The 126,958-nt window shown below is 36.7% G+C and overlaps 10 protein-coding genes and 2 pseudogenes across 16 annotated transcripts; 7 read left to right on the top strand and 5 right to left on the bottom strand.

The window, feature by feature from the left end:
* The first annotated feature begins 2,998 nt into the window (after positions 1-2,998).
* LOC132270817 (7-deoxyloganetic acid glucosyl transferase-like) lies at positions 2,999-5,607 on the top strand. The gene is made up of 3 exons (XM_059772024.1): positions 2,999-3,670; positions 3,929-4,868; positions 5,113-5,607. The coding sequence occupies exons 1-3, from the start codon at positions 3,157-3,159 to the stop codon at positions 5,150-5,152; spliced, it is 1,494 nt and encodes a 497-aa protein (XP_059628007.1). The 5' UTR covers positions 2,999-3,156; the 3' UTR covers positions 5,153-5,607.
* Positions 5,608-8,880: 3,273 nt separating this feature from the next.
* LOC132270816 (7-deoxyloganetic acid glucosyl transferase-like) lies at positions 8,881-11,018 on the top strand. The gene is made up of 2 exons (XM_059772023.1): positions 8,881-9,461; positions 9,608-11,018. Exons 1-2 carry the CDS (start codon positions 8,951-8,953, stop codon positions 10,531-10,533), a joined length of 1,437 nt encoding a protein of 478 aa, XP_059628006.1. The 5' UTR covers positions 8,881-8,950; the 3' UTR covers positions 10,534-11,018.
* A 1,208-nt stretch (positions 11,019-12,226) lies between these two features.
* On the top strand, positions 12,227-14,225 carry LOC132269874 (7-deoxyloganetic acid glucosyl transferase-like; annotated as a pseudogene).
* A 5,633-nt stretch (positions 14,226-19,858) lies between these two features.
* LOC132270815 (7-deoxyloganetic acid glucosyl transferase-like) lies at positions 19,859-21,892 on the top strand (annotated as a pseudogene).
* A 5,521-nt stretch (positions 21,893-27,413) lies between these two features.
* LOC132270813 (7-deoxyloganetic acid glucosyl transferase-like) lies at positions 27,414-27,875 on the top strand. Its single transcript, XM_059772020.1, has one exon. It carries the CDS (start codon positions 27,414-27,416, stop codon positions 27,873-27,875), a length of 462 nt encoding a protein of 153 aa, XP_059628003.1.
* LOC132270812 (7-deoxyloganetic acid glucosyltransferase-like) lies at positions 27,791-29,359 on the top strand. Its single transcript, XM_059772019.1, has 2 exons — positions 27,791-27,927; positions 28,047-29,359. The coding sequence occupies exon 2, from the start codon at positions 28,055-28,057 to the stop codon at positions 28,982-28,984; it is 930 nt and encodes a 309-aa protein (XP_059628002.1). The 5' UTR covers positions 27,791-27,927; positions 28,047-28,054; the 3' UTR covers positions 28,985-29,359.
* Positions 29,360-30,267: 908 nt separating this feature from the next.
* On the bottom strand, positions 30,268-35,191 carry LOC132270814 (pleckstrin homology domain-containing protein 1-like). 2 transcript variants are annotated; one of them, XM_059772021.1, is made up of 2 exons: positions 34,592-35,191; positions 30,268-30,645 (listed from the first exon to the last, which is right to left on the bottom strand). In XM_059772021.1, exon 1 carries the CDS (start codon positions 35,070-35,072, stop codon positions 34,650-34,652), a length of 423 nt encoding a protein of 140 aa, XP_059628004.1. In that variant the 5' UTR covers positions 35,073-35,191; the 3' UTR covers positions 30,268-30,645; positions 34,592-34,649. The 2 variants fall into 2 exon arrangements, with proteins under 2 accessions (XP_059628004.1, XP_059628005.1); XM_059772022.1 differs by lacking the exon at positions 30,268-30,645 and adding an exon at positions 34,323-34,461.
* Positions 35,192-40,287: 5,096 nt separating this feature from the next.
* LOC132270809 (probable LRR receptor-like serine/threonine-protein kinase At3g47570) lies at positions 40,288-71,576 on the bottom strand. Of its 3 annotated transcripts, none has more exons than XM_059772013.1 (3): positions 70,780-71,576; positions 41,052-41,443; positions 40,288-40,768 (listed from the first exon to the last, which is right to left on the bottom strand). In XM_059772013.1, exons 1-2 carry the CDS (start codon positions 71,450-71,452, stop codon positions 41,082-41,084), a joined length of 1,035 nt encoding a protein of 344 aa, XP_059627996.1. In that variant the 5' UTR covers positions 71,453-71,576; the 3' UTR covers positions 40,288-40,768; positions 41,052-41,081. The 3 variants fall into 3 exon arrangements, 1 of the variants encoding a protein (XP_059627996.1); XR_009469581.1 differs by lacking the exons at positions 40,288-40,768; positions 41,052-41,443 and adding exons at positions 69,414-69,623; positions 69,917-70,150 and having other exon boundaries at positions 70,780-71,563; XR_009469580.1 differs by lacking the exons at positions 40,288-40,768; positions 41,052-41,443 and adding exons at positions 69,414-69,623; positions 69,917-70,303 and having other exon boundaries at positions 70,780-71,554.
* Positions 46,229-49,584, bottom strand: LOC132270811 (pleckstrin homology domain-containing protein 1-like). 2 transcript variants are annotated; one of them, XM_059772017.1, is made up of 2 exons: positions 48,997-49,583; positions 46,229-46,580 (listed from the first exon to the last, which is right to left on the bottom strand). In XM_059772017.1, the coding sequence occupies exon 1, from the start codon at positions 49,475-49,477 to the stop codon at positions 49,055-49,057; it is 423 nt and encodes a 140-aa protein (XP_059628000.1). In that variant the 5' UTR covers positions 49,478-49,583; the 3' UTR covers positions 46,229-46,580; positions 48,997-49,054. The 2 variants fall into 2 exon arrangements, with proteins under 2 accessions (XP_059628000.1, XP_059628001.1); XM_059772018.1 differs by lacking the exon at positions 46,229-46,580 and adding an exon at positions 47,474-48,465 and having other exon boundaries at positions 48,997-49,584.
* A 798-nt stretch (positions 71,577-72,374) lies between the features above and the next one.
* On the top strand, positions 72,375-85,595 carry LOC132270807 (uncharacterized). 3 transcript variants are annotated; one of them, XM_059772011.1, is made up of 4 exons: positions 72,375-72,585; positions 72,689-72,865; positions 79,328-79,455; positions 83,800-85,566. In XM_059772011.1, exons 3-4 carry the CDS (start codon positions 79,346-79,348, stop codon positions 85,148-85,150), a joined length of 1,461 nt encoding a protein of 486 aa, XP_059627994.1. In that variant the 5' UTR covers positions 72,375-72,585; positions 72,689-72,865; positions 79,328-79,345; the 3' UTR covers positions 85,151-85,566. The 3 variants fall into 3 exon arrangements, with proteins under 3 accessions (XP_059627994.1, XP_059627993.1, XP_059627995.1); XM_059772010.1 differs by having other exon boundaries at positions 72,379-72,568; XM_059772012.1 differs by lacking the exons at positions 72,375-72,585; positions 72,689-72,865 and adding an exon at positions 82,148-82,273 and having other exon boundaries at positions 79,327-79,455; positions 83,800-85,595.
* LOC132269873 (receptor kinase-like protein Xa21) lies at positions 75,099-77,258 on the bottom strand. Its single transcript, XM_059771106.1, has 3 exons — positions 76,339-77,258; positions 75,320-76,216; positions 75,099-75,168 (listed from the first exon to the last, which is right to left on the bottom strand). The coding sequence occupies exons 1-3, from the start codon at positions 77,256-77,258 to the stop codon at positions 75,099-75,101; spliced, it is 1,887 nt and encodes a 628-aa protein (XP_059627089.1).
* Positions 85,596-99,550: 13,955 nt separating the features above from the next.
* Positions 99,551-100,849, bottom strand: LOC132269872 (putative receptor-like protein kinase At3g47110). Its single transcript, XM_059771105.1, has one exon. The coding sequence runs from the start codon at positions 100,847-100,849 to the stop codon at positions 99,551-99,553; it is 1,299 nt and encodes a 432-aa protein (XP_059627088.1).
* Between the last annotated feature and the right edge of the window lie 26,109 nt (positions 100,850-126,958).

Genomic DNA, 126,958 nt, shown 5'->3' with positions numbered 1-126,958 from the left:
GGGTCATTTTATTAATTTTAGGGGGACATTTTATCAATTTTTACAAATTTATGTTAAAAGAAAAAAAAAAAAAAAATATCTAGTGGGGCAGCATGGGCAGGTGGGCACATGCTGTCTACGCCCCTGCATGTACATTCCACATTATTTATGGAGAAAAACGTGAGTATGTACATTTTTCTAGACTTAATTGCGGGTGTGAGTATGTGAATTTTTTTTTTTTTTCCCTAATAATTGTGGTTTTTGAATTTTGTCCCGATTATGATCATTCCACTCGGATTATGTCCTTACCGTGACCTACGAAATGTTTGATGAGACACTAATTCCAATGTTTCACCACCAGAGTCAACCCTTGAAGTTAGTGCGCGAATGTTTGTTGAACTTAATTTCCGTGAAAAAAAAAAAAAAAAAACGAAAAATCCTCATTGCTCAGAAGGCTTGCAATCACAATAGATAATGTGCATGAATAATTAATTTATTGGATGGTTGGGGAAAACCATACTTGGTCAACTTGGTCTGTAGACTCTGTATGTGTAACTGTGAAAAAGAGCGAAATTCGTTGGTTTGGAATAGATATACCTTTCAATTATTATTTTTAGGGTAAAGTATAATTTTTTTTTTTAAAATTATTGTTCTTTTGCAAATAACTTCATGAATTAAAAATTGTCCTTGAAGGGAATGAACTATTAATTTGTTATAATTAAAGAGAAATTCATCATAAAAGACTATTTTATCCTTTCTTATTAAATTTATCAATTCTTATTAAATTATTATTTTTATTATATTTTCTTTTATTTAAATATTAATTAAACAATTTACCTTAATTTTATAATTAGTATCAATTTATCATAAAAATAAATAAAAAATAAATTTGTAACTACTATTTTCTAAAATGATTACCTTATTATAAAAAAAACTTATTATACTCACTTTTAAAAAAATTAGTGTAAAAAAATAACTTTTTTTTCATACAATATTCATGAAAAATTAATAAATTAAGTAGATAAAAATTATCTTTTTTTATGCAATATGTTCATAAAAAAAAAATAAGAAATTACTTTATTTGTTTCAAAATTTTCTACTTAAGATTTTTATTTAAATAATTAATTTAAAAAATCAAAGGCAAACTTATGCAAATTTAATGAAGAATATTACATCAAATTAATTTGAATTTTTTTCATAATTTATTTTAATAAGAAAAATAGATAAAGTGTAATTCAATAAGAAATGGTATTATGGTCATTTAATTAAATATGGTCAAGGCAATGGGATATTTTGCAAGTATGAACAAAAAATACTTCAGAAAGTTATTTACAAATTTAAACATAATTCATGAGAGTTTTTTTGCACTTTATCCTTGTTCTTATCAAAAAAACTAAGAGATCTCAAATATATGATATGATAAGATCCTAACAATCATCAGCGGATCTAGGGGTGGGCTTGGGTGTGCTCAAGCTAGCCCACACAAAAGAAAAAAATTAAAGTTACAAGTAATTTAATCTTCAATTTTAAAATTCCATAGTTCCACACCTAACATTAATGTATTTAATTACTAATTAGTAAGGTTGTCACGCGTGAGTTTTTATATTTTATAGAAAAAGAAGATAGTCAAATTAGGAAACTATATCAGGCAAAAAAAAAAAAAAAAAAAAAAAAATTATGAAACTATATTAAATAAGGTGCGGTTGACAACTCCATTCAATGTATAAATTCTGAAAAAAAATCAAACAGGCATATTCAACTTAGTGCCTTTGATAACCAGTTAGGAGCTTAGAATCCACTTAAAAAGTTTATTAACCGCTTAAAATAGAATAAAATTAAAATTGAGAGAAACTTTATGTTAGAGGGGTCTTGTTTCATATTAAATTGGTTATGTTACACTATTAAGATAAGTGTTCGTCTCATTACAAGTGAGATATCGTAACCAAATCAAGTTGTTGTTAGTGTCCCCAAGTGCCCACCCAGATGAAGTCCGAGTAGCACAGGCTAAACTTCATTTCACTAAAAAAAAAAAAACACAATTATCAAAGAATTAAATTCATAATTTATAAGTAGCATTGAAAATATTAGAAAGTAATAACGGCATTCTTTGTTATCAATTTCTAAAAACTATTTTCTAAATAACAAATTTTACAAAACAATTTTTTTTCTTCTGCATGTAGTTTTATAAGTTTTCATACTTCTATGAGGTTGAAGAGTACGTGGAGGAAACAATATATATTTGTGCTAATTAAGAAATTAACCAAGTGGTTCAGAGACAAAATTAAGGATGACAATGGAGTGGATTTGGGACCATCAAGAGATTGATCAGCATTGCCGTCAATCCATTCGTGCTAAGTAGTTGTCTAGAGAGTATGTTGGCAAGAAAGAAACTCAAAGCAATTGTCCGGAGCTTGCATGAGGGGTGGAACATGTGATTTAATTCAAGAGGAGTGATAGATTTTCTGACTTCAATTGCCGACTACTCCCCTAAATATAACGTGATTGGGAATGAGTTGAAGAGAAAGAGATATTTACAGAAATTTTTTTAAGAGTTTCAATGGAATCCAACCACGTTATATTTGGGAAAAGAATCGATAATTAACCTCGAAAAACCTATCATTTTTCTTAATTCAATGCAAAATGAAGAGGTTATTAAACCAAAGTATGAAAAATATTAAGACAAATTCAAATTTTAAAAAGGATTCCCTACCACCTCAAACAACTACTCATGCTGAAAGCTACACAGCTTATAAGTTCTGTCTCATGATATCAATAATCATGCCACCAGTTCCTCAAGTTTCTGGATCTTGTCCCTCTCTCAACAATTGCAAAGTTGTATTTTTGAATAATTATTTGGGCATCTCTTGGGTACCACAGTCATCCAACAGATTGGGTATGCCCAAAAAATTTTTGTCAACTATTATGATGTCACGTACCAAAATTTTGGCACGAAGATCTGGTCCACTGCTTCTAGACTATATATATATATATATATATATATATATATATATATAATACACCGAGTCAACGTTTCACAAAAATAAAAAAATAAAATAAAAGTATTTATCGTGAATGAGAGAGAATTCCGGTTAGATCATTCTTATATTTCAAGTTTTTCCAGACCAAAACCATACTCTACAATTGTGTTACAGCTTAGAGTGTAGACAAATCTTTTAGATGGATCACCAACCAGCGACACTCCCACCTCACATACTCTTATTTCCTGTGCCGATTCAGGGCCATGTGAACCCCATGCTCAAGCTAGCCGAGCTTCTCTGCTTTCATGACCTCCATGTCACCATGCTCATCTCCGAGTATTGTCACAGTCGCCTCCTACGCCACGGCAACATCCAATCTCGCTCCCTTCTCAATCCTGCATTTCGCTTCAAGACTATACCAGATGGCCTCCCCGAAGACCACCCGCGTGTTGGTGTACGAGCTTTGGAAGCTATGCCCCCTAATGTAACAGGACCGCTTTTCAGCGAGTTGATGACATCCACTAGTTGCCTGGCCTCTGAAACCCGGAGGCCGGTGACATGCATCATAGCAGACGGGATCCTGAGTTTTGTAGGCGGTTTCGCTTTAGAAAAGGGAATACCAATCATTTATTTTCCTTCCATCAGCGCTTGCTCCTACTGGGCTTGTTTCTGTATTCCCCAAATCATTGAAGCAGATGAAATTCCCTTGAAAGGTATGTTATCCATGCCACGCACCTTTTTTTTTTTTTTTTTTTTTCCGAGATAATCAGGATGTCCGGAACTTTGCCCCGACTAATCAACGGAACTAGTGTAAGGCGACCCTCTATATGAATCTGGTAAAACTGGACATGTGTCCACATTGGTCACCTCCATGCCACTCTTGTTTTCATTTTTTTTTTTTCACAAATTAATGCAAGACTTAATAGAAAAGGAACATTTTTTTTTTTATTTTTTTTATTTTATGTGTTCAGGAAATGGCATGGGCTTACTTGTAAAAAGCATCCCGGGCACGGAAGGTTTTCTCCGGCGGCGCGACCTCCCCAGTATTTGCCGTGCCAACGATATCAACGACCCACCTCTTCAATTCATAAAGACTGAGTGCAGAAAAAATCTTGTAGCCCATGCCCTCGTAATGAACACCTTTGACGAATTAGAAGGATCCATGCTCTCTCATTTGCGCACTCACTTCCCTAATATATACACCATCGGGCCATTGAACACACACCTGAGAACCAGACTCGCCACCGAGATGACGACATCCTCCTCCTCATCCTCAACTTCTTCTGGTAGTTTTTGGGAAGAAGACCGGAACTGCTTGAGGTGGCTGCATTCCCAGCCGTCCAAGTCCGTCATCTACGTGAGCTTCGGAAGTATCACTGTAATGACAAGGGAGCAGTACATGGAGTTCTGGTACGGTTTGGTGAATAGTGGGCAGAGGTTCTTGTGGGTCATAAGGCCTGACTTCATTGCTGCCGGAGAAGATGGGGAGAGTCAGATTCCGGTGGAGCTGGAGGAGGGTACAAGGCAAAGAGGGTTCATGGTAGGTTGGGCCCCACAGGAAGAGGTGTTGGCACACCCTGCTATTGGTGGATTTCTGACCCACAGCGGGTGGAATTCAACAATGGAGAGTATAACTGCTGGAGTGCCGATGATTTGTTGGCCTTACTTTGCGGACCAAATGGTTAATAGTAGGTTAGTGAGTGAGGTTTGGAAGCTTGGTTTGGACATGAAAGATACGTGTGATCGAGTCACGATTGAGAAGATGGTTAGAGATCTGATGGCAGTGAGGAAGGAGGAGTTCCAGCAACACGTGGATCAGACGGCAAAGATGGCTAAGCGAGCTGTGAGTGAGGGCGGATCATCATACTGTAATTTGGACCGTCTAATTCAGGACATAAAATCGATGATTGTGTAAGCATATATGTAATTGATGTTATTTATGTTAAAATTAGAAAATTCTAAAAATTAAAATGAAGTTAAGCTCTCGTAGAACTCCGAAAAGTTTGATATTGCCTCTTTTTATTAATTGTATATTATCAATAACTTGTTGGTATGTCTATTACAATCAATATATAATATATATATATACATTTTGAAATAGTAAGAATATCTTTAGAAGGTATCATGACCTAAGTCACACCATTTGTGTGTATAGGGTGCCGCATCGTAGCTCCGAACGCGAATTAACGCTTTGATCGAGAGCGGGTGCGGCTGCAATTCGCGAATTCATATTTCAAATTCGCATATGGAGAAGTAGACGATGTTTTTTGCTTCTGACGAAAGGAAAAAAACAGAAGAAGAATGATTGTTGTAGGCTTGGTGAAGCTTGAGGTACATAAATACATCAAAGAAATTCTCCAATCCAAAGACTTGAGAACTCGAATAGAAGCTAAAATCACCCTAATTGAATGGGAATGGTAGAGAATCATCGGCCTCCACCTAGACGACCAGATTGATTCGTCCTCTTCTAACCATGGCTTATCGCTTGCCAAGTTTGATATATCCCACCGCTGTGCCCTACGTTTGTTGAGGTTGAGTGGTTTGTTTGGTGCTATATGCATATGCATTTAGACGATGTTTTCTTGGGCCTCTTGTTTTTAGGTCTTTATTGTTGGCCTTGTTTTGTTCTAAATGTATTCTCTCATTGGCCCAATATATATTTATCCAATTTATCTATGAAATTGCCTAAATTTCCTATATATATATATATATATATATATATATTCAGTATCCAATAATATATTTGAAATACAATAGCAACAAAAATATATTTATTAAATTAATATGATCATATTTCACATAAAATTAATATATAAACATAAACATATATACTATATAGACACATTTGTGATGCTCTCGCTGTGACCTAACTTTAAACTTTGCAGCTCTCGCTTTCCCATTCCTGCTACCACTCACACATTATGTTAGTTAGATCATGACTAGAATATGAGTCAATAAAGATGGCCGAGCCATGTCAACTTAGTTCTGCAGTTGCCATGCATCATCATACTTCATGATAAAATCGCTTTCTTTCAAACAAGTTACATAACTAGTGGTTTTCCATATGCCTCTTAATTGGACTTCTCTATCTGAAAAGTCAAAAACAATATCTGCGTCTATAACTTTTTTTGTAAAATTTGAGGTGACTTAAATTCATTGGCTCGATGATGTGTGCTGGTCAATGAAGAAAAACAAAGAGTTATTAAAGGTGTGTCATATAAAACCGTATACAATGAATGAGTGGTCTGTATACGGCTGTTTTTTTTTTTGGAAAGACATGTAAAGAAGTTAAATTGGATTAAATGGGGGACAGGGGCTAGGTCCATTGAATGGAAAGAAAGAATAGTCTTTGTTTGAATGTTGAACTTTGAAACGTGCATGAATAAAATAGTACGTATCATTTTACGCTAGGAAAATATCATTTTTTAACCAAGATGACATCCCACCAGTTAACCTAGGCCCCACTAACTCGAGGGTTATTCTTGCTTTAATTCCCTTAATTTTCTACTACAAAATATTAGGAATGTCAACTTCTTTCTATTCCACAGGTTTTCGTTCCGTCCGTTCTTAACGGAGCAAATTTGGCAAACCTTAAATTGGTTTGGGGTAGATATGATAAAAGAATTGACAAACTTTTAGTTATATATATCTGTTACAAAATTTACGCAACATTTTAAAATTTTTTTTATTTTATTCTAAAATTTTCCATTAGTATCAGATAGCCTTAAAATGTGAAACAATGTATGCAGCTCAATGAAGGCTCTTACGTAATGGTGAAGATGGTGACTGCGATGGTGTGGATATGGCGGTAATGGTTCAGATTGCAAGAAAGATGAAAAAAATTAAGGATGAGAGAGATTGAATAAATGTATTGGCTAATTATGATAAATTGACTATTTAAATTAATATTATTAATTATGATTAAGTCTAATAAGGTAATAAAGTGTAATTGACTAATTGAATTTTGGTCGTTGTTTTAGACTGCATGAGAACCTTCCTATATATAAATATATATACACTTCCAGCAAAGTAACAAGGATTCTAAAAATATGTGTGTGTTTAATATTTTTAGAATCCTTGTTACTTTGCTGGAAGTGTCTATTCATATATTAATATTCACTACTTAGAGAGGGAGATGACGTACGGGACGGTGACATTATATATATATATATATATGTTTAATATTTTTAAAATTCTTGTTATTTTGCTGGAAGTGTCCGTTAATATATTAATATTCACTACTTAGAGAGGGAGATAACGTACGGGACGGTGACATTCTATTATCCTAACTGACTCAAGTCATCATGATATTAAATTCTAAACTTTTTCACTTTTATTTTAACATAATTTCTTTATCCTCTTTGATGTACACATTAATTGTATCCATTATTTTCAACATGGATAAAATCTAGTGTTAAAATAATATTAATAGATTGATTCAGCCAAATATATATATGTATGTATATTTTCAAAACCAACTAAAAAAAATTGTATTCCGAAAAACAAAGTAGATCCAAAAATAAAAATAAAAAATTCACCATTAGATTTTCATTTTAGCACCAAAAATTTTAGCCTTAATAGGGAAGGACAATTAGGTATCAAAAATTGTAAGAATAAAATACTGTGTAGTGTAGGGACTTTTTTTAATTTTATTTGAAGAGAAAAATTAGGTGGAGAGCTGAAGCTAGCTAATAGTGGAGCTCCAATATCTGCTACGAATATATTAGATATTTTCAATATAATTTGAGGTCCAACGGTGTAATAGAGAAAAATTCCATGGTTAGGGACAAAGGTTCCCTTCAATTATTAAGAAAATAAGATCCAACAAGATATGATATGCAATCAATCAACATAATCAAAAAAAATATTTTAAAATTCCCCAAGTAATGTAATCTTCAATTTTAATTTGCATCAATTCTATAGTACCTACATTAATGTATTTGCTACTAGTAAGGTTGTCATGAAGAGTTTTTATACTGTACAAAAAAGAAGATTGTCTATAAGGTGCATATTAGGATGTACCGTGCTAGACTGTAAAAAGGTTAATGTATTTACTTTTTATTAAAAGTTTTTACACTTGTTTTTTTTCAATGTACATGTTAAACGGCCTAAACAGAGATTCGTCTTTAATCTATAAAATTTGTCGTGCCTATATGAAAATTTTCTAATAAAAAGTTAATATTGAATTATTTGTTAATTGAATATATCAATAACTTGACATTTTATATTATCTCTCCAAAAGCATAAGAGCATCATTGAAAAATATGAGGACGGAAATAAGAGTCCATAAAAAACGGCAGAGCCATACATGTTGTACCTGATTGAAATGCCATAAAAACGGCAGAGCCATACATGTTGTACCCGATTGAAATGCCATACATGTTGTACCTGATTGAAATGGTGGGTCTGTTAAATAGGGCCGATGGTCAATTTGGTATTTGTGGCCTCCAATTTAATGTGTCCGGTTGACTATGAGTCTTTATGTGTTGTAGATGCTAACGATTTTTTTTTTTTTTTTTTTTTTTTTTTTTTTTTTTTTTTTCACAACATACTCATAATTCAAGGCAAGATTTAAATGTGCAGTTTGAAAATGAGACCTCAAGAATTTACCCACTGAATTTTTGCGAAAACCTCTATGTCCCTTAACAAAGGCATATAAATAAGCTCACCCTATTATGCATTTCTAAATCCGCCCTTATTCCTAAGAGCAATTAATATTGTAGACGTTGGGTGGTTCAAATTTGTTGGCTTAATGATGTGTGGTCAATAGAACAAAATAAAAGGTGTGTTGGAAAACCATTTGGCAATTGAATGAATGGTGTGCACATGGTTATTGTTTTAAGGGTCATTTGTCCCATATTGAATTCGAATGAAAAAATAATTAGGTATAAATAGATGGGTATATAGTACTATCCAATAATTTGAATTTTTCGGTAAATGGATAATCGTTCATCAAGGTCCACACCCAATCTTGGAGTATCGGAAAACTTTAGATGGATCACCAACCAACACTCCCACCTCACATACTCCTGTTTCCTCTGCCCCTTCAGGGCCATGTGAACTCCATGCTGAAGCTAGCCGAGCTTCTCTGCCTTCAAGACCTCCATGTCACCATGCTCGTCTCCGACTACTGCCACAGTCGCCTCCTTCGCCACGGCAATATCCAATCTGGCTCCCTTCTCCATCCTGCAATTTGCTTCAAGACTATACTGGATGGCCTTCCTGAAGACCATCCGCGTGTAGGTGAACGAGTTTTGGAAGTTATGCCTCCTGATGTAACAGGACCCCTTTTCAGGGAGTTGATGACATCCACTGATTTCTTGGGCTCTGAAACCCGGAGGCCTGTGACGTGCATCATAGCAGACGGGATCCTGAAGTTTGCAGGTGATTTTGCTTTAGAAAAGGGAATACCACTCATTTATTTCCACACCATCAGCGCTTCCTCCTATTGGGCTTCTTTCTGTATTTTTCAACTCATTGAAGCAGATGAAATTCCCTTGAAAGGCATGTTCTTGTGCCCCTACCCTTGTTTTCTTTCTTTAATGAGAAAATTTTCTTTTCAGTGACTAACCAACATGATCATATATATATATATATATATATATATATATATATATATTGATTCTCTATCTTGTTGTATATGCGTTCAGGAAATGGCATGGACTCACCTGTAACAAGTGTTCCGGGCATGGAAGGTCTTCTCCGGCGGCGTGATCTCCCTAGTTTTTTCCGTGCCAATGATATAAATGACCCGCATATCCAATTGACAAAGACTGGAATTAGAAAAGATCTTCTAGCCCATGCTGTCATAAAGAACACCTTTGATGACTTAGAAGGACCCGTACTCTCTCAGATGCGCACTCACTTCCCCAATATATACAGCATCGGACCATTGCATGCTCACCGGAGAACCAGACTCGGTGCTGAGACGATGTCAACCACCTCGGGTAGTTTCTGGGGAGATGACCGGAAATGCTTGACGTGGCTGGATTCACAGCCGTCCAAATCCGTCATCTATGTGAGCTTTGGAAGTATCACTATCATGACAAGGGAGCAACACATGGAGTTCTGGTACGGCTTGGTGAATAGTGGGCAGCGATTCTTGTGGGTCATACGGCCGGACTTTATTGCTGCCGGCGAAGATGGGGAGAGTCAAATTCCGGGGGAGCTGGAGGAAGCTACGAGAGAAAGAGGGTACATGGTGGATTGGGCCCCACAGGAAGAGGTGTTGGCACACCCTTCCATTGGTGGATTTCTGACCCACAGTGGGTGGAATTCGACTTTGGAGAGTATCACTGCTGGAGTGCCGATGATATGCTGGCCTTACTTTGCAGACCAAATGGTTAATAGTAGGTTAGTGAGTGAGGTTTGGAAGCTTGGTTTGGACATGAAAGATACGTGTGATCGAGTCATGATTGAGAAGATGGTTAGAGATGTAATGGAAATGAGGAAGGAGTTGTTCCAGGAACGAGCGAATCAGATGGCAAAGAAGGCCAAGCGAGCTGTGAGTGAAGATGGATCATCCTACTGTAATTTGAACCGTCTAATTCAGGACATAAAATCAATGATTGTGTGAGCATACATGTAATGAGATGTTATTCATATTAAAACTAGACTTTTGAAGCTAAGTGAGGATCTCAAAATAACTGTTACAGTTTCTCCCTTGTTCTATCACATGCACACTTCGTGAATGTGTCCGTATCTGGGGCTGTGTATCTCTCTCAATAACAAATGTGGATTAGTTGTATGTCTATGAGAAAATGAATGAGTTGGCAGTAGTGAACACTCCGGTACTCTTGAATTCTTGCATGCTGGCAAATATTATGGAACTCATAGCTCCACAGTACAAAAGAATTGTCTGGGATTGTGCACGCCATCTACCCCGTGTAGTTGTGTCCCCGAAAGTATCTATCCGGCGAATACGATGAATGATCTTTATTTATCTTGGAAACTTACTACTACTCTTTAAAATCTTTGAAAATAAAAAGCTTTCAATGTTCTTTATATGTTTTAATTCTAGTGAAGAATCTTGGGTAATTAAATAAAAATGTAAGATAAATAGTCAGATAGGATTGGGTGATAAATAGTCGGATAGCACCTCGGGTTGATAAGTACACAATGCCAGTATAATTGAAGGATTTTAGTGTGCATTTTTTATGGCCCATCTTTTGCAGTTCGGTTAGCATTTGAGTACTTCGTAGCTTTATATATATATATATTTATTTTTATTAGGGTAAATTACCTCAAACTCTTGAGGTTCACTCTAACCTGTCCTGAGGTTTTAACAAAATAATAATTAGGTCCAACCCGTTAATTAATCATTTAACTGCATCACAATAGTTTTTGCAATGTTAAATTAACCTTTCAAATGAATAAAGTTATAGTTTTATCTTTGAATCAATTACCCTTCAAATGGATGAAGTTATGTTTTTATGATTGTGGGGGAAAAAAAATTATTTTAAAGAAGTTAACATGATGAGAGGATAGAGTTATTTTTTATTATAATTTAATTGAGAAAGTTGCAAATCTCATAGATTCTTTTTATTATATTTTTATAATTTTATCAGGAAATAAGTATTAAACTTGTGTGGAAATTATATATTAAAAAAAAAAAAAAAAACTTATGTTTGCCAGTTAAACTTACGCAAATCATTTTCCTTCTGGTTATGGAATTCAAAACTTGCGGGCATCTTTTTCTTTCCTGATAAGGCTCACTTTTATTACTATTTTTCTAATGGGTCCTCCATCTCTATTCTTCTGTAGCCCCCATATATCTTTCTTTTTATCAAAGGTAATATCTCTCTGTGCATATGTATCTTTCTTTCTCTTCATCTTGGTCCTTCTCTAGCCCCTCCCCCTCTCTCTTCTTCTCTCTATTTTTTTAATAGTAAAGCAAATACATACACTTTTTGTTAACACAGGACTCAATCCCTTCCCTCCTTAAAGGATAGAAAAATTATAGAAAAATTATACATCTCCATCTATATAGAGAGAACATAAAATAACTGTTTGTGTTTCATGATATCAATACCCTAATTAATCATTATCTCTCAAAATAATAAGAAGTTTTATTTTGGAAAAATTATTGGTACACCTTATGGACCCACATAGACGTGATACCCTGCCCAATACAGGTTGTCTACTGTTACTATGTCAGGTACATCCCACAGAAATTGAACACTCTGGATTGGCTGAAGAACAAAAGACACCTAAAGTAGTAAAAATTTCAAAAAAGTGAAGAATCCTGCCCAAACCCAAAACTGCTCATAATTGGGCTAACTGAATTGTTTTATGTTGTGGGCTAGAGATGATGTGATTATAATTGATGACTTCATCCCGCATCCATCGTACATGTGAATCCTCGAGCACAAAGTCTGAAGACTGTAAAAAAAAAAAAAAAAAAAAAAAAAATGTCGGAAGACTGGAGCACAAAGTCATACATGTGGTAATATTTTTCTACGTAATGAAAAGACCGTTCTTTAACCATATCCAATGCACCAATTAACCTAGGCCCCACTTACACGAGGGTTAATCATAGCCTTCACTTGTGCACTGGAAAACACACACTGCATGGGAGAGAGTTCTCCCTCGGATCGCCCTTACATATCAAGCTTTGTAACACCATAAACCATACTCGAGTCTAAGTGGATTTTATATAGTGTATATATATATATATATATAACTGTGTTTCTGCTTAGAGTATCAAAAATCTTTCGATGGATCACCAATCAGCAACACTCCCACCTCACATACTCTTATTTCGTGCGCCGATTCAGGGCCATGTGAAACCCATGCTCAAGCTAGCCGAGCTTCTCTGCCTTCATGACCTCCATGTCACCATGCTCATCTCCGACTACTCCCACAGTCGCCTCCTACGCCACGGCACTATCCAATCTGGCTCTTTTCTCCATCCTGCATTTTGCTTCAAGACCATACCGGATGGCCTTCCTGAAGTCCATCCGCGTGCCTGTCTACGAGTTATGGAAGTTATGCCTCCTAATATAATAGGACCGCTCTTCAGGGAGTTGATGACATCCACTAATTGCTTGGCCTCCCAAACCCGAAGGCCCCTAACGTGCATCATAGCAGACGCGATCCTGAGTTTTGCAGGTGATTTTGCTTTAGAAAAGGGAATACCACTCATTTCTTTCCCCTGCATCAGCGCCTGCTCCTACTGGGCTCTTTCTGTATTCCACAAGTCATTGAAGCAGATGAAGTTCCCTTCAAAGGCATGTATGTTCTGCCACTCTTGTTCTCTTTAATATGACAAAAATATATTAATCACCTGTTTCCATTGACTAACTCTCATTATGCATTCAGGAAATGGCATGGACTTACTTGTAAAAAGTGTCCCAGGCACGGACGGTTTTCTCCGGCGGCGTGACCTCCCGAGTGTTTTCCGTGCCGACGATATCAACGACCTGCATCTCATTTTCTTTAAAACTGAGTGCAGAAAAAATCTTCTATCCCATGCCCTCATAAACAACACCTTTGACGAGTTAGATGGATTCATACTCTCTCAGATGCGCACTCACTTCCCCAATATATACAGCATTGGACCATTGCACGCGCACTTGAGTGCCAGACTCGCTGTTGATACGACGGCATCCTCCTCAACCTCTTCTGGTAGTTTTTGGGACCATGACCGGAAATGCTTGACGTGGCTTGGTTCACAGCCGTCTAAGTGGGTAATCTACGTGAGCTTTGGAAGTTATACTGTAATGACAAAGGAGCAACACATGGAGTTCTTGTATGGTTTGGTGAATAGTGGGCAGCGATTCTTGTGGGTCATTCGACAGGACTTAATCGCTGCCGGCGAAGGTGGGGAGAGTCAGATTCGGATGGAGCTAGAGGAAGGTGCAATAGAAAGAGGGTACATGGTGGATTGGGCTCCACAGGAAGAGGTGTTGGCACACCCTTCTATTGGTGGATTTCTGACCCGCAGTGGGTGGAATTCTACTTTGGAGAGTATAACTGCTGGAGTGCCGATGATTTGCTGGCCTTACTTTGCTGACCAACTGGTTAATAGTAGGTTAGTGAGTGAGGTTTGGAAGCTTGGCTTGGACATGAAAGATACGTGTGATCGAGTAGTGATTGAGAAGATGGTTAGAGATCTGATGGAAGTGAGGAAGGAAGAGTTCCGGCCAGGAACGAGCAAATCAGATGGCAAAGAAGGCCAAACAAGCTATCAGTGAAGGTGGATCGTCCTACTGTAATTTGGACAGCTTAGTTCAAGACATTAAATCAATGAGTTCAAGCTATCAGTGAGCATGTTTGTAATCGGATATTATTTATATTAAAATTAGAAATTTGAAAAAGCTCATTAAAAAAAAAAAAAAAACTCATTTACTTTGTTTAACATATTTTTCTTCAAGAAGTACAAAAACAATAGGGAAATGATATATATATATATATATATATTCTCCTGGAAAAGAAGTAATCAAATACAGATCAGTGGCTTGTTGGATTACATAATGGGTTAACAGAAATTAAACATAATGGTTACAGATGTGTTAATCCCACAATATATTAGGTTTCATTTGGATTTAGTGATTTGAAAGAAAAAAAAAAAAAAAAAAGAGAGATTCTGAAAATCATGTTTGCCTTAATAACTTTTAATGAAGTGAAAAGAAAGGATTCAGAGAGATTTGGAGGGATCGATCTCATGTACTATCCTCAAAAAAAAAAAAAAAAAAAAAAAATAAAAATGGTTTGGAGTGACCCTCTTATAAAATTTAACTCCTATCTTATAACATTTTATAAAAGAGTTATAATAATAATTTAATTCTTAACTTTTTTTTTTTCTTTTCTCTCCTCTATCATTTAATACTATTATTTCTCTTTCTTTTTTTTTTTTCTCATAATTTATTCAAATATTAATAAAAGTTATTGCTATCATTTCTTCTTTTCTTTTCTCTCGTGTTTATTCAAAGGAAGGCTTAAATCCACTATTTTCTTTAAAAAATTGGTGGTTTACTTAAATCAAGATTCTTCAATTAAAGAAAGTGAACCCGCAAAAATGTAATAAAAGCGACAAAGTGCAATAAAATCCTTTCAACTGTATCCCATTTAACAAAATAAGCCTCACTCCCAAACTCTAGAAGTGGTGACAAAAGAAACCCTGAACTTCGGACTTTGGTTGCAATATGCCCAATCCAGTGACCGGCCTATTGAATTTATTTAGTTAAACAACCCAAACATAATTAAATTCATACAGCCCACCTAAAAGGTAAGAGACCATAGTGCCCTTTTATTATCATTAGACATAACCCAGCCAAACGTGCCCCGTCATCTATCTCAATAATGCCATGGTCTATCTCTTATCTTTCCAAAAATCCATAATTTACGTCTTCCTCAATTTGTGGCTTCTAATTCTCTCCATCTCTATCTGCATGTATGGGTGTGTATATATATATATATATATATATATATATATATATATATATTGTTGAATCGTTCAAACATTAATTGCCAAGGGATGTGCGTCTTTGCCTCTGTATAAATACACACATATATAATGAAGTGAAAATTGTGTGTTGTGATCTACAATAAGCTATTCAGTACACACACTAATGCCAGAACTACCGAAAAATCCATGAAAACCACCGTTTCCAAATGACTGAAGCAACAAAGCTTGGTTCAAACCTGACTCTCCGACGCCATTCATTTAGCCGAATAGGCGCGCTATAATTGGCACACCAGACCGGCTTGGATCAAAGTATGATGAAGGGAGAAGATGAAGTGGGTTGTTATCAATATCTTTTTCCACCTTCCTTGCATTCTCAGTTGTTCAAGCTGAGCCACACCCATACCTCTCTTAGGTTGCATCTTCTTCTGAGTCCACTTGTTCAAGCTGAGCCACACCCATACCTCTCTTAGGTTGCATCTTCTTCTGAGTCCACTTGTTCAACTTTGATTTTCTCCTTCTACCATGTTTCCCATTTTCAGACCTTGTTTATTCAGACCCATTAAAGCCTTTTGTGTTCTGATCATCGCAAGCCATAAAATTAAGTAGCCATTAACAATCAATGAAGAAAATGGGTCTTAAGCAAGGTTGTTAAAATCGGGATTCCACTTAGAATCGTTTTGAACTCTGTAGAATCGGAATCGTAGAATCAAATCGTAAATCGTAAGATTTTACCAAATTAATAAAAATACAACTCAAACTAACTTTCTCAACAAAAATTATATTCAAAATGAATAAAAAATGAACCAAAAACACAAATATATATACAGATATATATATATAAATAAGTTCATATAAAATTATCAACAGATTCTTTTAAAATTTAATTTATTTATTTAATTTTTGAAACGAAAGACAAATTTTATATAAATGTAAATATTACATTGGACTTCAAAAACTTAAAGTTTGCGAAGCCTATTTAGCCCAGCTGTACAATAGAACAAGGAGAGCACAAGAAAAGTAAAAGGCCCAAGACCAATCTTTTTTAAGCAAGTCTAACCTAGGTCAACTTGCCATCTGAAGAGAGCGACATTCCCCCGCGGCAGACGAAGAGAGCAAAATTCCCCTGTTGCAATTCCCCAGCGGCAGCTCCTCTTGTCTTTTTTAGGTAAGCTCTCTTAGCCTCTTGTTCTCTCTTTCCTCCTCTTCTGCTTCTTCTTCATCAAAACCCTAGCATTCTTTTTGCCCTCTGCATCTCATTTCTTCTCGGAGCTGTGTTGGAGGCCGCGAAAGTGAAGGAATTGTTGCACTGTGGTAATCGATTTAGGGTTTCTTCACAATTCTTAAACCCAAAACAAGACCACAATCATGGATAATTTAGAATCGTTGGGATCGTATAGAATCGTAGGATTCCATGATTCTACGTACGATTCCGCGATTCGACTCACAATTCTGCACAAACCACGATTTTTCTGCGATTCGGATCGATTTGGGCATGTTGGATCGCAAAATCGCACGATTCTACGAGTCAGAATTGCAATTTTAACAACCATGGTTTTAAGAGAGAGAGATGCTTTTGTGAGAGAGAGTGTTTCTGTGCACAGTGGTTAAGTGTAACAAGGGAAGCTTGTCTCACATCCGTTGCGGAAGGAAAAATCAATGGGTATAAATAGGTAGGTATGTAGTGCTACCCAATATGTTAAGTTTTTGGGTAAATGGGTAGGTATGTAGTGCTACTCAATATCTTAAGCTTTTGGGTAAATGGGTAAGCGTCTACCCGTTATAATTGGTATCAAAGAGGGCATTTGTGTTAGCTTTTTCTCCGATACCACTTTCTAGTTTTTGCTCTGATACCACTTTGTTGAAAATAGTGGACGAGCTAGAGACACACACATGCAACACAATAATATGGAATAGGAATTGAAGAAAGGAAGACTTAGAAATATATTATATTATACTCATACTATTTCATCCTATTCTCTAACTTATTCAACTTTTCTCTCTTAATAAAATTGCTAGGGTACATGATTATATAAGCCTTGAGAACATATATCTATGAATTGTATATAAATGTCCATAACTCTCATTTCTCCCACTATCATAATCTTCAATAGGTATAACTCCCACTAAAATAGTATTTACTAGGCTCAACTCTCATGACTCTTGATTTTATATAACTTTCAACATCACACTAACTCCCACTAAGACAATTTACTACCCACTAACATATATGCTAAATTCACACATGCATCATGGATACAAAAATATTTAAAAATATTAAATATTAAAATCAAGTTTATTTTCAACAGTTTGGGTTTGCACTCCTGTAGACAGTATAGAGTGACCCGAGCCGCAACGAGGGTATTGCAAGTTCGGGTCGGGGAGAATGTAACAAAGGGGTGCTTGTCCCACATCGGATCCGGATGAAAAAGTGAATAGGTATAAATGGGTGTGTATGCAACATTACCAAATAACTTAAACTTTTAGGTAAATAAAACACCCACCTTTTATATTAAGGAATAAGGCTAGTGAGATGTCATGTTTTGGTTGATTCTTTTTATTATTGTGATCTGTACACACAAATTTTGTAATCTGCAAATAAAGAACAAAACTGGGAGCAAAAATAATAGAATTTTATTAATTTGAAAAATTGGAGTACAATCCTCTGTAATATTCTCTACAAAGAATAAAGTTCTCTGATTTGATCTCTTTTGTTGGTATTAAAGGGCTACATGAGCTTGATCTTGAATCACCGTGGAATTTGAATAAAGAACGGCACGATTTGATGTGCTTGTTGTTGATTATCGTGAAATTTAGATGAAGAACGGCACGATTTGATGTGCTTATTGTTACTGTAGAATTTGATGAAGAACGACACGATTTGATGTACTTGTTATTCTTCGCCTTCAGGTTTGGGTGTTGGGAATGAATGTTGACAGAGCTTCTGTATTTCTCTCTGGAATTTTTGGCCCTCCGAATTTCTGAGTTTCTGGACCTCTCTCCTCCTTCCTCCAGGCCTCTATTTATAAGCTTCTTGGATTAATAGGATGATGACACGTGTCCTCTCTTGATAAGGATAAAATCATAATTGAGCCGAGCCGACTATATTGTGATGATTATCTATAAAATAATTATTCCAAATATATTTTATTAGGAATAATTATCTTTTTATTGAATCATCTAAACTGGACTAATTAAATAATTTAAATAGATCAAATTTGTGTCAATTAAATAATTTAATTAAATATAAAACTCATATTTAATGGGTTAATTTGTTAAAACAAAAGTCTAAAATTTTAGTGCCTACCTGATGCATGGTAAAATTTTGTGAATGTGAACGAATAAAGGTCTTAAGAGAGATATGGATGGGTTTGCGAGGGAGAGTGCTTCTGTGCACAGTGGTTAAGGAAGGGATAAGACTAGTGAGGTGTCATGTTTTGGTTGGTTCTATTTATTGTGATTCATGGTAAAATTTTGTAAATGTGAAATAATAAAGGTCTTAAGAGAGGGAGGGAGAAAGATGTGATTCATGGTTTGTGAGGTGTGCACAAGTGGTTAAGGAAGGGATAAGGCTAGTGAGGTGTCATGTTTTGGTTGGTTCTTTTTATTGTGATTCTAGGTAAAATTTTGTAATTGTGAAATAAGAATAAAACTACGTCATTTTCAATAAGGATGAAAATGTCCTCAAGGAATTCCGGTGATGGGTTGGGACCGGAATAACTTTATCAGTCCTAAAACTAAACCAAATTTATAGTTGGAGGGGTAGATTTGTAATTCAAGAAATTAATTGCACTTGGGTAATAATTAAATGGGGGTTTATTGCACTTTATTCTAAAATAATATTATTAATTAAAAATTAATGTGAGAACTTTTTTGCACTAATTTGAGTTTTTTTTTTACCTCCAACAGTATTCTTGGGGGTGATAAAATGTGGGGCTCAGTGAGTGCGAACAGTCCTGTGACAGGCAAGGCTCTTGTACGAGCCATGTGTGTTCATAATTTCCACATCGCTTAATGTGAAAGAGTGAAATGGATTCATGAGAGCCAAAAGCAAATAATATTATGTGAGGTAGGACAAGGGCCGTTACAAATGGTATCAGAACTTGACACAGTCAGAACTCAGAAGTGTGCAGACGAAACGTTGGGCTCCCAAGGGGGTGGGATGGTGAGGCTCGGTGGGCGAGAGCAGTCCTATGAGAGGCGAGACTTTGGTGCTAGTTATATGTGTTCACAATTTCTACATCGTCTGGGTGTGAAAGAGTGAAATGTTATATGTATGTTAATCACCTTTATATGACACAACGCGATTTAAAATCGTAATAGCCGTGAACCTATCGTGAGAACCGTTACAGGAAGCCTAATCATTTCCACATTCTATCAAAATTATTGAAGGAAAAGATCAATTATTGACCAAGAAGACGTACAATGGGCACCAATAATTCAACTATCAAGCTCTACCACACCACAAACCATATATATACATGAGTCTAGGTGGACTTTGTCTGTGTTTCTGCCTTGGAGTATCCAAAACCATTCTATGGATCACCGACCGGAAACACTCCCACCTCACATACTCCTATTTCCTCTGCCGATTCAGGGTCATGTGAACCCCATGCTCAAGCTAGCCCAGCTTCTCTGCCTTCATGACCTCCATGTCACCATGCTCATCTCCGAGTACAACCACAGTCGCCTCCTATGCCATAGCAAATTCCAATCTCGCTCCCTTCTCCATCCTGCATTTTGCTTCAAGACCATACCGGATGGCCTTCCCGAAGACCATCCGCGTGTTAGTGAACGAGTTGTGGAACTTATGCCTCCGAACATAATAGAACCACTTTTTAGGGAGTTGATGATATCCACTAATTACCTGGGCTCGAAACTCGAAGGCCCCTGACATGCATCATAGCAGACGGGAACCTGAGTTTTGCAGGTGATTTTGCTTTAGAAAATGGAATACCACTCGTTTATTTAACAGTCATCAGCGCTGGCAGCCTGTGGCCTTGTTTCCGTATTGAAGCAGATGAAATTCCCTTGAAAGGCATGTTCTCCTACTCTTGTTTTCTTTAATAAGAAAACTAATGATCTAAAAGAAAAGAACTCTCTTTTTCAGCAACTAATTAACCACTTAATCATATGCTGCTCTTATTATGCGTTCAGGAAATGGCATGGACTTACTTGTAAATAGTGTCCCGGGCATGGAAGGTTTTCTCCGGCGGCGTGATCTCCCAAGTGTTTGCCGTGCCGACGATATCAACGACCAGCATCTCCAACTCGTGAAGACCGTATGCAGAAAAAAACTTCAAGGCCAAGCCCTCATAATCAACACCTTTGACAATTTAGAAGGATCCATACTCTCTCATTTGCGCACTCACTTCCCCACCATATACACCATCGGACCATTGAACGCTCACCTGAGAACCAGACTCACGGCCAAGACGACATCATCCTCCTCCTCAACCGATTTTGGCAGTTTCTTGGAAGAAAACCGGAAATGCTTGATGTCGCTTGATTCGCAGCCGTCCAAGTCTGTCATCTACGCGAGCTTCGGAAGTGTCACTGTATTGACAAGGGAGCAGTACATGGAGTTCTGGTACGGTTTGGTGAATAGTGGGAAGTGGTTCTTGTGGGTCATAAGGCCGGACTTCATTGCTGCCGGCGAAGATGGAGAGAGTCAGATTCTGGTGGAGCTGGAGGAGGGTACAAGGCAAAGAGGGTTCATGGTGGGTTGGGCCCCATAGGAAGAGGTGTTGGCACACCCTGCTATTGGTGGATTTCTGACCCACAGTGGGTGGAATTCAACTATGGAGAGTATAACTGCTGGAGTACCAATGATTTGTTGGCCTTACTTTGCAGACCAAATGGTTAATAGTAGGTTAGTGAGTGAGGTTTGGAAGCTTGGTTTGGACATGAAAGATACGTGTGATCGAGTCGTGGTTGAGAAGATGGTTAGAGACCTGATGGAAGTGAGAAAGGATGAGTTCCAGCAACAAGCGGATCAGATGGCCAAGATGGCCAATCGAGCTGTAAGTGAAGGTGGATCGTCGTACTCTAATTTGGACCGTCTAATTCAGGACATAAAATCGATGATTGTGTGACTATATATGTTTTGAAGACATTGGATGAACCGTACCCTTCTGATAATCTAATTTTATTGTGGTGGGTTGGAGCAGAAGGCAGTAGAGAATGGGGCAGTACCAGTGAGTGAGCCAGAGGAGAAAAACCGGGGCCAGAAAGTTGGATACGTGCATGCATTTGATGGCATTATGGTGAGGATGGAAAGCTATTTGGCTCAGCCACAATCACAACAAATAAAGAGACTCGTGTACTCATTAATCTACCTCCTTAAAGTCATGTTATTTTAAATCTGTATAGAGTCTCATATCAGAGGCTGTGTGTCTCTCAGTAGCAATGTGCATTAGTTATATTTGAAGTAGAAAATGAATGAGTTGGTCGCAGTGGCGTAGCCAGAAATTTCCTTCAGTGGGGGTAATATTTAATAGCAATAATATATATATATATATATATATAATTTTTAGCAAAACAATATATGTAAAAATTAAAACATTGATTCATAATATTTCTATTCAATACATTCACAATGATTTTTCACATTATTTATTATTGTTTCAAAATTTAATTCATTGAATTAAATATACTAAAAAAAAAATTAAATTCAATGAATCAAAAATAAGATATGAAAAAGAAAATAACTAAGTTACCTAATTGTTCTAATATATCACATATGTAAAAAAATAAAAAAAATAAAAAACCATGATAATCAAATCTAACCTTATAAGTTATAACAAGATAATTCAATCTATCAGAAATTTTAATAGAGTTGAATATGTGATTTTATTGATTTGGGCTGCAAATAAAAAATAAAAAAAAAAATTTCTAAGTTTTATTTAGAAAATAATAATTAATAACACAATTACACAAACTAAATTTTGAAAGAACAATAAGTCCTAAAATAATTTTGATAATAATAACGAATAATTTTTCTAATTAAAATTATAATATCAAATAATAATAGTAAAATTTAGATGATAAAAAATATATATCAGATGACCTGTCTGTTGCACTACATTGAGTCTCTGTCTACTGGTAATTCCGCTTACTTTGTTTGGATTGTGAAAAATGTTTGAAGACTGGAGATGTAATGAAAATAATCTATTTGTTTGTTTAAAGTCAAAAGTATGATAGAATATCTTGATAAAATTATTATTATTTTTTGGAAAGTGGAAAAGAATATAATATTTTGGGAAAGTGAAAAAAAAAATTATATCATCTGATAGATAACCGTGAATGAGATTTTAGTTATATATATATAGTATATATACGTGCACTGTCAAATTTTAGAGGCTTTTGGTTATACACACACACGCGCGCGCGCGGATTGTCAAATTTTAGAGGGGACAAATATACAAATATAAAAAAATTTCCATATAAAATTTTAAAAAATTAAAAGTTCAGTGGGGGGCAACTGCCCCCACTTGTCCCTCTGTGGCTACGCCACTGGTTGGTAGTGAAACACTTTATTCCTGAATGCTTGCACCACGATCCTGACAAATATTATGGAACTCGTAGCTTCATAATGACAACAAAATGACTGAATATGGGCGTCTTGGATTATACACATTGGTATCTTCTAAACCTCCAAGGGTTCGAGTCCCGTTAGGTATGTTTCTTTGCCAGGGGAAGAGAAAATAAAAGAAAATTGGATTCTGATCTAATCAAGAACTTATCAGTGATATCTGTTATGAATATTCATCATGATTAACAAATCCAGGAGCTCCTAAACACCCAACACTAGATGGGTGGTTCCTTCTATTAGGTACTGCATTCTTATTTTTTAATTTTTTTTTTCTTATTATTATTATTTTTTTTATAGTGATAGAACACAGCCAACAAACACACTACTATCACAATAAGGAAATGAAACCTAACCACTAGGCAAGGCAAAAACATCCCAAGACATGCATTTATTACTTGGCTCACTCTTCACAACAGGCTTTATACTAAAGACAAATTCTCTACAGGTCATAGGGATGATTCAAACCTATGCATTCTGTGTCGAAGTGAAAATGAAACGCATGAGCATTTGTTCTTTAAATGCAGTTATTCCTCTTATATATGGAATTATGTTCAGCATACTTGTGGTTTCTATTGTGGTGAGCGTAGTCTTACTTTCATAGCAAGATGGATTGACAATGTTTGGAATGACAAGTGTAACTCGATGGATGCTGTAGCTGCTAGACTGTGCTTCTCTACGACTATCGATCTACTTTATATGGAAGGAAAGGAACAAACGGACCTATGTAGGTAAGTCATCTGCTCCTCATGTTGTTTGGAAGCTTACTGAGGACTGCATTCGCGGCTGGCTTCTCTCCTTGAGGTTCAAAGATTCTAGGATTTCTCGGACTGTGGCGGCTGATTGGAGACTTCCTAGTCTGGTTATTGGCAGTGATAGTGCTGTTGATTGAGCATTGCTCTTTGTTTTGTTCTCTGTGTATTTCACCTTCGTGTTGCCTCTGTTTGTTGTGGAGGTTGTTAGTGCCTTCAGGCTTTGTTGGGCCTTAGTGCCTTTATTTTTTTATTTTTTTTATTTATTTTTTCTTTTTTGCTGTGTTTGGGCTGCCTTTTGGTAGCCTGCATTGTTTCTTTTATTTGAATAAATTGACTTACCCAAAAAAAAAAATTTGGGTAAACACGTCACAATCGAACGAAAAACAAAGGAACCCACGAGGGATCGTCAATATCTTATACCTTTAGAACATTTTCTGATTTGGAGAGAGGAGCTAAATGCACATTGGTGGACAAACCAATACAATTGCACAATAAAGGTTCTGAAGGATTTGTAACCTCCTGGTAAGAAAATCACTAATCTTTCCTCTCGTTTTCTTTTTCCTTTAGGTTAAAAGTAAGGAAAGTGGAAAATAAGCATGCTGCATTTGGCATTTGAATAACTTATATCCTCTTGAACACAAATGCGAATTATGAAACAGCAGGAGAGGCATCCACACGTGGACATTTACAGTTGTTCATATTTCTTTGTACAAGGATCAAATAAATAATTTCAAAGCATTCCAAATAATATCATTTGGCATTTCTGATTTTACATTTTCTCCCCCTCAATGTGAAAAAACAATCTTTTTCAAATAATAATCAACACATCATGCAATAAAGACATCTTATGTCAGGGGATCAACATATTTCATAAATAGATAATAGAAGACTTTTAACAAATGAAATACTGTGAATATAAAATATGTTTTTGGTGATATAATTATATGCATAAGAGAACAAAGTTTTTCGACCCCTTTGCTTGTTTCATATTATTTTGATCCCACCTTTAGGGATACAATGTGAAATTATACTAATAACTTCCACGGCGTTGATAGTTAATTCTACCATGCCTATATCCACTACCATGTCCATGATTGTGAAATGAGCAGATTTCACTTTAGGAATCATTTTCGATCTAGTGGGACTGGTAATATCACAATAAAAGCTCATAATTTTATTCTGTCATAATCAGACTTGATATCAACTGCACATAAATCCACGCATTCAGCGTGATCAGTAGAGTATTTCTTTGTCAATATATGACCTTCAGTAATATTTTCTCCACATCAAATATTTCATAAATCTACACACTCGACGTGATAACTGTTATTCTTTTCAACATATACTCATGATCAGTAATTATTTCTCTACATCATCTCAATATAACTGATTATAAATAAGGCCGAATTATATTTGTCAATAATTTCAATAATTATATTTGTCATCTCAACATATAAATAATTTTTATTTATTTATTTATTTATTTTTATTTAATTTTTTTTTTTTTACCATAAAATAAGTGGGTCTTTCACCATGAGATATTCAATTTTTAAGTTATCAGAAACTAGATGCAGTCCCAAGGATGTTGAATTTAATTTCAATATCCATAAAATGGATCTCATCAAAAATAATTGTGCCCAGATAACATAATCAAGCCTTTGTCACGTGTGACATGTATCAAGATATAAAACATGATACAAAAACATAATATTAAGAATAACATAATATAAAATTGAAGTACCATGATCACTATGGTGTATATAACAATTTAATTAAAAGACTAAGTATAATAAAATCCCAATGGTTATCATATAAATAATTTGTATTTTATTTGATTACTTGTAAAAATTGTCCAAGATGGTGATAGTATCATAGTTATAACTAATCACAAGTGACTTGGTAATTAATAATTAAATTTAAGTGCATGGTTTGATTCTTAAAGTAAACATTCGATCAAATCTCAGTCATACTTCACGAATTCTAAGTACTCCATATTTATAGCCAAGAATGACTTCGGTGTGTGCTAGGATCCTTAGCCGTTAGGAATATAATTCTTGGATTCTCATACACTAATAGCTTTAATGAGTGAATACGTACCTAATGGACTCCATATGTAATGATTATACAATAAATTTTGACATGTTATAAGAATCTATCCAAATACACGCACCATTAGACTACATGTAAATGACGGCTATATCTTTAAAAATTCAATTAACTGGTGATACTACTTCAACAAGAAATTTAATATATTTTTTATCTTAACTTTAAAATCGTTCTTTAATTGAATTAAAACACCCCCCCCCCCCCCCACACACACGCACGCACAGAGAGAGAGAGACAGAAAGAAGTGATCGAACCTCATATTGAATTATATGTGGAAAAAGGACGACAGTCAATGACACATGGCACATTCAACAAAAAATTTAAACATAAAAAATTACTCATCATTTTGAAAAGTTAGGAACAGAAATGAAATTAATCAACTCTAACTAGTAATATACCTACTTTTCATAATAACGATTAATTTACACATTAGTTGTCCCACCGCTACTGTCACAATTTTATTTTATTTTTCTTTAATTATGAATTCTTATTAAAAAAAAAAATGATCCTTCCATGTGTGTAAACTTACATATTATGAGTATATATAATAATAATAATGTTCAGTACTAGACTACTAGTTAATTTATGTGTAGATAAAAAAAATGGTGAAACCATATATAGAAAATAGAATAAGGGCGGTTAAATTATAAACCAACCAGATTCAAGATTTTAAATAATAAGGGTGATTAAATCATAAACCAGCTATACCAGATATAGAGAATAAATATAACAAGGGCGGTAACTAGATATAACTAATAAATATAATAAGGGCGGTAACTAGATATAATTAATAAATATAATAAGGACGTTTAACTCATAAGTACGAGATAAATTATTAAATAAAAAATATTAAAGATGGTAGAACCTATCCTTATAAATATGCAGATATCTCACTTAAATATTGAATGACATTAATATAAGAAGTGCTTATCCTTTTGGAGTGAGAAGTAAATTTGTTTCGGCAAAGCAAACAAACCCAACAATTTATTAAAATCAATATCACAATTAAGATATATGACTTGATATAAAGAGGAAGAGTGAGAATTTCTCTTTCAAATCTCAGTTAGATTAAAAATTCGTATTTATTATAAATCTAAACATAAAAGCAAGGAGTTATAAAAGATAACAGAGACAAAAGAGAGGAGGAGGAATGCTTTAGCTCTTATTCATTAATACTAGGAGCAATACAATCTTCGTTGAATTTATAGCCCAATTTTTATAATGGTGGTAGGCCATATAATAATATAATATAAAATTATATATTACATACCCAATATAGATTGCAAGAAGCCAAAACCTAATTACCCATTATTCTGCAACTTTGTCTACCACTAGGTCCACTATTATCATGATTGTTAGGTATAATTTTCCAAAAAAAATGATTGTTACGTATACACCACCAAGTGAACGCCACGTACTCATATATTTACAACACTATCAAAATAATTGAAGGAAAAGATCAATTATTGAACCACGAAGATGTACAATGGGCACCAATAATTCACCCATCAAGCTCTATCACACCACAAACCATATATATACACGAGTCTAGGTGGACTTTGTATGTGTTTCTGCCTTGGAGTATCCAAAACCATTAGATGGATCACCAACAAGAAACACTCCCGCCTCACATACTCCTATTTCCTGTGCCGATGCATGGCCATGTGACCCCCATGCTCAAGCTAGCCCAGCTTCTCTGCCTTCATGACCTCCATGTCACCATGCTCATCTCCGAGTACTACCACAGTCGCCTCCAACGCCACAGCAAATTCCAATCTCGCTCCCTTCTCCATCCTGCATTTTGCTTCAAGACCATACCGGATGGCCTTCCCGAAGACCATCCGCGTGTTGGTGAACGAGTTGTGGAACTTACGCCTCCGAACATAATAGAACCACTTTTTAGAGAGTTGATGATATCCACTAATTACCTGGGCTCTGAAACTCGAAGGCCCCTGACATGCATCATAGCAGACGGGATCCTGAGTTTTGCAGGTGATTTTGCTTTAGAAAAGGGAATACCATTCATTTATTTAACAGTCATCGGCGCTGGCAGCCTGTAGCCTTTTTTCCGTATTCCCCAACTCATTGAAGCAGATGAAATTCCCTTGAAAGGCATGTTCTCCTACTCTTGTTTTCTTTAATGAGAAAACTAATGATCTAAAAGAAAAGAACTCTCTTTTTCAGCTACTAAGTAACCACTCGATCACATGCTGCTCTTATTATGCGTTGAGGAAATGGCATGGACTTACTTGTACATAGTGTCCCGGGCATGGAAGGTTTTCTCCGGCGGCGTGATCTCCCAAGTTTTTACCGTGCCGGCGATACCAACGACCAGCATCTCCAAGTCATGAAGACTGTCTGCAGAAAAAAACTTCAGGCGCAAGCCCTCATAATCAACACCTTTGACAATTTAGAAGGATCCATACTCTCTCATTTGCGCACTCACTTCCCCAACATATACACCATCGGACCATTGAACGCTCACCTGAGAACCAGACTCACGGCCAAGACGACAGCATCCTCCTCCTCAACCGACTTTGGCAGTTTCTTGGAAGAAGACCGGAAATGCTTGACGTGGCTTGATTCGCAGCCGTCCAAGTCTGTCATCTACGCGAGCTTCGGAAGTGTCACTGTAATGACAAGGGAGCAGTACATGGAGTTCTGGTACGGTTTGGTGAATAGTGGGAAGTGGTTCTTGTGGGTCATAAGGCCGGACTTCATTGCTGCCGGCAAAGATGGAGAGAGTCAGATTCCGGTGGAGCTGGAGGAGGGTACAAGGCAAAGAGGGTTCATGGTGGGTTGGGCCCCACAGGAAGAGGTGTTGGCACACCCTGCTTTTGGTGGATTTCTGACCCAGAGTGGGTGGAATTCAACTATGGAGAGTATAACTGCTGGAGTACCCATGATTTGTTGGCCTTACTTTGCAGAACAAATGGTTAATAGTAGGTTAGTGAGTGAGGTTTGGAAGCTTGGTTTGGTCATGAAAGATACGTGTGATCGAGTCGTGGTTGAGAAGATGGTTAGAGACCTGATGGAAGTGAGAAAGGATGAGTTCCAGCAACAAGCGGATCAGATGGCAAAGATGGCCAATCGAGCTGTAAGTGAAGGTGGATCGTCTTACTCTAATTTGGACCGTCTAATTCAGGACATAAAATCGATGGTTGTGTGACTATACATGTTTTGAAGACATTGGATGAACCGCACCCTTCTGATAATCTAATTTTATTGTGGTTGGTAGGAGCAGAAGGCAGTAGAGAATGGGGCTGTACCAGTGAGTGAGCCAGAGGAGAAAAACCAGGGCCAGAAAGTTGGATACGTGCATGCAATTGATGGCATTATGGTGAGGATGGAAAGCTATTTGGCTCAGCCACAATCACAATAGAGAAAGAGACTCGTGTATTCATTAATCTACCTCCTTAAAGTCATGTTATTTTAAATCTGTATGAGTCTCATATCAGAGGATGTGTATGTCTCTCAGTAGCAATGTCCATTAGTCGTATTTGAAGTAGAAAATGAATGAGTTGGTAGTGAAACACTTTCTTCCTGAATGCTTGCACCTCGATCCTGACAAATATCATGGAACTCGTAGCTCCATAATGACAACAAAATGACTGAATATGGGCGTTATGTTTCCTGGAGATATATATGGTTCCATTTCTTACTTTTAAAATCTGACTCGGGTTATACACACTGGTACTTTCTAAACCTCCAAGGGTTCGAGTCTTTCTTGCCAAGGGAAGAAAAAACGAGTCTTTCTTGCCAAGGGAAGAAAAAATAAAAGAAAATTGGATTCTGATCTAATCAGGAACTTATCAGTGATATCTGTTATGAATATTCATCATGATTAACAAATTCAGGAGCTCCTAAACACCCAACACTAGATGGGTGGTTCCTTCTATTAGGTACCGCATTCTTATTTATTTATTTTTTTCTTATTATTTTTTAATTTTATTTTTTTTGTGATAGAACATAGCCGACAAACACACTACTGTCACAATAAGGAAATGAACCCTAACCACTAGGCAAGGCAACACGTCACAATCAAACGAAAAACAAAGGAACCCACGAGGGATCGTCAATATCTTATACTAGGACATTTTCTAATTTGGAGAGAGGAGCTAAATGCACATTGGTGGACAAATCAGTACAATTGCACAATCAAGGTTCTGAAGGATTTGTAACCTCCGGGTAAGAAAATCACTAATCTTCCCTCTTGTTTTCTTTTTCCTATAGGTTAAAAGTACGGAAAGTGGAAATTAAGCATGCTGCATTTGGTGTTTGAATAATTTCTATCCTCTTGAACACAAATGTGAATTATGAAACAGCAGGAGAGGCATCCACAAGGGGATATTTACAGTTGTATTATCCACGGAGATGTGTATCAAGATGCAACTAGCTGGCAAAGAACATCTGTTACTAAAAATCACATCCATGAAGAGGAGGCAGAGGAAGAAGACAATGGAGCTATCATTTTGGCTTCAACTCATTGCTAGAACCCAGAGGTTGGTTCATTACAAACGATGATAAATAAATTTAAAGGTCAAAAACTTAGAACTAGAGTTTAATTTCGAGTCAGCCAGTCTCAGCCCTATTTTATTTCAAATTTTCACCCTTCTATATATATACAAAGTTTATTAAAAGAGAAAACAAAAATGCATGGATATACAAAGTCTTCGAGTAACAACACCGAGTTATTATTATTTGGGAGGATTAATAAGATTATAGATCTTCCTCTCTAGAACTTCCTTTTTCTCTTTGTACCGTCATCTTCTTCCACTCTCCCATTCTTCTCTTCCTTTCTTCCCTTCTTTTCTTCTCTCTCTCCTCTTCCTGCATCAATCAGATATAATGTCAGGTGGCCTATGATACAAGTAAGAAATGTCTAGGGTATCAAGAACAGAGGTAGCCTTAGAAACCCCAACTAGTATGAACTGCACTGCTGTTGTCATTTAATCTAAAACTAACTACGATGACGGGACTAAGAATGTGTGACAATCTTGCGTATTAATCGAAAACAATGGGCTTAGTCCATATGGAGGAGTAACTTTAATCGTAACATCCAAGCATAAAGGGAGCAAACCAAATGTATCATGGTTTATCCAATGGGTGCAAACAACAAGACACTGGTCTTAGTACCCCAAACCAACCCATTGAACTAGATATTTGGCACCCAACTATCACGAGGAATTCAAAATCACAAGTTGGGAAGCAAAGGGCTCAGTTGTCTAAAGATCTAAATTCTTATTAAACTTCCTGTTACCCTCTTTTACCATTATAAGCTAATGCACGGGAATTAGAATGGCCTTGATGTAGTTTGATAATTCTTCATGTAGCTATGAAATAAAATGCTAGGCTTACAAATCCTGCATGGAAGTAGAAATAATGTCAACTTTTTTAGAAAAACTAAAGATTCTAAACAACCTGTTAGAACAACTATAAGAAAGATATTTTTATTGTTCAGATCCATGCTCCTAGATAAAGATAAGAGATTCCTTTTTTGACAAGTCTTATGTAAGAGATTCCTAATATAATGTCTGAAATAAGGATAGGATTTGAGTATAAATTCCATAAGTTTCAAGAAGATTTGATCTTTCTAAGAATAAATATTAGTATAGCAATCTATCGAGGCCAATGGGGTTATGGTATTAAGGCCTCGTTTGGCAGAGCTTTTGCTTCTGCTTTTACGCAAAAGAAAAAGAGAAGCAGAAGTTATGACTTCCATTTAGCTTATGTTAGTGTTTGGAAACTATACTTTAAAAGAGTTTTTTATGCCAGAAGAGCTATTTTATTTGTTTGGTAAAATATTTGTTGAAGCTCTTCCAATACTAAAATAACTATTTTGTCCTTAGATGAATTGTTTTTTGTTTTTGTTTTGAACTATAAGACAATAACAAAATAATTATGTTTTTTAATCCAAAAGTCCTCTCCATTTTTCAATTTGAAGGTTCGGAGATACACAAGTATTTGAAGACCAATTTCAATTTGAAGGTTCAGAGATACACAAGTATTTGAAGAGACCATTAGAGGGTGAATTGGTTTAATCAAAATTTTAGTTCTGTTTCGCAACTAGTTATGAATCAGAAGAAAAAAAATATTGATTGACATGGAACAGGGAAACATCCAAAGAGCCTTTAGACTTAAAAAAAAAAATCACTATGATTGAAAAGAAACACACTTTAGGTTCCTCACCCTTTCCTTCTCTTCACTCACAGTGACGATTTTTACAACCTCGGTATACAACCTACAGCAAATCAATCACTTACTCACGTAAACAAATACACCAAGCTGTGTCACACACAAGTTGTTTACAGTCATTTGAAGCTCATCTTTCAAGAGACTCGAACAGAGAGAGAGAGAAACACCAAACAGAGAGCCAAAGAATAAAATGAAATTGAAGAGCACTAGTACCCATTAAAATGACAGAGAGAGAAACACCAAACAGAGAGCCAAAGAAGAAAGACTCAGCAAAACCCAACAGTTCTTGGATTGCTCTCCTGCTTCTTGCCTAAATATTTTTAAGTTGGAAATTATTTCCATGGCCAATTTCATGATTTTGTCAACTGGAAACCCAAACCCTAACTAGTAAATTCATGGTTAAGTGCCCCAATTCAAACAAACTCAGCTCGTTGTAGATCACCCTTTTTGCCGAAGGTGGAGCATAAATCACGAACAAGACTGTGATCCAATGAATTCACATAGTTTTATTGAAAAGGGGTGTTCGTGTGTGTACATATGTATATCAATATATAGCTACAAACATATTCCAGAGATACAGAAAAAGAAGTGAAGATGAAAGAAACCTAATTTGAGCGAGATGCCTGTGTCGTGAACGTCAGTTGCAGCGAGAGGGGTAAGAGGAGAATGATGATGTTGTAGGATACAATTGGAACTTTATTTCTTTACTTTGAGTTATGAGGAGTACGGTTGGTAATATGAAATATTCATTAAATCTCCGAAAAAGCTTCCCGCATCTCTTCCTACAGAAGCTAGGTCATACCAGCTTCATCTAAACGCTCTTCTAGAGCCAAAAGCTATTTTGCCTAATTCATCCAAACACTCAAAAGATAAGCTTTTTGACTCTAAAAGCCAAAAGCGGCTTTTTAAAAGCCAATCCAAACAGGACCCAAGTTTAATATAGGATATGGCATAATAAGGTAGAGACGATGAGTTTTATACATTATAATTGTCTTTTATTTCTAGTTTTCTACAGATGATTCAGCCAAGAAGGTGGAATCTTTGAAAACCTTTAGGCTATGTTCGGCTGCATATAATTGGGGGGGTTTGGGATTGGAATTGGTAGAATTGAAGAAAATTTTAGTTGAATTTTCTGTAACTTTGAACTAAACTTTTCTCCAATTCCACCAATTTCAATTTCATACAGCCGAACACAACATTAGTGATTTTGCGAGTTTTATCATTCTATACTTCACATGTAGTCAGTCACATCATAAATAATCTGATTAAAATCCCTAGCCATGCCTCCTTTATATTAATGTAAACTTCAAGTTGGCTCCTTATTGATTTCTTTTGTACAAACGTATGCATGTACCAAAGGGACCAAAATAAAAGGAAGCTGCAATCATGTACATGAGAGTTGAGACACGTATGAGCGTACCTCCAATTTACTTAGACATTTATCACCAACATGAACTCAAGAAAGCAGAGCGTTTAGGAAGCCAAAGAAAAATTCAAAATTATGCCTTCTAAATTATGTCCAGGGAGTTCCAATCCCTTAAAGGTTTGTTGATTTCTCTCCCTTCAAATGCTACACATTGCACATAAAGGAGACCTTGCCAGGCCTTTTTATTCCTCCTATTGTCAACCCGCTCACTAACTGCCCAACGGCTATCTAATTGAACCCCAAATCAAGCTAGGGATCCAAAATTGCAACAAAATGTGGCACCATTTCCCAGAAACCTCACAATCAAGTAATTAACACTTTCCACTGAAGCTTTGCACACTGTATAAAGTTATCTATCTTGCTGAACATTGTCCAGAAAATAAAGGTCATCTTCAAGCATTCAACACAAATATCCCTTTCCAGGGAAAGAAAGAACCCCAACAACAAATCTGCCCATGACTTTCAATAATATACCATTTTCCAACTTCTTCCGCCTCAAAATATCCTCCCCATTTCAGTATTTTCTGAAGAACATGTTGAACATCTACAAGAACACCTCCAGATCCACCTCCAAAACTCACTGCTCCGGAGATTTCAACCTTGAATAAACCATTAGAATGTTTCCCTTCTTTAATTAGAAGAACAATCCCAACATCTCTAGATTTGCTTACTGTATCATGTCAATATCTAGAACCATGAAAAACATAGGTTTCAATTAACTTAACGAGTAACTTTATGATAAAACCTAGGATGTTTATTAAGATGAATATGGTTTCTTAAATTTTATTGAAAAAGTAAAATTAGTCACAGAGTATTTCAGTCCTTTTTGCCTCAAAAACCATTCTCGGCACGAATAGAACCCAAAATTCGACATTCACTCTCTTGGTACAACAAATGCAAAGGGACTATAACATCAAATTAGCAATATTCACCATACAGCTGCTAAACAAATCAAAATCTGCAATTTACACAAATCCTTGATCTTCCAACAGTTGGAGATCAGAAATTGAAAAACCCTACAAGGTCTTCAATTCAACAACACAATCCCTCACAATAAAGGAAAGAAACGAAATTTTAGTCATTTAAGATATGATAATAACAAAAAACAGGGTAATCTTACAAGACGAAATAAGATTAGAAAAGAAAAGAACATACCTAATTTTACAGGAAACACTGACCGAATCGAACGAACCAGAACCGTCGATCTCAATTTCTATTGATAATCGACGACTTCGTTATCAGTGACGGATCTCGAATGCTGAACGATGGACCGTCCGATTGAATTGATCCAGTCCTCCTTCTCTTTCTCCGAATCGGCGATGAAGTACATGGTTTCGGAGTTAGTGGAGAGCTCGAAAGCAAACTGTTTGTTGAGGACGTCCTCGGCGCCTTTGACGGTGAGGCAGGTGGCCACTGGGATGACGCCACGTGGCCTGGATACGGCGGTGATGGTGGACTGTTTGAACCAGAAGAGCTTGCCTTGTTTGAGGACGAACCAGCGGCGACGCCAGGTCTTGATGTACTCGCCTTGCTTGGTTAGCCAACCAGTGCGCTCTGGGTTCGACCAGAACTCCACGCCGTCGTAGTCTTCCGGGGGCTGGGTCGAGCCCATCATGGAATGCCAGAGGCTCGCCATAGTTCGATTGTGATGTCGACGGGAGCAAACAGCAAAGAGGAGTTAGAGGGAGAAGACGACGATTCTCTTGTAAGTTGAAAGGTAGGTTTGCAACTGGTTGGAATTGGATGCTATATGATTTTTTATCTTTATTTTTTATGGATATTTTATATTATTATTATTATTATGATTATTATTTTATGCATATGTTCTTTAAACATAACTTATATACTTATCCTTTTCACAAATTGTCCAAATTTATATAAGAAGTTATCAAATTTTATATTTTTTTTGGGGAAGAAGTTATCAAATGCCGACAACCTTTCCCTCTCATACTTTACAATCACCTTGTATCCCGCGTCCTTTTGGCCCTCCAAATTTTGGAAAGTTGGCTCTAAGCTATGGGCATGTTTGGTTTGTGCAGTGGTGTGGTGTGTTCCTTACAGTGCTACAGTAGTATATTTCAGAACCCATGTTGTTTGGCCCGCCTTATTGTGTTCTCAACAGTAATAGAACACTTGCTCCACAAGCTCAAAATTTGGCCCAAAAGTTGGAACAACAATTTTTTGTTCTATGTTGTTCCAGCCCATCTTTTTTACTGTAGTGCAGGTTAGAAGAAAAATTTTATTAGGGCAAATCATTTCAGCCTCCCAATCGCCTTCGTCTCTATTCTCGTTCTCAGCTCTAGAACTTGCTCCCTCTCTCTCTCTCTCTCTCTCCAACTGCAAACACAAAATCTACAAGGATCAGAAGTTCAAAACGGGCCCTAAGCAATTCTCCATCTCTCTCTCTCTCTGCAACTGCAAACTTGTATGAGTTTTGTTTTAATTTTTTTTAGGGCAAATAATTTCAGCCTCCCAAACGCCTCCATCTCTATTCTCGATCTCTCTCTGCAACTGCAATCTTGTATGGGTTTTGTTTTAATTTTTTTTAGGGCAAATCATTTCAACCTCCCAGACGCCTCAATCTTTATTCTCGATCTCTCTCTGCAACTGCAAACTTGTTTGGGTTTTGTTTTAATTTTTTTAGGGCAAATCATTTCAGCCTTCCAAACGCCTCCATCTCTATTATCGATCTCTCTCTCTGCAACTGCAATAGTGGGTTTTGTTTTAATTTTTTTTAGGGCAAATAATTTCAGCCTTCCAAACGCCTCCATCTCTATTCTCGATCTCTTTCTCTCTGCAACTGCAATAGTGGGTTTTGTTTTAATTTTTTTTAGGGCAAATAATTTCAGCCTTCCAAACGCCTCCATCTCTATACTCTCTCTCTCTCTCTCTCTGCAAATGCAAACATGAATGGGTTTTGTTTTAATTTTTTTTAGGGCAAATCATTTCAACCTCCCAAATGCCTCCATCTCTATTCTCGTTCTCAACTCGGCAAATCCAATTTTAGGGCAAATCATTTCAGCCTCCCAATTGCCCTAGTCTCTCTCTCTCTCTGCAACTGCAAGTTTGTTTCTAATAAATCAACTAATCAAGCTCTGTAATTTTTGTTTTGCAAACTAATCAAGTGAAGTAATTAATTTATTTTAATCATTAAAAAAAATTTAATAATTTCTATTCCAAAATTTTCAGAGCAAATTTTCGTCGCCAAACATGTTTTGTTTTCCTTTCAGAATACTATACCATACAACACTTGTTCTGTTCTAGGCTAGAGCATTATATTACACCACACAACACTTCCCAAATAGGCCCTATGCCATGACTCGTTCCATGTTTGATTTGCACGATATTGGCATTCACAATTTTTGTTTACACGGTTACGAGTGTCGATAATAAGTGGAAAATCACCGCCAGTAAATAGTAGGCCATTTCTCTAATTTGAAATAAGTGAAGGAGAATTGAACACATTAATTAAAAATATTGGTTAACTAAATTTTTACTATCCTTATATTTCATATATAAAAACTTTAGATATTGTATTTTATATATATATATATATATATATAAACGTATTTAAATATTGTATCCAAAATACGTCAAAACTCATGTAATTTCACTGGAGTATTATGCAGAAACTCAAGAGTATCATCCATAAATCTAAGCTTTGTTCATCTAAATCTCGATTTTGGGTCTGTTTTTTCTTATATGATTAAAGAGCATAAACATCATTGGTTCGCAGTCTCTTTCGTAGAATTTTGTTAGGATTTTACATATAGCATAAGTATGAAATAAAGTACATACGGCTTGGCAGTCTCTTTCGTAGAATTTTGTTAGGATTTTACATATAGCATAAGTATGAAATAAAGTACGTACGGCTTGGAATACAAAATACGTATTGCTTGAGATGTTAAGTAGGATTATGTTGGGATGTTAAGTATATGAGATGTTGACTTAAATTACAAACTGTTATGCAGTACACAAATAATTAAACAAAAAAATCATGCCAGTCCAGATGTTGCTCTGTTCTAATAGGGTAAGTCCAGATGTTGCTCTGTTCTAATAGGATAATGCTTAGCTTAACCCAAACTCATCCCTTGTGTGTTCCAATAATAATTTACCATATTAGTTTTAATAATAAAATAATTCACATCTTCCTGTATTTTCTCGAATCAACCATTGAATAAACGTGGATTATTTTTTTATTAAATCTGATGTGATAAATTATTATTGGAACACACAAGGGGTAAGTAGGGTGAAACTACTCAACGATGAGTAGGTAAGCATTATCCAAAATTTGCTCTGTTAATTTGGAATAAAATGACCGAGTGTACTAAGAAAATGAAGGAAAAATTTATGAAAACAAATAAATGAAGAAATAAATCTGAGAAATTTATGGAAATAAAGGAATTGAGAAATAGATGTGTGATTCGTTTTAGAAACAAATCAAAGAGAATTATCGAGATTTGAAAGAAAAAGAAGATAATAAGTAAAAAAATGATCTCTTTATCTCTTTACCTTTCTCTCTTTGAAACCTTTGAGTAAATCTAAGCAACTGGGGGGATCTGGGTTGCTGAAATGGCAGTGTGGAGGGAAAAATCCCCCTCCAGTAAGAGTCCTTCGATGGATTGTAGAAGCCCTATCTTAATCAAGCCCAAGTTAAGTCACTATCAGCCCAAGGTTGCCAATGTTAAACTTTTAGCCCGTTAACAAGCTCATCTGGCCCAAGTTGTATTTAACCCAATTTCAATACAGATTGACCAAGTCCTACTTATCAAATGATCCTTCATAAAAGGAAGTTCTACAAAAAAAAAAAAAAAAAAAAAAAAACTGGCATAGAAAGAATTGTAGAAGGAAATAACTTTGTAGGTAAAGAATTATATATGGAATGAATTGGAGGACAAACAGATCTGAATTATTCTTGTTAATTGTTATTTTACCTAGAGTGAGTTGTACTTATTCTTTTAATTTTTTTAGTTAAGTGAATTTTTGCACCTATATTTTGGGAGAGAAGAAACTGGTATATATATATAAATTGTGTATAAGACAAATACACATTTTTATCCACCTTAGTAACTACTGTTCATTAAAAAAAATGGAGGAAATGGACAACTGTTAGACTGTAGAGAATCTTGATCTGTCAACAATCTTTTCCTAATTTTTTTCATAATATGACATGATATTTGGTTAAATAGACATTGCATTAAGAGATATAGAGGCGTGGAGTGGTACACTTCACACTCTCATTTCTTGTGGTCGTTGTGACAAAATCACAATGGTAGTATTGTTGAAAATAATAATAATACTACCTCCGTTCCAAAAAAAGAGTGTCGCTGGGAACCATGATAGTTCAATTTGTGATAGTCACGATTTCCCAAAAGTGACACTTATTATAGGACGGATGGAGTAATAAATAAGTAATAGTTAGGTGTCACCCTTAATAAAAATAAATAATTCAAAAGTTTTGTTTAAATCTATTATGACACATATTTACAAAATATATATATATATATATACACACAACCATTGGAGATGCTCTGATGGTATATATATACCTATTCCTATATCTGATTTGGTAAATGAAAATGTAGCCACTATATTTGATTTAGTAATTAAAAATGACTTACGTTCGATTGATTCAATATCGATGAATCTAGAAAAGAGGGTTGAGGGTTGGAACGAATGTATAACAAGATTCTTGGAATTCCTTGGGGATTCTTGATTGGTGCTGAGCTAACTACAATGCCCCCCGTAACCCAGCAGATAAAGTACATTACATAGTCCGTTTTAGGGATTGGCGACTTACCCATTCTGTGACTTTGGCACTGGACGTTCCCAAAATGGGTACTATCAGGTCGGGTGAATTCAATAATAGACGCCTGTTGGCATTCCAGCCTAAGTCGATATTGAAGCATGGATCGAAATAGATACCAACAGTAATAAAAATACTAAAACCAGCACTAAGAATGATCAAATAATTCATCAAAGTGATAAGAAAGATCTTTTTTATCTTCCGATTCATCAAGAGTGGACAAATTTTAGCGGACGGTGCCGCTACAGTTGGTGGCGAACTCGCTTTGGGGAAAAATATATTAGTAGCTTATATGCCATGGGAAGGTTACAATTCTGAAAATGCAGTACTCATTAGCGAGCACTTGGTATATGAAGATGTTTATACTTCTTTTCAAAAAATAGATTTTACTTAATCAAAGATCCAACTGATCACCACGTCTGTATTGTAAATATGTAGTTACAAATAATCCAGCCAAAGTAATAGGAATTAGACCTAACACGATTCCAAATAGAAAAACTTCAATCATTTCAATTTGTATCTATTTTTTGTTGATCCACATCAGCAGTGAGTTTATTGATCCACATCAGCAGTGAAGACAGTGTACATCGAATCACGACCTAGTATTGTCCATATAAGAAAATAAAATAAAATAAAAAAAATTGGGATTTTTCTATTAGACCAAGTTTAATAATGAGAAGAAAATAAAAATTTTAAGAAGGTTATAAAATAAACAAATAAAATTTTTTTTTAAAAGTTTAATAAAAATTTTGGGGCCTTTCTATTGGCTAGAATTTGATAGTGAGAAGGAAATAAAAATTTTAGAAAGCTTATAGTATAAAGAAATAAAAATAAAAAAAAAAAAATTTGGAACCTTCCTATTGGCAGGGCTTAGACGATTGCCTACATAATCAATAATGTGTCCTCCAGCTTGGCACTTTTTTTTTTTTTTTTTTTTAATTCATTATTTTTTTCAATGATAATGCAATTTAGAATGGATTTCAATATGTAGATCATCACTTCAGAAATGATTTTGTAGGTGACATACATACGTTTGAGTTGTTTTACCACTTTTAATAAGAGGGAGAAAAATGAATTAAAAATATCACCTAATGAGTAAAGTGCCCAACTTTTCAAATGGTATATCCTTATTTGAGTTCCCCTCCCCCTAATTTACCAGGAGAAAAAGAATTTAAAAAAAAAAAATATGTTAAAACTTTAGAGACTCATCATGTCCCACTATACCCAAAATATATGTGAAACTTGATTTCCTTCTTCACTAACCGACAGGAGAGCATTGGGTTAGCCCTAACAAGAAGATACACAGTTTAAGTTACAAATTTGCATAAAAAGGCATTTTTTATCAACTGAAATGTTGAATTTAGACGTACAACAAGTCCAGAAACATTTTATGCAATTGAAGCAAGGAAGATACAAGTAGAACAAATATGAATATGAAATATTTTATGCAGTTGAAGTCCAGAAGATCGTCTTGCTTCTCAAACAGGAGTTACGGATGTCCTTCACTGCATTCAAGCTTCATGTCTCTGTAATATATTTGAGCAACAAGAAGATAAAAGATAGAAATGTCAAGGAAAATAGAAATACATCATAATTTAATGACTTGTGGGTTCTTAGTAACTATATTCATATGTAATTAAAACATGCTGGTGTGTTTTCAAGTTATAGGCAATCAATTTCAATTGAACAATGTTTACCCAAAAGAATTTCAATTGAACAATGTTTGGCAATGGACAAGACTAGTTTATTCAAAAATCAAAAACACCATTAGTAACAGACATGTAATTAGTTTTTTGTTTTGGTTTTTACCTTTATGCATTAGGCTCTGTACGGAGTTCTTCAAAGATTGTTCCTGACCATATTCAGCACACGAACGACATCACTAATGTCCATTCGATCTTGTGGTGACTCCATGGAGCATGCAACTCCTATCTTGATCATGGATGTCAGACATTTCTTTCTGATGTCAGCTCTTGATTCTGTCGAAACCCGATTTCTATTGGGCAATGCTGTTGCTTCTTCTTCATCAATATTCACGAGTATTGGGTCTACAATCTGCATAACATGGTCGGGTAAAGCCGTCCTAGCAAACTTATGAAGGTTAAGGTCAATGGGCCTCTTCCCTGTCATCATCTCCAGTACAACAATCCCATAGTTATATACATCCCCTTTTGGTGAAACCTGGCTTCCTAGACCATATTCTGTCATTCACAAAAATAAAGAAAATAAGGGGGAAAAAAAGAAGTTGATATTTGAAAATGTAACAACCGAAATTTTGATTAAGACAAGTTAAATTTACCTGTAACAACCACACTTGATCAGTTTTGTATGGCAGTCCTGGTGTGGCATAAAATACCAACCAAGATATAGATTCTAACTTGATTTCAAAATTTAATTGATTTCAAAAGTTTTGGTTTCTTCAATTGATGATGTTTTAAAGTAAGGAAAATGATATAGTGTCTAAAAGTTGGACGCTTCAAATTATTTTATGTGAGTGAAGAATGACATGATGACTTTCTTCATGGTTATCTCGCACTTATAAATGCAATTGAATGCGTTCAACTTTCTGACGATGTATCATGACTCTTCAAAGTAAACTTGAAAGAAACAACTGTTATTAAATATATATAAATAGAACAAAAGTTTAGATTGTTACTTGGGGTTGCAGACCGATCCGTTCCCTTTATTTTCAAACTGCTTTGTTTTGGATTTATGGGTTTTTGAAAAAACCGTGCTAGTCCAAATTCCCCTACATGTGAAACCAGGTCACTGTCAACGAAGATATTGCTTGGCTTTAGATCACAATGAACTATTGGTGTTTGACAATGGCGGTGAAGATATTCAAGTGCGCAAGCCACATCAATTGCAATGTTTATTCTTTGAAGCAGGTTTAGGCTCTGAATCTCACTCTGACCGTTGTTTGTTTCGGAGCTTGAATGAAACCACTGTTGTAGACTTCCGTTGGGCATGAATTCATAAACTAGAGCCTTAAAACCATTGCCTTGAAAATCAATACTCGAGCAAGAAGTTATGACCTTCACCAAATTTCTATGTTGGATACTTCTGAGGACTTCACACTCGGTCATGAAACTCTTGGAAGCTCCTCGACGAAGGAGATTTAATACTTTGACTGCAACAAGAGTATTTTCCTCTTGATTAGAATTCCTTTATAGACAGAACCATAACTATCCACAACAATCAAATTTGCTGAAGAAAATCCATCAGTTGCTTTGAGGAGCCTTTTATAGGACACTTTCATGAATGGTTCCTTCAACAACGACTCAGAAGGTTGAACCTTTTTTTCCCTTTCAACACAACAAAACCAGAAAGCCGACACCATGCTAACAACTAGGTGTATTGAGCATGCTACCAGTATCACTCTCGTATTTGCCGAAGGTAATATAGTGATATAGGCATTGAGAGGGTACTAAATATATGCAGCAATGTGATGAACACTAGAGATCGACCTCTACGAAAATCTATTGGTTACTTGATGTGGGATTTGGTAATTGGCTGATGTGGGATTTGGTAATTGGATGAGATGACTCATGCTTTGGATGGGTAAAAGGAAAAGTCAATGAGAATGAATGTGCTGGCAGTCAAATTATGTGTGCTAGAAGTAAAAGAATGACGCTCAACGTGTACGCAATGTATGGGCTGTCAAATGAAAGTAGACAAGTAACTGGGGAATATAAAAGCAAAGCCCAAGAAATGGGGTGTACACGAGCTGTAAATGGTTGACTTCAAAGGCGGTGGTTTTTCCTTTGGCTGAAGACGGTTTTGGATGCCTATAAATCTTAGGCATGATGAGTGTGAAGAAACAACATATGTGAATTGTATTTTTGATATATTTCTCAATGAATTATACAAGATGATTTTTATACAAGAAGATAGAAAACACGATGCTATAATAATGACTACAATTAAGCCAATTGTCTAATCTATATATCACAAATATGGAAAATAAAATCACTAGAGTTGACTATATACGATTCTATAATTATAGAGATCGCTGAAATTAAGTTATTTGAATTTTGTTTCCTTTAACACTCCCCATTACGTTGGAGTGTATGTTAATGACACCCAACTTGCCAAGTAAAGCCTCAAACTGTGATGAACTCAGTGCTTTGGTAAACAAATTTGCTGGCTGATTAAGTGTTCGAACATGAGCTGTTTGTATCATGCCTTCTTGAAGTTTCTCACCGGACCAAGTGACAAATAATTTCAATGTGTTTTGTTCGTTCATGGAAGACTAGATTCGAAACAATATGAAGAGCTGCTTGATTATCATGCTTGATTATCACAGTAGAATGTGATGGATTGTGGATGCTTGATCCCAAGATCATTTAAAACATATTTAAGCCAAGTGATCTCACAAGAAGTTGCTGCCACGGAAGTTGATCGAGCCACCGTTGTTTGCTTCTTGGTTTTCCAAGAGACGGGTGATTAACCAAGCAATATGCAATAGCCAGTAATTGATTTTCTAGTGTCCCTGCAATGTGCCCAATTTGCATCATTAAAGGCTCTTAGTTGGATTGGACTTGTGGCTGATAGAAAAATTCCTTGGCTTGGTGTTTGTTTGAGATATCTCAAAACTCTATGAGCCTTATTAAGGTGTGGTACCCGTGGTTTATCCATGAATTGACTCAAGACATGTACTGCATATACCAAATTTGGTCTGGTGACGGTTAAATAAATCAGGTGACCAACCAGTCTTTGATATGAGGAAGGGTTCTTCAAAAGTTCTCCATCTGATTGAGTGAGTCATATTTTGTTCCATAGGGAATCTTGCTGGTTTGGCTCCAAGAAAACCAGCATCTTCTAGTATTTCAAGCCATATTTTCGTTGTGAAAGTGAAATTCCTCTTGCTGATCGTGCAAAGACATGTATACATCCTTGTAAAGATCGCCATGTAAGGAGGCGTTATTAACATCAAGTTGATGAAGATGCCATCCTTGGGTAGAGGCAACAGCAAGGAGGAGACGAACTGTGACCAATTTGGCAACGGAGACAAAAGTTTCTCGATAGGCAAGGCCTTCAACTTGGCTGTAGCCTTTGGTGACCAAACGAGCCTTGTAACGTTCCACTGTGCCATCCGGATGAAGTTTAATTTTGTATACCCATTTACAACCAATAGGTTAATTTCTTCCCACATGAAAGAGGCTGAAGTGCCCAAGTGTGGTTCGCTTCAAGAGCATTAATTTCACTCTGCATGGCAGCACGCCACTTAGGATCTTGAACAACCTGCAAAAAGGTCTGTGGTTCTTTGGCAAAAAAAAAAAAAAAAAAAAAAACAGAAGAAGAAGAAGAAGAAGAAGAGAGGTGGTGAAAGTACGATGTTTATATGATAAACGATCAGAAAGAAAATTGGATAATGGGTGAGAAATACCTATTGACTTGACCACGACCACGACCGAGGTTGATGAAAAGCCGGAACATGAAGGGAGTTTGGTACTAACGTGAAAATCTCAAAGGTAGCCCGGAGGATGAGTGGAACGTGTAAGCCGCTGTGGAGGTGGTGAATGTGTAACCGGAGGTGGAGAAGTAGGTGAAGAATTTGGCATATGTTCAAGGGATAGTGCAGAATCTGTGAAAGGTAAAGGAGTATCACTTACAAATTGGTGAGGTTTCTACCTCGGAAAGAGTGGCCAACTCAATTGCGAGATCAGGATCAGATGGGTGGTCTAACATGTTGGGTATGACAGTATTGTTTTCAGCAGCGGAAGGTGATCGAAAAAGAAACTGATCTTCATGAAAAACGACATCCCGGGAAGTGAAAATTTTACCAAATACAATGTCATAGATGCGATTCCCCTTTTGGCCATATGGATAACTAAGAAATATGCAACGAGTAGCATGAGCGTCAAATTTGGAGGGACGTTGAGCTTGAGTAAAGGCAAAACACAGACACCCAAATACTCGTAAATGAGAATAATGAGGTTTGACCTGAAACAATAAATCATAGGTAGTTTTACCTTTCATAAAAGGTGTGGGGGTTGTAATACCTTAATTTTTAAAAGGATATAATTAAAATTTAATTAATTTATTTTATTTGCATTTTAATTTGATTTGGTGGCTATGTGTTTATGTGCTATGTGCTTAAATGATTTAATTATTGAACGTGTATTGTGTGTATTTGTGTTATGTAATCTATATGACTTGATTGTATACTTGTTTATAATTATGTGTTTGTTAAATGTTTAATTGTCTATTTTTGTTTTATTTTATTTTATTTTTAAAATGAATGAATTTAGATAAAAATAATAGACCAACCAAATAGGTCACATGGACTACTTGGATAGGAGCCTAAATGGGTAAGATTATGACTCATGGGCATTGGTTTATATATATATATATATATGGATATTATTATTAATACTAATGGATGGAGTGGTTATATGTATATAGTAATGAGTATATATGTATATGTATACACGTGTATTACTATGGAATGTATTATTAGTATTTGTTATTATTAATAATACATGGTAGCTTTTATTATATATGTATATATGAATCATTATATATATGATATTATTATTATTAGTATTATTATGTATGTGTATATAGATACATATATATATATATATGTATGTATGTATGTGTATATAGATATTACGTATCAGAGGAGTTAAATGATTATATTTTAGTTTTATTTTTATTTCATTTTAAAGGATTTGAATTATAACCCATGGACCAACTAGATGAGTATTGAACTATTTGAATGGAATTCTACATGAGTTGAATAGTGACCCATAAAAATTAGTATTTATATATAAATATAATGAGGTGTGTATATATATATATATCTATATTATTTTCATTAAAAATAATATTTTATTAAATTAGTTACCTAGTTTGTAAATTGTCATATGTTAAGTTTAGAGGAATAGGTAATATATTTTACCTATATATATACCTAGAGAATAGACCTAGAAAGAGAAAACTAGATAGAGAAAGAATGAAGAAGAAGAAGGACCATTAAATGAGAAGAACAAGAAAGAACGAGTTTAACTTTCGAATCAAGTTCTTTGTTTTACACGTCTCCCTTATATCTGTGATTTATTTATCTCTAGTATAACTTTAGGGATGTTTAAAGGATAATAAAAATTAGAATCCATGTTTTAATTGATCTAGAATATAGGTTTCATGAATTGTGTTCATAATTGTTCTTGTTGTAATTTTTTTTATAAATCATGGTTGTTCTTGTTGTATGAATTGATAAATTCATAGCTTGGACCTATCTCTTCTCTTCCTTTCTTCCATTCTTCTCCTCTTTCTTTCTTCCATTCTTCTCTTCCTTTCTTCCCTTCTCTCTTCCGTCTCTCCCTTCTCTTCCTGCATCAATCAGATATAATGTCAGGTGGCTTATGATATAAGTAAGAAATGTCTAGGGCATCAAGAACAAAGGTAGCCTTAGAAACCCAAACTAGTGTGGACTGCACTGCTGCTGTCATTTAATCTTAAAACTAACTACGACGGGACTACGAATCTATGACAATCTTGGGTATTAATCGAATACAACGGGCTTAGTCCATACGGAGGAGTAACTTTAGTCATAACATCCAAGCATAAAGGGAGCAAAACAAACGTATCATGGTTTATCCAATGGGTGCAAACAACAAGACACTGGTCTTAGTACCCCAAACCCACCCATTGAACTAGATATTTGGCACCCAACTATCACGAGGAATTCAAAATCACAAGTTGGGAAGCAAAGGGCTCAGTTGTCTAAAGATCTAAATGCTTATTAAACTTCCGGTTACCCTCTTTTACCATTATAAGCTAATGCACGGGAATTAGAGTGGCCTTGATGTAGTTTGATAATTTTTCATGTAGCTATGAAATAAAATGCAAGGCTTACAAATCCTGGATGGAAGTGGAAATAATGTCAACCTTTTTAGAAAAACTAAAGATACTAAACAACCTGTTAGAACAACAATAAGAAAGATATCTATATTGTTCAGATCCTTGCTCCTAAATAAAGATAAGAGATTCCTTTTTTGATAAGTCTTATGTAAGAGATTCCTAATATAATGTCTGAAATAAGGATAGGATTTGAGTATAAACTCCATGAGTTTCAAGTAGATTTGATCTTTTAATATAGGATATGGCATGATAAGGTAGAGACGCTGAGTTTTATACATTATAATTGTCTTTAATTTCTACAGATGATTCAGCCAAGAAGGTCTCTACAGATGATTCAGCCAAGAAGGTCTCTACAGATGATTCAGCCAAGAAGGTGGACTCTTTGAAAATCTTTAGGCTATGTTCGGCTGCATATAATTGGGGTCTTGGAATTGGAATGGGAGAAAATTTTAGTTGAATTTTTTGTAATTTTGAACTAAACTTTTCTCCAATTCCACCAATTTTAAGTCCATACAGCCGAAGACAACATTAGTGATTTTCTGAGTTATCCCTAGCCATGTCTCCTTTATATTAATGTAAACTTCAAGCTGGCTCCTAGATTTCTTTCGTACACACGTATGCATGTACCAAAGGGACGAAAAGAAAATGAAGCTGCAATCATGTACATGAGACACGTATGGGCGTACCTCCAATTTAGTTAAGACATTTATCACCAACATGAACTCAAGAAAGCAGAGAGTTTAGGAAGCCAAAGAAAATTTCAGGGAGTTCCAATCCCTTAAAGGTTTGTTGATTTCTCTCCCTTCAGATGCTACACATTGCACATAAAGGAGACCTTGCCAGGCCTTTTTATTCCTCCTATTGTCAACCCGCTCACTAACTCCCCAACGGCTATCTAATTGAACCCCGAATCAAGCTAGGGATCCAAAATTCCAACAAAATGTGGCACCATTTCCCAGAAACCTCGCAATCAAGTAATTAACACTTTCCACTGAAGCTTTGCACACTGTATAAAGTTATCTATCTTGCTGAACATTGTCCAGAAAATAAAGGTCATCTTCAAGCATTCAACACAAATATCCCTTTCCAGGGAAAGAAAGAACCCCAACAACAAATCTGCCCATGACTTCCAATAATATACCATTTTCCAACTTCTTCCGCCTAAAAATATCCTCCCCATTTCAGTATTTTCTGAAGAACATGTTGAACATCTACAAGAACACCTCCAGAACCACCTCCAAACCTCACTGCTCCGGAGATTTCAACCTTGAATAAACCATTAAAATGTTTCCCTTCCTTAATTAGAAGAACAATCCCAACATCTCTAGATTTGCTTACCATCTCACGTCAATATCTACAACCATGAAAAACATAGGTTTCAATTCACTTACCGACTAACTTTATGATAAAACCTAGGATGTTTATTAAGATGAATATGGTTTCTTAAATTTTATTGAAAAGGTACCAAATCACTTCAAAGAAAATTAGTCACGGAGTATTTCAGTCCTTTTTGCCTCAAAAACCATTCTCGGCATAATGGAACTTCAGTATTTGATCAATTAATTTCATTCACTAGGTGAATAGAACCCAGAATTCGACATTCACTTTCTTGGTACAACAAATGCAAAGGGACTATAACATCAAATTAGCAATATTCACCGTACAGCTACTAAACAAATCAAAATCTGCAATTTACACAAATTCTTGATCTTTTGGAGATCAGAAATTGAAAAACCCTACAAGGTCTTCAATTCAATAACACAATCCCTCACAATAAAGGAAAGAAACGACATTTTAGGCATTTATGATATGATAATAACAAAAAAACAGGGTAATCTTACAAGGATCGAACACGAAATAAGTTTAGAAAAGAAAAAGAATATACCTGATTTTACGGGAAACACTGACCGAATCGAACGAACCAGAACCGTCGATCTCAATTTCTATTGATAATCGACGACTTCGTTATCAGTGACGGATCTCGAATGCTGAACGATGGACCGTCCGATTGAATTGATCCAGTCCTCCTTCTCTTTCTCCGAATCGGCGATGAAGTACATAGTTTCGGAGCTAGTGGAGAGCTCGAAAGCGAACTGTTTGTTGAGGACGTCCTCGGCGCCTTTGACGGTGAGGCAGGTGGCCACTGGGATGACGCCACGTGGCCTGGATACGGCGGTGATGGTGGATTGTTTGAACCAGAAGAGCTTGCCTTGTTTGAGGACGAACCAGCGGCGACGCCAGGTCTTGATGTACTCGCCTTGCTTGGTTAGCCAACCAGTGCGCTCTGGGTTCGACCAGAACTCCACGCCGTCGTAATCTTCCGGGGGCTGGGTCGAGCCCATCATGGAATGCCAGAGGCTCGCCATAGTTCGATTGCGATGTCGATGGGAGCAAACAGCAAAGAGGAGTTAGAAGGAGATGACGACGACTCTCTTGTAAGTTGAAAGGTAGGTTTGTTACTGGTTGGAAGTGGATACTATATGATTTTATCTTTATTTTTTATGGATATTTTATATTTTTATTATTATTAGTATTTTATGTATAATGTTCTTTAAACATAATTTGAAAATAACTCATATACTAATCCTTTTCACAAATTGTCCAAATTTATGTAAGAAGTTATCAAATTTTATATATATTTTTTCGGAAGTAGTTGTCAAATGCCGACAACCTTCTCTCATACTATGCAATCACCTAATACCAAGTGCATTCCGCGTCCTCCTTGGCGGCCTCCAAATTTTGGAAAATTGGCTCTACATATATGTCATGACTCATTTCGTTTTGCACGCTATTGGCATTCACAATTTTCTAAATATGTTTACACAGTTAGGAAGTTTACACACTTAGGAAGTGTTCATATCTATAAATGTCAACAATTTTTTTCTAAATTTTTTTCATAATATGACATGATATTTGATTAAATCTATAACGACCCAAAAAAGTATCAAAATAATAATAATAAAATATATAAAATTTCGGCATGATCCTGGCAGAAAAAGTCCCTCAAAAACTTGTTGAAATACATAAAAATGCAATGGCCTCACTGCGCTTAAAACTAACCTATCATATCTCAACGCACAATACAATTATTATATCACATTCCCAAAATGATTACATTCATATAAAAAGTCACGTTCCTCCATCTCATCCAAATAAGGAACACACGTTAGTTATATCAAATTATAGTCCATAAATATAACAAAAATTTTAAAGTTCAGAACATTATACCAATTAAACTAAGTTTTACAAAATAGTTAAGATTACACTTACAAAATATTATAATTCTAATTCAAAAGATAACAAAATAAAATAGATCTTCAATCTCGTCTAAACTTGTGGTGGATCGTCATCCGCCACCTCTTTTCTATATCCTGAAAAATGTTAAAAATAATGGGGTGAATATAAACTCAGTAGGAAGTGTCTAAGACACGCTTCTTATGACCCCGTGAATTCACATAAGGAATGGGTAAAAAGGAACGGGGTCATACCATGGGGAATACATATTTTCAACCTGAACAACTAATATGTAACAAATGTCAACCAATTACAAATTTCCCACAATGTCATGAAGTGCAATATTATACAAATGTCGCTCCTCATTTCTGAAACATTTCCGTTTCAACTTCCAAACCGTTAGTGTAATCCGACCTAAAGCACATCCAAGGCGTCACGAATGGAGGGTTGACTAACTATCCACGACCACAAGGCACCTCCAAGGCGTCGCATCCGGCCTAGTTAGCTCAACCATACTCCCTTCTAGACTACACTAACAACACGGACCACTAGGCGCCTCTTAGGCGTCCGATTTTCGCAAACACTTTTAGAAATACTTTCCCTAAAATTTATTTCCTTTGTTTTGAAAACATTTTTCCCTTTTCTCTTCCCGATGGATGCAAGAATGCTCCATGCTTCAAATCATCAACTCAACAATAAAAATTTTTACACATACTATCCCACATAAATTTCTAAAACACAATACTCATGCTTTCAATCAATCATCAATTTAACATGGTAAGCATTTAAGACATGAATTTAACTTCATATAGGAATATATAATCACTACATAACAATTAACAAGTAGTCATGTGTTCCATATCTAACATCTAAACAATCCTTGCCAAGATTATACAAATTGAGTATGCTTGACATCAAATTAAGAAAGAAAACTCACAAAAGTACAAGAATTTATGCATTAGAACACCTCTACCTCAAATTTGTAGAAAAACCCTCAAAATGGGTCTCAAATTCGAAATCCTAAGGGAGGCCAAAAGCTGAAATTGTTTGTACTCACACGTAAATCTCGTCGTGCTCTCCGTTTTACCGCAAACGGCTTCCAAAAATTCCAAAAGGTGAGAAAGAAATTTGAGATTGAAGTTTGCTTTCAAGAGAGAGAGAGAAAAAAAAAAAAAAAAAAAAAAGATGAAGATGATGAAATGTGAGGGGAAGAGAGAACCTGCGGGGAGAGAGAAAAAATGAGACCAATTTATGGTTTCTTTGCCACCAAATGGGTTAGTGGTGGGTCTCACCACTTCCAATAATCTTTTGATTTATTATATATATATATAAAACAATTAACAACATTACATTCTCCCCAACTTTAAAAGATTTCATCTCCGAAATCAAGCCATACCTAAGGGAGAAAACAATTCTGGATACTTGGAGTGAACTTCCTGTTCGAGCTCCCAAGTAGCCTCCTCAACTCCGTGATGCCTTCAAAGAACCTTTACCAATGGTATCGTCTTTTTCCTCAACACCTTCTGCCGTGTGTTAAGGATCTGAACTGAACCCTCCTCGTAGGAAACATCCTTATCAATGTCAACCTCAACCCAACTCAAAACGTGAGATGGATCCGATTCGTACTTCCGTAACATTGATACATGGAAAACATTATGGACCTTGTCTATTTGCGGTGGCAATACTAATCTGTAGACAACCTCTCCTACACGGTCCAAGATCTCAAAAGGTCCAATGAATCGTGGCGACAACTTGCCACTTTTCCCAAACCTCATCAACCCTTTCCGTGAAGAAACTTGAAGAAAAACGTGGTCTCCCACCTCAAAGGATAGCGGCTGTCTCCGCCTATCCGCATAACTCTTCTGTCGGCTCTGAGCTGTAAGCAATCTCTGCCCGATCAACTTAATTTTCTCGGTAGTCTCGAGTACAATGTCAGGTCCTAAGACGGCTGTCTCGCCCACCTCAGTCCAACAGACAAGAGACCTAGAAAGTCTACCATACAACGCCTCAAATGAAACCATCTGAATACTCGCCTGATAACTGTTGTTGTAGGCAAACTCAATAAGTGGAAGGTGATTCTCCCAACTACCACCCAAGTCAAGTACACAGGTCTGAAACGTATCCTCCAAGATCTGAATGGTATGCTCCGACTGGCCGTTTGTCTATGGATGGAATGCCGTACTAAGGTACAATGATGAACCAAACACTGCTTGAAGTCCTTCCCAGAACTTCGAAGTGAACTTGGCATCCCTATCTGAAACAATAGCCACTGGAACTCCATGCAATTTTATAATCTCTGTCACATAAAGTACACCAAGTGCCTCTGCGTCATCTGTTGCCTTAATAGGTAAGAAGTGAGCCGTCTTGGTCAATCTATCAATAATGACCCCATACGGCTTCATTTCCCCTCCGTGACCTAGGAAGATCTGTCACAAAATGCATTACAATCTCCTCCCATTTCCACTGCGCTACCGGCAATGGTTGCAATAAACCAACTGGTCTATGGTGCTCAGCCTTCACCTGCTAACAGATAAGTCACTTAGCCACAAACTGTGCAACGTCCTTCTTCATTTCATTTCACCAATACTGATGTTTTAGATTGTGATACATTTTGGTACCACCTGGATGAATTACAAAGCGGAAGTGTGAAATTCTCGTAAAACGTCCTCACGATAAATTGTGGGAACAACCAACAAACCCCTGAACCGTATACCTCTAACTGCATGTAAGGTCCAATCCTTCACAGTCTCGCCACTGGAGATCAAAGTGTAAATGGCATCCAAATCCGAATCCTGTCTCTGTAACTCAATCACCTGTCTGACAAGAGTGGGCTGAGCCACGAGACTAAACAAGAATGCTGACTCACTGTCACCAGCATCATCAAAGCAATACAATCCCATTTCAGCCAAATCTTCAAGCATCTTCCACTTTCGAATGGCTAAACTAGCCAAATTCCCACGAGATTTTTGGCTTAAAGCATCAACTACCATATTTGCTTTACCCGGATGATACTGCAAATCAAAGTTGTAGTCTTCCAAAAACTCAACCCATCGCCTTTGTTTGTTGTTCAAGTCCTTTTGGGAGAAAAAGGTACTTGAGACTCTTGTGGTCCAAGAATACCTCAAATCTCTCACCATATAAATAGTGTCTCCAACACTTCAAAGCAAACACGATTGCCGTTAACTCCAAGTCATGAGTAGGGTAGTTAAGCTCGTGAGTCTTCAACTGTCGAGACCCATAAGCCACTACTATACCATCCTGCATTAGTACACAACCCAAACCATCACGTGAGGTGTCATAATAGATCACATAACCCAAGCCACGCTCGGGTATCACCAACACTGAAGCCGTAGTCAACCTTGTTTTCAACTCTTGAAATGATGACTCACAGGCCTCATTCTATGCAAACTTGATCCCTTTCCGGGTCAATCTGCTCATAGGAGCTGCCAAATGGGAAAAATCCTTCATAAATCTCTGATAATAACCCGCTAGACCAAGGAAACTCCGGATTTTAAAGACATTCTTAGATTATTCCCAATTCAGAACTGCCTCTATCTTTGAAGGATTAATTGAACCCTACCTTCAGAGATAACATGTCCCAAAAACTTCACCTCTTGTAGCCAAAACTCACACTTTTCATATTTGGCATACAAACGGTGTTCCCGTAGAATCTGCAACACTATACTCAAATGGACCTCGTGTTCCTCCCGAGTCCGTAAATACACAAGAATGTCATCCACGAAAACTACCACAAACTGATCTAAGTAATCGTGGAAGACGCGGTTTATTAGATCCATAAATGCCAGGCATAACGAATAACTCATAACGTCCATACCGTGTACGGAACGCTGTCTTTGGGATATCCTCATCCCTAACTCACAACTGGTAGTAACCTGACCTTAAGTCAATCTTCAAGAAACAACCGGCTCCCCTTAATTGGTCAAACATATCATCTATCCTTGGCAAAGGATACTTGTTCTTGATGGTGGCATGATTCAACTTCCGGTAATCAATGCACAACCTCAAAGAACCATCTTTCTTTTTAGCGAACAAAACTGGTGCGCCCCACGGTGACACGCTAGGTCGAATGAAGCCTTTCACCCTCAGTTCGTCAAGCTGCTTCTTTAATTCTTCCAATTCAATTGGTGCCATACGATACGATGCAATAGAAATTGGTGTAGTACTAGGCATCAAATCAATAACAAACTCTACTTCTCGGTGTGGGGGTAACTCTGTTAAATCCTCCAGAAACACATCCAGAAAATCACGCACAATCAACGGATAATCAAAAAGAATGTCTGCTGATCCCGACCTCTAACACCGTAGAATGAATGAGTGAGAGGATCACACCGATCTCCCACAAAACAGAAACAATCCCCATCCGGGGTACACACTAAAACTCTGCCCCTGAAACAATCAATAACAGCTCTGAGGAATGACAACCAGTCCATCCCAACAATGATACCGAACCCTGTCATCTCGAGAAAAATGAGATCAAACTCAAGAACACGTCCGGCAATCGTGATGGAACAATTCCTACAAACTCTACTAAGAGCAACTGAACCCCCGACAAGTGTGTTAACACAAAGCGGTCTGTCTTACTGACTAACCTCCAATCCCAATGCCCGTGCAAATGATGAAGCGATGAAAGAATAGGAAGCACCAGAATCAAACAACACACGAGCCCAAAAATGGGACACAAGAAACATACCTCTGACAATTGAAGGACTGGATGATGGCTCGACTGGAATGAGTGCAAACACACGACCCTGAGTCCTTTGCCCCTGAGGACCACCTGCCTAGTAACCAGACTGCTGAGTGGGTGCACTCAAAGAAGCCCCTCTTATGATAACCCTCGATTCTAGAGTCACAGGTGATCAAGTCCGAGCATAGACCTGAAGGATACCAAACAATTAAGTATATAAACAAGCATTTGATTATAAAAGAAATAACTCAGAATAAATAAAATAGCAGAAAAGAAAACTAAATAATAAACCCTCTAAATGAATTAACCAAAACCTTAAATTATCATTACAACTTGAGAATCCATCTAGTGGACCCCTAATGATATTCCAACTGAAACAACTGAAAATAAACATAATCTGAAACTAAAACATAAAGAGAGTCCTACGTAGAACCGAAAGAATGATGTGGACTGTCTCTGCTCAGCACGAACAAACTCTATGTCTAGAACTGACGAACACCTGAAAAATAATAGTGGGTCAAGCCCACGAATAAGTTCTTTCTACGACAACCTAAACAGAGACCGAAGAAACTATATATCTATAGCTAACCCATGCAATAATTGTAAAGTCAATACATACATATACACACTAAAGGAACCTCACTAGACTATAGGGTTGCCTCAACCTGCATAATAAGTAACATGCAAAACGCACATATAGTGGGCATGAGTACCTAGACTTACCAAGGCACACAACTACACTATATCTAGCTACACATTCTTGGCGATATACGCACCCTAACCACTGATCCTGAGGCTCAAGCTCATATCATGGCATATAATTATATATATATAATCCATCCTATCTAGTATAAAGTAATCATCTAAAGTAATCCGCTATAAGTCATTCAACTTGTTTAGTTGACCTAACTTGAATATAAGGAGAACTTAATATTTTAGTTAATTCATTCCCTTATACAAAAATAGGTAGGACTTAACTTCTTTGGTTAATCCGTCCCTAGAATGCCATTGTCCCATACCGGTGCATTAAACCACACAATCCAACAATTGATGTAATACTTAAGGAAGCACATCACAACAATCCAGAATAAACATAATAGTATGATATCATGTTATCACAAAATAGGAATAACTTATAAAATTATTTAAGTTTCCTACATCACATAACCTACACATACTGAATCTTAAATAGACTGATATTTTATTATACAGTCATGTAAGCATTCTCCGTACACAATTCATGTTATACATTTAATCTTAGTTGCCAGAACAAACTAAAGATTAAATCCATTAATTCCTCAAATATTCAAATAGCATACATTGATATATTTAAGTTTGTTTAAAATCTATTTAAACTCATTCCTAATCCTTATTTAATGTTGAGGACTCCTCAAAATCACTAAATAGTAAAACAACGCTGTTTACGAAACTTCTCCAGGTAAGTGTAATACCCCGATATTTTAAAGGATTTATTAATTGAAATTAATTACTCTTATTTTATTTTTAAATGATTTGTTTGAATTATTTGGGTTTGCTTTTATTTTATTTTTAAATGATTTGTTTTATTTAATTGAGTGCTAGATTAATTATCTTATTGTAATTAAGTTATGTGTCACAATTATATTTGATGATAGGTGTGATGTTTTGATTTGTGGAATGTTATGATTGAATTGTTGATTTGTAATGTGTGTATTTATGCTTTCGTGAATTGATTGTTAATTATTTGTAATTATTAGATTTAATTTAATTATTTTATTTATTTAAATTAATTGGATTTGGGCTTAAGGGAGGTTGGACCAAAGGATATGGTCTTGAGCTTGAAGGAGGCCTTATTGGGTTAATTAATAAAGGCCCATGGTTATTTAATTATTTAAATGATCATTTTTGTATTAATTATAAATATATAAAATGATATAAAAATATAATTAATTAATAATTGTTAGAGAAAGATATATATAGAGATATATATTTATGGATATATATGGTTTTATATGACTTAATTAATTAATGGTTAATTATGGAACATATATATATGTGTGTGTGTGTAATATAATATATGTTTATATATATTATATTATGTCCTAGTTGGAATATGATTTAGGTTTCCTAGTTGGAATATGATTTAGGTTTTAATGTGTATAAATATACACATAAGGTTTAGGGTTAAAAAGTTGGCACGTTAAAAAAATAAGGGAAGCAGAGAGAGAGGAAGAAGAAGGGCTACAAGGAGGAGGGCGGATCTGAAAAGGAGGACGTCGGAATTGGAAGAGATAATTAAAGCCTGAAGCGTCGGTTTCGTTTCGAAACCTTCAGGCAAGTTCTTTCTAAGTTTCTTCTTAGAACTCATAAGTTTATCACCTTGAGTATCAGAATTTTAGAGTAAATTTATTAATCAAATAATGGTTAAATCAAAATAATTAAGTACATAAATTATTATATTTGATTTGTGGATGTATCGGATTTTAATTGTGCATATAGGTGTTATATATTTTTAAAATTAAATTTATAGGTTGATCTGTGACCCAATAGGTTGAATAAGGTTTCTGGAATTTTTCTAGCATTTTTGGATATTTTTCTGGATTTGTTTTATATTTTTCTAGCATTTATAGAATTTTATATACAATTATTATGTGTATAAATATAATATATATATTGTATATATCAACTGGACGTATATCGGCGCAAAAATAAGGATACTATAATCTGGTGCGGTGCGGCATAGTGTAATAATGTGTACACGCGATTCTGGGCTGGTGATATATAATGATGAAGGATGGTTGCTTCAGTGTGTTGCGGCTCATCTTATTACGGTGTACCACAAATCTAAGCCATAAAGGTGCTTTGATTGAAGAGGGAGTTGATGTAGTGTGGCGCAGGTGCGTAGAAGCTATGGAGATCCGGTGAAAGCGCATGAGGACTAAATACATTCAGCGAATAGGAGTGCGCCACATCAGCCAAAGGGAGAAGCAGGCGCGTGGCAGCGTGTCTGGAGCACGTGTGGCCATCTGTGAGCTTCTGGTGGTGCGTAGAGGCGCGTGCAGAGGGTTCAGGTGCGTGTGGTGGAGCGTGGGGGCGCGTGAAGAGGTATTTTGGGTCCCGATGAGATCATATAGGATCCGGTGAATTTCCAGAGTTAATTTTAAGCCTGTTAAGGTTCAAATCAGCCACTAGTGGAGATTTTCCTAGGGTTTAAGGAGCCGTTCAGTGTTACTAACATATTTAGTAGCATTTATTTGCGTGGAACAATTAATTAACAATTTTATTATCAATAGAGTTTAATGTATATATATATAACTACAATTATTTATATATATACATGTATATGGTTTAATTAGTTGATGGTAAGCATGGAAGGTTGTATGTATATATATATATTTTTGATATATATGTATATATGTGATTTAAATAATCCAGGATTATTATGGAAGGTTTCATACACATATATATTATAAAATATATGTGTATATATATCATTTATGATTATTAAATATTATAAATTTTATTTGGTATTATCTTGAGTTGTAGATGGTATGGTTGATTTAAAATATTAATAAAGTGGTTATTAAGTAAGGGCATGCTTATAATATGCATGGGAAGTCTATGTATGGATAATCTTATAGTTAAGTTAAAGTTAGTACATGGTTGAATTATAGGCATGGATGAGTTGCCAAAGGCTTAAATAAATGGCCTTATGATTTATGAATAAATTTCATAAATGGGAAACATGGATGAATTGCTATTAAAAAGTATAAATAAATATACTTAAGGAAGCATAGTTGAATTGATAATATATAAATAGATATATTTTTAATGGCATAGTTGAATTGCCATTGCATAATTAAATTATTATGTGGTAGATGATTAAAACTTCATCTATGGTTATTGTATTTATAAGTTGGACTAGAACTAGATATTCTTAAATTAGAATAATCTAGTAATTACAGGTTAGTATATTATTTTATGTGTATTAATAAAATAATATTGGTGGGAAATGGATGAATTGTCAAAGCCTAGATATTGGTTGTATAATTTAAATAATTAAATCATTATTGAGTTTGGATTAAATATAATATTATTTAATTATATTGTTTAAATGTTTAATTAACTGCCTAGGATGGGATGGAGGTTAAGGAACTTTTCTTTAAAAGAAAATGGTGAATTGGTTTAGGAATGATTATTATTTAATCTTTGTTTTAATGGATTTAGAAAATTAATGAACCTAATAATAGATGTGGTTGTTGTATTATATATAATTATTTATATATATACGTATCCTTGTATATTAAAGTTAAAATTCTTTACTAGGTTTGGTTTTGATCAGAGATGATCTATTTATTGGTTTTCAGAGGTCTGGTAGAGTGAACTTACTCATAGGTTGAGGATTCGCAGCTAGGAGACTGTCATTCATCAATCATCTTGTGTACTTTTAAGTAGTATTGGATTATTGGATAATGTTTTAAGGGGTCCTTAAGTTACAGGATTCCCGAGTTGAAATTGTTGGAGAATTATTAATTAATGAAATATTTATTTATTAGTTTCTTCAGCGTATTATTTATTCTTTTATTTCATTTTGTACTCTGTGTTTGTTTGAAATACTTTAATTGTTTTGATATCCCTTGATTTTGTGCGCGGACTTGATCAACCCGTGTTCCGAAATTATAGGGTATCACAGTAAGGCTCAAGCTTTTGTCCTAATTGCTCGAGCACCCTGCTTCAGGCTCGAGCATCCTACTTCAGGGTCGATCTTTACATCCAATTGCTCGAGTTTTTCCTTACAGGCTCGAGCTTTTCATCCATGGCTCGAGCACTGTATTGACGACTCAAACCCTGTTTACGCGATTCAACCCAGAATTCTATTGTTAACCCAAATAAGGCATGTTTCTAGGTTTCATCAATATACAGATATGAAAATACATCATGTAAAACATGTAACAATTCATAAAGTAATCAAATCAAATAATGAATTTATCAATTTATACACAAGAGCAACCATGAAAAATATAATTTATAAAACCTATATTCTAGATCAATTAAATTATAAATTCTAATTTTAATTGTTCTTTACATAACCCTAAGATTATACTATAGATATAAATTTCACAGATCAAAGGAGAAGTATAGGACAAGAACTTGCCTTTAGGGATTTGATAAAAACCTTAACATCCTTCTTCTTCTTCCTCTTCCTTCTTCCTCCTTCTTTATCTCTCTCTCTAAAATATAATACATGACATATTTTCTAGTCCTCTTTTCAACCCTATAGCTATATATTTATAGGCTGAATACTAACCCTATTTCATTTTCCAATCCACATCAAAATAATAAAGAAAATAATAAAATTAAAATACTAAGAAAAAGTAACTAAAAATATAAGTTATGTATAATCTATGTATATTATTTTTATCTAAATAAAAAAAAATATATTAGATTAACTCCAAAGAACTTTCCTTAAATATATATATATATATATATATACACACACACACACACACACACACACATACACTATCCATGGGTAATTATCCATACCCATTAAACCCCTTATTTAAGTAGTTCATGGAACTCAATTGGTTGGTTCATGACTGTGATACCCCTCGATTCTAGAGCCACGGGTGATCAAGTCCGAGCACAGATCCGAGGGATACCAAACAATTAATATGTAAACAAACAAGAATAAAACTGAATTAAGATTAAAATAATAATGCGCTGAAAAACTAAAAAGATAATCCTCGAACCTTAAATAATAAATTAATATAATTTAAATCCGTACAACTCGGGAATCCACCTAGTAGACCCCTAATTCCAAAACTTTAAATAAATTTACAGAATTAAAATCCAAAACCAAAATAGAAAGGAAATCCTATGTAACCGGAAGAGTGAGTGTCTGTATCTGCATCAACACGATCAAACTCTAAACCTGGTACTGGCGAATACCTGAAAAATAGAAGTGGGTCAGACCCACATGCAAGTTCCAATCTACTACAATCCGTACATAAACTCGATACGCAGATACATCCTAGATAGCTCGGCAATATCTACAATAGTCCATAGATATTTAAATACACACTATAGGATGCTCACTAGCCTATAACATAGTTCAGCCTGGGTAAAAGGTGACATATAAAACACGCTTTTCAGCGGCCAAGTACCTAGACCTACCAAGGAACATTAGCTATATCTAGCTACCCAACCTTTGCAATATACGCACCGTAACCGTGATCAGGAGACTCAAGCTCGTTTCACGGTGCCAAAAATATATATATAAATTTCTTCCTAATGCAGAAAGATAAAACAAACATCCGTTATGTCATTCAACTGTTTTAGTTGACAGGACATGTATCCATGTAGGAGTTAACTATTTTAGTTAATCCATTCCGTATGTAAGAAGGGGTAGGACTTAGCTTTTTGATCTAATCCATCCCTGATATGTCACCGTCCCATACCGGTACATATAATACAAATGATCCACCAGTGATGCACATTCATTAAAACATCAAGTATATCCATGAACCAGCATAATAGAAAACAGGTATTATTAAGATCCTATTATACATCCAGTATATGATTATAATCATAAAACTCCTGTTAAATTGTTATAGTACTGTTAAACAATTTACATTATCCACATCCATCCAATTGACAAAACAGAAACTAAATCAGTTCATCAATTAACAACCATAGCAGGGTATAATGATTTAACCATAAATCCTTCCTTTAAATTGTTAAAGTAATGATAACCAACTTAAATTATCCAATTCCATACAATTGATCGAACATAAATTTTAACAGTTCATCAATTAACATCCATAGCACAATATAATAACAAATAGAGTTATAACTGTGCACATTATACTAGACTGCCAAAAATACCTCCATGCTAGTCCAGTTCGTTTGCTAAACCAAAACTAGTAATCACAACCTACATCATCCTTGACAGCATGTCAAGTAATGCTTAAATTACATGATGTCCCTTTAATCCTCACTATAGATCATGTGTCTGATATAACGACACCCAGAAATCTACCCGGAGTACATCTTATGAAACCCCAAAAGTATTCCCATACAAGTCCATTTAGTTCGCTAAAATAAGCTAGCAACTAAACCTCCTACAACTCCTGTCGGCATGCAACCTATCAATTAAAATTACATGACGACCCTAACCATAGCATAAACAACCCTCTTGGAACTGAAACATGTCATTTATATCATTGGTATAAATTCTTAACACTTACCTTTATAGCAGTTCATTTAATTTGCTAGCCAACCAACGATTCCAGTTCTCTTTCCTTCTTGACAGTATTGAACATTCTTATTTTAAAATTTATGTTGTCCATTCCCATGACCTGAATCAATATATCTTAGGTCTTAAACATGCTTTGTACACCAATTTAAAAACCCCCATGAAACTGTAAAATTACCCTTTTGCCCCTGAAGTATCAAAAATTACTAAAAATACCCCCGGAGGGGTTTCTGTTCAAAGGAGCCGGCTCCCCCCATGGGAGCCGGCTCTTCATCTTCCAGAGCCAGCTCTCCCTCATGGAGAGCCGGCTCTACCTTCTTGGGAGCCGGGGAGCCGGCTCCCTTCCCCTGAGAGCCGTCTCTGCTCCACTGCTTCGTCTCTGTTTCGTCCGGTAATCTCTGTGCTTCTAGTGAAGTTCAACATCCCTGTCCAAAATATTTTTAACATATCTAGGGTTCAATTTAAGTTCTTATTGTCCTAGAAACTCCTCTCCTTCTAGTATGAATTAATCAACAAAAATCTAAACCAAAACCAAAAACAGTTTATGTTGCCTCTGTTCTTCTTCCTTGATTCCGGTAAAATTCTAACCTCTGTTCCAAAGTTTCCTTAAAGTTATTAAGGTTCAAGATAAGTCCCAACAGTCCTAGAACACCTCAAGTTTAATTTTTTAATTGATTTACAGAAGTTTAAAACAAACACATACCAGTTTAAGCAAGAAACCGTTTTCAGTTTAAATTAATATAACACAAGTTACAGTCCGGTGAAACATGCATCAACCATTCGTTTAACGAGTTGAATTAAACCCTGGAGTCTATAAAGAATGCACAGAACACAAGTTTATAGGAAAGAGATAGACTGAAACTTGCCTCTAGGTTTCAATTTGAAACCTTCAACCTTCATCTGCAAATTCTGGCAAACTTAACACATTCCCTTCCTCCTTTGGTCATTGCCCCTTTTTCCTCTGTTTTGCCTTCTCAAAACTAATACGTGCATACGGTTTTCTAACCCTAGCAGACTTATTTTGTTCAATATATATAGGCCTTCATTCTATATTTAACCTACTTTAAATGTCGACTAATTTACAAGTCGGCTAAATACTATCCATTAAAGAAAACCCTAACCCTAATCTATATCCACGACCATTTAAAATATAAACCAAATGAGTCACCCAAGCATAACAGTAAATAAAGCAAACAAAAATTAAATAACCAATTGACAAATAAATTATATAAACTAACCAACAATACACGTCACTTAAATCATACTAATAAAATAATTAAATTAAATCACACATAAACAATTCAACAATTAAATTAAATACACACAACTAATAATTAAGCAACTAAGCAAATACACATAAAATAAAATTCCCCAAATAAAACAATCAATTCAAACAACTAAGTCATATAATCAAATAAAAATGAAATAAAAACCAAAATGCAAAATTAAATTCCCATTTTGTCCTTTTGAAAACTAGGGGTATTACAATGACTACTACCTATAACCATTTAAATAAAATAAAATAAAATAAAACAACCATTTCAAACATTTAATTCCTAAACATTAATTACAAGTAAACACCTAACATTTATGTAACCAAAAACACATCTAACATATAATTCAACTAAACAAGTATTTTAAATAAACACATAATCAATTAATTCATATAAACAATTAAACAAAAAGCCACAAAATCAAATAAAGAATTATAAACACCATCAAAACAATTAATAAAAAAAATACCGAGGCTATCCTTTTAAAATTAGGGATATTACACCTCTGCCCGGTCGAGAACTCTTGGCTGATATAGCTGGCTGAGATGGCTGAGGTGGTGGTGGCGGTCGAAATCCTGACTGAACTGTGGCGGACTGCGTCTATTTCGACTATAAGCCTCCACCTCTGCCTGAACCACTGCCCCGCTGTGGACAATCCTTCACCTTATGACCCTGCTGGCCACACCCAAAACACCCACCGGACGCCACCTGAATCTGAATACACTGGGACTTGTGATGCCCTGACTGCCCACACTTGAAACAAATCACCTAAGCTACCTGAGTCTGAGTGCATTGGAATTTGTAATGTCCCAGCTGCCCGTATCTAAAACAAGTAACATTCGGTCTAGAAGACCCCATGGATACTGAAGTTGCGGGTGTGGATCTGACTGACTACTATCCCCTGAACCCTGACTGTTCATACTTCTACTTCTTACTTGATTAACCCTCGGAGAAAGTACTCATGTTCTTGCTGTGCTTTTAAGACTCTCTGATAGCTTTACTGTCCTTGTTTTCGGCCTCAACCATTAAGGCCTTTCGCACTGCTTTTGCATACTCTGTCGGTTCTGAGGCAACTACAATTGGTCTGATAGTAAGATCAAGGCCATCAACTAAATTTTCTATCGTTCTTTCCTCATCATTGGCTTGGTGCAAACCTCAAGAGTGACGTGAACTTTTTTTCATACTCAGTGATGGTCATATTTCCCTGCTTCAACCCATCAAACTCTTTCTTTAGTTCTCCCCGCTTAGGTGATGAAAAGTACTTCTCGTAGTACAACTTCTTGAATGTATCGTAGGTCATTGTGTCCAGATTATGGGTGTGAGAAATGGTCTTCCACCAAATCTCAGCATCCCAAACAAAGTTATAAGTTGCCAAAGTGATCTTTAACTTGTCCGTCGCCATATTCATGGCGTTAAGATGCTTCTCCATTCTATCCATGAAACTATCAGCAACAAGCGGATCTGGACCGCCTTCAAACAGAGTTGGCATCAATTTCATAAACTTTGCAATGTGGTAAATAGTATCATCTGACTCATTTGTCGTTGGAGGTGGTGGTGGTGGTGGCACGACCTGTGACGATGATGCTCCTGCTGGCCAAAATGCATTAAAAAGAGCTTTCTGAACGGCCAACTTCAACTGTTCCCCATTTATCTGAAGAGGTGGATCAACGGTCCCCCTCGTTTGTCCCCCTCTTGGTGGGACCAAATCCCATAACAACATATCCTCTTCAATTTGCTCCTGATCCCTTTTTATTGGATTGGAGCTAGAACTCTCCCCGGGATCTCTTCGTGGTGGCATGACGCTATAGAAAAAAAGAAACGGGTCAAAAACGATGACACTAAAATACTTCCGAGAACTAAGCCATCATACAAATAACTCGACAGGAAATGACAACACTTAAACACTTTCCATACTTCCAGAAAAAGAAACTCAATCGATGATAAGCATGATCATGCTAATAATATACAACAACACTAAGCACTTAGCGCGTAATCATATAAGCAGTTAAACAATTAAGCATGCCTTTTAAATAATTAAACACCTTAACATATAAGCATATAATCATGCAATTACGTAAGCAATTAAGCAAGTAAACAAATAACTCAACTCTCCATGCAATCTTAGGTAGGCTTCTACCCATTGTCCTAATGGTATTCGAACCATTGCTCTGATACCAAATTCATAACGACCCAAAAAGATACCAAAATAATAATAATAAAATATATAAAATTTTGGCATGACCTCCGCAGAAAAAGTCCCTCAAAAACATGTTGAAATACATAAAAATGTAATGCCTTACTGGGCCTTAAACTAACCTATCATGTCTCAACGCACAACACAATTATTATATCACATTCCCAAAATGATTACATGTATATAAAAAGTCTCGTTCTTCCATCTCATCCAAACAAGCAATACACCTTAGTTACATCAAGTTACAGTCCATAAATGTAGCTAAAATTTTAAAGTCCATAGCTTACAACATTATACCAATTAAACTAAAGTTTCACAAAATAGTTGAGATTTCATTTACAAAAGATTAGAGTTCTAATACAAAAGATAGCAAAATAAAATAAATCTTAAATCTCGTCTAAATTTGTGATGGATCGTCATCCATCACCTCTTTTCCGTATCTTGAAAAATGTTAAAAATAATGGGGTGAGCATAAGCTTAGTAGGAAATGTCTAAGACACACTTCTTATGACCCCGTGAATTCACATAAGGAATGGGTAAAAAAGAAAGGGGTCATACCATGGGGAATACATATTCTCAACCATAACAACTAGTATGTACCAAATGTCAACCAATCACAAATTTCCCACAATGTCATGAAATGCAATGTTATGCAAATGTCGCTCCCCATTTCCGAAACATTTCCGTTTCAACTTGCAAACCTTTAGTGTAATCCGACCCAAAGCACCTCCAAGGTGTCACGAATAGAGGGTTGACTAACTATCCACGACCACAAGGCACCTCCAAAGCGTCGCATCCGGCCTACTTAGCTCAACCATACTCCCTTCTAGACTACACTAACAACACGGACCACTAGGCGCCTCCTAGGCGTTCGGTTTTCGCAAACACTTTTAGAAACATTTTCCTTAAAATTTATTTCCTTTGTTTTGAAAACATTTTTCCCTTTTCTCTTCCCGATGGATGCAAGAATGCTCCATATTTCAAATCATCAACAATAAAAAATTTTACATATACTATCCCACATAAATTTCTAAAACACAATACTCATACTTTCAATCAATCATCAATTTAACATGGTAAGCATTTAAGGCATGGATTTAACTTCATATAGGAATATTTAATCACTACACAACAATTAACAAGTAGTCATGTGTTCCATATCCAACTTTTAAACAATCCTTGCAAAGATTATACAAATTGAGCATGCTTGACATCAAATTAAGAAAGAAAACTCACAAAAGTATAAGAATTTATGCATTAGAACACCCCTACCTCAAATTTGTAGAAAATTCCTCAAAATGGTTCTCAAATTCGAAATCCTAGGGGAGGCCAAAAGCTGAAATTGCTTGTACTCGCACGTAGATCTCGCCGTGCTCTCCGTTTTGCCGCAAACGGCTTCCAAAAATTCCAAATGGTGAGAAAGAAATTTGATATTGAAGTTTGCTTTCAAAAGAGGGAAAAAAAAAAAAAAAGAGATCAAATGTGAGGGGAAGAGAGAACCTGCGGGGAGAAAGAAAGAATGAGACCAATTTATGGTCTCTTGGCCACCAAATGGGTTAATGGTGGGTCCCACCACTTTCAATAATCTTTTGATTTATTATATATATACACACACACACACACACACATATATATATATATATATATATATATATATATATATATATATATATAACAGTTCACAATATTACAAAATCGACATTGCATTAAAAGATATAAAATTGTGGAGTGGTGCACTTCACACTTTCTCATTTCTCACGGTCATTGTGACAATATCCACAATGGTAGCATTGCTAAAAAAAATTAGTAATAAATAAGTAATAGTTAGGTGTCATTTTACTTATCATAATACTTCTGCATCACATCCTATGAGGCGACTCAATATAATTTGAGGGCTTAGGCCAAAAACATAAAAGTGGCATTTTAATATATAAAATATAATCAATCCAATCAATCTTTCTCGTCACATAATTGATCTTAGGGCTAGTTTGGTAGGTGGGAATGAAATGAAATAAAGTGGAATGGAATGCTTTTAATTCCATTTTTTTGTTTGGAAAGTAATTTTAAAGATGGAATATTTATTCTCCACATTTCTTGGAGAATGGTCATTTCATGAAAATCATTCTACTTTCCAACAAGAAGAATGGCATTCCATTCCCCACTTAAAAAAATACGGAGTAAAAATAAATACTTTTCTTAAACAACGAAATCCAATAAAAGTCAACTTTTTCTTGATATTCCCTCTTCAATTTCGAAATATACATCAAAAATATATATTTGGATTACATCTATATAAATTAGTTTTCCTTTTAAACCATGCATAACCAAACTAGAGAATGGGAATGGTCTTTATTCCCATTCCATTCCATTCGTACCTTATTTCATTCCTCAATATCAAACTAGCCCTTAGAGTTATACAACTTATACTTAAATTTAATGAAAAAGAAGGAAAAATATGTAAGAAATAAGAAGAAAAAAAACAAAGAAGATAAAAGTTAAAAGAAAAATATGGAAAGTTTTACAAATTCTAAAGAAAAAAAAAAAAAAAATTTGTAAATGAGGAGGAAAACAAAAAGGGTGAGATAAAGATATAATTTTTTTGGGCCCCTATTAAAATCTGTTTTGATCACTTCCTCCACTGTTGATGTAGACCAATAAAAATTGAACATGTCTTCTTTTGTTACTAAATTAGTGATGGTATATGTACCTATATCTGATTTGGTAAATAAAGATATACCCACCATATTTGATTTGGTAATTAAAGATAACGTATTTATTTTTTATTGATCTACATCAAGGACGGTGTATATCCTCACAAGTCACAACCTAAGTATTGCCCATATAAGAAAACAAAAAATAAAAAAATTGGGCCTTTCTATTGGGCAGAGTTTAATAACAAGAACAAAATAAAAATTTTAGGAATGTTATAATATAAACAAATAAAAAAAATTGAAAGTTACAATAGAAGGAAATAAAAATTTTGGACCTTTCTATTGGCTAGAGTTTGATAATAGGAAGGAAATAAAAATTTTAAAAAATTTATAACATAAAAAAAAAATAAAATAAAATATTAAGATCTTCCTATTAGCGGGGCCTTAGACAATCGCCCAAGGGTGGAGCCGGCCTGACCTTACCATGTCTTGTTTGAGGGCACCCATTTTTGTTTTCCTTCCCTTTGGTCTTTCACATAAATGGAGAAGTTCATGAGCTATAAGACTAAGAGTATATAATCAAGAATGTGTCTTCCAGCTTGGCACTTTGAGATTCACTGATAATGCAATTTAGAATGGGTTTCAATATGTTGATCATCACTTTAGAAATGATTTTGTAGGTGACATATATGAGTTACAGGTTTGAGTTGTTTTACAACTTTTACTTAAAAAAAAATAAAAAAAAAAATGAAAATACCAATTCCCAACTTTCTAAAGGTTATATCCTTATTTGAGTTCCCCTCCCTCTAATTTACCATGGAAAAAAGAACTTAAAAAAAAGATATGTTAAACTTTAGAGACTCATCATGTCCCACTATACCCAAAATATATGTTAAACTTGATTTCCTTCTTCACCAACCGGAGGGCATTGGGTTAGCCCTAACAAGGAAGATACACTGTTTAAGTTGCTCTGCATTGATGTTAATTACAAACACAACAAATTTGCATAAAAGGTATTTTTTATCAACTGAAATATTGAATTTACGTACAAGAGATATAGATAACAAGTCCAGAAACATTTTATGCAATTGAAGTATGGAAGATACAAGTAGAACAAGTATGAATATGAAATATTTTATGCAGTTGAAGTCCAGAAGATCATCTGCTTCTCAAACAGGAGTTATGGATGTCCTTCACTGCTTTCAAGCTTCATGTCTCTGTAACATATTTGAGCAACAAGAAAAAGATAGAAATGTCAAGGAAATTAGAAATACATACGCAGACCTTTGACATAATTTAATGACTTGTGGGTTCTTAGTATCTATATTCATAAGCAATCAAAACATCCAAGTGTTTTTCCAAGTGATGGGCAATCAATTTCAATTAAACAATCTTTACCCAAAAGAATTTCAATTGAACAATGTTTGGCCATGGACAAGACTAGTTTATTCAAAAATCGAAAACACCATTAGAAACAGACATTTAATTTATTTATTTTTTTGGTTTTTACCTTAATGCATTAGGCTCTGTACGTTGGAGTTCTTCGAAGATTGTTCCTGACCATATTCAGCTCACGAACGACATCAAACGACATCAGTAATGTCCATTCGATCTTGTGGTGACTCCATGGAGCATGCAACTCCTATCTTGATCATGGATGTCAGACATTTCTTTCTGATGTCAGCTCTTGATTCTGTCGAAACCCGATTTCTATTGGGCAATGCTGTATTCACGAGTATTGGGTCTACAATCAGCATAACACGGTCAGGCAAAGCGGTCCTAGCAAAATTAGGAAGGTTAAGGTCAATGGGCCTCTTCCCTGTCATCATCTCTAATACAACAATCCCATAGTTATATACATCCCCTTTTGGTGAAACCTGGCTTCCTAGACCATATTCTGTCATTCACAAAATTAAAGAAAATAAGGGGAAAAAAAGAAGTTGAGATTTGAAAATGAAAACCAAAATTTTGATTAAGGCAAGTTAAATTTACCTGTAACAACTATACTTGATCAGTTTTGTATGGCAGTCCTGGTGTGGCGTAAAATTCCAACCAATGCATAGATTCTAACTTGATTTCAAAATTTAATATTGACTAGTTGAGAAGTCTTGGTTTCTTTAATTGATAATGTTTTATAGTAAGGAAAATGATATAGTGTCTAAAAGTTGGACACTTCAAAGTTCAAATTATTTTATGTGAGTGAAGAATGACATCACTTTTTTCATGGTTATCTCGCGCTTATAAATACAATTGAATACGTTGAACTTTCTTTTAACTTTCTTTCTGACGGTATAGAACGACTCTTTAAAGTAAACATGAAAGAAACAACTGTTATTAAATATATATAAATGGAACAAAAGTTTAGATTGTTACTTGGGGCGGCAGACCGATCCGTTCCCTTTATTTTCAAACTGCTTCGTTTTGGATTTATGGGTTTTTGAAAAAACCGTGCTAGTCCAAATTCCCCTACATGTGCAACCAGGTCACTGTCAAGGAAGATATTGCTTGGATTTAGATCACAATGAACTATTGGTGTTTGACAATGGTGGTGAAGATATTCAAGTGCGCAAGCCACATCAATTGCAATGTTTATTCTCTGAAGCAAGTTTAGGCTCTGAATCTCACTCTGACCGTTGTTTGTTTCGGAGCTTGAATGCAACCACTGTTGTAGACTTCCGTTGGGCATGAATTCATAAACTAGAGCCTTAAAATCATTGCCTTGAAAATCAATACTCGAGCAAGAAGTTATGACCTTCACCAAATTTCTATGTCGGATACTTCTGAAGACCTCACACTCGGTCATGAAACTCTTGGAAGCTCCTCGACGAAGGAGATTTATTACCTTGACTGCAACAATTTCCCCTTGATCTAGGATTCCTTTATAGACAGAACCGTAATTATCCACACCAATCAAATTTGCTGAAGAAAATCTATCAGTTGCTTTGAGGAGCATTTCATAGGACACTTTCATGAATGGTTGCTTCAACAACGACTCAGAAGGTTGAGCCTTTTTTTCCCTTCCAACCCAACAAAACCAGGAAGCCATGCTAACAACTAGATGTGACGAACACTATAGATCGACCTCTACGTTGTCCTTGATATTGTTGGGACTTGGGAGTTGACCTCTACGTTTCATAAAAAAATATCTATAAAATAAAATCTGTGGAATAATCTAAACCATTAGTTTCCACTTGGACAACCCAACTGCCGTGTTCAATGCACCATATCAAATAAGAAATCATCAGGCAGTTTCCAAAGTCTTCATCACGGCGACTCGTTCTAATTTGGGCCTAGGCTAAAAAATATAAAGTGTTATTTTTAATAATATAAATAAAAATAATCACAATTCACAAACAAAATATATATATTTATATATATATACACAAATTTATAATAACAAAAGTTAATAAAACTAAAAAATAATTAAAGAAAAAGAATTATAGAACCTGATTTAGAAAACACAAATTCAATATACCTACAAAATTAGTTATTTTAGAATATATATATTTGAGGCCAACTATAAAATCCGAATAAAGGAGGAGAGAGATAAACAGAGGACAAAAAATAAATTATTTTAGGATATAATATTTGAGAACTAATATAAAATTGAAATGAGGGAGAAGAAAGAAAAGAGAAAAAAAGATTATTTTAAGATATAAATTTTTGGAGACTAATATAAAATTTTGTATTTATTAGAATTTAATAATATTAAAAAATATTTATAATTTTAATTTTAAAATTTTGGAGCCTCTTGTCCACTCCATCTATCGTGTTTCTATCAGTGACGTTGAAAACATGGCTCTAGTTCTCTTTCTACAAGTGATGTTGAAAACATGGCTCTCTCGAGAGACATATACCCTATGATAAACAAATGAATAAAATACTAGATGAATAAATTCTTTATTAAAAATATTTACAAATTTTAAATCTGTTTATTTAGATAATTGAATAAATAAACTTAATTATAAAAGATGCTTGGTTTAGTTTTCTTAAAACAACTTCGTATTTTCATAAAAGTAAAAATAGAAAAGAAATGATTTTATGAGTTGGTGAGAACTACTTTATGAAACTAAACCAAACGCCTGTGGGTGTTTATTTTCGTAGTTCAGTTATCCTTTGTGTGCGTGAGTTTTTGAGAACGTTGGCCCAAGAACGCCCAAAGGTTTAGGGTTGAAATTTGTAATCTGCTAAATACTTCACACAAAAATTAGGCAAATCTTTCCATTTTATTTTTTGTTGCTTTTCTTAATTGTGATCTTCATTTTGGGGCGTTTGATGGCAGTGCTCAGGTAAAACTAGAGAACTCTGGATTGGGGATTTATCTTGTGTTGTTGATGTTCTGTGCGATCGTCTCAGTTTTGGCGAGATCTGAACACAGACCTAAGGCGCATGGTAGAAGAGTCTCACTGGAGCATTGCAAAACCCTTTTTTCTAATCGATTCGCAGAAAGCTGTACGAGGTACTTGAAGCACTCACTCTCTCACAGACACACACTCTGTCATACTTTATATCCTCAGTAATTAAATAGATATAGGTATGAATTCGAGAAAAATTATATGCAACAGAAGTACAAAAATTACAAAGACAAGTTCTTGGAACCAAGTCCAGAAACATTTTGTGCAATTCAAAAGCAGAAGATACAAAATTCAAGAAATGTGGCTGTTAAACGTTTTATGGAATTGAAGTAGATATACATATATGAGTTCAGTACACAAGGCTGCTATGTACTGCAATAAAAGCCATTTTCGAGTTCCTTCTCAGACGTGAGTTTGGGCTGTTTTTTCTCTGCTTTCAAACGCCATGGCCCTGTAAAATGTTAAAGAAACAAAAAGAGAAGAGCCGATAAATGTCAAGGAAATACACAACCTCTATCAAAATGACTTGCGAGTTTCGAGATCTAAAAGTGTAATATCAATTATCAATATGCACTTAAAACATCGAATTGTGTTTTTAGTCAATTTAATTGAATAATGAGGAGTTCAACCGATAATAGCATGCATGTAATTAAGTTTGAGTTTTGACTCTTACCATATATTATGCATTAGGACCTCTTCGAGTGCATTGAAGAATTTTCTCGACCACATTCAGCTTACGAATGGCATCAGTTATGTCAATTTGATCCTCTGGTGATTCCATGGAGCATGCAACTCTGATCTTGATCATGGAAATCAAGCACTCCTTTCTGCTGTCATTTCTTGATTCTCTTGGAATCTGATTTCTATTCGGCACTTCTGATGCCTCTTCTTCATCTACGTTTAGAAGCATTGGGTCAATGATCTCCATAACACGGTCTGGGAAACCCATCCTAGCAAAGTTGTGAAGGTTAAGGCCTTCCACAAACATACTGTCAACAGGTTTCTTCCCCGTCATCATCTCCAACACCAAGATTCCATAACTATATACACCCCCTTTTGTTGACACCGCGCTTCCCAAGCCATACTCTGTCATTCACAAATGTTAAATTACACGAAATGGAAGGAATTAAACCCAGCATTATTCTCTTTTTTTTGATAAATGGACCAGGCATTAAATAGTATTATCACAGAATTTAGATAATACCATCCAAAACATGGATCCTAACCAGGTTTCAATATTTAATCCCAACAAGTTATTGTGTTGAATATTGATGCAATTTTAATTTAATCCTAGAGCAAACAAATATAGATAAAAGGAAATAGTAATGTACAGTGTTTACCTGGAGCGGTATAGCCAACAATCCCCCTTACCCCAAGTGTACTGCTTTGATTTGGAATTTCGAGTTGTTGAAGAAACCTTGCCAGCCCAAAATCTCCAACATGAGCAACCATGTCACTGTCAAGTAGGATGTTGCTTGGTTTTAAATCACAATGAATGATTGGAATTTCGCAATAGTTGTGTAAATATTCTACTGCACAAGCCACATCAATTGCAATGTTTGTTCTTTGAAGCATGTTTAGGCTTTGCATCTCATTCTGTCCATTACTTGTTTCTGAACCCGAATGCAACCACGTCTCTAGACTCCCGTTGGGCATCAACTCGTAAACTAGAGCTTTGAAATCATTATGGGAGTTGCTAGATGTCTTGGAGTTTTCACTTCAGGATATTGTGTAAGCTTTGTTTTGAGTTGCTGGTTATGTTGCTATCCGTGTGAGTTATTGAACTCTTTTTCAGAAGGGGATTTAGTATTGTTTTGAGTTGATGGATTTTTTTTGCTATCCTGTTCTGCTGTTTGAATTTTCTGTGTTGGAGTGTCCGGCGGTAGCTGCTGTCAAGGGTAGTCATGCCTCGTTTCAAGGGTTGGTTGCAAGATCAATCAGATTTTAAATGGATTTTTTCAATCTTTTTGGTGTTCTCAGTTTCTATTATGGGAAGTAGGGGTCTTTGAATTTTGTTGCTTTCCTAGATATAGGTTATATTAGGCTTGTTTGTTTGGTGTTTCCTTTTGGTTGTATTGGATAGGGGTATGCCCCTATGAGTTTTCTGTATTCTATTGTTTATATTTATGAAAAATTTCCTCCATTTAGGAAAAAAAAAAAAAAATCATTACCTTGAAAATCTATGCTTGAACAGGAAGTTATGTCCTTTACCAAATTCTGATGTCGAATATTTCTCACTGCTTCACACTCAACGGTGAAACTCTTGTAAGCTCTTCGATGTTGAAGGTTTAATACTTTGATTGCAACAAACGCATCGTCTTGATTAATTATTCCTTTTTAGACAGAGCCATAACTACCCACACCAACCAAATTTGCTGAAGAAAACCCATCAGTTGCTTTGAGGAGTCTATCATAAGACACGCACTAAAGATTCTTTCAACAGTGAACTAGAAGGTTGAGCCTTTCTTGTTTTTTTAAGCCAACAAAACAAGAAAGACGGCAACATGATCATACCCAAAAGTGTGCTAGCTATTGAGACTAATATGAAAGTAAGAGACCTTTTCCATTTCTTCGATTCTTTGATGATGCATTTGGGTAGTTGTAGATCAGGTATACCCCCGCAAAGCCTATTATTTCCAACAACTGAGATAGCACTAGCGTTTGCGAAAACTCCTCCAATTGGTACCTCACCCTCGAAATCATTGAAGGATAAATTAAAATTCTTCAAGGAAAATTGATCAAAGGATGCAGGAATTCTTCCAGACAAATTGTTATGAGAAAGATTGAAATTCTGGTGGCCTCTCAAGTAACTCAATGAAAAAGGAATAGATCCATTAAAGAAGTTCCCCATCATATATAGATTTTGGAGGCTGGTACAACTACCGAGGCTACTTGGAATTTCATCGGACAACTCATTCTCAGATATTTCCAATTCCACTAAATTTTTTAGGTTGACAATGTCTGAAGGTAGGGACCCAAACAAATGGTTCTGAGCTAGATTTAGCGAAATTGATAAACCTGAAATTCTAATAAGTTGTTTGGGTATGGTTCCACTAAGGTTATTTTGAGAAAGGTCTAGGTTTATTAAATTTTTGCAGTTTCGAAGACTTGAGGGAATATTTCCCTCTAGTCTGTTATCCTGCATGTAAAGCTCGATCAACAATGACAAGTTTCCAATATAATATGAAATTTCTCCAGAGAAGTTGTTTATTCCAAGATTCAATTGTTTTAAATTTTGAAGATTACCAATATTAGCTGGAATATTACCCGTGAATTCGTTATAGTCTAGGCCTAAGAAATTCAGGTTGATAAGGTTAAATATGGCTGAAGGGAGGTTTCCATGTATAAAATTCCCACCAAGCGATAGCCCAAGAAGTTGTTTAGTGAGATTGCCCACAGAGTTTGGTAATATCCCTCTTAATTGGTTATTTGCTATAGCAAATATTTCCAAATTGCTACAGTTGGTCATGGAACCAATGACGCTTAGTTCATCAGGTTCTCCACGTTCAAAATAATTTCTTTCAAGATTGAATCGCCAGAGATACTTGGAAGACTCCAAAATCAACTGTTATTTTACCATTGAACGTTTTTTTCCGACAGTTCAAGCCAATCTAGATTTGGACAATTGGACAATGAGAATGGAAGAGGTCCGGAAAATTGGTTACCCAATAATTGAAGTATTTGGAGATGCGGTAGCATCAAACCAAAGCTCGGAGGAAGACTACCTTGAAGTTGATTTTCACACAAAGAAATAATAGTAAACAAGGATAGATTATACATTGAAGTAGGTATCATACCAGAGAAATTATTGTGACATAACCCAATTCCGCTTATTTGTTTCAATTGACCCAAAGCATCTGGAATATTTCCCATGAAGCGATTTTGAAAGGCAGAGAGACTTTCTAGAGAAGTAAGATTGGTAATGGAAGGAGGGATCTCGCCCGTTAAATAGTTAACATGAATGACAAGAAGTTTGAGCTTGGACAGTGAACCAAGTTCTTGTGTTAGTTTCCCAACTAGGCTATTATAGTCTACACGAAGGTATGTGAGGCTAAAGCAGTTTGATAGGTTAGCTGGGATTTCTTCTTCAATGCTGTTGTTGTTGAGGAACAATCTCTGCTGCCTGAACAATTGACCAAGTTGAGGAGGGATTTCACCTTGAAGGGTGTTGTTGTAGAGCGTTAGGTCCCGAAGGAAGCTTAAGTTTCGTACATAAGGAGGCAACGCCAAGCCTTTGGATGACACATTTAATGTGGTGACTCTTCTATGGCGATGACCGCATGTAACACCTTCCCACTCGCAGAAATGGGAAGAATCATTCCTCGAGCTCATGTTTGACTGGAACTCCAGCAAGGCAAGACGATCTGTCTCGTCTACATTAAAGCTACTAGTACTGGCAGTGGCATTGGGGAGGATACTTATGATCATATGCAGTAATGTGGTTAACACTAGAAATAGTGTTCCTAGTCTGAAGGAGCCGAGAGGCATTAGACTCATTTCCGAAAGAGTGGCTTTCCGTGGCCTTGATTTGTGTGTACTCAGATTTGTCATGGTGTTTGATTGATTGAATAACCTTTTGATGCTAGCATTGCCCAGAGAATTGAATATGTATGTGTGCGTGCTTAGCTTGGTCTCAGATGACGGCTGTTAAATAATTTATTTTTTAAGTTGTGTTGGCATTTCATTGACATTTGAAGTTACACCTTGTGGCCGGCCAACGTGCATCTGCCAAATTAACTATGAAAAAAAAATGATTGATGACAAACTTTTACTTGGAATTAATGTAGTCACCAATTTGAGCAATTATTATGACAATTGCAACTGTCAATTTTCAATTTCAGCACTAAGGCATTACTGAGACAGAATAAGTATTTGTCATGGTTTGACGTTAACGTCTTATGGCATTGGATTTAAAGTTGCTACCCCATTCCCTTCTTCCCTCTTGGTGTATGGATTTCAAGTTGTAACCACCTTTTTTTTTTTGATAAGTAATAATGAATTAAAAAAGTCGTTCAATAGGTGAACGCGTCCCATAAACATTAGAGAAACCGGGGTCTATGGTCCCAAAGAATTCAAAATAAATCAATTAATGTTGCACTCATGACAAGTTGTAACCAGCTTATGCTGCATTGTCTCATTTGGAAGATAAATTTGATGGATCAGTTCAGCACAATGGAAATATATTAGGATGTGTTGAGGGTTTAATCTCCAAGGAATTTTATTAACTAAAGAATCCTATAAGCTACAAAGGACAGGAACTACAATAGTGAAATAAAGAATTCTCACTTGTAAATTAGGATAAATTACAATTACATTTTCTCAGGTTAACCTTAATTACAAATATATCTGTGGAGTTTGACTTTTGATACTTCTTACAATCTTACGTCACCCCTTAGGTTTTGTCTTTGACATTGTCATATGACATCATGTGAATTGACTAGTTTATTCTTTTACTTAAAAACTTTATTAATCTTTAAAATATAAACCTATTGACTTGGATTGAGCCACATGAACTTCATAAACCTAATCAGGATTCTAGATCCTTGCAGTTACAGCATAGTTTTCAACATAATTAAATCTGTTTTCAAGGTATTAAATTTATTTATTTCAACCATATTTAGTGTTTTGAAAAACAAAATAAATGTGTATTGAAAAATAAACAAAATAGATTTGATGTGTTGACAAATTACAGCAGACTTTGGAGAGATGCTCTTTCCAAAGTCTTCTTTTTGTCACTTCTAAAGTCTTTCTCTTCCCTTTCCAAAGTCAGTCTTCCCACTTGAAAGACTTTCTGTTGTTAAAAATTAGTCAGAAAATGTTATTTTTAATGGAAAGTTTTTTACATGGTCCCAACCAATCATAACTCGACATGCAATCAAAGATGTTCGTTGTTTTGATTGACAGGACCTAATCTAAGTCTTCCTTACGTCTGATAGATTGCCAATCCTCAATTAGGTTAGAAGTTTTGGAAGAATCGGCCACAAACAACTCTATCTGGATCACTCCCACTAAAATTAGCTAAGTAGATACGCTAGTCAATTTCTGAGAACTTCCACTACCTTTACCAATGTTTTAATCTCACGCCAATCCCTCTCTTCTCCCGGCACCCTTCACATGATGTGCTTATCAGCTTTGAAGTTCTCTCTTCCTCTGTTCGTCTCACTATGTAAGGGTGTTTAGAGTTTATGGTTTGGTATGAGAGAACACGACAACCGTTTTAGAAAATGTGAGAGACTGCTTGATTCAGTTTTTTGATTTGAAAGAGCTTAAAATATAAAAATAATTATTTGGTTGTCATTTTTTGAAAATTCAGTTATAAAAAAAATAAAAAATAAAAAAAACAAGATTTGTTTTTAAAGAACTGTTTTCACTCTGAACCAAGCAAGCCCAAAGGGTTTGGGGTTGAAACATCTGCTGTCGCATAGCAAAATGCTATGCCAAATTAGGTAAATCATTGTGTCTTATGTGGTGTATGTTTATTTTTCTGTCTTGTTTCTTAACTATGATATTGGTTTTCGGACATTTGTTCTGACACATATATAATGGGGTTGGTTAACGCAAACCAGGAGTACTTCCGATCTATAATGGTACTGGAAATAAGAGTCTCATTGGAGAATTGCAACACACTTTTTCTATTCTCTCGGACTTGGAACTCAGAACAGAAGACCTGTGCTCGCAGAAAAAGTCATATGAGGTACATGAAACAGACTCTCTCTCTGTCACACACACACACTTATAATTTAATTACTGAGGATAAATATAGGTATGAAATCAAGAAACATTATATGCAATTGAAGTACAAACGGTACAAGGACAAGTTCTTGGAACCAAGTCCATGAACATTTTATGCAATTGAAATACAGAAGATTCAAAATACAAGAAATATGGCTATTAAAAGTTTTATGGAATTGAAGTAGATATACATATATGAGTCCAGTGCACAAGACTTCTATGTACTGCAATAACAGCCATTTTCGAATTGCTTCTCAAACATGAGTTTGGGCTGTTTCTTCTCTGCTTTCAGACATGATGACCCTGTAAAATGTTAAAGAAAAAGAAGAAGAGAAAAGCCGAGAAATGTCAAGGAAATGCATAAACCTTTATCAAAATGACTTACGAGTTTCAAGATCTTAAAATGTAATATCAATATGCACTTAAAACATCAAATTGTGTTAATTGAATAATGAGGAGTTCAACCAATAAAGCATGCATGTAATTAAGTTTGAGTTTTGACTCTTACGATTGTGCATTTTGTCCTCTTTGAGTGCCTCGAAGAATGTTTTTTTATCAAATTCAGCTCACGGACGACATTGGTTATGTCCATTCGATCCTGTGGTGATTCCATGGCGTACGCAACTCCGATCTTGATCATGGAAATCAAACACTCCTTTCTGTTGTCATTTCTTGATTCTCTTGAAATCTGATTTCTATTGGGCACTTCTGATGCCTCTTCTTCATCAACTTTAGAAGCATTGGATCTACGATCTCCATAACATGGTCTTGGAAAGCCATCCTAGCAAAGTTATGAAGATTTAGGCCTTCCTTGAACATACTGTCTACAGGTTTCTTCCCTGTCATCATCTCCAACACCAAGATTCCGTAACTATATACATCCCCTTTTGTTGACACCTTGCTTCCCAAGCCATACTCTGCCATTCACGAAAGTTAAAAATCTCAACATGAAAAGAAAAAAACCCAGCATGATCCACTCTTTATTGGTGAATGAACCAGGCAATAAATTGTATTATCCTAACCAGGTTTCAATACTTAATCCCGAGAAGTTATAGATTTACTGATGCAATTTTAATGTAATCCTAGAAGAAATAAATATAGATAAAAAGGAATAAGGAAACAAATATAGATAAAAAGAAATAGTTATGTACAGTGATTACCTGGAGCAGTATAGCCAACAGTTTCCCCTACTCCAATTGTGCTGCTTTGATTTGGAATTTCGAATTGTCGAAGAAACCTTGCCAGCCCAAAATCTCCAACATGAGCAACCATGTCACCGTCAAGTAGGATGTTGCTTGGTTTTAGATCACAATGAATGATTGGAATTTCACAATAGTGGTGTAAATATTCTAGTGCACATGCCACATCAATTGCAATGTTTATTCTTTGAAGCATTTTTAGGCTTTGCATCTCATTCTGTCCATTACTTGTTTCTGGACTCAAATGCAACCACCTCTCTAGACTCCCGTTGGGCATGAACTTGTAAACTAGAGCTTTGAAATCGTTACCTTGAAAATCTATGCCTGAACAAGAAGTTATGACCTTTACCAAATTTCGATGTCGAATATTTCTCATTGCTTCACACTCGGCAGTGAAACTCTTGGAAGCTCCTCCATGTTGAAGGTTTAAAACTTTGATTGCAACAATTGAATCATCTTGGTTTAGTGTTCCTTTATAGACACAGCCATAACCACCCACACCAACCAAATTTGCTGAAGAAAACCCGTCGGTTGCTTTGAGGAGTCTATCATAAGACACTTGAACTAAAGATTCTTTCAACACTGATCCGGAAGGTTGAGGCTTTCTTGTCTTTTTAAGCCAACAGAACAAGAAAGATGACAACAGGATCACACCCAGAAGTGTGCTTGCTATTGAGATCCACACGAAAGCAAGAGACCTTTTCCATGTCTTTGATTCTTTGACGCTGCATTTGGGTAGTTGAAGGTCAGGTATACCTCCACAAAGCCTATAATTCCCAACAACTGAGATAGCACTAGAGTTTGCAAAAACTCCTCCCATTGGTACCCCACCCTCGAAATCATTAAAGGATAAATTAAGATTCATCAAGGAGAATTTATCAAAGAATGCGGGAATTCTTTCAGACAAATTGTTACGAGAAAGATCGAGGTCCTGGAGACCTCTCAAGTAACTTAATGACAAAGGAATAGATCCATTAAAGAAGTTGCCCATCATGTACAGATTTTGGAGGGTGGTACAACTACCAAGGCTACTGGAAATTTCACCAGACAACTCATTCTCAGATATATCAAGCTCCACTAAATTTTTTAGGTTGCCAATGTCTGATGGTATGGACCCAGACAAATGGTTCCCAGCTAGATTTAGCTAAATTGATAAACCTGAAATACTCAGAAGTTGTTTGGGTATGACTCCACTAAGGTTATTGTGATGTTTGTATATAATTGTGTGTGTGTGGTGTGTGATTTAAATGAAAAAGGAAATGAGAAAAAGAAATTATAAAAGAAGTGGGACCCACATCACTTTTTAAGTGAATTGTGAGACCAAAATTGGTCTCTCCCTTTCTCTCTCTCTCCCGACAGACGCCTCTGCTTCTCCTTCTTGTCTTTTTTTTTTTTCTTTTCTTTTCATTTCAAGCTTCCATTGTTGATTACTCCTTCATCTTTTGTCGGATTGAGGTGCCGTTTGAGGCAAAACGAAGCTTGTGTCAAGCTCTACACATCCATACCAACAATTCCAGATTTGGTGCACCCTTTGGACTTCGAAATTTAGGACCCATTTTCTAGGGTTTGCTCATTTTTGAGGTAAGGACATCTTAAGCCATGGAATCTTGCTCTATAATGAATCATGCTCCTCTATGTGTGTTATAGTATGTTTAATTGTTGTTGATTTTGATTAAAATGATTTAATTGACAACATGCTAGTTATGTAAATGTGTATAACATGGTTGAATGAAAAGTATGTCTATGTGATGGTTGTTTACATTTTTTTTTGAGGTTACTAACATGCTATAATGATGCCATGAGAACATGCTTATTTATTATTGTGCTAAGTTCCCATTTGTCATTATATTGAGATCATGACATGAGCCTACATCTCATTGGGTTGCATGAAAAAGGGAAGTGGTTGTCTTGAAATGAAAAGCGGGATTTGGGAATGAATGTTTTGGAAAAAAAAAAAAAAAAAAATTGGTTTTGACAAACCCGGTCGCTGCGGGGTTACCAACGGGCCGGAGGTTAATATAGCCTAGAGGGGACTAGGGAGTCGCCTTAGTGTGGTTGAGCTAGCTGGGCCCCATAATGACGCCGCGGGGTTACCAAGGGTCAGGGACACTAGCCAATCCTCCTCTCGTGTCGCGGCGGGGTTACCAAAGGGCGGGCTGTATTAACGTTTGAAAGTGATGGTTTTGAGAATGAAAATGGGGAGTGTCATTGACATGCATTGCATTTCATTGCATTGCATTGCATTGTTTATAATTGGAATTGAATTGTATGTTGTATTTGATCCCCTATGTTGTATGATCCCTATCTCCCATTGGCCTATGCTTTGATTGGATTCACTAGGACACAAGAATTGTGTCTTAAGTGTCACCTACTGAGCATATAGCTCACCCTACTATTTATATATTTTTTTTCAGGTCTTGGAAAAGAACCGGTGGACGACAACCCACCTCAAGCTTGAGTGATACTAGAAGCTCACTTTTGTGTCTTTTGTATATCTCCCATTATTTTTGCAAAGCACTAAAAGTGTGAAGGTGTATATGTATATTTTGCAAAACTTTGTTATGTAATGTAAGGTATTTGATAATATTTTGGATGTGAATTTGATAACATGTAAACCTTATTGATGCATGGGGAGAGTAATACTAGTTTGAGGTATTATCGAGGTCATTTGATTGTGTATTATCATCTACTATTGCCGTGAATTCGGAATTTGAGTCGTGACAGGTTAAAAATGCAATTAAACAGGTTGTGATAGGCCTATTTTTAGGGGAGGTCATGCCGAATTTATTTTTTGTTTAAAAAGTATTAGTTTGAGACGTTACAAATTTGGTATCAGAGCCAAGGTTCGAAAACCTTTAGGACGACGGGTAGAGGCCTACATAGAGTCGCATGGAATGTTGTTTGTGTTGCTTACTTGACTACTTGCTACGTGGTATCTTATTTAAATGAGCATGCTTAACTGCCTATGTGCTTACTTGCTTACTTGTTTATGTTAAAATGTTTCTTGCATAGTCTTGCATGCTAAGTGTTGTACGGTATTAATTCTTGTTGAGTCGTCTACAGTGGACCTTAGTGTCATGTTTCTGAATCGTTTTCTCGTTTTATAGCACGATGTCACGGCGTGAGGAACCTAGAGAAGTTGGCCCTAGACCAACAAGGGGTGATGTTGGTGAGAGCTCTAGCTCCAATTCGGCGGAGCCAGTTGATGAGAACATGCTTCTTAGGGACTTGATTCCCCCAAGAGCTGTTCCCTCAAAAAGAGAGAATGTTGAAACACCCGTACCTGTAGAAGTGGGTGAAGGTTCTGTGGCACTGGAGTTTAATCGTTTGTTGCAAAATGTCGTGAGGGCAACGATTGTTGCTCAGCCGCAGTTGGTACCACAACCTACAGTTCGAGTTGAGGAGACTCCAGCTCAGAAGCGTCTCAAGATCATTAAGGGGTTTTCTCAGCTGATCCCGGTTATGTTTGAGGGCGGTGCGGATCCAATGGTAGCCGACAACTACATGGATCAAGTCGAAACTCAGTTGACCTCAATGGATGTGACAGAGGATCACTTGAAGATCATCCTAGCAACTTACAAGTTTGCTATGGATGCCAAGGTTTGGTGGAAGTCGATCACTAACCAGTACAAGATTGAAGAGATGAGTTGGGACAAGTTCAAGGAACTGTTCTATGAAAAGTACTTTCCGCTTTCCAAAAGATGGGAGTTACAAGACCAGTTTCATAATCTTATTCAAGGGAACATGTCAGTGGCGGAGTATGAAAACAAGTTCACCTCACTCTCCCGTTTTGCTCCAGAAGTGGTGAGAGATGAAGCTAACAAGACTCGAAAGTTTGTATCGGGTCTTAATCATCGAATAAGGCCGTTGATCACGACACAGTTTATTAAGGTTTACTCTGAAGCAGTGGAAAGGGCTTTGATGCTAGAGGCTGACAATAGAGAGAATGATGCAAGAAGAGAGCAATTGAAGCAAAAGAGGGGTGCAGGGCCATCCTCAGAGGGATCTTCTTGGAAAAGGAACAGGGGCAGTCCATCTCAGTTTCAGGGGCAACAGTTTACAAGATCTGCTCCTACCACTCCTATGCCAGCTAGATTTGACAGGAGTGCAGTTGTTTGTTATCAGTGTCAGCAGCCCGGACATTACAAGTCCAGTTGTCCGATGAGATCGTCTTCAGTTTCGTCAGCTCCGAAGGCTTGTTATGGGTGTGGCCAGCAGGGTCACTTGATTCGTGATTGTCTGAGTCAGAGAGCAGGCACCATTAGTGGCAGAGGGTCACAGCAGAGGCCGTCACAATCGGCTACAGTTCAGTCATGTTTCAGACCACCACCACCACAGCCTACTATGTCTTCACAGGGTTCACGATCAGTTAGGAGGGATACTCTTACTATGTCAGTGCAACAGTCAGGTGTTCAGGTTGGCAGTCCTCAGGCACAGGTACCACAGGGACGTGTGTAATACCCCTAATTTTAAAAGGATAGTCTCGGTATTTATTTATTTATTTTTATTATATTTTTTTTAATTGTTTAATTGATTATTTGACTAATTGTTTATGTGTTTAATTGAATTAAGTGTTACTTGATTAATTGGTTACTTATCTATGTGTTATTTGTATTTTGTCTAGGTGTTATTTGTATTATTTGTTTAATTAGATTGTGTGCTTAAATGATGTATTTGATTAATGTTAATTAATTATAAATTAAATGTTTTCATTTCTTTTATTATTTTATTTTATTTTTCTTTTATGGTTATGGTTAGTGGTAATTGGCCAACCAATTGGATCCCATGGACTGCTTGGATAGGAGGTTGGATGGGTATGAATAATTATCCATGGATAGTTGTATATGTATATATATAGATATATATGTATATACATATATATAAAAAGGAAAGTAATTTATTAATATTATAGTAACTTTAGTATTAATAAATAATCTGATGTATATATTTTATATATTTATATAATAAGGATATACATATATTTTATACGTAACATGTTTTAAGTTACCTTTTTAATATTATGGTAACTTTAGTATAAATAAATAATCTGATGTATATATTTTATTTATTTAATGAGAATACAGATAGATTATATACTTAACATGTTTTAAGTTACCTTTTAATATTATGGTAACTTTAGTATTACTAAATAATCTAATGTATATATTTTATTTAATTAATAAGGATATACATAGATTATATACGTAACATATTTTAAGTTACCTTTTTAATATTTTCATTTTTATTTATTTTTATTAAGTTGACTTGGATTGGGAAAAGGAATAGGGTTATTATTTAGCCTATAAATACACAACTATAGGTTGAAAAAGGAGTGAAAATATATCACGTAATATATTCTAGAGAGAGAGTTAGAGAGAGAAGGAGAAAGAGGGAGGAAGGAGGAGAAAACCCTTTAGAGAGAAGATCAAGGAAGAAGAAGTTTAACTTTCAATCCGAAAGTTTAAGGCAAGTTCTTCTTCTATCTCTTTCCCTTTGATTCGTGTTTCTGTACATGCCTAGGAAATTCCAGGATTTACTAAACACATAAAATTAAATAATTATGCATGTTTAATTGGATTAAAGTATAGGTTTTTGTGAAATTGGGTCATATCTGTTCTTGTGTTATAAATTAAAAAATGCATGATTTTGATTTGATTTCTGGTGTGAATTTTTATATGTTTGAATTATGTATTTTTCATATATGTGGAATGATGGAACGTAGAAACATGCCTAGGATTCCTGAACATTAAATAGGGACTAGGTTTGGGTTTAAATAAATTTAAATACACTCAATCATAACGATGCTTGCTATTTAAATGTTTACACAAACGAATGGATTTAATCTTTTAAAATGCTTTAGCAATTGAGAATAAATGTGTAGGATGAATTGGATATGGAGAATGCTTATTTGACGATATAATAAAATATCATCATGTATAAGATTCAGTTTGTGTAGGACATATGATATATGAGCTTAAATAAATAATAAGTCATTCATGTTCTGTGATAACTTGATATCATATTATCATAGTTATTTCTGGAATGTTTGATGTATTTCTTTAATTATTACATCAATTGTTGGATTGTGTGGTTTAATGCACCGGTATGGGACGGTGGCATTCTAGGGACGGATTAACTTATCAGTTAAGTCCTACCTATTTTATATAAGGGAATGGATTAACTAAAATGTTAAGTCTTACTTATATTCAAGTCAGGTCAGCTGAACAAGTTGAATGACTTATAGAGGATTAATTTATTATATAAGGGAATGGATTAACTAAAATATTAAGTCCTACTTATATTCAAGTCAGGTCAGCTGAACAAGTTGAATGACTTATGGAGGATTAATTTATACTAGATAGGATGGTCACTAGATTTTATATATATAAGTATGGTGCCATGATATGAGCTTGAGTCTCAGGATCAGTGGTTAGGGTGCGTATATCGCCAGGGATGTGTAGCTAGATATAGTGTAGTTGTGTACCCTGGTAGGTCTAGGTACTCATGCCCACTATATGTGCGTTTTGCATGTTGCCTACTATTCAGGTTGAGACAACCCTATAGTCTAGTGAGGTTCCTTTAGTGTGTATATATATATATACGGACTACTAGTTACTGTTGGATTGACTAGGATGTATACGTGTATCAGATCTCTGCTTGGACTGTAGTAGAGTAGAACTTGTTTGTGGGCCTGACCCACCATTGTTTTTCAGGTGTTCGTCACGAGTAGAGGTTGTTCGTGCTGAGCGGGGATCAATCTACTTCATTCTTCCGATGCTACATAGGAGTTCCTTTATGATTCAGTTTCCTGTTTTAGAATACTGTCATTTGTTTAGTTTGGATTTTCTAGGGGTCCACACAGTATGGATTCCCGAGTTGTATTTTGGAGGATCAGTTTTATCAGAAGAGTTTATTAATTAATGGAAATATATTATGAGGTTTATTATTAGATTATCATTTTAGTTTCTTGTCAGCATTTTATTTATTCTTCTTTATTCTTTTGTACTCTGTGTTCGTTTATTATCAATTTGTTTTGATATCCTCGGGTATTCGGGCGTGGGCCTGGCCAACCCACATTCGGAAATTCGGGGGTATCACAGTTGGTATCAGAGCACTCCAGGTTCAAGTGTCCTTAGGAGTGTCTTTCGTTATGTGACTTCCGCGTTGCGTCTCTTAAAACTTAGAGCTCATATTAGGATTCGTTGTACTCTATTTACGGTTCGTTAGGAGGAGCTGATGTCAATTAGATTCTGTAGTTACAGAATGGTTGGCATTAGGAGGAGGATTGGGTTCAAGGCGAAAGCAATAAAAACCCAAAGAAGTAAAGGAGTACGTTATCGATTTCATTGCCCGAAAGCAGAGTTAAGGATTGACGGTTTAGGTTCGTTTGGCATTACTTTAAAAGTATAAGCCAAGGAATGATTTAGGTGTACGTGATAGGTCACCGCATATCGGAACCAACACGACTTCAGTTGATCTCAAAAAGGAGACAAGCGAAGAGTAGGAGCCGAAGAGGATCCTAATGGAGTAGATTTATGTGCATTCAGTAGAGAGGGTACTAAATCTTGAAGATGGATGATCGCACGAGGTGATCTGAATTACTAATAGTATAGCGAATGTTATTAGTAGAATTAGGGTTGATCAATCTACAAATAATTAAGCTTTCTTATCATCTCTAAAAGAGGTATATAAGAAGTATTGTTCAGGAGTTTGGGGATCGGATGTGTTCTTATCAGAACGAAATACATAATTTTTAAATCACATACAAAAAGGCATATGGATTATGTTGTAATTCACTTTATAAAGCCAAGTTAGATAGTTTACATTCCGTGTATAGGGAGGATGAGGGTTAAGCCCTTAGTATTTGCTTAGACTAACAAATGTTGCTTTTAAGCTATGTTTTAAAGGATATGTTTCGAGGTTGAATGATTATTTACAAAACTATAAAAGGAAATTTTGAAACAATCTAGTAAGGTTGATTTCAAAGGAGACTTTCTTTTCTAGAAAGAACGATATCCTAAGTAGGAGTATATTTTGTTCTGTTGTGTTTATCATACGTGCTTTATGTTATTTATTTTTTATTTTTTTTATTATTATTTTTTTTTTGTTAATTACTCGGGATTTGGTATGTGGTTTAGTTGGGGACATAAGTGTGTGATCAATCAATTATTGTTTTAATAACATGGAGTCATAGCGCTATTTACGCTAAATTTGTGAGCATACGGTCATAGGATTTGGTAGATACACATAAATCTAACCAATCTATTGTGTCATTATGGTGCGTTTTGGGATGGGATAATTAAACCATCACTACGAGTCAAACAATCTAGAACGATTAATTTGATATACTTTACGTTAGGTGTGGATTCGTATCATATTACAATGCCATGATATTGGTGATTGTTAATGTTTCGGTATGCGTGAGGTAGTGGTAAATAAAGATCACTAAAACGCCATGATGATATATCAGAGGTGCTGGATTTGCTGAACATCTTCTTGAAAATTTTAGAAGTTGTTACCAAGTCGGAAGGAGGATTTAGTACTGGATTAAGTACTTATTGGAATGACACCGAGTGAGGATAAGAGACTGAATAAATATTCAGCACTAAATTCTTAATCAAGAATTTATTCAAGAGGGTGTGTCATTAGGAGGAATTTACCGGTGTTGCACATGGAAGAGGAAGCTAAGTATTTTTATTTCCATAAATAATATGGAATTATTTTTTTAGTCACAATTTGCAACAAATAGTTGTTGCAAGGAAATTGATGACTTATGTGGAGGATGGAAAGATTTCATATTCTTTTGAAGTTAGACAAAGAAGTTGGATTGACACTAACTTGTCTTAAAGAAGCAGGGTGTGTCAAAGATAAGATGGTAAGACCAAACACCTATATAAAGATGAGGTGCATGGTATATATGGAAATGTCGTAGTTTGTTGACTTTCGTTGAGTTAAAGTCATAGTTGACTATTGATAAATGGAATTACCGATTGACTTTCAATATCGGTAAGTTTATCACAGATCAGTAGTGGATAGATTTAGTTGCAGAATTCGCTTTTGAAGATGCTCCAATTTAAATAATGGGTACAGACGAAAACTGGTGGTACTGGATTAACAGTACTTTCTGCAGACAAATTGGATGGAGGATGCAAAGACTGAGTTTCACAACTCTTAGTACTTTATTCACCCTAGTAGAAACATGATGCTTCACAGTATGAAGCAGATGTTTGGAGGACAGGCAGGAAGAGGAATATAGTGTTTTTTCTCTAAGTCTAATATTTATTAAATAGTAGAGATGGACCATCAGAGATCACTGGATTCTTGCAGCTATTTTCTATATTGAAGTGGAAATGACAGAGCATTTTCACGGATTTAGTTAAGGGATTGCTGATTTGATGCAAGGGTCAGGATTCTAGATGGGATATTGGTTGACTGATAAAATTAAATCAGTTTCATTTTATCTATTTTGATCGAGCTGGTAAGATATCAGTTCATACGAATATAACGGATCACGAGATGGTTTAGATAGATAGAAGTGGTAATTCACACTTTATATCAAGTTCCATCTGGTGGAAGCAATTATGGAAGTGGATGCTCTTAACAAATGATAAAATATTTAAATCTTTCGATTAGTTGTTGAGTTATTAGATGCATTTATAGCAGGTGTAATAATAACACTTGTTATTACTACGGTAGTTGAGGAGTTCAATTTTGAATATCGGAGCTAACCCTCGAGAAGGTGTTACCTTACTCAGATGGAGTTTAAGGTACTGGAGGAGGAGTTAGTAGTTTCTATAAATAGTGATATGACGGTCGAGCGACTGAGATGGAAATTTATAATTTTTTTTTGGTACACCCAGACGGTTAGAAGGTACATCACGACATCAAATATCGGTTTTGGTGAACAGGTACGGATAGGGACGTGTCTATAATTGCCCTAAGTGTAAAACCTGCTACAAAGGTGGAAAGTTGATCATTAGATATCATAGGAATCTTTAGCCACTTCCTATACCAAATATGGAAGTTGAACTAAACAGGAGTGATAGTCGGTGGGAATGATCGACATTGATTTGGAATTTCAATTTTCCATATGGAATCCGAGTGGTGGATTGAGAAAGATTGCTTGAGGACATAAATTTGAGTGATGCTTATTTTAGAACTTCATAGTAGTTTTATAGTTCAGTGATAGTGGTGTTATAGCATGTGGATGTCCATATTAGTGGATGCAAAGTGCTATTTCGAAGGAGCTTTATGAAGATTTTAGAGTAGCAGCTCTACTTCATAAATATAGACGGGGGAATTAATCGAGAGATTAAATTAGACCATAAAGGATATGTTTGAGGCGTATATCCTAGATTTTCATGGACTGTTGGAAGAATTTACTTCACTTGTCAGAATTTTGTCTGTGATATTGTTGGCACAAGGAGGTTAGTGTGACAACTTTGGAGGTTTTGTATCTTTCACAATGCATACCTCTCATTTGTTGGTTGGAAATGGAAGTAAGGGTTGTACAATTAGACCTTGACTTCATTTAAAAATATGTCGGAAATAGATACTTCCCTTTCTATTGAACTGCGCGCGGTTGGGAAGCAACAGTAGGATGTTGTAAATAGTTGAACTCGTATACTAGAGTTTTTCTATCGGGGAGTAGTTTGCTCGTTCTGTTTTCTATGTAGGAAGAAAGACGATTTTTGGAGAAATGTCAATTTTACTTATTACATTGACTTTTACACGATTGTGTTTCGCAATTGAGGCAGTCACCTCTGAATTAGCGTTACCAAATTATTAGCGCTAGGTGCATAGGAGTTTGTGCGTATATTCTATGGCACTTGGAGGTATGTAGATCATTCCCTTGTCGATATAGGAGGATTACGTTGTTATTTGATACGACCTACACATTGTATGATTATTGTGTTTCTTAAAATATAGGAACTCTGTATACCACTGGGTATATTAGAGTTAAGTGGAGCCCTTATAGTGAGGTTGCGTCTATTTGGGAATATGATGATGTTTTTCGCTCACAGTTTCCAAGCATAATAGAAGAAAGTAAGGGCGAATTCCGAGGACGGAATTCCTTTTATTAGGGGGGAAGAATGTAATACCCCTAATTTTAAAAGGATAGTCTCGGTATTTATTTATTTATTTTTATTATATTTTTTTTAATTGTTTAATTGATTATTTGACTAATTGTTTATGTGTTTAATTGAATTAAGTGTTACTTGATTAATTGGTTACTTATCTATGTGTTATTTGTATTTTGTCTAGGTGTTATTTGTATTATTTGTTTAATTAGATTGTGTGCTTAAATGATGTATTTGATTAATGTTAATTAATTGTAAATTAAATGTTTTCATTTCTTTTATTATTTTATTTTATTTTTCTTTTATGGTTATGGTTAGTGGTAATTGGCCAACCAATTGGATCCCATGGACTGCTTGGATAGGAGGTTGGATGGGTATGAATAATTATCCATGGATAGTTGTATATGTATATATATAGATATATATGTATATACATATATATAAAAAGGAAAGTAATTTATTAATATTATAGTAACTTTAGTATTAATAAATAATCTGATGTATATATTTTATATATTTATATAATAAGGATATACATATATTTTATACGTAACATGTTTTAAGTTACCTTTTTAATATTATGGTAACTTTAGTATAAATAAATAATCTGATGTATATATTTTATTTATTTAATGAGAATACAGATAGATTATATACTTAACATGTTTTAAGTTACCTTTTAATATTATGGTAACTTTAGTATTACTAAATAATCTAATGTATATATTTTATTTAATTAATAAGGATATACATAGATTATATACGTAACATATTTTAAGTTACCTTTTTAATATTTTCATTTTTATTTATTTTTATTAAGTTGACTTGGATTGGGAAAAGGAATAGGGTTATTATTTAGCCTATAAATACACAACTATAGGTTGAAAAAGGAGTGAAAATATATCACGTAATATATTCTAGAGAGAGAGTTAGAGAGAGAAGGAGAAAGAGGGAGGAAGGAGGAGAAAACCCTTTAGAGAGAAGATCAAGGAAGAAGAAGTTTAACTTTCAATCCGAAAGTTTAAGGCAAGTTCTTCTTCTATCTCTTTCCCTTTGATTCGTGTTTCTGTACATGCCTAGGAAATTCCAGGATTTACTAAACACATAAAATTAAATAATTATGCATGTTTAATTGGATTAAAGTATAGGTTTTTGTGAAATTGGGTCATATCTGTTCTTGTGTTATAAATTAAAAAATGCATGATTTTGATTTGATTTCTGGTGTGAATTTTTATATGTTTGAATTATGTATTTTTCATATATGTGGAATGATGGAACGTAGAAACATGCCTAGGATTCCTGAACATTAAATAGGGACTAGGTTTGGGTTTAAATAAATTTAAATACACTCAATCATAACGATGCTTGCTATTTAAATGTTTACACAAACGAATGGATTTAATCTTTTAAAATGCTTTAGCAATTGAGAATAAATGTGTAGGATGAATTGGATATGGAGAATGCTTATTTGACGATATAATAAAATATCATCATGTATAAGATTCAGTTTGTGTAGGACATATGATATATGAGCTTAAATAAATAATAAGTCATTCATGTTCTGTGATAACTTGATATCATATTATCATAGTTATTTCTGGAATGTTTGATGTATTTCTTTAATTATTACATCAATTGTTGGATTGTGTGGTTTAATGCACCGGTATGGGACGGTGGCATTCTAGGGACGGATTAACTTATCAGTTAAGTCCTACCTATTTTATATAAGGGAATGGATTAACTAAAATGTTAAGTCCTACTTATATTCAAGTCAGGTCAGCTGAACAAGTTGAATGACTTATAGAGGATTAATTTATTATATAAGGGAATGGATTAACTAAAATATTAAGTCCTACTTATATTCAAGTCAGGTCAGCTGAACAAGTTGAATGACTTATGGAGGATTAATTTATACTAGATAGGATGGTCACTAGATTTTATATATATAAGTATGGTGCCATGATATGAGCTTGAGTCTCAGGATCAGTGGTTAGGGTGCGTATATCGCCAGGGATGTGTAGCTAGATATAGTGTAGTTGTGTACCCTGGTAGGTCTAGGTACTCATGCCCACTATATGTGCGTTTTGCATGTTGCCTACTATTCAGGTTGAGACAACCCTATAGTCTAGTGAGGTTCCTTTAGTGTGTATATATATATATACGGACTACTAGTTACTGTTGGATTGACTAGGATGTATACGTGTATCAGATCTCTGCTTGGACTGTAGTAGAGTAGAACTTGTTTGTGGGCCTGACCCACCATTGTTTTTCAGGTGTTCGTCACGAGTAGAGGTTGTTCGTGCTGAGCGGGGATCAATCTACTTCATTCTTCCGATGCTACATAGGAGTTCCTTTATGATTCAGTTTCCTGTTTTAGAATACTGTCATTTGTTTAGTTTGGATTTTCTAGGGGTCCACACAGTATGGATTCCCGAGTTGTATTTTGGAGGATCAGTTTTATCAGAAAAGTTTATTAATTAATGGAAATATATTATGAGGTTTATTATTAGATTATCATTTTAGTTTCTTGTCAGCATTTTATTTATTCTTCTTTATTCTTTTGTACTCTGTGTTCGTTTATTATCAATTTGTTTTGATATCCTCGGGTATTCGGGCGTGGGCCTGGCCAACCCACATTCGGAAATTCGGGGGTATCACAACGTGTTTTTGCACTGGCACAGACAGATGCATCTTCTGGACCGTCAGTCCTTCGAGGTATATTTCCAGTGTTTGGTTGTTGGGCCCGTGTATTATTTGACTCTGGTGCATCTCATTCTTTCATTTCATCATCATTTGCACTTGCATCGGGGTTGGAAGTTAGTTTCTTGGAACAGGCGTTGAGTGTTGATACGCCAGTTGGGGTTTCAGTGTCTTTGAGCCGAATTGTTCGGGAGTGTCCCATTGTGATAGCCGGGCGGACCTTTGTGTTTGACCTTATCCTCCTAGAGATGACTAGCTTTGATGTCATTCTCGGGATGGATCGGTTGGCCTTCTTTCATGCCACGATCGATTGTTTCAAAGGGAGAATTACAGTTTGCACTCCAGAAGGAGACTGTTTCTTTTTCACGGGAGATCGGAGTGATCCCCAATCATCGTCGTTGTATGGAATTCATAAACGGAGTCGTGGTGATTACTTCTTGGCTAGCCTTTTAGCTGAAGAAGATGATGTCGTGGGAGAAGTTTATCCGGCGATTGTTTGTGACTTCTTGGATGTTTTTTCAGAAGATTTGACAGAGTTGCCTCCACACCGAGAAGTGGAGTTCACTATTGATTTGATGCCTGGTACTGCGCCGATTTTTATGGCACCGTATCGTATGGCACCAGTTGAATTGGAAGAATTGAAGAGGCAGCTTGATGATTTGAGGATGAAAGGTTTCATCCGACCGAGTGTGTCACCGTGGGGTGCACCGGTCTTGTTTGCTAAGAAGAAAGATGGTTCGTTGAGGTTGTGCATTGATTATCGGAAGTTGAATCATGCCACCATCAAGAACAAGTATCCTTTGCCAAGGATAGATGATTTATTTGATCAGTTGAGGGGAGCCAGTTGTTTCTCGAAGATTGACTTGAGGTCTGGCTATTATCAGTTGCGGGTTAGGGATGAGGATATCCCGAAGACAGCATTCCGTACACGGTATGGACACTATGAGTTCCTTGTTATGCCTTTTGGCTTGACTAATGTGCCAGCGGCATTCATGGACTTGATGAACCGCGTCTTTCACGATTACTTGGACCAGTTTGTGGTAGTTTTCGTGGATGACATTCTTGTGTACTCACGGACTCGGGAAGATCACGAGGTCCATTTGAGTATTGTTCTACAGATTTTGCGGGAGCATCGATTGTATGCCAAATACGAGAAATGTGAGTTTTGGCTACAGGAGGTGAAGTTTTTGGGGCATGTTGTTTCAGAAGGTGGAGTATCAGTTGATCCATCAAAGGTTGAAGCAGTTTTGACTTGGGAGCGACCCAAGAATGTGTTTGAGATCCGCAGTTTTCTTGGTTTAGCGGGTTACTATCGGAGATTTGTGAAGGATTTCTCCCGTTTGGCAGCTCCTATGACCCATTTGACCCGGAAAGGGGTCAAGTTTGTCTGGAATGAGGCCTGTGATTCATCTTTTTATGAGTTGAAGACGAGATTGACTACAGCTCTAGTGTTGGTGATACCTGAGCGAGGCTTGGGTTATGTGATCTATTGTGATGCTTCACGTGATGGGTTGGGATGTGTGTTGATGCAGGATGGTAGAGTAGTGGCTTATGGGTCTCGACAGTTGAAGACTCACGAGCTTAACTACCCTACTCATGATCTGGAGTTAGCGGCAGTTGTGTTTGCCTTGAAGTGTTGGAGACACTACTTGTATGGTGAGAGATTAGAGGTATTTTCAGATCACAAAAGTCTCAAGTACCTTTTTTCCCAAAAGGACTTGAACAACAGACAGAGACGATGGGTTGAGTACTTGGAAGATTACAACTTTGATTTGCAATATCATCTGGGCAAGGCAAATGTTGTAGCTGATGCCTTAAGCCGAAAATCTCGTGGAACTTTGGCCAGCTTAGCTATTCGGAAGTGGAAGATACTTGAAGATCTGGCAGAGATGGGATTACAGTGTTGTGATGATGATGGTTGCAGTGAGTCGGCATTCTTATTTAGTCTTGTGGCTCAGCCTACTCTTGTTGTACGAGTGATTGAGTCACAGAGACAGGACCCGGACTTAGATGCCATCCACGCTTTGATCTTTAGTGGTGAGACAGTGAAAGATTGGGCCTTGCATACAGATGGGGGTCTACGGTTCAGGGGTTTGTTGGTGGTTCCCACAGTTTGTCATGAGGATGTCCTACGGGAGTTTCACACTTCCCGTTTTGCAGTTCATCCAGGTGGTACTAAAATGTATCACAATTTGAGACGTCAGTATTGGTGGAGCGGGATGAAGAATGATGTTGCACAGTTTGTGGCTAGATGCCTTACCTGTCAGCAGGTGAAGGCCGAGTATCAGAGGCCAGCTGGTTTGTTGCAACCATTACCTGTAGCGCAATGGAAATGGGAGCATATTGCTATGGATTTTGTGACAGGTTTTCCAAGGTCACAGAGGGGCAATGAGGCCGTATGGGTCATCATTGACAGATTGACCAAGACGGCTCACTTTTTGCCTATTAAGGTAACAGATGATGCAGAGAAGTTTGGTGTTCTTTATGTGAAGGAGATTGTAAGGTTGCATGGAATTCCTGTAACCATTGTGTCAGATAGGGATGCTAAGTTCACTTCGAAGTTCTAGGAAGGACTTCAAGTAGCGTTTGGTTCAGCGTTGCATTTTAGTACGGCATTCCATCCACAGACGGACGGTCAGTCGGAGCGTACTATCCAGATTTTGGAGGATATGCTTCGGGCATGCGTACTTGATTTGGGAGGTAGTTGGGAGGATCACCTTGTAGGTCTCCTGTTTGTTGGACTGAGGTAGGTAAGACAGCCGCCTTAGGACCCGACATTGTACTCGAGACTACTGAGAAGATTAAGTTGATAAGACAGAGGCTGCTTACAGCTCAGAGCCGACAGAAGAGCTATGCGGATAAGCGGAGACGACCGTTATCCTTTGAGGTGGGAGACCACGTTTTTCTACGGGTTTCTCCACGGAAGGGATTGATGAGATTCGGAAAAAGTGGCAAGTTGTCGCTACGATTTATTGGACCGTTTGAGATTTTGGACAGAGTAGGAGAGGTTGCCTACAGGCTTGCTTTGCCACCACAGTTGGATAGGGTCCACAATGTTTTTCATGTATCGATGTTACGGAAGTACGAACCGGATCCATCTCACATTTTGAGTTGGGTAGATGTGGATATTGATGAGGATGCTTCCTACGAGGAAGGACCAGTTCAGATTCTTGACACACAACAGAAGGTGTTGAGGAACAAGACGATACCGATGGTGAAAATTCTTTGGAGACACCACGGAGTTGAGGAGGCTACTTGGGAGCTTGAACAGGAGGTTCGCTCCAAGTATCCAGCGTTGTTTTCTTCCTCAAGTATGTCTTGATTTCGAGGACGAAATTTTTTTAAAGTTGGGGAGAATGTGATGTTTGTATATAATTGTGTGTGTGTGGTGTGTGATTTAAATGAAAAAGGAAATGAGAAAAAGAAATTATAAAAGAAGTGGGACCCACATCACTTTTTATGTGAATTGTGAGACCAAAATTGGTCTCTGCCTTGCTCTCTCTCTCCCGACAGACGCCTCTGCTTCTCCTTCTTGTCTTTTTTTTTTTTTTTTTTTTTCTTTTCTTTTCATTTCAAGCTTCCATTATTGATTACTCCTTCATCTTTTGTCGGATTGAGGTGCCGTTTAAGGCAAAACGAAGCTTGTGTCGAGCTCTACACATCCATACCAACAATTCCAGATTTGGTGCACCCTTTGGACTTCGAAATTTAGGACCCATTTTCTAGGGTTTGCTCATTTTTGAGGTAGGGACATCTTAAGCCATGGAATCTTGCTCTATAATGAATCATGCTCCTCTATGTGTGTTATAGTATGTTTAATTGTTGTTGATTTTGATTAAAATGATTTAATTGACAACATGCTAGTTATGTAAATGTGTATAACATGGTTGAATGAAAAGTATGTCTATGTGATAGTTGTTTACATTTTTTTTTGAGGTTACTAACATGCTATAATGATGCCATGAGAACATGCTTATTTATTATTGTGCTAAGTTCCCATTTGTCATTATATTGAGATCATGATATGAGCCTACATCTCATTGGGTTGCATGAAAAAGGGAAGTGGTTGTCTTGAAATGAAAATGGGGATTTGGGAATGAATGTTTTGGAAAAAAAAAAAAATTGGTTTTGACAAACCCGGTCGCAGCGGGGTTACCAACGGGCCGGAGGTTAATATAGCCTAGAGGGGACTAGGGAGTCGCCCTAGTGTGGTTGAGCTAGTTGGGCCCCATAATGACGCCGCGGGGTTACCAAGGGTCAGGGACACTAGCCAATCCTCCTCTCGTGTCGCGGCGGGGTTACCAAAGGGCGGGCTGTATTAACGTTTGAAAGTGATGGTTTTGAGAATGAAAATGGGGAGTGTCATTGACATGCATTGCATTTCATTGCATTGCATTGCATTGTTTATAATTGGAATTGAATTGTATGTTGTATTCGATCCCCTATGTTGTATGATCCCTATCTCCCATTGGCCTATGCTTTGATTGGATTCACTAGGACACAAGAATTGTGTCTTAAGTGTCACCTACTGAGCATATAGCTCACCCTACTATTTATATATTTTTTTTCAGGTCTTGGAAAAGAACCGGTGGACGACAACCCACCTCAAGCTTGAGCGATACTAGAAGCTCACTTTTGTGTCTTTTGTATATCTCCCATTATTTTTGCAAAGCACTAAAAGTGTGAAGGTGTATATGTATATTTTGCAAAACTTTGTTATGTAATGTAAGGTATTTGATGATATTTTGGATGTGAATTTGATAACATGTAAACCTTATTGATGCATGGGGAGAGTAATACTAGTTTGAGGTATTATCGAGGTCATTTGATTGTGTATTATCATCTACTATTGCCGTGAATTCGGAATTTGAGCCGTGACAGGTTAAAAATGCAATTAAACAGGTTGTGATAGGCCTATTTTTAGGGGAGGTCATGTCGAATTTTTTTTTTGTTTAAAAAGTATTAGTTGGAGACGTTACAGTTATTTTGAGAAAGGTCCAGCCTTAACAAATTTTTGCATTTTCCAAGACTTGAGGGAATATTCCCCTCAGCCTATTGTCCTGCATGTAAAGTTCGATCAACAATGACAAGTTTCCAATAGAGTATGGAATTTTTCCAGAGAACTTATTTGTTCTAAGTCCAATTCTTGTAACTTCTGAAGATTACCAATATTAGCAGGAATTGTACCTGTGAATTGGTTATTTTGTAGGATTAAGTAAGTCAGGTTGACAAGGTTACATACTGATGAAGGGAGGTTTCCATGTATAAAATTCCCACCAAGCGATAGCACAAAAAGTTGTCTACTGAGATTGCCCACAGAATTTGGTAACATCCCTCTGAATTGGTTATCACCTATACGTAGCATTTCCAAATAGCTACAGTTGGTCATGGAACTAATGAAGTTCAGTTCATCAGGCTCTCCACTTCCAAAACTATTGGAGTCGAGATTGAATCGCCAGAGATACTTGAGGCCTCCAAAATCAATGGCTACTTTCCCATTGAGATTATTGAGTCCCAGTTCAAGCCAATCTAGATCTGAACAATTGGATAATGAGAGTGGAAGAGGTCCAGAAAATTGGTTACCCCATATTTGAAGCATTTGGAGATGAGGTAGCATCAAACCGATGTTTGATGGAAGACTACCATGGATTTGATTATCACACAAAGAGAGAATAGTAAGCCAAGACATATTATAAACTGAAGTAGGCATCATACCAGAGAATTTATAGCGACATAACCCAATTTTACTTAGTTGCTTCAATTGACCCAATGCATTGGGAAGACTTCCTGTGAACAAATTTTGATTGGCAGAGAGACTTTCTAGAGAAGTAAGATTGGCAATGGAAGGAGGGATCCCGCCTGTTAATTTGTTTGCGTGAATGACAAGTTGTTTGAGCTTGGACAGTGAATAAAGTTCTTGTGGTAGTTTCCCAACTAAGTTATTGTAGCCTACATGAAGGTATGTTAGGCTGAAACAGTGTGATAGGTTTGCTGGGATTTCTCCTTCAAAGCTGTTGTTGGTGAGGAACAATCTCTGCAGCCTGATCAGTTGACCAAGTTGAGGAGGGATTTCACCTTGAAGTCTGTTGTTGTAGAGCCTTATGTCTCGAAGGAAGCTTAAGTTTCCTACATAAGGAGACAACGAGCCCACCAAGCCTTTGGACGATATGTTTAATGCAGCGACTCTTCTATGGCGATGACTGCATGTAACACCTTCCCACTCGCAGAAATGGGAAGAATCATTCCACGAGCTCGTGGCACCTTGAGGGTCATGAATAATCTTTGACTTTATCTTCAGCAACGCAAGACGATCTCTCTCGTTTTCATTAAAGCTACTAGTACTGGCAGTGGCATTGGGGAGATTACTTACGCTCATATGCAGCAATGTGATGAACACTAGAGATTGTGTTCGAAATCTGAAGGATCGAGAGGCATTAGACTCATTTCTGAAAGAGTGGGTTTTCGTTAACTTAATTTGTGTGTGCTTAGCTCGGTGTTTGATTCGATTAAATAGCCTTTTAATGCTAGCACTGCAAGAGAATTGAATATGTACGTAGTCTCAGATTATGGCTGTGATATAATCAATCTATTTTGCTAACTGTGTTGACATTTGAAGTTACACCTTGTGGCCAACATCCCAATTAATTAGTCAACTCCCTATCCACAAAAGTGGTGTTAGACTTGCCAACCTGCATTATCAAAATTAATTATGAGAAAATTGATTGATGTCGTCTAACTTTGACTTGGGATAATTAGTCGACAATTTCTTGAAAATTAGAGCAATGATTGAGACCATCGCAACTGTCCATTTTGATCTTCAACTAGGGCGTTGCACAAATAATTTCCAGCCTCCTCAAGTAGCTCTATAGAACAAGACCACGTTCTCATTTGTTGCTTATGTGTCGCAAGTTTAATATCTAAAACTCTGTAAATATCAAAAGAAAAATGTTTTTAAGGACGAGAACTTTAACCTAAATGTGTAGTCGAAGATTATTGATTGATTGAATATGCAAAAATTTAAGAATGTGGAATCCATAATTCCTTACATTTGGCCATTCTTAGTGTTCGGCCAAAGATTTTGGTTGAAATCATTGCCGAGAGTAACTCTATTCAATATCAAATATGTAAAGTCTCACTTCTGACAAAACCTCACTGCATGCCCGCCTATTACTTTTAGTTTACTTTCTATAACACTGAAAAACGCAAAAACAAATTTCTAAATTATGGAATTTAGCCGAAATACGATACATGACATGAGGATTGCTTGTTAGTATTGATTATTTGGCCGGTTCCCATTATGAAGAAATTTGTGCGGAATAATTGAAAATTGTCCTGAAAAATGTGTCAGCCTCCTCATCTAGCCTTCTGATGTAGATGTATGATCATCGACTACTGGTTCTACATCAATCATCCTCTACAAATACTGATCATATGGAAAAGAAAAACATTTTGGTATTACCATTCAAATCCTAAAAATATGGTTATTAATGCAGAATTGATTGCCGTATATGACCCGTTGTGTGTGTGCTCACCTTGGTCGTGGTGTTTGATTGATTAAATACTATTTGATGCTAGCATTGCCCAGACAATTGATACACACACACACATATATATATATATGATCCGCTTTATTTGTTCAAAGATCGGATGTTAGAGGCATTTTCAGATTGTGTTGACGGTACTCTTGATTTGAAGTTACACATTGTGGTCAACGTCCCAATTCATTACCTACCGACAGCAGCAATATTAGACTTTTTCTTTTCTTTTCCTTTTTTGGTAAACAGCAATGTCAGACGTTTTAATATGTATTATCTAAATTAACTATTCGTTACAAACTTCGATTGATGACAGACTTTGACTTGATTGGGATAATTAGTGAACAATTTATGCAGATTAGAGGAGTGATTACAACCAAGCTGTCCAATTTCATTTTCAGCCAGGCCTATTCACCGAATAGATATTGATATTGAGTGAGTCGGGTTCATTGTGCCGTACAATCACAACACGTGCTTGTACGTACACAAGTACTGTTTAGATGAATCCGGTACTTGATATGCCGGCCGTACCCAATACCTTCCGGTCAACTTCTATATATAAGATTGGATTAAGTACAACAACCATTTTCATTTTTTATTGGGTAACTAGAGGTAGCGGTTACTTAACACCCCACCTATACATCAACTACTACCCCTATTGCATGTGTTTTTTTACATGGATTTCGAATTATAAATACTGTATTGTTTGAGTTGGAAGAAAATTTTAATTGATCAGTTCAACATGATGGAAATATATTATTATGTGTTCAGGTTTTAATCATCAAGAAATTCTATTAACTAATAATCCAATTAGCTACAAAAGACAGCAACTGCAATAGTGAAATGAAGAATTCTCACTTATACATTAGGATAAAAAATAATGGCATTCCCTTAGGTTGACCTTAATTATTAACTTTAGACATGTGATATCTATAACACATAACACTTGTTGGTGTGCTTATTTAAGGGTGGATAATGGATCACGAGTATTTTTTTGCATATGGACGTAAGGCTTGGCTTCACTCTTCAGACTTGCAAGAGGCTCATGCAGTGTACTAATCATTTATTCTTTTACTTTGTTGAAAAAAGAAAAAAGAACAAATTTATTAACCTTTATTGTAATGTGAAATAACCGAAGAATCATTTTTTTTTTTTTAAATCATTAAATATATAATTAGATATTACATAAATATAAACTCAATTAGGATTTTTCAAAATCTCCAATATTTGCTAATTATATATATACATAATCTCAGTAAGTGATCTGTAGCAAACTTCGCAGTCTTGTTGGATAAGAGTCTTTCGTGAAACTTAGAGCGTTCAGACTCGGGCCTTTCATTCGACAAGCATTTATTGTTTTGAAGGGACTATTACCTACATCAATAAAATACCCTTGGAGAATCATTTATTGTTTTGAAAGGGGAGGCTAAAAAGGGAGAAGGTATTGGGTGCGCTCGACAAATCGTGTATCGTATTAATCTAAGTCACACGTGTTATGTATGTGCAATCTGCTTGTGATTTAGTGCAATCTGCTTGTGATTTAATGTGAAACGACCTTAGCTGATGCCAAAATTTAAAAAAAATTCGGCATAACCTCCCCTAAAAATGGGCCTTCAACAACCTGTCCCAATACACAAAACACATAATATCATCCAGCATCCCATTCATCCGTTCATTATACCTTAACATAGTTCCTCTCATGGTGAAACATCCACACACTAATGAATCTAAATTATCATAATTACAGTCCCAAAATACATGGTTAAGATTTAAAGTCCCTGTCTTACAACGTTACATGATACAATTGTATGGAAACATATACCATAATTCCATTAGTTTCATTTACATCAAACAAAAGATAAGTTCGTTCTTAAGTTATAAGGCCATGAATACTAACTTAGTTATATTTCCACAACTACGAATATACATAGAACGGTCAAAATACAAAATAGCAAACAACCTTCTAACAACTTTCAAGCTTGAAGTGAATTGTCGTCCACCAGTTCATTTCCGAGACCTGAAAAAAATAATATAAATAATAGGGTGAGCATAAAGCTCAGCAGGTGACACTTAAGACACACATCTTGTGTCCTTGTGAATCCAAATAAAGCATAGGCCAATGGAAAATGGGGATCATACAATGTCGGGAAATAATACAACATAACGATTCAATCTCAAGTATATCCAATGCAATGGTATGAGATGCAATGCATGCTAGTGTCGCTCCCCATTTTCATAATCCAAAACATCGTTTCCAAACTGTTAATACAGCCCGCCCTTTGGTAGCCCCGCCGCGACACGAGAGGAGGATTGGCTAGTGTCCCTGACCCTTGGTAACCCCGCGGCGTCATTATGGGGCCCAGCTAGCTCAACCACGCTAGGGCGACTCCTTAGTCCCCTTTAAGCTATATTAACCTCCGGCCCGTTGGTAACCCCGCGGCGACCGGGTTTCACATAAAACCATTTCATCAAAAACACTTCCCTGAAATTCCCCATATTTATTTCAAGAACAATTTCTCCCATTTCATGCAAACCCAATGGTATATGCATGTATATATGTTCCATACATTCAATGTCATGGCATTTAAAATTCTACACCATAAAATTAAACATTCAACATCTCCCAAGTAATTATTAACACATTAAGATACAACAAAATAAATTTAAGCATGCTTTACACATAAAACAACTCACATTCAAATACATGAATTTCTCTGAACAACATTTAAAATAATCATTGATACAATTAACTTCTAATTAAGCATGCTTGGCACAACAAATGATTATAACTCACAATGGAACAAGAAGGTAGTGGATTAAGGTGTCCTTACCTCAAAAGTGAGCTAAAACCCTTAAAATGGGTCTCTAAATTCGAAGTCCCAAGGAAGACCAAATCTGAAATTGCTTACACTAGCGCGTAGAGCTCGTTGTGGGTTTCGTTTTGCCTCAAACGGCTCTAAAATCTACCAAGGATGAAGGAAGAAATCAAAAGTGGAAGTTGCAAAAGAAAAAGAAAAAAAAAAAAAAAAAAAAAAGAAAAACAGAGAGGAAGAAAGGCAGCGGGGAGAGAGAAAAGGAACAGAAAAAATGGGTCTGTAATCCCATTTGGCACATGATAACATAAAATAAGTGGGTCCCACAGCTAAATAAAAAAAATTTCTTTTAACCTATATATATATATATATATATATATATATATATATATATATATATATATAGACACAGACATTACATAGATTTTGTATTTCATAAAAATTAAAATAAATTTAAAATTAACAAAATCTCATTAAAAATACTAATATTTTCTTTCCTTTCTTTTCTTTTAATTTATGATGTACTTAAATCAGACACTCTTTCACACGATGAGCAATGTCTCCCTCTCTCTCTCTCTCTCTCACACACTGTCATACTTGATGTCCTCGGTAATTAAATAGATGTGGATATCAAGTATGATTACTGAGATTAACAATGAGGATAGTGTAGATCCTCAATAATGTGGACCTAATATTGTTCTTTTTTATCCACATCAGTGTGTATCCTCACTAGTCACACTGCCTAAGTTTTGTCCATATATGAAAATAAAAAAATTTGGGGTCTTTCTATTGGGTAGAGTTTAATAATAGAAAGAAAATAAAAATTTTAAGGATATTATAATATGAACAACTAAAAAAAATTGAAAGTTGCAATAGAAGGAAATAAAAATTATGGGGCCTTTCTATTGGCTAGAGTTTGATAGTAAGAAGGAAATAAAAATTTTAGGAAGCTTTATAATATAAAGAAATAAAAATTTTAGAGTTTGATAGTAGAGTTTGGCTGAGTCTTAGGCGATCACCTAAGGGTGCAGCCGGCCTGACCCTATCATGTCTCGTTTGAGGGGCATGCAAGTCTGTTTTCCTTCTATTTTGTCTTTCACATAAATGGAGAAGTTCATGAGCTATAAGACACAATGTATATAATCAATAACGTGTGTTCCAGCTTTGCACTTTAAGATTCAGTATAATGCAATTTAGAATGGCTTTCAATCTGTTGATCATCACTTTGGAAATGTTTTTGTAGGTGACATCTAAGAGGGAAATATGTCTATATTGAGTTACAGGGAATTTTTTTTATAAAAAAAAAAAATTATAATAAAAAAAAAAAAAAAAAAAGAGAGATATGTTAAACTATAGAGACTCATCATGTCCCACTATACCCAAAATATATGTTAAACTTTGATTTCCTTCTTCACGAACCGACCAGAGGGCATTGGGTTAGCCCTAACAAGAAGATGCACAGTTTAAGTTGCTCTGCATTGATGTTAATTACAAACACAACAAATTTGCATAAAAGGAATTTTTTATCAACTGAATTATTGAATTTAGACGTACAAGAGATATAGATAACAAGTCCAGAAACATTTTACGCAATTGAAGCATGGAAGATACAAGTAGAACAAATATGAATATGAAATATTTTATGCAATTGAAGTCCAGAAGATTGACTTGCTTCTCAAACAGGAGTTATGGATGTCCTTCACTACTTTCAAGCTTCATGTCTCTGTAATATATTTGAGCAACAAGAAGAGAAAAGATAGAAAGTCCAGAAGATTGTTAGAAAGTCCAGAAGATTGTCTTGCTTCTCAAACAGGAGTTATGGATGTCCTTCACTGCTTTCAAGCTTCATGTCTCTGTAATATATTTGAGTAACAAGAAGAGAAAAGACAAAAATGTCAACGAAATACGTACGCAGAGATTTGACATAATTTAATGACTTGTGGGTTCTTAGTATCTATATTCATATGCAATTATAACATCCAAGTGTGTTTTCAAGTTATGGGCAATCATTTTCAATTGAACAATCTTTACCCAAAAGAATTTCAATTGAACAATGTTTGGCCATGGACAAGACTAGTTCATTCAAAAATCGAAAACACCATTAGTAACATACATTTAATTAGTTTTGGTTTTTACCTTTCTGCATTAGGCTCTGTTGGAGTTCTTCGAAGATTGTTCCTGACCATATTCAGCTCACGAACGACATCAGTAATGTCCATTCGATCTTGTGGTGACTCCATGGAGCATGCAATTCCTATCTTGATCATGGATGTCAGACATTTCTTTCTATTGTCAGCTCTTGATTCTGTCGAAACCCGATTTCAATTGGGCAATGCTGTATTTGTGAGTCGTACGCAGCAAAATGTATACAGGAAAGTTTTTATTTGTTTTGTAAAACCGATCTGTGTCGTTACCAACTTTACTTATTTTAGCAATTTAAACAGTTAATCACATGCAAATAAAATAAAGCAAAGTATATGTGACGTTTCTAATTTTCAGTATTTTTTATTTTTTTCGGAAGTTGTGTCGCCGTAAGGGTATTTTCGTCATTTCACGTTTTGTGTACGGAATTGTGGTTGGGTTCAATTGCTTTTGTGCATTTTAAATTTATATGTTTATGTGGTGTTTATCTAGTAGTGCATGTTTTGTAATATGTGGTGCAAATTGAGACTAATGAATAATGGAAAAAGAAAAGGAAATTCATAGAACCCACCACCACCAACTTTAAAGCCTTGAGACCACATTTTTGGTCTCTATCTTCTCTCTCCCCGCTGGTTTCCCTTCTTGCTCCATTTCCTCTTCATTTTCTTTCTCTTTTACATTAAACTTTGCTCTCAATTCTTGGAGTTTTTAAGTGCCGTTTGCGGCTAAACGGAGAGCACGACGAGCTCTACGCGTGAATACCAACGATTTCAACTTTGAGCCACCCTAGGGAATTCGAAATTAGGGACCCATTTTAAGGGTTTTGCATCAACTTGAGGTAGGAGCTCTTAATCCATGATGTTCTTGTGCTTTAGTAAGTTAGCTCCTCTTAAATTGTTAATTAACATGCTTAATTTGGGTAGTTCTTAGACAATTGTATAATTGTTATGTATTTTGTTAATTGTGGGACTATGTGTATTAGATGATCCATGTGATGAACATGCTTATGTGTATGCTCAAAATGCTAGATTATTAATGTATGTGAGCATGTGGTATATTCTTGTGAAATTCTTGTGAGCTATGTTTTGTAGACAAATTTGAACTAATTATGAAATGATGAACATTGGCATGACATAAACTGTAAAGTTTTTGACTTTATCTATATATATAATTAGTAAACAATGACTTTTTCCACTATGGGCTCACCTATGATATAAGGGTCATTACAAACCCATTCAGTTTCCAATTTGTTTTCTCTCTCGGACAACTTAAGTCTCTCTCTCTCTCGCTGCTTCTGTCTTTTCCTTTTCTTTTTTCTTTTTCAACTTCAATCTTTGATTTCTCTCTCAATTCTTGGAGGATTAAGGTGCCGTTTGAGGCAAAACAAAACCCACTACGAGCTCTACGCATCCATACGAACAATTCCAGATTTGGTGCCCTCCTTGGAGTTCAAAATTCAAGACCCATTTTAAGAGTTTTGTGTAAAATTTGAGGTAGGGACACCTTAATCCACTACCTTCTTGTTCCATTGTGAGTTATACTCCTTTGTTGTGCCAAGCATGCTTAATTAGAAGTTAATTGTATTAATGATTATTTTAAATGTTGTCTAGAGAAATTCATGTGTATGAATGTGAGTTGTTTTATGTGTAAAGCATGCTTAAATGTATTTTGTTGTATCTTAATGTGTTAATAATTACTTGGGAGATGTTGAACATGTTGAATGTTTAATTTTATGGTGTAGAATTTTAAATGTTATGACATTGAATGTATGGAACATATATACATCCATGCACATGTCATTGGGAAGCATGAAATAGGAGAATTTGTCTTGAAATGAAAATGGGGAAAATTTTGGGAGAAGAGTTTTGTCAAATAATTTTGATAAACCCGATCGCTGTGGGGTTACCAACGGGCCGGAGGTTAATATAGCCTAGAGGGGACTAGGGAGTCGCCCTAGCGTGGTTGAGCTATTCGGGCCCCTCGATGACGCTGCGGGGTTACCAAAGGTCTAGGGACGATAGTCAATCCTCCTCTCATGTCGCGGTGGGGTTACCAAAGGGCGGGCTGTATTAACATTTGAAAGTGATGGTTTTGTGAATGAAAATGGGGAGTGACATTAGCATGCATTGCATTTCATTGCACTGCATGGTTTATAATTAAAATTGACGTGCATATTGTTTTAATTCCCTATATTGCATGATCCCTATTTCCCATTGGCCTATGTTTTGTTTGGATTCACAAGGACACAAGAATTGTGTCTTAAGTGTCACCTACTGAGCTTTATGCTCACCCAACTATTTATATTATTTTTTTTCAGATCTTGAAAATGAACCGGTGGACGACAATCCACCTCAAGCTTGAAAGTTGTTAGAAGGTTGTTTGCTATTTTGTATTTTGACCGTTTTATGTATATTCATAGTTGTGGGGATGTAACTAAGCTAGTATTCATAGCCTTGTAACTTAAGAACAAACTTATCTTTTGTTTGATGTAAATGAAACTAATGGAATTATGGTATATGTTTCCATGCAATTGTATCATGTAACGTTGTAAGACAAGGACTTTAAATCTTAACCATGTATTTTGGGACTGTAATTATGTTAATTTAGATTAATTAGTGTGTGGATGTTCCACCATGAGAGAAACTATGTTGAGGTATAATGAACGGATGAATGGGATGCTGGATGATTTTATGTGTTTTGTGTATTGGGACAGGTTGTTGAAAGCTCATTTTTAGGGGAGGTTCTGCCGAATTTTTTTTAAATTTTGACATCAGCTAAGGGTCGTTACAAATTTGGTATCAGAGCGATGGTTCGAATACCATTCGGACGACCGGTAGAGGCTTACCTAGGGTTATATGGGAAGTCATTTGCATTGTTATTTCCTTGATTGGAAAAGTGTTTTGCTATTTGAAAAAGCATGCTTAACTGCTTACTTGCTTACGTGCTTATGTGCTTATATGCCTATATTAATGTGTTCATTGCATAGTATTACATGCTAAATGTTTGTTCAGTATCTTTTTGCATTGGGTTGTTCACGGTTGGACCTTAGTGTTATCGTTGTTAAATTGTTTCTTTTGTTTTATAGAACGATATCACGGCGTGAGGAAATCAGGGAAGTTGGCCCTAGACCGACTAGGGGTGATGTTGGCGAGAGCTCCAGCTCCAATCCGGAGGAGCTAAATAATGAGGACACACTTCTTAGGGACTTGATTCCCCCGAGAGTTGTCCCCACAAGGAGGGATAATGTTGAAGCACCTGTAGAAGTGGGTGAAGGTTCTGTGGCGCTGGAGTTGAATCGTTTGTTGCAAAATGTCGTGAGGGCAACGATTGCTGCTCAGTCGCAGTCGGCACTACAACCTACAGTTCAAGTTGAGGAGACGCCAGCTCAGAAGCGTCTCAAGATTATTAAGGGGTTTTCTCAGCTGATGTCGGTTATGTTTGAGGGCGGTGCGGATCCAATGATAGCAGATGACTACATGGAGCAAGTTGAAACTCAATTGATTTCAATGGATGTGACGGAGGATCATTTGAAGATCATCCTAGCTACTTATAAGTTTGCTAAGGATGCCAAATTATGGTGAAAGTCGGTTACGAGCGGGTACAAGGTGGAGGAGATGAGTTGGGACAAGTTTAAGGAATTATTTTATGGAAAATACTTTCCGCTTTCCAAAAGATGTGAGTTACAAGACCAGTTTCATAACCTTATCCAAGGGAGCATGTCAGTGGCAGAATATGAAAACAAGTTTACTTCACTTTCTCGCTTTGCTCCAGAAATGGTGAGATATGAAGTTAATAAGATTCGGAAGTTTGTTTCTGGTCTTAATGATCGGATAAGGCCGTTGATCATGGCACAGTTCATCAAGGTATATTCTGAAGCAGTGGAAAGGGCTTTAATGTTAGAAGCGGATAACAGAGATAAGGATGCAAGAAGGGAACAGTGGAAACAGAAGAGGGGTGCAGGGCCATCCTCAGAAGGATCTTCTTGGAAGAAGAACAAAGGTGGTTCATTTCAGTTTCAGGGGCAACAATCTACACGATCTGTTCCTACCACTCTTATGCCAGTTGGATCTGACAAGGGTGGAGTTGTTTGTTATCAATGTCAGCAGCCTGGGCATTACAAGTCCAATTGTCCTATGAGATTGACTTCAGTTTCTTCAGCTCCGAAGGCTTGTTATGGGTGTGGCCAGCAGGGCCATTTGATTCGGGACTGTCCGAGTCAGAAAGCAGGCACCACTAGTGGCAGAGGGTCACGGCAGAGGCCGTCACAGTCGGCTATGGTTCAATCAGGTTTCAGACCACCGCCGCCACCACCACAGCCTGCCTTGTCTTCTCAGGGTTCACGACTAGCTAGGAGGGATACTCCTACTGTGTCGGCACAACAGTCTGGTATTCAGATTAGTAGTTCACAGGCACAGGCACCACAGGGGCGTGTCTTTACCCTTACACCGACTGATGCATCTCCTGGATCTTCAGTTCTCCGAGGTATATTTCTAGTGTTTGGTTCTTGGGCCTGTGTTTTGTTTGATTCTAGTGCATCTCATTCTTTCATTTCATCATCATTTGCCCTTGCATCGGGGTTAGAGGTCAGTTTTATGGATCGGATATTGTGTGTTGATACGCCAGTTGGAGTTTCAGTGTCTTTGAGCCGAGTCGTGAGGGACTGTTCCATTGTGATAGCCGGGCGGACTTTTGTGTTTGACCTTATCCTCCTGGAGATGACTAGCTTTGATGTCATTCTCGGGATGGATTGGTTAGCTTCCTTTCATGCCACGATCGACTGTTTCAGAGGAAGGGTTACAGTTTGTACTCCTGAGGGAGACTGTTTCTTTTTCATGGGAGATCGGAGTGATTCCCACATTTCATCATTTTATGAAATTCGTGGACAGAGTCGTGGTAATTACTTTTTGGCTAGCCTTATAGCCGAAGAGGATAATGTTGTGGAAGAATATTATCCTGCAGTTGTTCGTGATTTTCTGGATGTGTTTCCGGAGGATTTGACAGAGTTGCCTCCACACAGAGAAATGGAGTTCTCTATTGAGTTAATGCCAAGTACCGCGCCGATTTCTATGGCACCGTATCGTATGGCACCAGTTGAATTGGAGGAATTAAAAAGACAACTTGATGATTTGAAGATGAAAGGTTTCATCCGACCGAGTGTGTCACCATGGGGCGCACCGGTCTTGTTTGCTAAGAAGAAAGATGGTTCTTTGAGGTTGTGCATCGATTATCGAAAGTTGAATCGTGCCACCATCAAGAACAATTATCCTTTGCTAACGATAGATGATTTATTTGATCAGTTGAGGGGAGCCAGTTGTTTATCTAAGATTGACTTGAGGTCTGGCTATTATCAGTTGCGGGTTAGGGATGAGGATATCCCGAAGACAGTATTCCGTACATGGTATGGACACTATGAGTTCCTTGTTATGCCTTTTGGCTTGACTAATGCTCCAGCGGCATTCATGGACTTAATGAACCGTGTCTTTCACGATTACTTGGACCAGTTTGTTTTAGTTTTCGTGGATGACATTCTTGTGTATTCACGATCTCGGAAGGAGCACGAGATCCATTTAAGTATTGTTTTACAAATTTTACGGGAACACCGGTTGTATGCCAAATATGAGAAATGTGAATTTTGCCTACAAGAGGTGAAGTTTTTGGGACATGTTGTTTCAGAAGGCGGAGTGTCAGTTGATCCATCAAAGATTGAAGCTGTTTTGAATTGGGAGCAACCCAAGAATGTGTTTGAGATCCGTAGTTTTCTTGGTCTAACGGGTTACTACCAGAGATTTGTGAAAGATTTCTCCCGTTTAGCAGTGTCTATGACCCATTTAACCCGGAAAGGGATTAAGTTTGCATGGAATGAAGCCTGTGAGTCATCTTTCTGGGAATTGAAGACAAGATTGACTATGGCTCCAGTGTTGGTGATACCTGAGCGTGGCTTGGGTTATGTGATCTATTGTGATGCTTCACGTGATGGTTTAGGGTATGTGTTGATACAGGATGGTAGAGTAGTGGCTTATGGGTCTTGACAGTTGAAGACTCATGAGTACAACTACCCTACTCATGATTTGGAGTTGGTGGCAGTTGTGTTTGCTTTGAAGTGTTAAAGACACTACTTGTATGGTGAGAGATTCGAGGTGTACTCGGATCATAAAAGTCTCAAGTACCTTTTCTCCCAAAAGGACTTGAACAATAGACAAAGAAGATGGGTTGAATTCTTGGAAGATTATAATTTTGACTTGCAGTATCATCCGGGCAAGGCAAATGTGGTAGCAGATGCCTTAAACCGAAAATCTCGTGGAACTTTGGCCTGTCTGGCTATTCAGAAGTGGAAGATGCTTAAGAATTGGCAGAGATGGGATTGTATTGTTTTGATGACGATGTTAATAGTGAGCCAGCATTTTTGTTTAGTCTTGTGGCTCAGCCTAATCTTGTTGTATGAATGATTGAGTCACAGAGACAGGACCCGAATTTAGATGCCAATCACGCTTTGATCTCTAGTGGTGAGACAGTGAAAGATTGGGCCTTGTATGCAGATGGGGGTCTACGATTCAGGGGTTTGTTGGTGGTTCCTACGGTTTGTCGTGAGGACGTCTTTCGGGAGTTTCACACTTCCCGCTTTGCAGTTCATCCAGGTGGTACCAAGATGTATCACAATTTGAGACGTCAGTATTGGTGGAACGGGATGAAGAAAGATGTTGCACAATTTGTGGCTAGATGCCTCACCTGTCAGCAGGTGAAGGCCGAGCATCAATAACCAACAATGGAAATGGGAACATATTGCTATGGATTTTGTGACAGGTCTTCCAAGTTCACGAAGGGGCAATGAGTCCGTATGGGTCATCATTGACAGATTGACCAAGACGGCTCACTTTTTGCCTATTAAGGCAACAGATGATGCAGAGAAGCTTGGTGTTCTTTATGTGAAAGAGATTGTAAGGTTGCATGGAGTTCCAGTAACCATTGTGTCAGATAGGGATGCTAAGTTCACTTCGAAGTTCTGGGAAGGACTTCAAGCAGCGTTTGGCTTAGCGTTGCATCTAAGTACGGCATTCCATCCACAGACTGACGGTCAGTCGGAGCGTACTATCCAGATTTTGGAGGATATGCTCTGGGAATGTGTGCTTGACTTGGGTGGTAGTTGGAAGGATCACCTTCCACTTATTGAATTTTCCTACAACAACAGTTATCAGGCGAGCATTCAAATGGCTCCATTTGAGGCGTTGTATGGTATACCTTATAGGTCTCCTGTTTGTTGGACTAAGGTAGGCGAGACAGCCGCCTTAGGACCTGACATTGTACTCGAGACTACTGAAAAGATTAAGTTGATAAGACAGAGGTTACTTACAGCTCAGAGCCGACAGAAGAGTTATGCGGATAAGCGGAGACGGTCGTTATCCTTTGAGGTAGGAGACCACGTTTTTCTTCGGGTTTCTCCACGGAATGGATTAATGAGATTTGGGAAAAGTGGCAAGCCGTCGCCACGATTCATTGGACCATTTGAGATTTTGGACCGTATAGGAGAGGTTGCCTACAGACTTGCTTTGCCACCACAGTTGGATAGGGTCCACAATGTTTTCCATGTATCGATGTTACGGAAGTACGAGCCAGATCCATCTCACATTTTGAGTTGGGTTAATGTAGACATTGATGAGGATGTTTCCTACGAGGAAGGACCAATTCAGATCCTTAACACACAACAGAAGGTGTTGAGGAACAAAACGATACCAATAGTGAAAATCCTTTGGAGACACCATGAAGTTGAGGAGGCTACTTAGGAGCTTGAACAGGAGGTTCGCTCCAAGTATCCAGAGTTATTTTCTTCTCCAGGTATGTCTTGATTTCGGGGACGAAATCTTTTTAAAGTTGAGGAGAATGTAAAGTTTTTGACTTTATCTATATATATAATTAGTAAACAATGACTTTTTCCACTGTGAGGCCCACCTGTGATATAAGGGTCATTACAGACCCATTTAGTTTCCAATTTGCTTTCTCTCTCAGATAGCTTAAGTCTCTCTCTCTCGCTGCTTCTGTCTTTTCCTTTTCTTTTTTCTTTTTCAACTTCAATCCTTGATTTCTCTCTCAATTCTTGGCGGATTAAGGTGCCGTTTGAGGCAAAACAAAGCCCACTACGAGCTCTACGCATCCATACGAACAATTCCAGATTTGGTGCCCTCCTTGGAGTTTAAAATTCAAGACCCATTTTAAGGGTTTTGTGTAAAATTTGAGGTAGGGACACCTTAATCCACTACCTTCTTGTTCCATTGTGAGTTATACTCCTTTGTTGTGCCAAGCATGCTTAATTAGAAGTTAATTGTATCAATAATTATTTTAAATGTTGTCTAGAGAAATTCATGTGTATAAATGTGAGTTCTTTTATGTGTAAAGCATACTTAAATGTATTTTGTTGTATCTTAATGTGTTAATAATTACTTGGGAGATGTTGAACATGTTGAATGTTTAATTTTATAGTGTAGAATTTTAAATGCCATGACATTGAATGTATAGAACATATATACATCCATGCACATGTCATTGGGAAGCATGAAATGGGAGAATTTGTCTTGAAATGAAAATGGGGGAAATTTTGCGAGAAGAGTTTTGTTAAATAATTTTGATAAACCCGGTCGCTGCGGGGTTACCAACGGGCCGGAGGTTAATATAGCCTAGAGGGGACTAGGGAGTCGCCCTAGCGTGGTTGAGCTATTCAGGCCCCTCGATAACGCTGCGGGGTTACCAAAGGTCTAGGGACGATAGTCAATCCTCCTCTCGTGTCGCGGCGGGGTTACCAAAGGGCGGGCTGTATTAACATTTGAAAGTGATGGTTTTGTGAATGAAAATGGGGAGTGACATTAGCATGCATTGCATTTCATTGCACTGCATGGTTTATAATTGGAATTGACGTGCATATTGTTTTAATTCCCTATATTGCATGATCCCTATTTCCCATTGGCCTATGCTTTGTTTGGATTCACAAGGACACAAGAATTGTGTCTTAAGTGTCACCTACTGAGCTTTATGCTCACCCAACTATTTATATTATTTTTTTTCAGGTCTTGGAAATGAACCGGTGGACGACAATCCACCTCAAGCTTGAAAGTTGTTAAAAGGTTGTTTGCTATTTTGTATTTTGACCGTTTTATGTAAATTCATAGTTGTGGGGATGTAACTAAGTTAGTTTTCATAGCCTTGTAACTTAAGAATGAACTTATCTTTTGTTTGATGTAAATGAAACTAATGGAATTATGGTATATGTTTCCATGCAATTGTATCATGTAACGTTGTAAGACAGGGACTTTAAATCTTAACCATGTATTTTGGGACTGTAATTATGTTAATTTAGATTAATTGGTGTGTGGATGTTCCACCATGAGAGGAACTATGTTGAGGTATAATGAACGGATGAATGGGATGCTGGATGATTTTATGTGTTTTGTGTATTGGGACAGGTTGTTGAAAGCCCATTTTTAGGGGAGGTTCTGCCGAATTTTTTTTAAATTTTGGCATCAGCTAAGGGTCTTTACATAAACGCATCTATGCATTTACATTGGGCAAGAAATGGGAAGAAAATTGATTTTGAAACGAAAAAAAAAAGGGGAGTTTTGGGAAAGTATGTTGACGAATTGTTTTGTGAAAACCCGGTCGCCGTAGGGGTACCAAAGGGTCGGAGTGTTAATATAACCTAGAGGGGACTAGGGAATCGCCCTAGTGTGGTTGAGCTAGCTAGCCCCATAATGACGCCACGGGGGTACCAAGGGTTAGGGACACTAGCCAATCCTCCTCTTGTGTCGCTGCGGAGTCACCAAAGGGTAGGTTATATTAACAATTTGAAAGTGATGTTTTGAGAAGAGAAAATGGGGACCGACATCGGCTTGCATTGCATCCCATAGCATACTATTGTTTATAATGAGACTTGTTGTTATGTTGTATTATCCCGACATTGTATGATCCCCATTCCTATTACCCTATTCTTTGGTTGGATTCACGAGGACACAAGAGACGTGTCTTAAGTGTCACCTACTAAGCATATTGCTCACCCCATCATATTCTACATTTTTTTCAGGTCATGGCAAAGAAATAGCGGAAGACAATCCACCCTTGTCTTAGCTTGGAGTAGAAAAATGTTTCATTTTTGCTACTTTTGTATTGGGCCTAATTTTGAAAAAAGGGTTGATTCAAAATGTATTAATTAGCATCATGTGATGTATTTAGGTCCATTTTGTGTAAAGCCATTTGGGTAATGTAATTAAATTCTTATTACACTAATACCCGTATTTGGTGTAACGTGTTGTAAATTATGTTATCAACGGTGGTTGTTATTACAATTTGATGTTGAAGCATATCTTAATTTATGTACGTAAGTGTAATGGCGTGGGTGTTTGAACATTTTGGTTTTTCTTTGGACAGTGGTAACCAAGTCTGGATAACCCAAACCAGTAGACGTGTGGCATCCCATACGCCGACCAGTATCCTGACAGTAAGCCTTTTGAATGTGAATAACCCAAACCAGTCGACGTAAGGCTCCCCATACGTCGACCGGTATCTTACTGTGGTAATCTTGTACACTTTCCAAACCAGTCGACGTGTGGCTTCCCATACGTTGACCGGTATCCTCTTAAAAGTTGTTCATCTTGCACGTCCTAAACCAGTCAACGTAAAAATTTCAGATGTCGACGAGTATCTCGGCAGTGGGTTTTCCCACTGTTCAGAACCCAAACCAGTCGACGTATGGTGTGGAAACGTCGACCGGTTTATGTCACTTAAGTAATATGTGTTTAGTTTCCTAAAATTACACTTTGGCACCCAAGTGAAGTTACATGTAATTACTTCTATAACCCAAACAAGTGAAATAATTATATTTTAACTACCGAAAGGACTATATTGCCCCGAACCTTATTTTATTTATTATGTGATGCGGCAAATGACTGTTATACCCTTTAAGTCTCAAATTATTGCATTGTGGTAAATTACCATTTTACCCTTTTGGACCTTATTATTTAAATTTAATGTGAAAAGATCGTTTTACCCTCGGATGATTTTGGGTCGGGTAAGGACCCGTTTAATGATCCAGATCCATGAGGATTTAGGTCGTTAAATAATGGTATCAGAGCAATGGTTCGAAAACCTTAGGACGACGGGTAGAAACCTATGTAGGGTTGCATGGGAAGTTGTTTGTATTGCGTATGAGATTATTTGTTACGTGTTTTGATATTTGAAGAAGCATGCTTACTTGTTCATTTGCTTACCTGTTTAATTGTCTACGTGTTAATTTGCTTACGTGATTATATACTAATATGTTATGCGTGTGTAGTACTAACTTAAATGAACCATGAGTAGGTGTTATGTTTTTAGTATGTAATTTTTCAGCAGGCGCGTTTTTATGTTGTTTTAATTCTGCAAGTTATCCCTTATGACTAGGGTAGGTATCAGCATTATGAGCAAGGGTGATGTGAATAGCACAATCTTATGAGTCCGGTTCGACCTGAACGTGTTGTTCCATTGAGAGTCTTCTTCCTAGAGACTAGTAACGGTGAAAGGGTTTGATCTTAGGTGTCTTTTTGGATGGAAGTCCTCATTTTCTTACAAGGGCGAGGGTTTGTGTTGCGTTTCCTCGGTGTAGCGAATGGATTCTTGGGATGATGGATCCGTATAGTGTGGTGTGTGAGTCATGGTATCTTTTCATGTTAGCAAAGTTGATAAGATGTCACGGGAAGTGAGGTCGTATATAGTACATGACTTGTAAGGTTCAGGTATTGTGCGGGTTGAACAAGGTTTGTATTTAAATTTTTACTTAGAAGTTCACCGATGTTTGAGGTTGAGAGTTTGTCTCTTAGATTGTTGTTTTGAGAGTACGAATTGTGGTTGACCTTGAGTTGGCGATAAGATAAGCAAGTTATACCTTTTGTTTTGATTTCCAGTGAGGAAGGTTAAAGCTAAGTGTGAGGTTATTTGGTGACCATAGAGTGTTGGTCACAGATTATGTTGAGCCAGGATGAGGAGTGACCTCTTGGGCTCGGTGGCCTGTTCTATTTGATTTCTTTGTTTTGTGGCCCTTAGGCGAGTGTGCGTGAGCGTGTGCAGGTGGCACCAGAAGGCTACCACACTGGGCGAGCTCGAACACACAACTCAGATGAAATCAATGTGGACATTCCATTGTGGGATGGTAATTGTAGCGATTGGTTGGGAAATAATAGTGTTGGGGGTGTAAGAGTTGAATGCCCTTTTGTTTGGTTAGATAGGTCAGTTGTAGGTATGACTTGAGTGTCCAGTTAGATACCAATTAGAGAGATCACTGGTTGTAGTTGTCGTAGACTGTAGCTTGTGTGGTTGACCATTTGGCGTAGTGTTTGTTATCCCTCTTAGGGATTGTTCATGTAGCGTTGCCGTGTAGGATTTTTAATTTTCTTGTTGCGGGTTGCTGACCTTGGTGTCGGGTATCATAAGTGAGGTGTGTTTTCATGACGGATTAGTGTCACTTTTGAATGAGCAATTGGTAGTGGAGGTTTGTTGTTTATAAGGGATTGGAATTGTGAAGTTATTTTGGGAAGAATGATCATAGGGTATTAGTACTTGAGGTTCCTGTAATTGTAGAGTAAGTCAGTTTTGGAGTGAACCCAGTATTCAAGAAGACAGTAGTGATTGATCAAAATATTGATGGTTTTAAGGAGACAGTTGGGTGTTGAGCATTTTGGATTTTTATGCTTATTTTGTTTGAGGATTTGTTGGCATGGCATTGACGTGTGGATGTTCTTTTCTAGTGGTAAATAGTGGTTGTTATGGGGAACAATGAGCGTTATGCTTGTTCTTTGTTTACAATGTTATTATCCTAAGGATGTTTGGGGAAAATCTTTTAGTAGTAACTTGATGGTCTAATGAGATAATGATCGGTTAATCAACTGTACATCAACCTTCGCAATAGCACGAATCATTGTAAAATAGGGCTATTGGTCGGGTAAGTCGAACCACTGGGACTGCGCTAGTCTAAAGCAACCTAAATGTCTAGAATCATTCTTAGGATGATGAGGTGTAATAAAGAGTTGTTGATTGTTTGTCACTTATACTACGAATTGAAATATGCTTTAATGAAAAACTTGCAAGAATTTAAGAGATGAAAGACGAGTAAAGAAGACTAAGGAAGTGAATCCGCCTCCATCCCTATACACATGCTAGATTAGACCTAAATTAGGGGGAAAACAACATATGATGGTCAAGAACTACATAGCAACACATAGTTGCCATGTAAGTAATCAAGAGGTACATTAGGTCTCAAACAAGTATAATCCATCAAAAGGGTAAACATATTTAAACTACCTAACTAAGGTGTAGCTTATACACGTTTACTTAAATGAAAGACTATCAAATTCTTGACAAAATGATGAAGCACATGGAGCTAGAGATTAAGCATACACCATCAAAGGATTTCCTAAGCAATGGTCTATCAAAGTCACCTATCAACATGCCATTAAATCATTTCATAACCTTGTTTCCATTCTCACCATGTAAACTCAAGCAAAAAGATTAATACAAGACATCACCTAACATAAGATAATGAGCTTGAAGAAATCATCCATACATATATAAACATTCATTACACCAAATGAAGTGCTCTTAGCTATGAAAAAGACCATAAATATACATTGCAATCCCCCAATATAGACTACCCTAGGACATGCTTACAAGGGAGGGACTTTATCACCTCCCTAGAGAAAGAGTTAGTTACCCATTGCTAAGCTAGAAGAAGGAAGAAGCTCCATCTTCATGGCCATTTTCGTGCAACCTTCTTGGAGCTTGAAGAACACCCCTCTTTTGCTCTCTTCTCTCTCCTCTAATCTTGCAAAATGTAGGCATCATAATTTGTGTGGTCCTCCCTCTCTCTTTTCAAGCTCAAGTCAAGGCTCTCTCTTCTCCAAGGAACACCTCCAACCACTTCATAAAGAAGGAAGATGGTATTGAGGAAACCAATGTGCAAGTGGCTAAAATTGAGCCATTTCCGAGTGCAATCTGCCAGAATTTCGAGCACTCGAAGGGTGGTCTTGAGCACTCTAAATTAGTGTAATGTGCAACATGCTCTTCTTGCTCAGCACTGACCTACTTTGGTAAAACGGCTATAACTTTGTGCCCCGAACTCCGAATGACAATCTGTTTAAAGATTTGGAGAGCTGATTCAGTGCTTTAAAAACTTCATGTTTTGATGAAGACCCAATTCTCAGGTCTGGTTGGTCAAAAATGGGGAGAAAGGCAGTACTTCAGTGCTGCCAGGCAGTTCTGCGCACCTCTATTAAGAAGATCATAACTCTCTGCTCCGAACTCCGAATGATGAACCGCTTAAAGATTTGGAAAGCTGATTCAGAGCTCTAAATCTTTCATGTTATGATGCAAGTCCAGTTCTTGAGTTTGCTAGGTCGAAAATGGCAACAAAAGTCAGGTTCTACTGCTGCCAGAAATTCAGAATTGGCACCCTTTTTGTTCAAAATTCCACAAGGCATCATTTTTGCTTCCTTTTTGCACTTTAACCTGAAAATGCACAAAAACATGCAAATGGAGTTAATCTACATAAAATAATCAATTAATAGACTTTGTTGATGTAATTTAGGGCGCTTGAATATACAGTATTCAGCGCTTATCACACCCCCAAACTTACATTTTGCTAGTCCCTTAGCAAAACCAAAATACAAAGCTCAATGGAATGAAAAACATGGGAATGCTATTACAAAAATATCCACCATGGCAAAAATAAACATAAACATAGCTCAAATACAACTTGAAACAGATAAAGAGCTGGAGACGGGATCATTGGGAAGACTACCTTGCATATATGAAGCATTGATACAAAAATTGGCAAAAACCATTTCAACATGCGTGCATCAACATCATAGTCCATATAAATAATTCAATTGTCATCTCTTAAATGGAAATAACTCAAACTCCAGTGAAAGTGAATTGAATTCTCAACATGCGGCTTTTACTTTCTTTTCCAATTCCAAGGCGCAAGTTTTCAAATCAATGAATTCCCTTTACATGAAGTCCCTAAGGCATGATTTTATTTTCAAGACAACTTTTGTTGCCTGTTAACAATTTATTGTAACTCATAAGCGAAGCATAGAATGGTTGTGCAATGCTGAAGTCCTTTAAGGTTTCTAACTAACCCTTGTAGCAAGCGTTAGGCCAACAACTCCCAAACCAGATGGCTTTAGGGTGCTAAGTGTAGAGACGCTCCATAGGGCTTAATAGCTCAAGTTGGAAAGGCTACGAACTCCAACGAACCATGTTTATTACCAGTTTAATTTTTGAATGACCGTGCAATGTTTAAGTCCCTTAAGCTTTCTAACCAACCCTTGTAGCAAGCGTTAGGCCAACAACTCCCAAACCAAACGGCTTTAGGGTGCTAAGTGTAGAGACACTCCTAGGGCTTAATAGCTCGAGTTGGAAAGGCTACGAACGTCAACTGGTCATTTTTTTTCTTTCTTTCTTTTTTTTTTTTTTTTTCAACTTAAATCATGCCAAAGATATTCATCTATCAGGTTCATCAAATCAGATTAACTAGGCCAAGGTCAAGGTTGATCAAGTTGCATGCCTCACAGTTAAGTTTCCAATGTGCATCTGTGCATTGTGAAGCTTATAAGAGTGTAAATCCAGCAAGAATCTAATTGAGACATTTATACAGACTACATTGTATTTGCATGATCACTTCAAATTCAAATTTCTTTATTTTCAAAAATTTCTCAATTGCTTCTATACACAAGGTATTAAACATATGCTTTGTCTCCGACAAGTTCCAAGTTACACTATCATTGCTTTTCAAAAATATGATACCAAAGCTATGCCAAGAATGCTTTGATGCACCCCCAAACTTGAACGACACAGTGTCCTCAATGTGGGACATGGATGTAAGTTAGAGACAAAAATGACAAAGAGTATAAAAAGGAACAAAAATACCCAAGGGGAGGAAACGGCATGGTGAAACAAAACCCCCAAACTTGAATTGGACTGCGCAACCTGGAGAGCATCACGAAGAACAAAAAGAAACAACCACAAAAAGCATTAATAGCACAAGCATAAGTACAGAAAAATAATGTACATAAAGTTAACAGAAAAGAGAGAATTTGCATTTCAAAAAGAGTTTTTACATGATTACAAAAGAGCTGTACATAAATCATGTCTACTAGAGTAACCTATACATAGCAAATTCTGAAAGTTCAAAAGGAAAACAGAAGATACAAGAGAAATATGTACATATGAAACAAAAAGATAAGGTCCAACACTCGCAACAAGCTACGGGCCAGAGGGTAAACGGGCGAGGATGGAATGGAGGAGAGATTGAGTCTTACGCCGTTCGGCGGAAGCCAAACGACGTTCCTCAGCTGCGACACGGCGGTCTTCAGCAGCAAGACGACGATCTTCTTCGGCACGGGAAGAAGTCTCACACATAGTCCGAGTGTACGCGGACAAAGTATTCTCAAAACGATCCATCCGCTCATGAATACCGGCAATGCTAGCCCGGATGAAAGCCTGGTCCTGCTGAGAGTCGACCGGAGGCTCTACCCTTGCAGCGGCTGCTGCGGTGGAAGCATCCTCAGAAGGAGGAGGAGGTGGAGCTTGGATGAATAAGAGGGCAGCAGGCTGAGGGGTACTAAAATGGCTAAGAACATTGATCCACCGGCGCTTGGTAAAAATTTTAATCTTTTCGCCTTTTGGTTCATGGGGATGAACAACGAAACCCTTGTGCTGAAGGAGCCGAGTGATGAAAAATGGCAAAGGCAATTTCTGATTTTCAACTCGCGAAACCCGTGCATTATGAGCGTCATGCCAAAACTTCATAAATGTGGTCCAAATGAGCTCCGGGATGGAGAACCATTGGCCTTGGTCCATGGCATATAAAGCTTGCAAAAGGAGGCCCCTACGCTCGGTGCTATGCACCAAAGGGCAGACATTGTGCTTGAAAACAGTGTCAATGAACCAGAGGCGTTCCGGAAGATTGGTTTTGCGGATAAAAGACCGGGGCCTATTAGGATCGTCAACATTGCAAATGGCAGCGACAATCTGCTTCACAGTTAATGTATCCGGCTCCTCATATAAAGGGAGATTCTCACGATTGACAATGTCATCGGGGCACTCAATGGGGCAACCAGAAACCTGAATGATGTCAGTCATAGTGAAAGCATAGGTGGTGCCATCAATGGATGTAGTGAGAGAAATGGGTGGCTTTTCGAGGCATTGGAGATTCTGGTAGAAGAGGCGCACTACACGGGGGTAGGCAACCCTGGCAAGGGGCGCACAAATGTGCTGCAGACGCCGGTTAGTCAATTCGGCTACAGCCCACGAAGTTGTGGGTAGAATGTCAAAGGCATCCGCGAGTGGAAAAGAAAGCTCGTAGTTGAGTTGTTTGCGATCCCAAGGATCACGTGGTCGCTCACGATTGACAGCACGGGCACCCGCAGAGGGTCTAGGAGGGCGAAAAGGACCGGCACGAGACATTTAGAGAGATGGACTTGGTTGAGGACTTTCAGCGAACACCTGGCGTGCACCACAAAAAGGAGAAGGTGAAAATGAGTGGGATGGATGATGAAACCCAAAAATTTTTGGCCCTGCAATTGCAATAACTACTCCCAAACAATCACAAATCTCCATTACATGCAAGCCCATCCTCCATTTATACCAAAAATGTGAAAGAGGAAGAGAAGGAAGAAACTCACCTAACAATGGAGATCCGCAGGCCCTATGGCCGCTGGATTAAGTGGTGAGGATGGGTGAAATTTGCCTAGAGGTGAAGAGGATGGTGAGGTTGATTGGTTTGGGTAGAGAGAGAAAGTTGGTTGCATGGTGGTGGAAGAGGAAGGCCGAGAGGTGGTTGGGTTGGGGGTGAGGGTTGATTGGTGAATGAGAGAGGTGATGGTGTGCATGAGGGGGTGAGGTTGGGATGGTGAGGATGATGGTGTGGAGTTGGTTGAGTGTGAAGGGTGGTGGGATGTTGGGAAGCCGAGAGGTGAAGTGATGGGGGTGATTTGTGAGAGATAAGGGAAGGTTGGGTGCCGAGAGGTTGGTTGTGGTTGGGGGGAGTTGGTTTTTAAAAGAGGAGGGGGGGCTTGGTTCGAGCACTCGAATGTGGACTTCGAGTGCTCTAGAATGGGGCAGTGGGCTCGGTTGGCTTGGGTGAGAGAGCTTGGGCAATGGCGAGCACTCGAAGCTTAGCTTCGAGTGCTCTAGAATTTGGCAGAGAGGGTTTGGTTTGGTGTTTGGTTGAGGGTTGCAGAGAAATGGTGTTGGATGGTGGGAGATGAGTGAAGATGGAGGTGCATGCATGCATGGGGCTTGCATGCATGCATGCAGGTCTGCATGGTGGCTGAGAGGAGGTTGTTTGCATGGGTTGGGTTGGGTTTGGGTGGTGTGAGCATGCATGGGTAAGGAGGGGTTTGTGGTGGGTTTGTGTGGTGAGGTGGTGCAAGCATGGGTGAGTTGAGAAGTGGGTTGGTTGATGGTTGGCAGAGTGTGGGTTTGTGGTTTGCATGGTTTGGTTTAATGCTGAAGTTGCATGTATGCATGTCTTGCATGCATGCATGCATGTCTTGGGGATGGGTTGTGGGTTGTGATGGCCAAGAGTGGAGGGATAGTTGGTTTGTATGGTGAGGTAGCCGAGAGAGAGTGTGTTGTGTGTGCAAGGTCGTGGGGTTAGGGAGAGTTGGTTGAGAGTGTTCGAGCATGGTGCTGTGTGGGGTTTGCATGGTGCACTCGGCATGGTGGGTTGGTGGAGAGGTTTTGAGGTGGCCGAGTGGTGGAGGTTGGCTGCGTGGGTTTTCATGCATGGGCATGCAGGGTTGATGGGCATGCATGAAGTGAGGAAGTGGGTGGGTTGTGAGATGCAGAGAAGGTGTGTATTGGTGCACGCAAGGGGTTGGGTTGGGTTTGCATGCAAGATGGGCATGCAGGAGGGGCTGCATGGGAAGGGAAGTTGATGGTTTGGGTTGAGGTTTTGGATAGCAGGTCGAGGAGTTGGTTTGGTTGGTGCCGAAGTGGGGTAAAAGTTAAGATGCTGTGCAAAGCTGTAGAGGTTGTGAGTTGGTGTGGTGGTTGCATGGTCGTTTAGAGAGAGAGAGAGAGAGATGGTGGGTGAAGTCATGCATGGGGGTGTGGTTTGGTGTTGATGTGTCATGCATGGCGATTCATGGCGCATAGTTTATGGTTATGCTGTGGAGAGAGAGGCTGAGAGGGATGGTTGGCTGGTTGGTGTGAGCTTGCATGGTGGAGTTCGAGCACTCTAAATAGGCTCGGCAAGTGCTCGAACTGAGAGCAGTGAGTTGGGTGTTGGGTGTAAGCAATGTCGACCACTCTAAATGGTATTGCGAGTGCTCGAATTGAGAGCAGTAGGTTCAGTGGTTTAATGCATGGACCGCGAGCACTCCAAATTGGAGCTTAGATTGCTCGAAATGAAGCCAGAGAGTTCGAGGAATAATGCAAGGAAGCTCGAGCACTCCAAATTAGAGTTTGAGTGCTCGAAAGTGGGTCAGTAGGCTCAGAATGTTGTGGTTTAAAAGAGGTTGTGCTTGAGCTTGATCTTGAAACCATGGAACCATCGATGAGCTTGCAGGGATGGAAAATGAGTGCATGGAACCATCCATCCATGGATTGAAGCTTACAAGGATGGACTTGCAAGGATGGTAGATGAGTGCATAGATGAGCCTGCATGGATGGATGGTAATTGCATGGATTGGCATGGCTGGTGCAATGCCTGTGAGTTGCAGCCAATTTGAATGCAAGGAGCTTGCATGAGGATTTAAGCAACATTGACTGAGCTTGTGCACCGGTTTCAAAATGTTTCTATGCATGCAAATGTAGTGCCATACAATATTGAAGTTGGATCACATGATGAAAGTTGAATGCATGAACTCATGAAAGAATGCATGAATACAATACAGGCATGCATGCATGCAACATTGTAACCTATAGATTGATCATTCTTATGCATGCATGATAAAATAAATAAAAATAATAATAAATAAA

Source organism: Cornus florida, unplaced genomic scaffold (assembly GCF_030987335.1).
Source record: "Cornus florida cultivar Cherokee Brave unplaced genomic scaffold, ASM3098733v1 CherokeeBrave_3.0.0_Hap2_Chr08, whole genome shotgun sequence".
In the NCBI taxonomy this organism is placed as follows: Eukaryota; Viridiplantae; Streptophyta; class Magnoliopsida; order Cornales; family Cornaceae; genus Cornus; species Cornus florida.
Note: the sequence above shows the minus strand (reverse complement) of the source record. Positions and strands in the feature narration are given on the sequence as shown.

Bases quoted from the DNA above. Each gene is read 5' to 3' on its own strand.
- LOC132270817 (XM_059772024.1), top strand. From the start codon at position 3,157: ATGGATCACCAACCAGCGACACTCCCACCTCACATACTCTTATTTCCT. The intron at 3,671-3,928 runs GTATGTTATCCA...TTATGTGTTCAG, and splicing joins AGATGAAATTCCCTTGAAAG to GAAATGGCATGGGCTTACTT. The intron at 4,869-5,112 runs GTAAGCATATAT...TTGTGTGTATAG, and splicing joins GACATAAAATCGATGATTGT to GGTGCCGCATCGTAGCTCCG.
- LOC132270816 (XM_059772023.1), top strand. From the start codon at position 8,951: ATGGATCACCAACCAACACTCCCACCTCACATACTCCTGTTTCCTCTG. The intron at 9,462-9,607 runs GCATGTTCTTGT...ATATGCGTTCAG, and splicing joins AGATGAAATTCCCTTGAAAG to GAAATGGCATGGACTCACCT.
- LOC132270813 (XM_059772020.1), top strand. From the start codon at position 27,414: ATGGATCACCAACAAGAAACACTCCCGCCTCACATACTCCTATTTCCT.
- LOC132270812 (XM_059772019.1), top strand. From the start codon at position 28,055: ATGGACTTACTTGTACATAGTGTCCCGGGCATGGAAGGTTTTCTCCGG.
- LOC132270814 (XM_059772021.1), bottom strand. From the start codon at position 35,072: ATGGCGAGCCTCTGGCATTCCATGATGGGCTCGACCCAGCCCCCGGAA.
- LOC132270811 (XM_059772018.1), bottom strand. From the start codon at position 49,477: ATGGCGAGCCTCTGGCATTCCATGATGGGCTCGACCCAGCCCCCGGAA.
- LOC132270809 (XM_059772013.1), bottom strand. From the start codon at position 71,452: ATGGCTTCCTGGTTTTGTTGGGTTGGAAGGGAAAAAAAGGCTCAACCT. The intron at 41,444-70,779 runs GTAACAATCTAA...TGTGAATGACAG, and splicing joins GGATCGGTCTGCCGCCCCAA to AATATGGTCTAGGAAGCCAG.
- LOC132269873 (XM_059771106.1), bottom strand. From the start codon at position 77,258: ATGAGTCTAATGCCTCTCGGCTCCTTCAGACTAGGAACACTATTTCTA. The intron at 76,217-76,338 runs GTAAAATAACAG...GACCAACTGTAG, and splicing joins TCGGAAAAAAACGTTCAATG to CAATTTGGAAATATTTGCTA. The intron at 75,169-75,319 runs GTCTCTTACTTT...GTCTTATGATAG, and splicing joins GAATCGAAGAAATGGAAAAG to ACTCCTCAAAGCAACTGATG.
- LOC132270807 (XM_059772011.1), top strand. From the start codon at position 79,346: ATGGTACTGGAAATAAGAGTCTCATTGGAGAATTGCAACACACTTTTT. The intron at 79,456-83,799 runs GTACATGAAACA...CTCGTTTTATAG, and splicing joins CGCAGAAAAAGTCATATGAG to CACGATGTCACGGCGTGAGG.
- LOC132269872 (XM_059771105.1), bottom strand. From the start codon at position 100,849: ATGAGCGTAAGTAATCTCCCCAATGCCACTGCCAGTACTAGTAGCTTT.